Source organism: Xiphophorus maculatus, chromosome 9, assembly GCF_002775205.1.
Source record: "Xiphophorus maculatus strain JP 163 A chromosome 9, X_maculatus-5.0-male, whole genome shotgun sequence".
Lineage (NCBI taxonomy): Eukaryota > Metazoa > Chordata > Actinopteri > Cyprinodontiformes > Poeciliidae > Xiphophorus > Xiphophorus maculatus.
In genome coordinates this window covers 18,190,464-18,318,303 of record NC_036451.1, presented here as the reverse complement: position 1 = coordinate 18,318,303, position 127,840 = coordinate 18,190,464, and the positions used below count along the sequence as shown (strand labels likewise).

Here is a 127,840-nt window from a genome sequence, read left to right as displayed (position 1 = left end):
GATGAAGAGATCCTCGGATCAGGTGGAGAAATCTGTAAAAAGAACAAGTTTTACACTCCACAAATCTGCCGCTTATGAAAAAGTTGCAAGAAGACAGCGAATGTTAGACGTAAGTCAAAGCTGTTTTCAGGTTGGCACAAGTCACTTTGAAGGTATAGAAAATGTGTGGTTAAAAAGGTACTGTAGTCAGATGAGGCCAAAATTGAACTGTTTTTGACCTACATGCAAAAATGATTTGGATGTGAACTCATTAGTGGCCACAAACATCTTGAGACTGGGGTGAAGGTTCACCTTCCAGCAGGACAAAGACCCTCTACATTCAGCCAGAGCCTCAATGTTCTTGTGCTGGAATTTTGTGCCTGGTACTCTGCTAAAAAGAGTAGCAGCTGAAAATTGCCCAGAAATATAAAATATTGACCTGTTGTAGTTAATCAATGTTCTCCTCTGTGCACTACCCAGGTCTGTTTACCAGTTTTGGGACGAAGAGCAAAACTCCTCAATGTTATCCTGTCCTGTCCTCAGTGACATTCACTACATTCACTCTGTATCTGTCCAGTGACGGGTCTCACTCAGCTCACCTGAGGGCTGACACCAAGTGAAACAAAGATTATAGCACGAGTTCTGCTTTTATTCTTCTTACTCTGTACGCTCCCTAAAGGGTAGTGTAATCACTTTAATTTTGTTTATGTGTGACTCTCGACAGTCTTGTGTGATATGGTTGTGTGAGCAGCAGCAGTGTACGTGAAAGCAGATAAAAGAGATAGAGGAAAGACACAGAATCCATACCAGACTCATACGCATGCCAAACTTTTCACATTTTTATTAGGAAAATATTTGTTAGTTGAAATGTACTCGTTTACTAAGACATCACAGTTTTGCACTATTTTGTGTTGACGATTCATATGAATTTCTTCAACAAAAGGACCTATGTTTCTGGCTGTGAAGCAACAAAATGTGACAAAGTTCGAGGGGTAGGATTACTTTTTGCAAGACATTGTAAATATACATCGGTATGAAGTCCTTTTTGAAAAGAAAGAAAACCAAAGCTGTGACCTCACCACTTCAGCTTTAACGCGGTTCATTTTAAATCACCTCCCGTGAGTAATAAGCCTTTTTATATCAGGTGTACTGCGGAGCAGTAATAAAACTTGGCCTGGATCACAGCCATCAGCAGCTGCCATGCTGGTGAGAGAGCTGCCTTCATCAGTGTCGGGGGGGCTCTTCACACTGATATGGAGCTTCATCAGTCAGGGTGACTCCAGCTGTCAGACTGTAGATTTATTCTCTCTCACGGCTCTCGCAGGGCAGATAGTATTGACTGATTACGCTGGGGAGGATATGTGTGCTCCCCCTAACCATAAACATGCCATCTTCCCACAGTCGCATAGCCATGGGAAACCACATCCATACCTGCTGCTCAGGAAGAATCTCTGCCTTTACGTTTTGGACATCAGAGCCAGTGTGAAGTGTGCATCTGATGCCTTTCTATAATTAGCAGCAGCAGGGAATGATACACTTTTCATTACTTGGCTCTGGCAGCTGATTTGCACGCATCAGCAGCAGAACAGAACAGAGGTTCTGGTTTCCTTTTAGCTTCAAAGACCCTTTATGCTCTTTATGCACTTATTGAGTTAATGCAATTTGTGTTACTGTTCTTAGAACTAATTTCTGGTTCATTCAGTTGTTGACAACTCAGAATTTTGCAGCTTTGTAGAGATTTGCAAACCTCAGACAGCCCAGAGTAAATCTTTAATAACTCATGTGCATTCATCAAGACTTCTGTGCCAAACAAACTCTGATTAATATGAAGCTTTCTTTCTGATGCTTTGCCTCATACACAGGAAACTAGAGAATGCATATTTAGGTTTGATAAGCACCTCTTCCCTTTTTAGTGATATGCTAAGGCCTCTGCAAAAGAGAAAGAAAAAAGTAGTCAGTATATCTTTATTTGCACTAGCATCCTATTTGCAAATATATCATTTACATATCAATTCTGCAGCAGTTTAAAGTAAATAACTTGCGTAAAATATGAAGTTGACGCCCTGATAGGTTTAGAGTCGAATCTCTCTGCACCAGCAATATAAGCATCTAGTTGACAAGAAGCCACATCGCCTCTAGTTTAGAGAGTGATGTAAATCAGACTAAAAGGTTTCCAGGTATTTAATCGGCTGAAATTATTTTCCTGTGTGAATTTCAAGTTTTATGACTCAAGTGTCAACACTGGGGACAGTAATGCTATCATAGGCGAAAAATAAAAAGCTCGCCAATCCACTCAGTGTCGGTGTAATCATTCACTCGGCTAGGCATGGGATAATCTCCAATGAAGGTAAACATACCTGTGGAAGTTTTTAAAGAGCTTCAGATTCAATGTTTATTAAACAGATTGCAGCCAAGTCATAAATCTGAAAAAAAAAAAAAAAAATTCTCAGATTCATCTCTCGCAATTTAGCTTGGAGGTGATTTACTCTGTTTGTACAATCTGTTAACATTCATCTCAGGTCATCTGCAAAGGTCATACTAATGCAGAGAAGAGTATGTTCCAGAGCTTGATACACTAACTTAGTGTCTGACGGTTTCCTGCTGGAAAGAGGGAACTGTATCACTATGTTTGTGTCAGAAGCTAAGACAGCGTCCATGAGTGAGTGTTTGCGTCACAGCGTTCCACGACGGTCAAAAGGTGGAGAGTCAGTGACCGCCACGGCAGTCACTGACTGCTGGCAGAGACGCCCCTTGATGGCGGATATCTTGAGGAGAGGAGGGGTGACTGAACAGGTGAGAAGGAGGAGCAGAAGGAGAAAGGGTGTCTGAAAATGAACACATCCTGTAAGTTGACCTGTGGCAGGGCCAGGTGGACAGGAATGTGCTGTTGTATGTGGATGGGATCCTCCCTTGAGCGCCCCAGCATGCCCGCCATCACCCCACACCAGCGGGCTATTTATACCACGCTGTGGGAAAATAACATCCCCACCAGTGCAATCCGGGTCCTGCAAGGTTTACGCTCTCCACCCACATGCACACATGCAAAACACCACCCTCGCTCCCAACTCCCTCAATACAAACAGCTCCCTGCAGAACTGCAGCACATAACCACATTGAGGGATGAAGCACCGGCATGGTTACGAACCCCTACATCGCTCAAACACTCTGCTCAGCCATGGTCACTTCTCAGAGGATGGGTTAGCTCCAGACCAGTGGAGGCACCTCAGATTAGAATATCCTGAGCAGATTATAAAAAGCAAAGATTAACCTGCAGCGCAAATATAAATTATAATGATGATTCAGCACATCTTTTTTTCCTGGTAGGGATTTAGCACATGACCACGTGAAACTATTCCAAACTCTTAAACTCTTTTTTCATATTTGCTCATGGTACAACCACAAACATCAGAAAACATCAGAACACGTTAATTGGATTTTATGTAGGCCAACAGAAAGTAGTGTGCAGTTGTAAAGTGGGAAATTATTACAGAGAGAAATTATTGCATTAAATTTAACCTACTTTTATTTGCAAAAATAACTCCAGTTCAGTCAGACTGGATAGTAAACGCCTATAAGCGTCAGTACTTTCCAACAAATCTCGATTGGATTTAGGCCTAGACTTTTATGAGGACATTCTGACATCTCGTTGTAGCTGCGGCTGTGTGTTTAGTGCTGTTGTCCCGCTGGATTGTGAGCCTTTTCTCCAGTTTCAAGTCGTCTACAAGCCACTAATAAGATTTATTTCTGGACCGTCCTGTATTTAGCCAGTGTTCCTGGGGAATAAAATGATTGTTACAGCAAGATGCAGCCACCACCTTCTTTGGTCAGGTTATGTGCAGACCTCGCTAGTTTTTTCTCCCCAGTATAAGCAACCTCATCTTAAACTAATCCAATACGGTCATCCTGACCTGTCTGCTGTGTTTTCCCACTAATTTTCTGTAGCAAACCTCTGAGGCCAGCTGCATCTACACTGAGATTATTTAACAACGCCAAGGAACCCTGTTTACTTCTTAGTTGACCTTTGAAGGCAATTAATTGTAGTGGGTTTTATTTTGGGGTAGTAAAATAAATAAAAAAGGCTGAATTAATGCCACACCATTTTCAGATTTTTATTTGTAAAAGAAAATTGAAAGTAGATTTTTCATTCAGTTTGCTATGTTCTGCTTTGTGCTGGTTTATCACATCAAACCCCAACAGAAAACACCAAAATCTGTGGTCGCAATGTGATGAAATTTGAAAAAGTTCAACGTGTTTGAATACAAACACAAACTCTTGAATGATTAATGTAATACAGGGTGGTGATATTAACTGCTCCGTGGCTTTGGGTCAGCTTAGTCCAAAATGACCATATCATCTTACATAACCTGGACCACAAACTGTAAAAAATGTTGCAGTAACTTTAAATGATTTCACAAGCAGTGGCAGCGTTACCATAAACCCTCATTTTACCCACTCCTACCCCTTCGTTGTGTGAAAGAACTGCTGGTGTTCACCACAAGTGTGTGGTGATGCTTGAGTTGGTGTCTGATTCATTTCAAGGACTCTAGACTGCAGGTGATTGCTTCCCGTTCAAAGCCATTTTTAAGGAGACTGCGCCGACCTCGACTGAACAAAAACACAGGTTGAGATTAGTTATAAAAGAAAGTACAGTAAAGTTAGATATAGTATTACTGATGGAGGTTCTGTGGAGACTTGAAGCTCAGAATCAAAGATAAATTCTCAGAATACCAGTGGAAATATTAAAATAGCTGGTTAAATGAAGGTGTATTTTCTGTAAATCAAATAAAGATTTTTCCATTGATTATTGACAAAAATATGTCATCTTCACCATCCCTTTTTAATAAATTGTAAAATAAATTAAAAATGTGTATATTTCAAAAGCGAATAGTCATTCTCAGTTGTTTTATTCTGTGTATTAGATGTAAAACGTTTAATCCACATAGATTAGTTTCTTCTCCTGCATCTCTCTTGTCGACCCATTTGATCAGCAGACTCCTAAAGATTGCAGATGACACCGCTGGTACTATATGTAATCTCTTATATATACAGAAAAATCTCTGGAAGGTTGTTGTCTCATTTATATTGGTCTGATCAGGAGGTGGACCGGCAAGTCCACCAAACGACTACAAGAAAACCACAGCCTTCAGCCTTATCTCCCTGTTTTCTAAAAACGCTAAAAACTATTATTTCCACCAAATTTATATTTAAAATGTCTGTACACGGAGGAGGAAATGCATTTTATGTTTATGTAGTACACTTAAATGCATGGAAGCATGTCGGTGAACATCTGTTTATGGACGGAAACACTTTAAATATCACATGAATGGCCAGCTCTAAGAATACATTGGAGTCATGTTACTCTGATATAAAATATGAAAAACTTTGTAAAAATGTTAATGGATATAAATAAAGATTTCTCTACTGAGGCCAGGTCCGGGGAGCGGCCAGTGTAACACACTGGGCCCTCCAAACCATGCTCGCCTGCATTTTTGCACTTTTAACTCACACGCCACAAGTCATGGAGTGTAAAATGAGGGCGCAGCACTCATCTTCCAGGGCTAATTGTATCATAAATTCACAAGCTGCTAAAAGACAGGCATGGCTGGAATTCACACATGAGCCATTACTTTCTCCCAGCCAACAGCTTCACATTGCATGCATCTTATGTATGTGTGAGTGTGTGCCCCTGCTATGAATGGGCATTGTCATTATTTAAACAAATGTCGAAATAAATGGTTTTAGGAAATGATGAATTAGGTGAGTAATAGTGTTTAGTAAATAGTGTTTGCAAGTGTAATGAAGTCAAGATGTGGGATTCGGATGGATTCCTTCTTAATGGTGAGACTGGATGAAGAGATGTTTCAACAAGCACCATGTTGAGGTTGTGCACACTTTTGCACACAGATACTGAACCTTTTTCATTCTTTGTATTTTTCTTTTTTTGTCTAAATTGTCCTGGGCATATTTCACATTAAAGCTATAAAACCATACAGCCGTCTTTTTGCTTGAGTTCTCATTATCTTCCACTGCCTTCTTTTCCTGTGGGGTTCTCAAAGATTCATTTTACATGCTCTTATTTGATTTGATTTTAAAGTGACATTTTATCATTTAGTTTAAGAGTTTATTGTTGATTTTTATATCATTAAAAGCATCCGCACCCACATACCTGTCAAAACTCTCAAACTTTGTACACTCCCAAAAAGGTCACAAAGGTCAGTCAAGCAGACGCTCTTATATGCTCTGAGGAGCAAATTAATGAACAGAGGTGATCTGGCTTTTGCCATTTGCTGCGCCTAAAGTGGAAAAACCTGCCTCTTCACATTAGGATGTATCCTTGTTTTCTTTTCCACATTGTTTCAATTTTCTTCTTAAATTTCTTGAGTGTCCAGCACTTTAGTCAGGTTCTGTTCTTTTGTAAACAGAAATCTTATGGTCTCATGTTTTACATGGCAAAGAAAGTGCAAGCTAGAACAAATGTGTAAACCTTTGAAAGCCATGTTAACCAGGATCCTGACCTATATCGGAAACTGCTGACTTATAATGCAGAGGTGTGTTTTTGACCGGTCTATGACTCATTGTGCTGTATTGACCTTGCTGTGAATGGGACAAATGTGACAGAGATTTACAATCCTCTGGGTTTTTTTTTTTACCTCCTAACATTGGCTCTGATTTCTCTCCTCTAACTTTAATTCTATATTTGTGAACATGTGTAAATATTTCACACGCCTTTCTGACACCCACAGGATCTCAGGTCAGCTATTTTTGAAGAAGACATGCCACATCTTGAGAGGAAAGTCATCTAAGATGATGTTGTAGACTCGAGACAATATGCAATGCAGGTTCAAGCCAAAGAAAACTAAGAAAAGAAAAAACTTTCACACTAATCCCCCCCTCCTGCCACACCTTCACCTCCCGTGAGAAGTTCCTAGTTCCCAGGAACCAGTGTGTGTCTGCGTGTGTTTGTGTTGCAATAACGCACCAGACCCCCTCAACTTCCTCTTTCGGCCTTCTGTGTTTTATGGCACCTCATCTCTGCCATACAGCTGCTGTCTCTGCAGCTTCCCTTTGCTCTGATTGGATGATGCAGGAGTTTGACAGGAGATGGTGATCGGGAAGAGAAAGGGAAGCACCTGGGATGAGGTGGGAAGCTGGATGAGATGATGGACACGTCCACGGATCCTTGTTACGTTTCACTTTCCCACCACACTGCATCTGTGCAAAATGATATTGTAGATCCTCACTTACAGTACATTGCAAATGTATTCATACCCTTTGTTCAGTTGAGCTTTAAAAAAAATTGTTGAAAATTGAGGCATTTAATTTCAGACATCTCTCCTCTTGTAACCCTAACAAGATTATCCTCAGCCCACCAGACTGGTTGAGGATAACACTTCTTCACAGCAGAAGACCACTAAACAAACAAGCACTAAACTGACCAACTACCAACAAATTAAAGCAAGTAAGTTGAAAAAAAATTGGAGGAACACCAAAACACCAGCATCAACCAAAATCATTATTTTTTAAATTTTGCCTTAACTTAAACTGCCCACATTGTCAGCAGCTATTGGTATTGAAAGGAAAGTACTCTGGAGTCTGTTGAACATGCATGCAAGGACTCACTGGTCTCCAGGTGAGCGTGCGTCATGTACAGCAAGTTTTGATTAGTTCTGCACACCTTGAAAGTGAAACAATTCCTTGTTCTTGTTTGCAGAAGAATTTGTGCTCAGTCAGATTCGATGGCGAGCAATCCAGTCAGAAAAATGCTCTGACCTAAATTGTTCCATTGTAATTTCTGGTTGCATGTTTAGAGTTGCTGCTCTGCTGGAAAGTACACATGTGTCCCATTTGCAAGTATTTCGCAAGTTTCAGCAGATTTATTAGATTATTGAAGCCATCCATCCTGACATCTATCTTATTTATCCCCTCGATCATGTGCAGGGTCACAGGGGAGCTGGTGCCTATCTCCAGCAGTCACAGGCTGTGCACCCAGGTCATGTCAGAAGTCAGAACAAATGGACGGACAGCGTGAACGCTGTTTGGACTGTGAGAGAAAACTGGAGTACCTCAAGAAAACCCTTGCATGAAGTGGGAACTTCACACAGAACTGGATTGGGAACTGAGAACTTCTGACTAACAAGGCAGCATTGTTGACCATCGAGGCAGCTTGCTTTATAAGAAGAATGAGAACAGTGAATGTAAAAGAGTTTCAAACTAAATCTTGATTCCTGAGTTATTAAACCACTCATAAGCTCAGATGAGGTTCGCCCCCCCCCCTTACATTGGCCAAAAAACCCGGAGGACGAGCTTCACCCTCAAAGGCCTTGGGAGACTAAAGGATTTCTCAAACAGGCATTACAGAATCAAAGCAACACTCCAGGTATGTTATTGATAAGGGAATAACATTGTAACATGATGTAAAGCTCAAAAAAGTAGATTTTTACATAATGCTGCACCTTTAATGAAATTACAAAAATCTCTAAATCTTTTTTCCACATTGTCATAATAGAGTAAATTTGTGTGTAGAATTTTAAGGGAAGAGGTTAACTTAGTACAATGTGGAATAAGACTGTAACAAATCAAAATGTGGAAAAAGTGAAGCACTGTGAGTATTTTACAGATGCATTGTATATGGTTTTCTGTAGGGGTTGCAAAAATGCAGAACTAACAGCGGTGCAAAACTTACACTACCCATCACATTGAGCACATTAGAAAACTGTGAAGTACAATAAGACCTCTTGTATGTTGTTGAGTGACTTTCCCTTTGAGCTGAAAACAGGGCTGTTATGAAAGAAGATCTGCTAGAGGCTGCGGAGGACCAGAAAGTGAAAACCACCTTTGAGTAGGACAACACGCAACCAAAGCTAGGAGAGATTTCAGGTTCTAGATGTGCAAAGATGGCTGAGTCTTAACCCAAAGGACAACTTTGATTACAGCAAAGTTTTATCTATGTAACTTGTAACATGGGCCGAATACAAAAGTATGTCAGACATTTATGTAATTGCAACAGATTGCAATACTAGCATTAGCATGTAGCTGACAGCACTTCATGGTAGCGTAATACTAAAGCGCTGATCAAATAACATACTTATGGGTATAAATAAATGTTACACAGCATTGTTCCCCTCTATTTTCTTGTGGGTCACAGTAAAGTCATCCCATTAAGTCATTAGGAGCAGACACGACTGCATGTTTCCACATCAACCAGCGAGATAAAATTAGGACCTTGCACTTAAATAATCAAGGGATTTATAATTAAGTTTTATGTTTGCCTCTGTTTAAACCAAAAGCCAGCAGACCAAATTAAAACCTGCAGACGCCATGTCTGAAATGCAGTACAGGCTGGAGGTGAAGGTTGAGGTGAATTAATAATTTAAAGTGCTGTTTCTTTAAGACTACAAAGTCAAGTGTGGGATTGTGGCGCTGTGGTTCCATCAGGTTTTTTTTTTGACAGGAAATCTAATCAAGATATGTCAATACGAGTGGGAAATAGAGTTCTCCAGTTTGCTTTAAAACGCAGAGAAAATGTGCAGAAGTTGTTATTTCAGTCCGTTACTGTCAAAAGCCACACACACATGTGTGTGTGTTTGAATCCGGCTCTGTGTGTCTAGTACATGTGCAGTATTCCTGACCTCTGATCACATAAAGTATTTTAATCCAATCAGCTTCGTTTTCACATGACTGTCACACACTCGCTGCTGCCATGGTAACGTGCAGAGGAAGGAAAGAAAGCACTGGAGAGAAACACCAGGCATGCTGTCGCCTCTTTAGTCACTGTGAAATTAACACTCACAAACACACATTACACAAGGTTTTATTTACTTTTTTTTTTTTTTTTACAACGGAAGGGGCTTCTTCTTCTTTTTGTTTTTTAAACCTTTACTACCACAATTTATGTTTGGTTATGATGACGAATTGATTGAATGCAGACAACAAAATTGAAGGTTCTGTGTGCACTTATGTCCCTTCTTATTTTTTTGCAGAACTGGCAAGATTCATGTGGTTACATTCAGACACGGGGCATATCCAGGCTCAGAAGTACAGAGAAAGGTTGGGCAATGGGCGGCAGACACTGAAAGTAAGAGGAAGACAGACAGGATGGACGAAACTGCAAAACTGCTGTCGCTCACTGTGACGCATTTAGAAGCAAACCGTAGATTAAAAAAAGAGCAACCTTCAGTGCCATTAAAAGAGGCTTTTACAAACACAGCCTCCGAGCTGTTTTAATGGAACATGATGACAAAGAGAGATAAATGTGATCACAACAGTGACAAACTCAACTTCCCTTGAAAGGTGAAAAGGTGAGCCTGTGCCCTGTGGTTTGCTTTTTGGCACGCTACCCTCTGCTGCTTCTCATTTTTTCTCTGACATTTCCTGTTCTATCTCAAGTCGAAGACTCAGAGTACTATAATCTGAGAGCCAGATTACTGCACTGCAGGATTATAAACTGCCACTGCACTTTATAATACTTTAAAAAATATATTATAATTAAATCGTGTTTCACTTACGATTTAAAGTAAAGCTAAAGGCATCAGCTGCGGAGGGAGGACGATTTTGAGCCCTGTGTTGCAGCTCCCTCTGTGCAACAGTGAGCAAAGCACTCTACCTGCTGGACAAAAGTAGCATGAGCAGGCTGTTTAAAACAGAGAGCCTTGAAAACCATTAGTTTGCTGTAGGACAAGATAGTAAGGAGAAGTTGCTCTGTGAAACAATTGAGAGACAGCATGTGTCCTTTTGCCCAACAAAACCTGGTATTGGAAAATATAACGCACACTGAACGTTAAGATGCTGCACCTGGGAGGATACTCTGACTCACAAAGTTTCATTCTCATGATCCAGTCTTGACTCTGTTGTTTTACTTATATTTAATGCAATCCATATCAAAGGTTTTTTTCCTGGAACTATTCTGCATATTTTTAGAAAAATGGTTCATAAACAGTGACAGCACCTAGTGTGGGAACAATATTTAAGTAAATTTCTTTTGTTCTGGAGATCTGACAATAATCAAACCTGGTTAATTCCACAGACATTGATCTAAAATAATGGAGATAATTACAGTTAACCAAAGATTTAACAAGGAGGTTAAACCAAGGAGGTGATTACTTTCTTTCAAAGAGCCAGAAGAGTTTTAAACACTTTTTCCCTTAAAGAACAAAATCCATCATGCAGAAAGACCCCAGGCTGGGAATCAAACCCAGGATCTTCTTGCTGCAGGGCAACAGTGCTACCAACTGCACCACCATGCAGCCCATGAATGAAATCATCATTTGAAATCTAAACTGCAGTTTGAGTTTACTCAGGTTGATTTGTCTTGTAACATGAGTTGGATAATCTAAAACATTCAAATGCTTTGACACATAAACCGTAAGTAATTGGTTCCATGGACTAATTTCATTGTTTTTTTATTCTCACAGCTTTATTTTACCAGTGAATTAAAAATTAAGGTTCTGCACTGTTAGCTTCAGTCGCTAGGATTACAGTTTTCATTTGTTAGATCAGGGATCTGCAGCCTGCAGCTCGGAAGCTGTAAGTGGCTGTTTGGCTCATTTAACTTTGGTGTGATAATATAATAAAAGACAATATATTAATCTGTTATTGTTTGTCCCCATGACAGATTGCTGGCCACTGGTAAATTTGATGTAGAACTGAGACTTAGCGCCACCCAAAGGTTATTAGAGGCCTGAATTCGAAACATTTCTATTCATAAACCAACAGAAGTTGGGGTTGGCTTGTGGCTCAAAAGAAAACCTTTTTTGAGAACCTCTGCTTTAAATAATTCAAAGAGAGAAAGAATCGGTTAACAGATTAAATGGGTTGTTTTTCGGGGAAAAGTGTCTGTTTCAACCAGTGGCAGTTTTTAACGCTGATCATTTCAGTCCGGACTTCAAACTCTTGTTTATTGTGATAATGATCAGCTCAAGTTGAGGCCCTCTGACAGACAGGAAGCCTGTTCATAGAACAGAAAAAGAGAAGATGTCCCTTCCTGCTGTGAGTTGAGATACAATGAGTTATTGTAACTCATTTAATTAAAGAGTTATTGTAGCAGTCTGCATCACAACTAATCTGAAGAAGCCTCTGACTGAAGACGTTCTGTTTTTCTGACAGTCTCATGAAGAGGATGCTGAGGATTATTCATAATTTATCGATTTGATGTAAAATCCGTCTTTGCACTGACAGAGAAACTGGTCAGTGTTATGATTAAAGTTGAGACTAAATGCAGAGTTTCAAAGCCTTCCTTCAGATTAAAGCGTGTAGCGTGTAGCATGTAGCGTATAGTGATGTTTTCCACCTGATCTCAGATCGTTCAGATGAGTTTAGTGGAGAAACACCCCAACAGACTTGTATCTGTAATTAAAGTGAAACTCAGTTCTACAAGAGTGATTACTGTCTGAGTCACGGATTAATGTGGTTGAACAACTTAACATTTTGATTGGCTGGGCTCATTACCTTGGCAGACAGTTTGTTTCATATTTATAAAAAACTTCCAAGAGTTCAATACAGGTCATGTAAGTATCACCAGTCGTACTTGCAAACTGACTCCCAATGTCAATTGATCAAATATAACTTCAGACAATTAACTCCTCAGTTGCTACAAAGGTAGGTAATTTATTATTTTGGCATTTATTCTGCTTACAGTTCAGGGGTGCCATTATATCAAACAGCACTTTCCATTTCTTCTTAGTTCCAACTTATTAATCTCAGCTATAAAAAGAAAATGCATAAACGTTAAGAAATGGGTTACATAGATTGCAGCTTTAAGTAATTTAATAACTTACAACACAGAGGCTGGTGGAAGTGATTTCACTTATGGTAAACCTAAAATGTTGAATACTCCCGCTGCAGTCTTCTCAAAAGGTGACTATAAAAATTTAATGTGATAAGAGATGACAGAATGAAAACTTGAGACAGAACTGATGTAAAAGAATATTAGTCCAGTGAATATGTTGACTAATTTGACATATTAAAGAAAAAACAAACAAAAAAAAGTTGCCGTGTTAGAGATGCACCCGTCAGGCTTTTGCAGTTTTCTCAGGGTCAAACCTACCAATTTTGGCTTTTTCTTTCTCCAAATAATATAAATGTCAAACAGTCATGTATGCTTGATTTATGAGGTGTAAATAAGTACATCCTGTCAGAGTTCACAAGCCAAGAATAGCATGAGCTCTTAGTTTTGATGCACTTCGGGAAACAGATCTTTTAAAAGCCCTGATCTGCTGTTTGCACATCGTGGAAAACCGGCCCAATTCCTTTCTGTGGTGGATGGATCGGTGCATCTCTAGTGATGTCTTCTGCGCACAATAAGAAGCAACTTCATGAGCGAATATCCACATGCAGGTGTTCTTACTTTGTAATAAAATGCTGAAATTAAGGTTGGAATTTGAGCCAAATTAAGCTGTAGCTGCAGATTATCTTAATTACTTTTATTGTCATTAGCATCCCCTAAAAAAGTGAAAAAACACAAAAATCAGAATGGTTTATTTACTTGCCTTAACAATAGGAAGTTCTGCATTTTCCTTTGTTGTGTCTAATATGTATCTCTATTTACATTTTCCTAATTATTTATGAATTCGGAGTATAATCCGTAAAGCTATCCCTACTATAATCGTATAGTAAATGAACAGAACTGCCAAAGTGATGTGATCAGGCTTCTAAGAAAAAGAAGGTGATTAGTTTCTTTCATCTGTATAATTAGACATACAGAAGCTTCAGCCACACACTCATTTATAGTACAGAATAGCTTTAGAAACTATTAACACAGGAAATTTTCTTTTTTTTTCTCATCACTTACCCACAAATCACCTTCAAAAACAGCCAACCCACATACACACAGAGACTCGCACGTTAACTCGTTAACTCTGAAATGCGGGGCAACTTCAAGGGTATTATACGGTATGATAATAATAAAACAAAGCATTCGGACATCATTTAGCTTCAGATCAGACACCCACTCGTGGACAAGGTGAGGACAGAGCAGTGGGACAGTATGTCTGTAAAGTCTCCTTAAGAAGCAGGGATCTTGTTGTTCATCAAAAGCGAAAGCTTCTTTTTCACGTCCGCAGGCTGCGCACGGCTCATTTTCCACTTTTCTACCTCCTTCCTCATCTCCTCCTCCCCTTTCATCACTCAGAGCCACCAGAAGCGAATGTAAACGATGAGCATGATGAAAAAGACGCCCCCTGCTGCCAGCTTGGCGTAAGTGGAGCGGGTGTTCAGGTATTTGGCGTCGCTCCTGTATTTCTTCGACAGGCTGGACAAGTTGCTGGCCTTGGAGTCTAGTGCTGTGTGAGGAAGATGAGGGAGAAGACGATGAATGCAAAGCAAAAGCAGACTTTTTCTTTTTTTTTTTTTATGACACGAGAGCAAATGCTTGACTCACCAGAGAGCGCCTCCCCTCTCTGCAGGACCTCCTCGATGTTCGCCACCATGATCCTCTGCACGTCCTGCAGCTCAGTGTTGATGCTGCCCAGGTTCCTTCTGGCTCGGCTGTCGATGTACAACTTCTTGGTTTTTTGAATGTAGGTGTCTGAGGAAGCGGCATTAATGAGCAGATTCCTGCAGTCCTACCTTGTGGTTAATCATGATGCTCAGACTCATAACTCTGATCATTTTTTGTCCTCATTTGATCCTCAGAGTTAGGGCTGCAACTAGTAATTATAAAAATATTTGAAATATTTTTGTAAAATATATTTCAAATTTTTATTATGTCAATTTTAAGTCTTTCATATTTAATTTCAACCTTTTGTGAATTAGCGAAAAATCACAAGAAACTCAAATTTTCAAGGATGGGGAACAAAATATTGTCAATTCATCAATTACAGCTCAACAATGTAATGGCATTCATGGACATGAGTCAATGTCTGAACAAATATATTAATATTAAAAAAATTATCACTATGTTCTTTGGTTCTTACCTGCCATACTGTCAGAGTCTTTTGATCCAGACATGAGCCATTGTCAGGTTTACAAACCAAATCATCAAAATGCAAGACACAGGAAAAGACAAGAGAGAGTTAGATTCTTTTCACTCGCGAGGAGAAACGGACAGAGATGTGCTTCCAGTTACAATCTCCTACCGCTCTGAAAACACATTCCGCCGCACCTCTCTTTTTATTGAAAATCATCCCTAGTTACAATGCACGTTTCAGCTCTTATCAAAACATATGCAGCTGCAACGTGATGCACAGTTTCATAAGATTTACTACAAACGGTATGACTGTATCAGCACCATTTATCTATACACTATCTTATTACAAACATGAAGAATAGGATGTTCTGCTGAGCAGCCGTCTGATTAGAACTGGTGCCGGCTGTCTCTGCATCCTTCAGCAGGGCCTCCTTCAACATACTCAGAAACATACTGATTAGTATTTTTATAGGTTGCCATCATTCAGGCAGGGGTTGGAGCACCTTCATTGACATCTTGTTCACACCGAGGCCCTGAGTAACCTTTGACACAGTTACAAGTGAAGGAGCCATCAGTGTTCACACACTGACCGCCATGCTCACATGGGTTAGGACCTGTTAATGAAAGAAAAAAAACAATTAAAACCACACAGAAAAACAAAGAGCAGAAAGCTAAACAGGAAAATATTTCCAGACGCTGTCTCACCAATGCTGCATTCATCTCTGTCTCTGTTGCAGGTATTGCCTATATATCCCGGTGGACAGTTACAGTTAAACATCCCAGTGATGGGGTTGGTGTCGCAATGTGAGCCCTCTCTGCAGGGGTTACTGATGCAGGCATCGTCTCTATGGCAGAGCAAACCTGACAAAAACAACATGTTAGAAACATTTAGTGCAAATTGTCTATGTGAAGAAGAAAACAACAAAACTTTTGAAACGACTGTTGAAATAACTGCCTGTGATTTAATGGGGCTTTTGCACAGAAACATCCTGCATTGTTTTTAAGGTTAAACTCCAAAAAAAATGAGCCATCAGTTAAGATCACAAAGATGTAAGTATACACTGCGTTATGTAATTTCTCTATTTGGCATGGGCTGGTCGCCAGTATCAAAGTTATCACACAAGGTTTTGTAGTGATGCATCTGCATCTCCTCTGAATGAAACAAGGCTTATGACTTGATTACAGAAGGACAAATTTGGAAAGAAAGACAGGGGCTGTCATGGTGCACATTCACACTATTTTAGATGCAAGAGGAGAAATTATTTTCTGTTTGAAATGTATGAATGTAGCTCATGTTATACATTATATAGAGATACTTTTGATGTTTTTTATAGGTCCATGCCTAATTTCAAAGCAGTGTCATCAGTTTTCTAAATTAATAACTATAACTGTGTTTATTGGTTCCACTAAATAGACAGGAATACTATTTCAACAATATCTCCAAGAAAAAAAGGAAAAATAAAATCAGTATCAAGTTGAAGTGACAGAATACTCTTTTCAAAGGAAGAGTTAAAATCCATATCAAAGTATTTCTTTCACTGTCTTCTTAATATAACACACCTGTCTTTCCTGGGGGACAGACACAGATAAAAGACGCAACACGGTCGATACAAGTGGAGCCCTGGCTGCATGCGGCTGTCGAGCAGTCATCGATGTTCTCAGAGCAGTCGGGGCCGCTCCAGCCGTTGACGCACACGCAGACGTAGCCACCGATCAAGTTGCTACATGTACCGCCATTTTGGCAAGTATTTGGCTGCAGCCGACACTCGTCCACATCCTCTGTGCAATGCTGACCTGTGGATGGGAAATGAACACAGAAGAAGACGTGTTAAAATAACACTCTGGGTACCAGCTTTCATCATAACTGAGGTAAGTCGATTTCTGGTGAAACAGCATAACCCACTTCCAGAAGGAAGTCACTTTGGACAGAGATTGAAAATATATAATAATTGAACTTTCCCACAGTGTCCAACTTTCTATTAGATATTTATTCCTTTGATTGTGTTTCTGCAGGCTGGTTTTAAACTCATGACAGGCACTTGAAAACAGATTCAGATATAATTTTTTTTTTTTTTTCCCCACCACCAGAGGACACGTTTTATTCAGAAAAATCTTTGTACAGATATTTAAAATTACTACAAATGTATCCTTTTAAATAAATAGATGTGATAGAGACAGCTGTCCTCATGCTCACAGTGTGGACCTGGAGATTGAGGGGGAAAAAAGCGCTAAACGTTGGTGCTTTAGCTGTCATTGGTCTCGTTAGAAAAAGTGACACTCTACAGATGTTGAGGGATTAGACATCAAATCTGCATACAGTTCCTCAGGTTTAAAGGGGCTGTATTATGGATTTTCCAGGCACATAGTGCCATTTTACGGCACAATCACATAATTATGTTACCTTCAGTTGTTTTAAAATGTGTCAAAGCAACACTTTAGTTATGTCCTTCATCAGGGGATAAAATTATAAGATTATGTAAAGCTCAAAAAGTCGATTTTGCATATCACCCCTCCTGCCATTAAACTCATTTTCAAAGAGATAGATGGGAAAGCGCTGACTACCTGAGTAAATAGTCCATTAATTAAGAGGCAATGTCACATTGTTAGACTTGTGCTGCTCTATAATAAGCAGAACAACAAAAAAAAATACAATTTTCTGTACAACAAACATGTTTATTTGAAAATTATAAACATAAGATTCAAATTTATTGGCTCAAATTGGCTCAAATTTGGCTCAAATTTATTCCATATTGCCATATTAAGTTCTCCAATTCTGCTGGAGAACTCTAAGCAATCAATAAATGTTTATTTACTATATTATTGTTAAGTTAATTATTACAGCTGTAAATATATGTCATATTGTTACAGCAGTAGTGGGAGTAATTATTTTTTTATTTGATGTGAAAGTTTACATGTATTGTGGTACGAAAGGCTGTCATAGAGTCATCTGTGGCCCCTGACTAATTTGTACCCATTAGTATGTTCTAGATTTCTCAGTAACTTTGTATTGAGGTAATAGGTTGGTGAAAGTGGTGAAGATGGGCAAATTATGAGAGTGTGTGCTTTGATGGGGCCTAACGCAAAAGAAAGTCAGATTTTTTCAGTCAGATATTAAGCGTAGTGATGACTCAACAGTGTGACATTAAAGGGAATAAAGGCAATGGATTAGGCAATCAGAGCATCATCTCACCTGTCCATCCTCTGGTGCACTCACACTTGTACTTGACAAGGGACAGCAGGGTACAGACCCCCTTGTTGGCGCATGGGTTGTTTGGATAACACGTGGAGTTTTGGGGAGTTTGGCAGCGCTGTCCGGTGTAGCCAAGAGGGCAGGTGCAGGAGGTGCTACCAGGAACAGGAACCCCAGCTGACATGGACACAGAACAGTTCCCCCCATTCAGGCAGTATCCTGGTTGACAAGGGTCCTTGTGCTGACAGTACTCTCCCAAATAACCTGGAGCACACCTGTATACACAGAGATAAAAAACATAGAAATTATCAATCAAACGGACAAAATCACAAAGGAATTAAAGCTAACCAGCACTCGGTGCAGACAATGCAACAAGAAAGCATGAATTGAAGTAGCAGACAATCGTGTGTGTGCTTTAAAGAGACGCAAACAGACAAAACAAGAGTGAGTTTCAGTGAGGTCGATTTTGCTCTTTTTCAGTAAAGTGATTCATCCACATGTAGGGCAGCGTGGAGACATTTATAATATTGCACAATGTGTCCACCAGGGATCTTATCTGAGACAATGTTCCCTTTGTGACTTTCTATTCCTCTGTTTTTTCACAGCTACTCCCACTCCCCACTCTCACTCATCACTTCTCTATGCAAGGCTGGTTTTGGTCATAGATAATACACTGTAAGTAACAAAAAATATCTGCAGTCAGGTAGTTTCCTTCGTGTGCTGCATAGATTCGTCATCTTTGTGTCGGCAGTGGCACATGGCAGACATGCTGTCTGGAGACCGTGGGCGACAGCGCGACCTGCTGCCTCTCTTTGAGGCCTCTAAACTTTCCTCCCTTGAGGAGCTGAGGTAATGAAATAGAGTGCAGGCATACACATCGCAGGAACTAACACACACGTACACAAGGACACATTAACACGTAATTTTAAATCATTTTACAAATAAACAGGTTTATAAAATGTAAAAAATAAATAAATAAATAATGAGACTGCACTCAGCTCTGGTTGCCCTAGACTTCCAGATAAAACAGCAAAGAAGAGTTCAAACACACATTCACAATAAAACTCTTATCACTGTGGTTAAAGTCTGAACCACAACTACACTGCTGTTTGCTGAGCTGTGGGAAGAAGATAAATATTTGGAGTGTAAGATTGGGAAATCACTGCTTTGGCTTATAGTTCCCCACATCGGGTATGGAGAACTTTGCTTGAATCTTGTTCTGAAACCATTCCCAAAACTTGAGAGTGGATGTATAAAACTTGTGTGTGCGGGCTTGTCAGTGGGTGTGCGTGTGTGTGAGAGCCTTTTTAAATCGAAAAGGTTTTCTGTGATTCTAAATTCTCATGACTAAAATGAGATTTGCAGAATTTAGAGAATGTACTGGATTTCTGCAGGTCAGTGAAGTCATGAACTGTGAGCAGCAGCTTCTTCTGCCTCCACTTTAGGCATAGATATGACAGGCATATGAGAGAATCATACTCCACACAACAATCAGGTATATTCATAGCTATTTTTTATGTGAAAGAGCAACACAGACTCAGCAACACAAATTGGTACATAATTGTGAAATAGAAGAAAATATCTGGTTTTCAAGCTATTTTTTTAACAAGCTTGATGTCAATTTGCACTTTTTTACACACATTTTCTGTTTTCCATACAAGGTTTGAGGCAAATTTTAAATGACTTTCTTTTGGCTTTCCATTTCAAGAATGGTTTTCTTTCATAGAGGCCATATTTGGGGATTGCACAACTAAGATTTTCTCCTATCAACAGATTCTCTCAACTAAGCAGTGGATCTATGCAGCTCATGCACAGTTAGTAATGGATGATTCAGCTGGTTCACTGAATAAACCACTCCTTACCTAGCCTGTCAGACAACTCTTCTTGGCAAGTTTGAGGTTTTCCCATTATAAGAGGATGAACTGAACAGCACTTTGTGTGATTTTCAAAGCTTCAGAAATAGTAAAACCTAACTCTGCTTAAAAACTTGCTCTGAACTTGTCTAATGTCTTCATTAGTACTTATTATACTGTTTGTGTAGTAATGTTCCCAAACAAATCCAACGCCCATCAAACACAAATAGGGAGTTTATTTCTTAACTAAATGACATCTGAAGACATTTAGTTAAACTGGATTTTAATTATGGCGAACAAAACAAAGGAGATTCATTTTCTATCCACTTCATATGTTTTGCCCCTCTTTGTAAAATTCCTATAAAATGTGGGAAGTCGAAGGTGTACGATTATATTTGAATAGAGTGTGAATAAGTAAACTGGACAACAGTTTCCCTCTATTGTTCTGTTACTTTCTGTCCAATATAACCTCTCAGTGGTAGAGATTATGATAATAAAATAAGATCAACAAAGCCACACGTGCAACCAACAGAAATCAGCAACCCAAATGGCTTAATATGCCACAACAGGTGAACATGTCTGATCATAACACCAACACCGAGCACATATGAAACATGTGATTCAACAGTGCAGCTTTAACAGCAGACGTTTCTAAAGGGTTGGTGACATAAAAACCATGGAGGGAATAGATCAAAATGGGAAACCATTCAAAGCTAATCTTGAAATTAACCAGAGAAAAATACCGCAGCTCGGTGTTCCTTTCTCTGTGCTTTCTGTTATAATCCCTATATTTTAAAGAAATCCCCATTTGCACCAAATACTTTCCCACACACACAATATGATGTCGCCACTTACCACTTTGTTGTAAAAAAAAGATGTTTACCAAGCCAACATTTTAATCTGGGTTTACCATCTTCTATTAGCAATACAAGGCCAACATACCTGAAACATGATGCTGATATAAAGGCATGAAATAAAAAATGTTGTTTTTTTATTTACTAATGGAAAAGTAGTTAATCAAACAAAGCAGTCTGTCAATCAAACAAAACCTCTTGATCCCCTGAAGAGACTGTGGTTGACCTAGAAGCCATATTTTTGGCTTGGCCTTTCATATCCAACTATTACATAAACGCATGTCTACCTCTGTGCTCATATTTTTATACATCTCAGATCACAGTGTGACCTGGTGAAATGAAACTGCAAAGCTTTTGACTGGTTGTAAATCTCGCCAGTGGATCTTACCTGCAGTATTCTGTGCCATTGTTAAAGGTCAGGCATGTTGCGTTGTTAATACAAGGCGCCTTTTCATCCACACACTGCAGACCTGCAAGAGATGTGAGTCATGTTAGACGATTAGAGTAACAGTCATTACTTTGATGCTAAAGTTTTGGTCTAAATATCTAATTCACCAAAATTAGATATTTTGGTGAAAAAAATATCTACTTTTTTTAGATATTTTTTTCTAAAAAAAAAAATCTTTTTTTTGTGATATGACAGTTGTACCCAACTGTCATACTGTATATGTGACCCAGTTTGAATACCTTGCAGGGTTTTTTTGTTTCAAATAAAGGCATTTAAACCAAGGTTGAGATTTTAGTTTTAAGGTTTTGTGGTGACACCATGGTGTATTAACTTAAGACACTGAGAATCTCATACGGGCCCATGTCTTGCACAGATATGCAAGACATTTCTAACTCGACAACATAGCAAAGCACAGTGGCTGAATGAATAAACAAAGCTGAAAAATCACCAATTTTACAGTATCAGCAAAAGTTGAATGCTGATTTACGCTTATAGAACAACTTTTACACTGGATGAATTCATCCGTTGTTTGCTAAAAAGTAGCTGACGAGAGTGTTTTAATCACAATTAAGGAGCCACTTCACATGTTTTTTGCTGTTTCCACACAAAAATAAAACACTGTTCCATTAGGGGTTAAAATCTAAAGGCTGCAATAGTTTTAAATGGGACGGAACAGCGCAGAGCCTCAAACAATCATTAGCAGGTAAAAACACAGAAAATAGAAAGAAGAGAAAATCCCAGTGCAATGAGTGTAAGTGTGTGTGTGTGCTTAAGAGAAAGAAGGGGAGGGAAACAACAGAGAAGGGAGGAATGTCAAACACCAACAGCATTCCAGTGTTTCTCCTTGCTGCAGATTTGCTGTAATTGCATTAATATCATAAAAGGTTGTTTTTTTTGTTGTTTTCTTTTTAAAGAAGGGAAAAGACTTTTCCTCTACTTACTGCTTGCTTGATATGAGAATACATATTACATGCAAGTCACAATTTGAAGTTGGGGAGTGAAAGGTTTCTAACCTAACCCGATATCAGAATCCAATATGGCTGCTCTGTTTATAAAATCTAGTAATAGTCAATAAGTAATAATGTACAGGCACTTTGTTTTGATTTGTGTCAAAAACAAAATAGTGTACAGCCCCTCCTTTGGAGGCCATTTTAGGAATATTTATTTAATTATTCATTAAATACATCAAAGTTATGCATTCCCTGTTTACGGTCAATAACTCATAAACAAACAGCATTTTTTTTAACTTCTGAAAATCTGATAAATGGTCAGGGCCATGGATACTAATTTATGCTTTGATGGGTGAATGTGGATAATCTTGTAATTCCTAAACTTCAAATGGCTACTTGTATAAAAGGGCCTGCAGGACTTTTTATTGCAATATATGTGTTAAAATATTTCAAATAAAAGGAACCCGAATTGGTAAAAATCAGAAATCGACAACTCAGACCTCATAGAAAACCAGACAAAAGTATTCAAAAGTAAAAATCTGATCCCCACTTCCAACTATGTGAAGAGATCATTACATTCACAAACTACCTATTCTCTATAAAGCTGCGTATAATTGATTGTTTGCATAAATATTTTTAAAATAAAGCAATCTGAATCAGTCCAAATCTGAAGTCAGACGGTCAGATCTGACCAGGACAGGAGTGCATCTCTATGTTTCACCCTTATTGCCCTTTTATCCCACACACTGTGAAGATGTGCACTTGACATTTAACCCAGCAAGTTGAAAACCTTACAATGGCAGCTCACTGTCTTTCATAAGAGAGAAAAGGCAGGGATGTTGCAGCATATGAAACATAAAACTCAAACAGTATCTAATCAAAACCATTTTACAATTCAACAAGTAGAAAACTTACCAAGAGTTAGCCGAGTGAAGTAGAAGACCAAGACTAGGGCCTTGCCAAGGCAGAAACCGGGTATGTGTTCCATATTTTATGTAAAATCCACATAGGGCAGCCAGCCAAAAAGTTGAGCTGTCTCCCTTCAACGATTACTTCTCAAAAAAAAAAAAAAAGTCTCAGTGGAGGATTAACGCGAAATTTAAATGGTTCAAAATCAGCTTCAGCGGCTACTTACGAGTTACTCTAAAACTGAAAGAAAAAAAACCCCGTCAAAAAAATAAACTTCATCTGCGTAGCCACGGCGCTGAAAAAGTCTCGCACCTCTCTATGCTGCCAGAGCGCTGAAGTCACTACCACTGAAAAAATCATATCCTTCCGCTGAAACCCAGGGGATCTATTCGTTAGGTTAAAAAATATGGCTAGTCTTTAAAACGTCGCTCAAACACTCTGCTCAGCCATGGTCACTTCTCAGAGGATGGGTATTATAATCTGAGGCACCTCAGATTAGAATATCCTGAGCAGATTATAAAAAGCAAAGATTAACCTGCAGCACAAATATAAATTATAATGATGATTCAGCACATCTTTTTTTCCTGGTAGGGATTTAGCACATGACCACGTGAAACTATTCCAAACTCTTAAACTCTTTTTTCATATTTGCTCATGTTACAACCACAAACATCAGAAAACATCAGAACACGTTAATTGGATTTTATGTAGGCCAACAGAAAGTAGTGTGCAGTTGTAAAGTGGGAAATTATTACAGAGAGAAATTATTGCATTAAATTTAACCTACTTTTATTTGCAAAAATAACTCCAGTTCAGTTAGACTGGATAGTAAACGCCTATAAGCGTCAGTACTTTCCAACAAATCTCGATTGGATTTAGGCCTAGACTTTTATGAGGACATTCTGACATCTCGTTGTAGCTGCGGCTGTGTGTTTAGTGCTGTTGTCCCGCTGGATTGTGAGCCTTTTCTCCAGTTTCAAGTCGTCTACAAACCACTAATAAGATTTATTTCTGGACCGTCCCGTATTTAGCCAGTGTTCCCGGGGAATAAAATGATTGTTACAGCAAGATGCAGCCGCCACCTTCTTTGGTCAGGTTATGTGCAGACCTCGCCAGTTTTTTCTCCCCAGTATAAGCAACCTCATCTTAAACTAATCCAATACGGTCATCCTGACCTGTCTGCTGTGTTTTCCCACTAATTGTCTGTAGCAAACCTCTGAGGCTGCATCTATACTGAGATTATTTAACAACGCCAAGGAACCCTGTTTACTTCTTAGTTGACTTTTGAAGGCAATTAATTGTAGTGGGTTTTATTTTGGGGTAGTAAAATAAATAAAAAAAGCCTGAATTAATGCCACACCATTTTCAGATTTTTATTTGTAAAAAAAATTGAAAGTAGATTTTTCATTCAGTTTGCTATGTTCTGCTTTGTGCTGGTTTATCACATCAAACCCCAACAGAAAACATCAAAATCTGTGGTCGCAATGTGATGAAATTTGAAAAAGTTCAACGTGTTTGAATACAAACACAAACTCTTGAATGATTAATGTAATGATTATCCACTCGATCATGTGCAGGGTCACAGAGATAGGCCGGTGCCTATATCTCCAGCAGTCACAGGTTGTGCACCCATGGTCATGTCAGAAGTGAGAACAAATGGAACCACAGCTCACAGCGTGAACGCTGTTTGGACTATGAGAGAAAACTGGAGTAAACAGTATAATACTTTTTAAAAATTATTATAATTAAATCGTGTTTCACATACGATTTAAAGTAAAGCTAAAGGCATCAGCTGCGGAGGGAGGGCGATTTTGAGCCCTGTGTTGCAGCTCCCTCTGTGCAACAGTGAGCAAAGCACTCTACCTGCTGGGCAAAAGTAGCATGAGCAGGCTGTTTAAAACAGAGCGCCTTGACACCATTAGTTTGCTGTAGGACAAGATAGTAAGGAGAAGTTGCTCTGTGAAACAATTGAGAGACAGCGTGTGTCCTTTTGCCCAACAAAACCTGGTATTGGAAAATATAACGCACACTGAACGTTAAGATGCTGCACCTGGGAGGATACTCTGACTCACAAAGTTTCATTCTCATGATCCAGTCTTGACTCTATTGTTTTACTTATATTTCCCCAGTTTCATATTAAAGGTTTTTTTCCTGGAAGTATTCTGCATATTTTTAGAACAATGGTTCATAAACAGTGACAGTGGGAACAATATTTAAGTAAATTTCTTTTGTTCTGGATATCTGACAATAATCAAACCTGGTTAATTCCACAGACATTGAACTAAAATAATGGAGATAATTACAGTTAACCAAAGATTTAACAAGGAGGTTAAACCAAGGAGGTGATGACTTTCTTTCAAAGAGCCAGAAGAGTTTTAAACACTTTTTCCCTTAAAGAACAAAATCCATCATGCAGAAAGACTCCAGGCTGGGAATCAAACCCAGGACCTTCTTGCTGCAGGGCAACAGTGCTACCAACTGCACCACCATGCAGCCCATGAATGAAATCATCATTTGAAATCTAAACTGCAGTTTGAGTTTACTCAGGTTGATTTGTCTTGTAACATGAGTTGGATAATCTAAAACATTCAAATGCTTTGGCACATAAACCGTAAGTGTTGAATCTTATTGTTGATGTTCTTGTTGACTTCCTGTTGTGGGCGGAGATTTACACAGGTGGGCGCAATCTGCTAATAAAGGCCACAGGTTGCTCTGGTGAGCACTGCACTCAGGCCAAACGAAGCTGAAGGCTATGTTGTTTTTCCTTCGTCACGGTCCGGCATTTCCAGCCCTTTAAAGATGGCAGCGTCAACAGTAAGTAATTGGTTCCATGGACTAATTTCATTTTTTTTTTTCACAGCTTTACTTTACCAGTGAATTAAAAATTAAGGTTCTGCACTGTTAGCTTCAGTCGTTAGGATTACAGTTTTCATTTGTTAGATCAGGGATCTGCAGCCTGCAGCTCGGAAGCTGTAAGTGGCTGTTTGGCTCATTTAACTTTGGTGTGATAATATAATAAAAGACAATATATTAATCTGTTATTGTTTGTCCCCATGACAGATTGCTGGCCACTGGTAAATTTGATGTAGAACTGAGACTTAGCGCCACCCAAAGGTTATTAGAGGCCCTCACTCTTGATGCCTCATTGAAAAACTGGAATTAATGATAAACTCTTAAAATCAATAATTAAAATAACTGATAATAAAAATATTTAGCACATTTACTGTAAGAAATATTCAAAAAATTTGCTCCAACAAATATTTATTTGCTACAACAAATATTTATCATATTTGGATTACTTGCAAATATGTTGTATTTGCACTACAAATACAGCAGATATGCAAATAATTTTATTCATAGAACAGGAAAAGAGAAGATGTCCCTTCCTGCTGTGAGTTGAGATACAATGAGTTATTGTAACTCATTTAATTAAAGAGTTATTGTAGCAGTCTGCATCACAACTAATCTGAAGAAGCCTCTGACTGAAGACATTCTGTTTTTCTGGCAGTCTCATGAAGAGGATGCCGAGGATTATTCATAATTTTCTCGATTTGATGTAAAATCCGTCGTTGCACTGACAGAGAAACTGGCCAGTGTTATAATTAAAGATGAGACTAAATGCAGAGTTTCAATGCCTTCCTTCAGATTAAAGCGTGTAGAGTGTAGAGTGTAGCATGTAGCGTATAGTGATGTTTTCCACCTGATCTCAGATCGTTCAGACGAGTTTAGTGGAGAAACACCCCAACAGACTTGTATCTGTAATTAAAGTGAAACTCAGTTCTACAAGAGTCATTACTGTCCGAGTCACGGATTAATGTGGTTGACCAACTTAACATTTTGATTGGCTGGGCTCATTACCTTGGCAGACAGTTTGTTTCATATTTATAAAAAACTTCCAAGAGTTCAATACAGGTCATGTAAGTACCACCAGTCGTACTTGCAAACTGACTCCCAATGTCAATTGATCAAATATGATAACTTCAGACATTTAATTAACTCCTCAGTTGCTACAAAGGTAGGTAATTTATTATTTTGGCATTTATTCTGCTTACAGTTCAGGGGTGCCATTACATCAAACAGCACTTTCCATTTCTTCTTAGTTCCAACTTATTAATCTCAGCTATAAAAAGGAAATGCATAAACGTTAAGAAATGGATTACATAGATTGCAGCTTTAAGTAATTTATTAACTTACAACACAGAGGCTGGTGGAAGTGATTTCACTTACGGTAAACCTAAAATTTTGAATACTCCCGCTGCAGTCTTCTCAAAAGGTGACTATAAAAATGTAATGTGATAAGAGATGACAGAATGAAAACTTGAGACAGAACTGATGTAAAATAATATGAGTCCAGTGAATATATTGACTAATTTGACATATTAAAGAAAAAACAAAAAAAAAGGTTGTCGTGTTAGAGATGCACCCATCAGGCTTTTGCAGTTTTCTCAGGGTCAAACCTACCAATATTGGCTTTTTCTTTCTCCAAATAATATAAATGTCAAACAGTCATGTATGCTTGATTTATGAGGTGTAAATAAGTACATCCTGTGAGAGTTCACAAGCCAAGAAAAGCATGAACTCTTAGTTTTGATGCACTTCGGGAAACAGATCTTTTAAAAGCCCTGATCTGCTGTTTGCACATCGTGGAAAACCGGTCCGATTCCTTTCTGTGGTGGATGGATCGGTGCATCTCTAGTGATGTTGTCTTCTGCGCACAATAAGAAGCAACTTCATGAGCGAATATCCACATGCAGGTGTTCTTACTTTGTAATAAAATGCTGAAATTAAGGTTGGAATTTGAGCCAAATTAAGCTGTAGCTGCAGATTATCTTAATTACTGTTATTGTCATTAGCATCCCCTAAAAAAGTGAAAAAACACAAAAATCAGAATGGTTTATTTACTTGCCTTAACAATAGGAAGTTCTGCATTTTCCTTTGTTGTGTCTAATATGTATCTCTATTTACATTTTCCTAATTATTTATGAATTCGGAGTATAATCCGTAAAGCTATCCCTACTATAATCATATAGTAAATGAACAGAACTGCCAAAGTGATGTGATCAGGCTTCTAAGAAAAAGAAGGTGATTAGTTTCTTTCATCTGTATAATTAGACATACAGAAGCTTCAGCCACACACTCATTTATAGTACAGAATAGCTTTAGAAACTTATAACATAGGAAATTTTCTTTTTTTTTCTCGTCACTTACCCACAAATCACCTTCAAAAACAGCCAACCCACATACACACAGAGACTTGCACGTTAACTCGTTAACTCTGAAATGCGGGGCAACTTCAAGGGTATTATACGGTATGATAATAATAAAACAAAGCATTCGGACATCATTTAGCTTCAGATCAGACACCCACTCGTGGACAAGGTGAGGACAGAGCAGTGGGACAGTATGTTTGTAAAGTCTCCTTAAGAAGCAGGGATCTTGTTGTTCATCAAAAGCGAAAGCTTCTTTTTCACGTCCGCAGGCTGCGCACGGCTCATTTTCCACTTTTCTACCTCCTTCCTCATCTCCTCCTCCTTCATCACTCAGAGCCACCAGAAGCGAATGTAAACGATGAGCATGATGAAAAAGACGCCCCCTGCTGCCAGCTTGGCGTAAGTGGAGCGGGTGTTCAGGTATTTGGCGTCGCTCCTGTATTTCTTCGACAGGCTGGACAAGTTGCTGGCCTTGGAGTCTAGTGCTGTGCGAGGAAGATGAGGGAGAAGACGATGAGTGCAAAGCAAAAGCAGACTTTTTCTTTTTTTTTATGACACGAGAGCAAATGCTCAACTCACCAGAGAGCGCCTCCCCTCTCTGCAGGACCTCCTCGATGTTCGCCACCATGATCCTCTGCACGTCCTGCAGCTCAGTGTTGATGCTGCCCAGGTTCCTTCTGGCTCGGCTGTCGATGTACAACTTCTTGGTTTTTTGAATGTAGGTGTCTGAGGAAGCGGCATTAATGAGCAGATTCCTGCAGTCCTACCTTGTGGTTAATCATGATGCTCAGACTCATAACTGATCATTTTTTGTCCTCATTTGATCCTCAGAGTTAGGGCTGCAACTAGTAATTATAAAAATATTTGAAAATGTTTTTTTAAATATATTTCAAAAAAATTTTATTATGTCAATTTTAAGTCTTTCATATTTAATTTCAATCTTTTGTGAATTTGCGAAAAATCACAAGAAACTCAAATTTTCAAGAATGGGGAAAAAAATATTGTCAATTCATCAATTACAGCTCAAAATTGTAATGACATTCATGAGCATGAGTCAGTATCTGAACAAATATATTAATATTAAAAAAATGATCAGTATGTTTAAATATTCCAAAGCAGGTTCTTACATGCTGTCAGTCATACTGTCAGAGTCTTTTGTTTCTTACCAAACTCAATGAAGGAATAAGGACGGGACACTGTGGGGACCTTCTTTCCGTGCTGCTCATGAAACTCTGCCTGCAGGTCTTCAAGGTACGCAAAGGCTAGCTTCTTGGAAAAGCTGGCTTCCGACAGCACAAGGTAGCAAACTCCTTGTTCTATGAAATAGCTGCAGGGAAAACCAAGACGTGGATCATGTTAAAAACTCAAAGCGGCAAAGGAGACGGAGAAAGAATTATCGAGTGTGGAGTAAGTAAAGCTTGTTCTTTGTGTAAATGTTGAGGATGAGGATGGGGCTACTCCTTACTGAGCTACCAATCCAAGTAGGAGTGAGGGAGGCAGCCAAAAATAAACAGTGAAAAAAAGTTGCAAAAAAGATTTTCAGCTTTTATTAAGGCTTGATGTGTTGATTCTGTTTATTTTTATTGTTTGTTTTTTTTTCCTTTTTAGAAAATAAATAAAAGAAGTTAAACAAAAAAAAGTGGTTTGGATTCCTCAAGAGATTTGAATCTAAAGGGAAGTTAAAATAAACATTTAATTTGGTTTCCTCTTTAAAAAAATGGATTTAAAATAGACTCACTTATTTTAATGATACAATATTTTGAACTGCTAGAAATTAGTTTGGTCTCTGTACAGATTTAGCTTCACTGTCCAGATAGAGTTCTGGAAACAATGATTGGGTTTTGCTTCATTTGGCATTTTTGAAAGAGAGAAAACTAATGGGAGCAAACTATAGTTTTCTGGGTTTTTTTTTTTTTTTTTAAACTCAATTAATAAAAAAAACATTTTTTTGGCAGTCAACATGGTTTGCTAAACATCTTCACACTCACTGAAACGCCATCGATCCAGCCTCTAAGGTGCAGCGTGTGGGACTCTGTTCGTTGAGTTTCCTGAAAAGCTGCTTGGCCTGAGTCTGGTACTGCTGAAGGTCTCGACCCACCTGAAGAAAAATAGAAAAAAAAAAAAAGAAGCTCTTATCAAATAACTTGCCGATTATGTTAACCATAAAACACCTGGATGCTGGTTTTATGAGCACCTTCACAGAGTGACTGCACAAGCAAATGTATCTATGAGGGGATAATGGCAGCTTAACTACTTGGAAGAAAAACCAAAACATTTTTTTTACTACATTTGCTCATTTCTTGCCTTGATAATGGATTTAAATGAAAGACGATGCCATTTCTAACAGTTAGTGCAGTGCCTTTTGGGCTGGGTTGGATCACAATAAATGACAGCATTACCACTGCAGCATCACAGAAAGACAGATGATGAAGCACAAAGCAGAGACACAACAAACCTTCTCGCTTCCCTTTTTGAAAGCACACAAGAAAGTGAAGAAAAACATGTTAGAATCCTATGAAGCTATGCACAAAATTAAACAGCTCATTGTGTTACAGAGGCTCTTAGCCAGTTCTCAGATTGGAAGCATATTTTTAAAGTTCTTAATTGTCATCTGATCCTTTAGTCTAAAATGACAGCGCAACTTTTCACAAGAGAAGCAAGATAATGTCAACATACCAATACTGACCTCTGGAGGCTCATATAGGTAAAGCTGTGGCAATGAAGTATGCACAGTCATGGTTGATACTTTTGCCAGGAACACAAATGTAGCCATCTTGTGTCTGTAGTTTTAACAACTTTAGCTTTTAAACGTTTGTATGGTGTGGAGAAACGTTTTACATTTATTAACAATTGCATTAAATTTAAGTGAAGGGTAGAAATTTAGAAAGATAACTATTCTTTATAACTTCTGCAACCTGGGTTGTTGCGTATAACGTTCTGGAGCAAATTACATCTAATGGTGAGAAACCACACTTGGTCTTGTCAGTGCTTCAAGTTGATCAGCTCAGTGTTTGTTTTTTTTCTTCTTCTTCTCAACTTGTTTTCTGAGAAATGAGCACAGCTTCTCAGCGGAGTTAAGATTGCAGGGGTTCCTTCCTTGGCAACAAGTCTACAATGTCATTGAGGTTAACAATTAGTCAGTTGGTTTTACCTGTAACATTATTTCTACTAATGGGAGAATGCACCTACTTCTAAAAGGAAGTTGTACTTGGAGGATGTTTTGATATTTTATTCATGGTAGTTCTGTCAGGCAGTGTGAGTAAGCAGCACAGGACCCATGATACCTTTTCTAAAATTCCCGATAAAAGTTTCAGTCTGTCCTTGATTTAAAGTTTGTTGACAGAATCTGCTTCTATGTCGCTGAGATTTCTACTTGCATGGTACATTTAGAGGCCAAAATGTTTGTCTTTTCATTGTAAAATAGCTCAAATTTATTCAAGCTGGACTGGGACTGAAGGCCCCTCAGTCCTGAATTTAGCTTTAGCCATCTGACAGTAACAAAAGTTACAATTTCAGTGCATGCCACTCTTTTCAGATTACTATTAAAAGCAATCTGTTTTCCTTCCACTTTGACTTGGTCTATTATTTCATAACATCCCAGAAAAATCCATTGAAGGATGCGGCAAAATGAATGATTTTGCAAGGCACTGGATTTATCACACCGACAGATTTATGTATTGATTTCAGTGACTCTGCTGAAATTAAGTTAATCATTTTATGTCAGAGTTGGAAATGAAACACAGAAAATTGGTTTTAATAATAAATGATCAGACACAGGCCACATACCCATGTCTGATCATTCCATGCAATAATCTAAAATAATCTTAATTGTTACCACAAAAATCTAAACTTAAAAACTTGCAAAACACAACATTTGTACTACGACTGTCTACAATAGAATTCATATTTCTTGAACATTTCTTGCAATGTGATTTAAAAGTATGTGCCATAATTTACTATATAAATATAAAGTGCCCAGTTTTTGCAAATTATGCGAAGGTAGATTTCTGTTTTTTAGTTACATTAAATATTTATCTACAGTGCTGTGCTGCCATTCCTAGTCAGCTTATTCATCAGAACTAAGATCTATTAATGGAAGCACTTTCATTTCATTTATCCTCTTTCGGTGAAAAAGTCAACAAAAACTAAAACCTCTGCTCAGAAGCACAGAAGATTCCACACTAAGAGAGACTGATTACTGTTGTGGGTAATATGCAGGCCTACTTCAAATAGTCACTCAGCTGATAAAACAAAGTTTAGCCCATTAGCTACTTATAATGAGACCTGAATGCCCCGGGATCCTCACATCTTGAGTAAACCTGCTCCCTACTACTAAGACGGTCACACCTGATCTTTGTCAGCTAACGTGTCACTGAATTACATCCCCAGAGAAACCAGCTACAGGGGTAGAAATGTTGAGAAATGAACCTGCTCGTCCTCCTGCATTGAAGCGGCCAGCGGCAGACCGTCAGCCAGCCGAGCGATCATCGTCAGCAGCAACATCTCTGCGAAGTGTCCCGCTGTGTGTCCACGGCCCGGAGAAAAGTCCCAGCTGGTTGGCAGCGGCGTTAGCACTGACGGGCGGGCTGTAAAAGTGACAACACCACAGGGGAGACGCGCTGAGCTGGCCGGAAATACTGCAGCGTTTAGCGTCACAGTCAAATACCGCCGACGCGGAAATGAATGCGCACACAGATAAAGTTCCGCATCACGTTAATTCCATTCTGAGGTTGTGAATCTAAAACGTTGGGACAGTGCTGCTGTACTAGTACAAAATAAAATAAGACGCCAGACAAAATAACGAATGAAATAAAAAAACAATACTTGGAATGTCTTTAATGATACTGATCAGACCAATGAGTGAAAGCAGCAAGACATACTCAATATCTGGATGTAAAACACAAGAAAAATAAAAAATAATAGTAAAAAGTTACCGGATTCCAGTCAACAACCAACTACAAAAAAATGAAATATCGTCCTAGAAATAACCAAAAAATATGCTCATCACCCTTGTAGCTTTTACAAAGAAAAGTCTGTTTCATCAATGAGATTCAGGGTATGCTACTTTATTGATTAATTTGTCTCAGACAGAATTAGTTCATATCATTAAAAGAAATAAGATTAAAAAAGGAAGACACAACCTCCTATAGACTGCATCAAGGATTTAAAACAACAATCTGAGCTTTTGAATTCAAAGCAACAAAGAAAAAGGCAAGAGCAAGAATCACAAAAAATATTTATTGGTAATTTTTCAAAAGCTTTAAAACACAGATCACTCAGGTCATTTCCCTTTTATTTATCAATAAACACAAACTCATTAATCAACAATAAAAACCAACATGTTATGATCTCCTTGATGTTTGGTAAGAATGTTATTTTACATAACTGTATGATTCAGTTTCACACATTGTCCTCACTATCACGGTTCAAGTCAGTCGACTCTTTTAATGTAAAGATATTACATTAAAACAGAAAAATAAAAATGTTGACTTGTTTCTAATGGATCAAAATAAGGCTGAAATTAAACCTGTTTTAATAAAAAGAAAAGACAAACTTCCCAGAAAGTCAGTTTGATCACTCATTTAAGTAGCTAAAAGAGTCACTACTTTCTAGAAATGGTCCAATATTACAGTATAGAATAGAAACTAATTTACCTGCAAAATTTGTTACATTTTACATTTTTCCAAAAATAAATGTGCACATCTGATACCAAATAGCTGGTTAGTTGATATGTGTGAAAAATGGTAACTGGCCTCAATGTTGCAGTACTGTGAGCATAATCAACAGGTGTGTTGTTCGTTTAAACTGAACCAGCTGAGACACGCCAGCCATTAGACAAAAATGCTCTGGTATTTCTGTATGATCAGCTGAGCGAGATCAGGAGAGCATGGCATCACAGGGAGTCGAGGCGGTCCAAGATGCAAGCCCGACACCTCGGTCATCAGTTGCTTGTTTACTCCAATATCAAAACCTGTTGACACACACACACCAAAACGGTTTTTCATGCAGTTTGCTGGCGAATTCCTCAGTCTGACTTCATTTTAAAGGTGAATATTGAGGTTATCACTTACCAAGTTTTATGGCGTAACGCACGAGTTCTTGGATTTTGAACTGGATGTGAAAATCAGACCACAATTTAAACAAATATGTCAGAAACATGACAGAAGAGTTTATTATGACAAAGTGAAGAGGGACAGTGCTACCTGAATGGTTCGGGCTTTGACTAGATCTTTAGTCTCAAAGGCTGAAATCATCTGGTTGACGTAGCATCCCATGTAGTTATATGTGCTGCCGGAAGATAAATGTACAACCTCACATCAAAACAATAAAATAATTGAACTAAAGCAAAGAATTATGAAAGTGAAAGTTTACTAACCTGCCAACAGCTCCATTAGCTCCCATTGCCAGACCAGCTAGCAATTGCTGCAGTAAAATAATATAAAAGATATTTAGTTTTAGAGTGATGATCTGTGAGGTTTATGTTGAATTGTACAATAAAGCATTGCGCAGTGCCTTCAAAACATGATCCATCCATGCTACATTTTTATATTTTATTGAACAAAATCATTAATTGAAAGAGAGATATGTCATTTGTTAACCCCAGTAAAGGGGTTCCTTAATTGATTTTAAATCCTTTAAATCAATTAATATTTTATTGCAGTGTCATAACATCACACTGAAAATTTGAGGTAAATCAGCAGAAAAATTTGTTAAACACTTCCAGCGTCCAGATGTTTGAAACAGCTGCAAAAGCGCAGAGAGAGACGTATCATTCTAGTCAATGTGATCAAACGATTTAAACACCTTAATATTAATTCATACTGGCACTAAAAGCAACAGCAACACAAGACCAGATGAGTATGTGGGGAAGGCTGACCTCGTCCACACCGTACAGGACTGACCAGTGCGGCTGGCTGTAACTGACACACTGGCCAAAGTCCAACAGGTCGCTCCCACTGAACTTTACTCCTCTGAAGGAGGGAATGAGCTTCTCGATGTCTTCTATCACATCTCTCACTGGAACTGAAGAAAACGGGGGGGGGGGATGTCAGATTTACAGCAGTAGACACCTTTTAGGTCTTTACATGTGCTTAAAGACCAATTCAGCTCTATATAACTTTACTGCAAAGCATAAATCAAACCACTGACCATTCACCCCCGTAAATGATGGGATTTGGTAATAGTAAAAGGGCAGAGTTGGAGCAGCTGAAGCAACTTCCTGCAGAAATCTCCTCAAAGCATCTGAAACAGGATGAGCAAGAAACAACACAGAAATTGTTGGATCATATTATGAGTCAAACAGCATTGATACATAAATTAAATCAGGAGGCAGATGCTAAAGTCCTAAAGAATGATGTATGTCACACCTGCAGTTCTGGGCTTAAAGAAGGAGGGAGAAATGACTGCTATCCCATCAGCTCCAATCTCTGCTGCATGACGAGCCTTCAGTGGAAAACGGAGTTAAGTTTAGTAACAGGCTGGTAACTAGAGCGAAGTTAAACTGGGATTCTAACACCTTGTTGCTGCACACTGTTGATCAACCAGCATAAAGAAGGCTTAACACACACGCAATTACAACAAAAACATATTCAGCCATTAGAAAGTCGGAAATAAAACCGTCACTCTCATTAGCGTAAGACTGGTGTGTATAAATATCAACACAACTGTGCAGCAGGTTGTGGAGCTACTGATGTAAGCTTAGCTCAACACTTGGTTATTTGGTATGTGGTCATTTGATTTCATCTCGCATTAGTCAGTAAATCAGTCAACGACTCACCAGATCCTGGGAGTCTTTGAGGCTCATGCATCCGACATGTATAATCACGTTATCCATTCTGTTAAGAGGACATTTCAGATTTTAATATTTGCACCTGCTAAATGTAAATTAATGAGGAAAAAAATAGCCAACCAAAGTGTAAGATCACTCACCTTCCCTTTGCTCTCAGACACCACTCCTCTGCCAGGTCCTTCCTCTCTGCAACAGAGAGGGACATGCTCTCTCCGGTCGTGCCATTGACTGGAAGAAACATGAGGCATGTCTTATTCACACAAAATGGTTCATGTCAACATATTTCTTTCTCACTGTGGTACATTAATCTAAACTTTAATTTAAATGTGTTTTTGGTCAGTGAGGATTGCTAACTTATTTATTTTTGCTAATCTCCAAAAAAAAAAAAAAGAGGGAAGTTTCTTTTAAGAACTTTTACCAGCGATTTCCGCAGACTAAGATAACTGCACTTTTAAATTGCTTGTCAAAACAAGGATGATGTTATGGCTTTGTAATCTTCTGATAGGTTAATTAACCATCAATGAATCCAGTGATATCAAGGAAGCCTGGATTATCTTTCTAATCTGAGTTGCAACATTTAATTCGGCTTTGGAAATTAATATGTATATTACAAATCGCTGGTTGTAAAGCCTCAAATACACTGCTTCCTTGTGTGATATCATGGGAAAATAAAACATAAATCACCCCAGATGTCTGGAATACAACTGTTTACCTCCACAAATCTGGTTCATCCTAACAATTTCCAGATGTCTAAAGGTTCTAAGTTCATCCGTTTAAACAATTATGTGCAACACCTCAGAAATGTCCGGTCAACAGCTCAGGAACCCAACATGTTTTGTGACAACCCCAGGATAAAATCAAAAGACCTCAATGCTGGCTGAAGCTGGTGAGAGATTGCCTTTCTCCACAATGAAGCGATTCCAGTACCGACAGACAAATAAAAAAGCCATTGCTCCAATAGCAACAGCAAATGCATGTTGCAAACTAAAATTCAAACGCTTTGCTTTATTTACCATCATAACCTTTGGAGGAAAGGGCAGGAGGGTTACTTCACTCTTAACGCTAGATGTGCATCTGGAAACTGAACTCTTTTGGCAAAGGAATGACAGTGTCAACATATCAATCAGATAAATCAAGTAGCTATGTATCGTTAAAATTGACTCAAGTGGGAACATAAAACAGGACAAACGTCACCAGAAGGAATCCCACTTTTAAACTTACCAAATATGCCCTTTATACCTTGCTTTTCTGTCAAGTAGTCAACATAAGGTCCAATCACTGATAAGTTGACCTCACTGTTTCGAGAAAATAGGAGAAATACAGTCCTACATATATGGTGCAATACATAATCAAACAGAAACACCAAACTCCACATCATGACGGTGGTCACACATCATATCAGATAGATCTTTCCACACACACATACACGCTATTTCTATTTCCTCCTCACAAGGAAGTGGGAGACACACACACACATACTGGTGTGTGTTTGCGTGCTCGCTCTCTCTCTCACACACACACACACACACACACGCACACGCACGCACACACACACACACACACACACACACACACACACACACACACACACACACACACACACACACACACACACACACAAATATCAGTCAGAGCTGCTATGGTCTGCAATGATAGAAGAGCTTCTGAAAGGTCCTTACCCTTGAGCGGTCAAAGGAGTGAATGTGGCAGCAAGCAGACCTGTCACCTTTCTGTCATTTGCAGGAGCCATGGTTAAGATAACAAGCTAACCTAACAAACATAAACATAAAAGTAAAAGGAAGTACAAATAACTGTTAATTTAAAAAGAAAGCCATAGGTCTGAGCTTTCTGTTTATTTTTAGTACTGCTAGTACTAAGAAGAACAATAAGGCATTTACTCAGTTCAAATACAAGAAAATCCCAACGTTTTTCCACTCATTTTTTCTTCGTCCTGTTTACTTCTGGTAGCTTCCAAAACAACTTGAGAGTATATACTGTCATCTACTGTGAAAAAACTGCAATGGCATGCCAAACCATGCTTTTGTGTTCTCCTTACACTAATACCTTCAATATCTATAATATAGTGGGATCGCTGCAAAGCATTGAGCAGCAGCTCAAGTTAAATGTAGAACTATTATGAGTTATCTTTATAGATGTTTAATATATTTGTTATACAACAGTAGGCCCCAAGTATTCAAGTACTTAGGAAGTAATGCTTCTCATTAGTGGACTCTATAACATTACATTAACACAATCAGTTATTGTGGGTTTTTTTTCAGTAGTGTTTATGGAGACCTTAAACTACTGAACTATATTACTCCACTTTCTCCACCATCAGCACATTCAGTGTTTCACTAATGCTCTTTTACACTTTTTGAATGTTCTTTTGTCATTTCTCCACTTCTCTTGATTTACAATGTAATTTTAATCATGTGCACATTTATTCATGCATTTTTCCAATTTAATCTTCAACATATATATATACATATATATTCCTTTAGTCGTCTACAAGAAGTCACTAAGCTTTCCTAATTTTTTTTCGCTATCCTCTCTACTCTGTAATAAATGTTAAATTTCCACACCATTTTCCTTGCCTACATACTTCCTGAGTCATATCCTTTCAAAATGTCCTGACTCTGGGCTTTGCTGCAAAAACACCAGACAATAAAGTATGCCTCCGCTCACCAAAAACGTTAACTAAGCATTTCTGAAGATATTTCGGTTTTACTAGAATACGACATATCTATCTAAGTAAGTGAAATTTAACATGCACAAGATAGTGAAAAACGTCTAATCTATCAATCATGATGTCAGAAGAGAATACTGACATCAACTAATAAAACAAAATAAATAAAAACACAAATGTGTTAGTGGTTTTGAGTATTTTAGTGATTATATATAATTAGTTTAATCTTAGTGCATTACAGAATAACAAGAACGGACAACTTAAGCACAAGCATGTTTGTTATAAATTATATAACCAACATTCTATTTATTCTACATAGAATATATAGATAAAACACGAACAAACAAAAAACACATTAAATGTTCAATGCAGTTTCTGCAGTTTGTTGAAACATTTGACATATTTAACTCTCATCATACCTTTGCTTGTGTTCCTCGATTAGTCCTCTGGATAAATATTATTTTCTGGAGTGGAAGTTACTGCTTATAATTTGTTCAGCCAGATTTTTCATTCGCCAGGGATTTGTTGGTTTGCTAATCATGTGAAAATATCGGAAGTGTCAACTGACATCTCAATGGATCATGGGATATGTAGTTCAAAAGTAACACCCAAGAAAAAACACAGAATACACACGAAATTTATCCAAATATAAATCAGATTATACATATCTTACCTTTTCGATACGTGCACTACAATCTCCAAATATATGTGGCGACGTTTCCCATTCATGAAACACACATGATGCCTTAAACTGTTGTCGGAATATTTCACCATTAATGGTTATACTTATGTAAACAACACAATTGTTTTACAAATCAAAGTATTGCTCAGAGCTATTTAAATTTTTACGTACTGAGCCCAAGAGTAAAAATTGGCACTCCAACATTGTGAGCAAAAATGCCAGCAATAGCTCAGATATGCCTCCATAACTCATTTTACATTTGTGTTAAAGAATAGTATATTTCTCTAGCTTTATAATAAAGTATAAGATTTATACTATGTGTGTGTGTGAGAGAGAAATATAAAATTGTATACTGGTGGAGGCTTAAGGGACTGGAAGGAGCTGGTATGGTGGGAAACATTTGTTTCCGAGCCGATCTGAAAGGGAACACGACGGAAGGTGACGAAAAATCTAAAATGTAAACCCTGAGCACAGACTTTCAGGCGTAGCTTCCGCTTAAGCGGTTTGCCTACATGTAGACCCAAATATATAAAGTAAAAAAACAAAAAAAATGTAGTTTAAAAACGTATGAGTTTATTTTGAAATTATGATGAGGATTGTGAATGTGGCTAAAGTAAAATTACGCCTGAAAAACTAAGCTCCGGGGTAAACATAACAAAACGGATGTTGTTGACGTTTCTTTCGGAGTAGTATCCGGTTAGGAAGACGGCTAGTTTCTGTGCGGAATCCTTGTACTCGGTGCATTTACTCACTTTATATTCCAAACGACACGGACCAGCTTCACAGTTTAACAACGTGGACGCTTATTTTCAATATGTTTAGTATTCCAGATAAAGCTGTTGTCATTACTACGGTTCTTTATTAGCATAGCTAGCTAATTGAGCTCTGACAAGCACTCGGCTGCTGACGAAAGACGAAATACTGTCAAGCGGAGGAAATAATTAACTAGTTTCTTTAAATGCTAACTCGCTGACAATGGGAACCTGTACTAATAGGACTCCCTGGTTTTATTTGGTATGTTTTTTTAATTATTTGATTAATGTTATTTGGTATAAGTGAAGCTTAACGGTTATAAAGATACTAAAAACAAGGCGGTGCGCTTTTATGTTTTTATCGTTGGCCTAAATTACTAAGAGATTAGATTATTTCTTTACACACTAAACCATGGTTGTCAATGTCATATTTGGCTTCATTTAACTGAGTGGGTTTGCTTGAATGAGGTGTATGAAAGTCGGTATCTTACTTGTCGCATGGGTTCAAGTGACAACTTGGAAAGGTAAACAGGACCTGAAACTGCTTGCACTGCTCCCCCTCTCTTCTTCATTTCTTTATAGAAACAACATTTGCACTTAGTTGTTGGTAGCTAAAATTTACGAAGACATGAGGGCACTTAAATGTGCTTGAAAGGTGCCATGGTGTCCATTTGGATGAGAACAGTGGTAATGACTAAATATTTAACATAAACTGCAGCTGAGTGTACATTGCTGCGATCATCTCAACACATCACAACATGCCGCCTGTTTTGTGCCTGTTGATGCTCTTCGGGGCATTATGGTCTTATGGAGAGGCTATGTCGCGGGAAGAGAAACAAAAGTTTAGGTAAGCTACAGGAACACTGATTGTTGTATGACAAAAAAAAAACAAAAACTGTTTAATCCTGCAGAATTTCGCTAATTTTTGTGGTTTTATCAAAGGAACCAAGTGGTAGAGATGTTTGACCATGCATATCAGAATTATATGGTAAGTTTTGGTCCTACTTTATTACCACCTTTCAAAACAGTAAAGTATGAAGTTTGTGTCATGGAGTTCAAGGAATGTTTGTGTTTATTCTAGGACCATGCATACCCAGCAGACGAGCTGATGCCTCTGACTTGCAGAGGGAGAGTACGTGGCCTTGAACCCAGTCGAGGAGATGTGGATGATGCGCTTGGAAAGTAGGTAGCATTCTGCCTCGCTACCCCTTGGCCTTCATTGTTTTAATGGAAACAGTGATGCCGATATGATCCCCCCGGGCCTAGCTTGTTTGCTCGCAAGCTGCAAATTTGGATTGAATCTCTATACACTTGGCATGCTTTTTTTTTATAACACATTCATGGCATAGTTTAACTGATTAAAAAAAGCATTGGAACTTATTTGGAAAAGTACAGTCGGAAAAATTATTTAATATAAAAAGAACGATAATGGGAGAGTGAAATGCAGTACTAATGTTGTGATATTGTGAAGTTTGAGGTTTCCTAAATGCAACAAAGAAGAGTTTAATTTGCATTTGAATGTTTGGTTAAACATTAGATGACAAGGAAGTCTTTGTGAAGCGCAGAAAATGAAGACAGGTTCTGCCACTTCACATGAGATTCAGATCTGAAACTAAGATTATAATGTCTCTTTTATGTGTTTTATTTCAGGCAAAGCTTGTATAAGTGTTATCTTTGTGTTTTGGCTAGATTGCAATGATAAGTTTGACATCGAGATGAGCTATTACTTTGTTGTTTTATTTTATCGTGGAAAAAATAGCGCAAAATGATTTAGTCATGCTTTGATAATAATGATAAAGTCTTCAGTGTTGATGCTTGCAAAACCCTGAAACTAACAGCATGACGGGAATTCTTGTTTTTTTAAGCAATTTTCACTCTGTTCATTCCTTGAGATCATCGTTAAAGGTTGGGTTTACTTTTCAAAATACAATTTAATTTCAACTGTCTTGTGAAGCTTGGCAGCTTATTATTTTGTTCTTGGGTTTGTATGCACATTTTCTCTTGTCCTGCTGGCTACTTGTATGCTTTGTTTAAAAAAAAAAAAAAACATACGTAAAAATAAATAAATCAATTAAAATAGTTGGCAGTTCAGTTGCTCTACTAGATGTGACTATTGTAGAGAAGCGTCATTTTTAATAAAAAAGAGTTAATTTTTAATTTTCAGATTTATGGCAACAAGGCGATGAATTTCAAATAACTTTTTTAATTGTCATTGCAATACATACTATAAAATGCAGTTATAAAATAAAGTCTAAACTCTTTATTTGCCATTTGAACAAAAGCACTCATTAACTTTCTTTTTTCAAATGTGTGTTGCTTTATCTGCCAGGTTTTCTTTGACGCTAATAGACACCTTGGATACTTTGGTGGTGAGTATTGTTTCTTATGTTGTTAATATTTGGTGACCTCACATGATAAAAATTTAGCAAATTAATTGGAAAACTGTTTGAGTATTGCAGGATTTTTTGCATAAGAATACCTACTGTGAAATTTAAACAAAAAAACGTATTGGAACGGAGTAATCGAGCAGTAATTCTATGCAAAAAAAAATTAAAATAAAATAATCCCCCAAATTTTTTATATTTATCCAAATATGACATTTAGATAAATATAAAAAGTGGGCAAAACCCAGTGTGAATACGTTTTATCCTAAAAGTATAGTTAAAAGGAAATAATATTCAAAACAAACCATTTCTTAATAATCGTGGAATTTTATATGTAACAAAATCGATCAAAGCAATCATAAATTACAAATTCAGCAGAATTTACATCCTCCTAGTTTCTCAGAATTTTTTAAACTGAACCTTATACTGTCTTTAGGTCTGTAACTAAGGGTGATTTTGGGTTATTTCTGCAGCTCCTGAATAAGACGACGGAGTTTGAAGCCGCCGTGAGGAGAGTCTTGTCTGATGTGCGGCTGGACAATGACATTGTGGTGTCGGTCTTTGAAACCAACATTCGAGTCCTTGGGTGAGATTCCATTGGTCTGCTTATGTAAATTAAACGAAAAATTCTCTTGCGTTATTTATTTTAAATTATTGCAGAACTGAATATTTAAAGCAGTGGATGTCAAATACAATACCGAAGAGGCAGCAGCTTCTGATTTTTAACTGTGGTCCCACAGGGGTCTTCTTGGTGGTCATTCTATGGCTATGATGCTGAAGGACGGAGGACAGCACATGCAGTGGTACCAAGACGAGCTCCTGCATATGGCCAAAGACTTGGGACTGCGACTACTGCCAGCCTTTAACACCAGCAGCGGCCTGCCTTATCCCAGGGTGAGATTCACTGTCATTCAATTTCATGAGGGGAGAATTTTGCAGTTTTCATTACAGCGTGATAATGGCTTAAAAAAAATATATCTTTTTGTGATTTTTAGATAGCGGCTCCATAAAGCAGAAATGATAATCTGTGTTGGAAGTAGTTGGTAATTCATTCCAAAAGTAACATTTTGAAATGTTACTTTATCTACATTTGCATGGAGATCTGTCTCTGTTCAAAACTTATTTGCATTTTCCACTTTGCTTCACAGACCACAGCTGTTGGAACTCTCATGGTTGACTTGCTTCTGTGTGGAGTCTTGAAAACCTTTTTTTAATTATTGTTATTATTATTTTTTTTTATTACAAGATAAACTTGAAACATGGCGTCAGGGGTCCAGAGACAAGAACCGGTACAGAAACGGACACCTGCACGGCGTGCGCGGGCACCATCATACTGGAGTTTGCTGCCTTAAGCCGCTTCACTGGGGACCCTGTGTTTGAGGTACAAATTAATATTCATGAAAATGTTATGCATGATATCCAACCCATAAAATCCCCACAAACCCACTTATAAGTAGACACTAATTTGAGTAAGAAACTGGTCTAATTAATAGAACACACTAAATTACCTTATGTAATGTTGTTTTTTGATGGTAATGGATACACAAGTTTATGACCTGTGGAATAGATATTTGCACAGGCAGCACTGAAAAGCTGCACCCTTTATATAACGCAGCTTCTATAATATGTTCGCAGGAGATTATGAAATAAGACGGAAATAAGCTATCTGTTGAAACTTAATACAGTTTTACCCAGACTTTACTTATTTTCACCCTAATCACACCGAATAATTAGGAAATATGCCTTCGTAAATCTGAAATCTGAAAATTGGCAGCTGCTGAACAAAATGACCTTTATTATGTAGCAATGCATATTAACGTAAGTTCTAGATTTGGTTGCATAAGATACATTTTCTAAAGTTTTAGGTTTTACTTGCACTCAAACTCTCAAAGAATGAACAAAAATATTGCAGCTTACATAATTCAGAGGAAAGTAAAAAAAAAAAAGAACAGTAACTTGTATGAAACAAATTAATGAAAGCACACAAGCGCCCGGTCAGAAATAATTAAAAAAAAACTCTTGGAACTCCTGACTGCCTTGGGTGCAGTTGTTTGCTTAAATGCAGATGTATTTTTCACAGCAAATATTTGACTTTACGTAGAGCAGTTGGAAAAACAAGTTGGAAAAACAAATACTGCAGGTGTTACTAATAACACTCAAGCAGTACCTTGTCTTCTGTCTGTTTTGAACCGCTACCAAAATGTCTGATAGTTTTGACTTGTTACAAGCAGAGCACACGACTTATAGCTGCTGTTTCAAAGCAATGGATTTAATTTAGGAGTGCAGTTGAATACAAATATTTGAAGAACTAAGAAGTTACACTGTTCTGTCTTTAGTCAGAAAAAATGAAAACCTTCCATCAGTTATTTATTTACTTAACAGTTATGTACTACCTTGTGATGGTTGGTTACATAAAATCTAAACAAAATACTTTTAAAGTTTGTGATTGTAACTAGAGCTGAAACTATTAATCAGATAAATTGTGATGAATCAATTGTTGAAATGTTTGTCAACTAATTTAGCAGTCTATTACACTGGAATACACAGAGTAAAAAAAAGGCATTTACTGAATGAACAACATAGTCAGAGTAATAAAAAAACCAAAACTGTACAACTGCACAATGTAGGAAGTATTCTTTCATCTGCAGATGAATTTCTTTGCTCCAAATTATCAAGCTTACACCGAAGGAATACTACGTTATTGCATTTTTTAAATAACATGTCCCTTTTCTTATTAAAGAAAGGAATTGAATTATTCATTTGCATCTTTTATTGTATTTCTACTATTGTATGATAGTCAAAAAGAAATATCTGCTGAATGTGCCAATTTTTTAATCTGATTAATCGTTGGAATAATTGACAGAATAATAAATTACTAAAATAATCATTAGTTGCACCCTAATTGTAACATAAATAGTGAAAAAGTTCAAGGTATACATACTTTTGCTAGGCAGACTATTTTGTTGTTTTGGCTGTTGACTGATTAATTTCCTTGGTGCGGCAGTAAACTGCTGAACAAGCACAGAGTCAGTCGGTAATTCATTCACAGCAGAGAGCTACTTTAGATTTTGGATTTATAGTAACTTATTCTTCACGTTCTGACAGGACCATGCTCGGAGGGCACTGGACTTTCTGTGGGAGAAGAGGCAGAGAAACAGCAACCTGGTGGGAACGACCATCAACATCCACTCAGGAGAGTGGGTCAGAAGAGGTGAGATGATACAGAGTGTGGGGATGGGACTGAGTTGCAGAGTAGTCATAGAGGAAAGGTTTATCTTTCTGGTAAATTAAAAAGCAGATTAAAGATTTGAGTTGCTTTGAGAAAGTTAAAGGTCGGATGAGCACAAACAGACAATCTTCCTTCATGATTTTTGTATCTTGCATTGAAAATCCCTTTGAAAGCTGCCTTTTTCTTGCCGCTTGCAGACAGCGGAGTTGGAGCTGGAATAGACTCGTACTATGAATACCTGCTAAAGGCCTACATCCTCCTGGGAGATGACCTGTTTCTGCAGCGTTTTAATATCGTGAGGGCACACACATGCACACACACCGTTGAGTAAATCGATTCCTCCTCTAGCCTCAGAACATTTGTCATAAGAGCATCCCACACATACTGACGCAATGCTATGCTTTTAAGCTTCTCTCTCAGGTCCTAACTAATTTTCCTCGCCATGCTTTTAAGATCCCAGACATAATACGTATATCGATCTGTTTAGTATAATGAGTGATGTGAAGGTTCATGAACACATCAATTTATCCAATATTAGAACAGTTTTAGTGGTCTGATGTGAGAGTTTTCCCTCTTCTGTATTATTTTTCAGTAACCTGATTGGAACATTTGATTCAAAGTATACTGTAGACCAGGGGTGGGCAACTCCAGGCCTCGAGGGCCGGTCTCCTGCAACTTTTAGATGCATCTCTACTTCAACACACCTGAGTCAAATAATGAGGTCATTAGCAGGACTCTGGAGAACTTGACTGCATTTAGGAGGTGATTCAACTATTGAATTCAAGTGTGTTGGACCAGGGAGACATCTAAGAGGTGCAGGACACCGGCCCTCGAGGACCAGGATTGCCCACCCCTGCTGTAGACAGACTTTTGTCATGCCCAGTCAAACAATATTGGTTTTCCAGCATTAAGCTCTTAGTGAATAATACATTTCTTATTGATTAGTTCTTACTTAGCATGAAATATTTAATGAAGCTGGGAAGGCTTAACGTCACAATTTTAAGGGCGTTAAAATTAGTCTGTGAATGTTCATCTTCATACTCCATGCATCTAAAAGTGTCCTCTTCTATATTCCATTTCTCCTTCACACCTCCCCTGTAGCACTATGCATCCATTATGAAGTATATCAGCCAGCCTCCTCTGCTGCTGGACGTCCACATCCACAAACCCCTGCTTCCTGCTCGCACCTGGATGGACTCTCTGCTGGCCTTCTTCCCTGGACTTCAGGTCCGATTAGAACCCGTACTGCTGAATAGATCAGGTTGTCTATTAGGTCTTTTGGCGTTTCATTGACATGATATACGTTGCGTGTGTTTCAGGTGTTGAAGGGAGATATCCGTCCTGCGATCGAGACTCATGAGATGTTGTACCAAGTTACCAAAAAACACAACTTCCTCCCAGAGGTAATCTGCTTCACTCCGTCAGGCGCTGTGTGCTGGTTTCGAATTCTTCCACAAATGAAAGAATCAAATTATCACTTGTGGCCTGCGCAGGCTGACCTATTCAGGAAAGCAGCTCTTATTGCACGAGTCCATTTAGAAAGGCAGAAACCCAACTCTAAAATAAACCTCTGCTGATTATCTGCTGGATTTGTGAGCAGGCAAGGAACAGTGTCTTGCAGACACTAACCTTCAGTCACATTTCATCATATAATACCCATAAACCTCTGTGTATTTCTTTTAGGATGTACAAAATTGTGAAGGGGAAAGAAACGATTCATTGTCCTCACAACATTTTTAAAAAGACAAATGTGAAAATAATCAGTTTGTAAAAGAGTCCTCACAGTATGATGCTATGACTGCCATGTTTCTCTGAGCATATTCCTCTATATGCTAAATTGATGTAAATAAACCCCTCTTAATGAAATGTTGGGATATCTATTTTAATGTTTATCATGAAGTTGTATATATGATTCAATAAATGGACACTAAACAGATGGAATTGCAAACAGGAAACTCATTACTACCATCACTGCAGGTCAGAGATAACCATGTGGGGAAGTTTAAATCAATCAATCAATCAAATTTTATTTGTATAGCACATTTCAGCAGCAAGACATTTCAAAGTGCTTTACATCATTACAAACACAGAATCACAATGCAATATAGAATCAATCATTAAGTCAAGTTACATCAATAAATTTGTAATTGATTACATTTCAAATGCAATTTTAAACAGGTGGGTTTTCAGTTGAGATTTAAAAGAAGTCAGTGTTTCAGCTGTTTTACAGTTTTCTGGAAGTTTGTTCCAAATTTGTGGTGCATAGATGCTGAAAGCTGCTTCTCCTCGTTTGGTTCTGGTTCTGGGGATGCAGAGCAGACCAGAACCAGAAGACCTGAGAGGTCTGGAAGGTTGATACAATAAAAGCAGATCTTTAATGTATTGTGGTACTAAGCCGTTCAGTGATTTATAAACTAACAACAGTATTTTAAAGTCTATTCTTTGAGCTACAGGGAGCCAGTGGAGGGACTTTAAACTGGTGTTATGTGTTCTATCTTCCTGGTTTTAGTGAGAACGCGAGCAGCAGCATTCTGGATCAGCTGGTTAGGTTAAAACAAGGTTAGGTTATGAAGCAATATCCCAAGCTTTCAATATCTAACAGAGATCTGTTTAATTCATCAAGCTAAAATGCAAAGAATACGACTGAACTGCAGGTCTATTGAGACGTGACCATCCAACTTTGAGTGTATGTTGCAGTTTCATCTACTGGTCTCATTCTCTTTAATGTGCTGACCGCTGCGCCCTCCTCTGTCCGTCCTCAGGCCTTCACTACTGACTTCAGGGTGCACTGGGCTCAGCATCCCTTGAGGCCTGAATTCGCCGAGAGCACCTACTTCCTTTACAAGGTGGTTTACCAAACGACTGCCTTAATGCTGTGTTTTCGCTTCCCTTGCACTAGAGGGAAATATCTATTACCGTGCATCACTTTTGTGATTTTCTCCACCTCAAGCAGCAAAGAAATAATTTTTCCTAAGACTGCTCAACTGGTGCAGCTTCCACACATGATATACTGACTTTTTCCAACTTGTTTCTTCCCATTTCCACCAGGCCACAGGAGACCCTTACTACCTGGAGGCAGGACGCACCATCCTGGACAACCTCAACCGCTTTGCTCGGGTTCCTTGCGGTTTCGCTGCTATGAAGGATGTGCGCACTGGGAGCCACGAAGACCGGTAAGTCCAAACAGATTAACTTTTTTTTTGCAATGACAATAAACTGAATAGAAGTGGTTACAATATTTAGATATAACTTTTATATGTATGACTATACTTATCAAGGGGTATTTATGATATCCAATTGTGGTTATTGTGCTGCAAGCAAATTGTAGTTCTAGGAACTAAATCCTGCTTTATGCTTCACATCCCGTTCGTTTCTTTTCAGAATGGACTCGTTTTTCCTTGCCGAGATGTTTAAATACCTCTTCCTGCTGTTTGCTGAGGCAGAAGACATTCCCTTTGATGTGGAAGACTATGTCTTCACAACTGAGGCTCACTTACTGCCTCTGTCTCTCTCTACAGCCCCTAACACCTCATCCATTCCCTCAAACAAAACGGTAACCTAAAGGATATGTAAAATCACAGAAACTTTGACGGAAGCATTGTGGCACTACCAGTAATGGCAAAACCTTTGTCGACATTTCAGTCTGATGAGGAGCTGGACGACTCCAACTTTGACTGGACGTGTCCCAACACCCGGCTCTTGTTTCCCGACCCCGCCTTTCCTCGCAGCCTGAGAGAACCGATTCGAAGTGCCGTCGACAAGAGCTGTCCCCGTCCTGCCCCGTACAGGTATGCAAACGTACAGGTTGAACCGGCTCCTGGCCCTGCGCATATTGGGTTACTGCATCAGCTGCATCGCTCTTTTTCTGCTCCGGTTATAATAGCATTAATGTTTCCCATAAAAGCCTGTCACAATAAGCAATAAATAAATTAATCGCAAATTAAAAATGAAAATTGGACAGCAGTCGTTTAAAAGATGTCCCACTTTGATACTGTTGAAAAGCCGGCATTTTCAGATACACTACTAATATTGGGCATCCAGTACGATGTGGTTAGTTTGCGCTATCTGCCACCTTTTCCTGTTTTTTCCCTTCTAAGCTGAATGATGGTTTTTTGAAATACAATTTTGATTACAGAGACTATATAATCCACTTTCATTATTATCGCTTTGGTTGTTTTCTTTGTTTGTTTTTGGATATTTAAAAGATCTTGTAGTTCCAGTGTAAAATGTTCTTTAGAAATGAATGCTTTGTTCTTATCTTTAAGTGGGTATGCTTGCATTAATAAGCCATTATTATATTAGTTGAAAATATAATAATAAACAATACAATCGTTTATTGCAACAATTTCTGGGACAATTTATTGTCCAGCAGTGCTTGTTGTTGTGTCAGGCCTCGTAATATACAAGTAAATATGCATTTTATTAATTATCCTTTACTCCCTTTTAGGGAACCTGGAATGAGCCGTCCTCCCCTGAGAGCTCAGGACTTTATGGCGAACAACCCTGAACATCTGGAGCTGCTTCGACGGATGGGAGTCAGTCTCATCCACCTGAAAGACGGCAGGGTGCAGCTGGTCCAGCATGCTACACAGGTTAACACTGCAGCATGAAGACACAGCAGATAGCTGATTCCCATTAAAACTAGCATACAGTTTATCCGTTTATTCCTGGCATATAGAATTGTATCACACCTCTGTTATTTTTGGCGTCTTCCCGGCTTAATCCTTTAACAACGGCTGTCTCCTCTCCCACTCGGTCGCACCTATACTTAGGCTGTGAGCGCAGTAGCAGCAGAGGACGGGGTGCGTTTCATGCAGGAGATGATGGAGCTGTCGAGCCAGCAGCAGAAGGAGCAGCTGCCTCCCAGAGCCATCCAGATCGTCTCCCATCCGTTCTTTGGTAGAGTGGTGCTGACTGCGGGTCCGGCGCAGTTTGGCACCGACCTCTCCAAAAGTACCACAGGGGTAAGTTTTTCTGTCTGCCAAAGGTGTAAATAAATGTTTCCCTGTTTTTAGTTTTATTTTTGTATTATTTTCTATTAGTTGAAAGAAAAATAAAAACAACATTCTGAGCAGTAATTAAGCCAAAACTGTAGTTGTAGTAGTTTGATGAAAAATAATTCTTACATAGTCTACCCCTTCACACAGAAGTCAATGTACTGTACCATAAGCAACTAAGCATCAACCAATTCATATATTTTAAGCAACAAAATGTTTATTTTTTTATTTAAAAAATGAGATGAACTATTTGTTTAACTGTATCTAATATATTTCTATCACTGAATAAAAAGGCTTAATTCTTTTTGCAGAACATGGCAATTTTTTAAATGCAATATATCAATTATTTGTCAGAATAGTCTATAAAATAATCAATTACTTTTATATGTATTTATATATTTATATATAGAGAGAGAAAGAAAAGGAGGGACAGATAGATAACTAGATAGATATGTTTTTTTTTTACTTTAAGGTAAGGATCAACACAAATTAGTGCATTAACTTTAAAATGAAAGGAAAATGATACAAGTACAAGAAAATACAATGCTACGACAATATAATGCACACCACACTTCAATTATTACTCCATATCATAAAATTCTCATACATGACATGAAGTTTGTGGTTTTGCTTTTGCAAAATATGTAACACTTAGAGATATATTTGTACTTTCTTTGACATTGCATGCTTTATCTTGGCTCTTTTTGTGTTTCGCGCAGGTACGAGGCTTCGTTACTGTGGCCGAACCGTACAGCGGCTGCAGCGAGATCACCAACGCCGAGTACGTCCAGGGCCACATCGCCTTGCTGCAGCGCGGTCAGTGCATGTTTGCAGAGAAGGCCCGGAACATCCAGAGGGCCGGCGCCATCGGAGGCATAGTCATCGGTCAGTGCGGACAGCAAGCTGCCCGAGACAGATGCTAACTACTCTGTGACTAGATTAGTGAGCAATAACTGGATTAGCTTTGAAGACATCCAGTCTGGTAGGCCGCTGCACCCGACATGATGGCTTAGCGTTTAAACAGAGCTTTGTGGGAACAACAGGGCTTTATTAAACTTCCTGGTATATTTATGACATTTTCAATAAGGGTTATATATTTCCTTTTTAATAAAAGAGTGCTATAGTAAGTGCAGTAAAATAAAAAAAGCATATAGTTTGGTAAAGCTGTGCCTCACTAACTTGTGTTTTTGTTTTAGATGACAACGAGGGCAGCAGCAGCGACACAGCTCCTCTGTTCCAGATGGCCGGAGACGGCCGCAGCACGGACGACATCACGCTGCCCCTCCTCTTCCTGTTTCATAAGGAGGGGAACATCCTGCTGGAGGCACTGAAGGAGTACAGAGAGGTGGAGGTGTTGCTGAGCGACAAAGCCAGAGACAGAGGTGTGACATTATTCCTTTTCTTGAGCCCCAAACTTCACATATCGCTCATTACAAGTCTGATCACACCACTGTGCTCCACTCTCCCCATCAGCCGAGCCTCATTATGTGTTTAGCTGTGTAAAACAAAACATGGGGTGTAAATGGTTTAGGAATTTATTCAAAGGCACCCACCACCTGCGGTTATAATGAGACATGGTGGAGCAGATTCATCACCTCATATCCAAGTCTTTTTCTGATTATTTTTTTCCTCTGTCTTGTAACCTTACCTTTTTTTTCCTTCTACTTGTTTTCCGTTCCTTACTTGCTGCCTTCACTCCTATTGATGAGCAGCAGCCATATTCAAAGGTAAACCTCTTCCTGGGAGCCTGATTGAGGGCAGTAAGTAATCTCTTCTTTTCCCACTTTCTTTGTCTGTTCCTCTTCTCTTCAAGTTAAACTGGAAAGTTTGCATCCATATATCCATATAAACTCACGTCTCAGTTTCAGGTGTTTATAATTAATATGAAACTGGCTGAACAAACCCAGATCAGTCATGATCATAACCTGAAAACAGGAGTATTCATCCATATATCTGTCCATCATTCATTTCTTTTACCTATGCATCCATTCTTCCTCCCTTCGTTCCTCCCTTCGTCAACAAAAGGGTTGCCTGGATATTTGAGTGTAATAAAAATGTGAAATGAAATCTGTGTAGGATTTGGAAACCAGCGTTAGTGATTCCTGTGTGTATCCGTCTGCGCCCTGACCATAGTCTAAAGCTGTAGTTGTTGCTGTCGTACTGAGTGTTATTTCTTTAAAAGTGAAAACTGCTTCTTAAACTCAGTTACAATCAGCTGTATTTTCAGAATCAGGACAAACACTCCTGCCAGCTTTAGTTAAAAATTCACAGTGCTTTTTCCACCCACCCCCCCATTTCTCAGCTGGCTCTCAGTTTGGCTACACAGCTATGTGAGGAAGGCTATATCCTGCAGGAAACATGACTCACGATCAGCACCATGCTGTTCGAGTTGACAGCCTCTTTATAAAAACTGTTCTATTTTTGACCTGGAATGGAAGCGTGTGTGCATTACTGGCAGAAAAAGAAAAATTAGATGTTAGTTGTACTCGTTTTTATGGAAAACGCCTCATCTCACATCCATGCTTCCTCCCTAGGTGTGGGTGTGCAAGAAGAGGAGGAGGACTGTCAAACCGAAGCAACGACTCCCACTTCATTTGAACCTGTTAGCCAGTCGCAAATGAACACAGAGGAGTTGGATCAATCGGCTCCTGAGGAAGTTTCTCCTGCTCAGGAGGAGGTAAGTCCTGCAGTGGAAGTCATAAAAGAAGAGGAGGAAAAAGCCGTAGATCCACAGGCGGAAACGGCTCAGCCTAAAGAGGAGAGAGACTCTGAGAAGATGGAAGAGCCTCGAGGCGACACGGACTCCAGCAGCCAGTCAGTGGATGAGCTGCTGGCTGATTGGCGGGAAGACTTGGAGGCTTTCAAGCAGATGGAGAAGGATGAGCTCTGACAGTCGTTAGACACATATTTGCTCTTTAACTGTGGGCTTACCGCAGTGTAGGGAGAGGAGATGGGACATTCACACAGAGGGAGCTGTCAAACCTTAAAAGGTCTTAAAAGGTTTATTTTACCCTCTGCGAAAGGTTTTACCTGCAAAGGCAGCGCCCCTTGCTGTAACTGTGGGAGTCATTTGGTAGATAATGAGTTAAGAGCCCATGGATCTTACCTCACTTTCTGAAACAGTTTCTGTCTGTGCATTCTTTTTGTTTTTTAATGACTCGGACCAGATCGTTTGAAACTATATGTAACTACTGTATTTTCCAATCTGTTTCTTCCTACTCTTGTTTTTCCTGTCTATGCATTTCTGACCATTTTTACTCAGTTGAACTTCGTTCTCAGTCGTAAATCCGTTGACCAACTGATTCTATTTGAAAGCTCAGATTACATGTGATTTAACATTTAATGTTTTGATTTTGGGGCTGATCACAGACTTTCATTAGAATAAAAAAAAAAACTAATTATTATGGGGGAAGATTGGTAAGATAAATATATTTTTATGGTTGTATGTCTGACAAAAGATCACAAAACCTATCATTTCTGGAGCATATATACACTATATATATATATATATATATATATATATCTCGACATGTATATATATACATGTATATTTTGTATATTTATATATACAAGATATATAAATATTTACTTGCCCAGATAGACTGACTGAAAGAATACAGTGCTTTTTGCCCAGTCACTGACCTCCAAACAGAAACAACATTTTCTGGACCACATTGGAGCAAAACACGCTCTCTGCGTTAAAGCGCAACCACTGGCCGCCACTGGAGGGCGCTGGAAGAACTGATTCTTATTCTGGACTCTGGAAGAAGCAGAGATCAGCGAGTTGAAAGGATGAGATTCAATAAAGATTGAAAACTAAGTTGTCTTAATCTTTTGAGCTCATTGTGTTTTTCAGTGAAACCTTTTACTCAGTTTGCTGCTTGAGATTGTTTGGAAAATTCCTTTCAAATGTGAATAATTACACATTAGGGAGAGGGCATGGCTGAAACCAAGTAGGTGGAAAAAGCTGTCATAAATCTGAGAAATAATAGCGAGCACATCTTGACATCAAAATAATGGGAATGTTTGAGTCAAGGCTGAAGGCTTTCAAATCTCTTCTTTCCGACATACGTTTCTATAAACAGTGGGTGGACGCCCACATCAAATCACTTGACTCAACATGACACACATGTAATTGGAAAATTCTCAGTATGCACCATAGCATTATGGTGTTATGAAAGACTGCTGAGAAAGAAAAATTAATGCTAAATAAAAAAAATATGTTGCTGTAATCTTACCTTTCTGTGAATTTCTACAGATTTACATCGAAATACTGTTGAAATAAACAGAAATATTAAGTGAGTTCATATCTTGCAGATTATTAACAAGAGTATGAATTGAACTGTCACGTTGATAGACGCTAACCAGACTTTTCTGTCAAAAACTGTCAAAAGTTGTTTGCAAACACCGGCTGATCAGCTTGACTGTTGTGGTTTCGGTGACGCCGTCAACTCAAATGCAGAAGCAGAATAAACAGAGTTTTGGTTTTTTTTCTTTGCACTTTTTTAAAGACTATTTTGTGAACTCCAGCTGCCTTTTACTATCAATATAGATTCTTTTAAAGACAAATCAATCATTAGTTTCTTTAAAAACAGAAACGTTGATTCAAATAAAATTAATCAGCTGGTATAGGGATTTTGTATGGAGCACAGTTCAATTATAAATACTGAATGATATCATTAATGTATTAATTAGTCAAAACTGGGAATGAAAACAGCGAATTAACTGAATGTCATGAATTAAAAATGTAATCAGTAAAATCTATGACAACAAAAAAACGAAATCTAATCAAAGTTTTAATTATTTCACACAACTCTGTTGCACATAGACGACCAAAAGTGCAATGAATAAATGATAATGTAATTGCTACTTTAATGTGTTATTTTAGATAACTTGAAAAATTATTTAATTAAAATGTTTATTTTATTAGAAAAATGAAATAAAATTATTGTGTCATTAGTCATTTTCATACCTGAGTCAATTTGTTACCTTCATGAATTGTTAATTTGTTCAAATTGGGAATAAAAATAAATAGTTAATAAATGATGTAATAAATTCAAAGAAATATGTATCTTACTACCAAAAAGTCACAATTTACTTCATTATTTTGTGTGTTTTGGAGGGGCATGAAAAGGTTTTTGTGATGTTTTTCAAATTAAATATTTTATTAATTAAATTATCAACCATATTTGTCCACGTACTGCTCACACTCTCCCCCTGCTCTCTGCTAAGCGCTAGCTCCTACCCCACAGCAGAGCCTGCCATGAAGCGCAGGCTAGTAAGCATGGCCACCGATGATGCTGGATAAGCAGTATCCCGTTATATTAGGTTGTTTCTCCTCCAGCACAGTAGCAGCAATATGTTAGTCTTGAGCGTGAATGTCCTGTGGGGAAGGCCTTGACAGTGCCAAGGAAATTCATCCTGGCCCTGATTAGTTGTTTTTGACCAGTGTATTTCTGCAGGTGGCAGTCGGACCACAAGGAGAAGGCAGAGGAGCTTGTTTATTTCTGATTTTTTGTTTTATTATTATTATTATTATTATTATTATTATTATTATTATTCTCATATTATTATACTATCAGGACATAGTGACAATTTCAACAAATGTGTAAAAACATATATTTTTTAAAATAAAAGTTACATATTACTGCTTTAACAGTTTATGAATCACTGAGTTGTGGCACTCTTGGCCTCCATATACTCTATTGAGACAATTATATTACTTTTTTTTCAACAGGTTGCAAGTTTTGTTCTACTTATGTTTACCAATAAACCTTCATGAAAAATGTGCTAGACTTAAACCCCTACCCTCAAAAACTGCACGCATTACAGTTTCCTTTATACTCAGTTAATTCCTGCCACTATTTGAATTATTTAATTTGACCAACGCGACTGGAAAGGACAGGGAGTCATGGATCCCTCGCGTTTGAAAGAGATGTGATCCAATCCTCAGCCCAGTCACTGCCGACTCCAGGAGCTCTGAGCAGCTCTGCTCCAGCAGTGATTGGTGAGTCGGTGGGGTAAGATGGCTGCATTGCTGCGCGCCGCGCATTAGTGGCATCCTGGTGAAATGACGCAGGCCACAGTTTACGTTCAGTCCTCTCAGCTCTCAGCTTCCCAGTCTCCATAGCTCCGCTCTCACCCCGGCACACAGCCCCGGAAGCCCGTACGACCCGGCTGTCTGGCTGTTCCTCCAGTGGACCGAGCCACACCGGTTCCTCTGAGTAAGTACAAACGTGAGTTACTTTCCAATAGTCTCCCAAAGGTGCAGTTTATACCCCAGTCAGAGCCACGTTGTGGGTGATTTCTCGCTGTTTCCTGAGTGAGCCGTGATTATCCGACGCTCTCCTTCGTCCTCGCACACGGAGCTTCGCATTTTGTTGTCTGCGGGGCTCCTTGAGACAACACGACTGCTGCTTTTGTTGTTATTTTTCACGCTTTAATTACGACAGGAGAAGAAGCGAAAGTGAGACGTGCTTTGGACCATCTGTGCGACGGGCGCGGGGGGGCTCTGCCTCGGACAGCTTTGCCTCGGCGCAGTTCAAATTTTCCACTCACCCTGGTTGGCTGTGCCACCCTGTCCCGCTGCTCTCTGAGGCCGACTGTCTCAGGACGGACAGAGGGGAGACCTGTGCCCAGAGAGGCTGCAGGCCGTTCATACACTGAGGAAGTCTAACCGCACACAGACTCGGGTTGAACCCCGCTCCCCCGCCGAACTGCCTTGCCCTGGGAGGAACAAAGCGCCCAGTGTCTCCCTGTGCTGCAGCCCGGACACAGCTGCTCGAGCCTCGGGGCTGCACGGGGCTGCATGCCGCTGCTCCTGCACAGAGACTCTCGTGACTTACGACTCCCCCCTCGGCTCTTCGGCGTGTTTTATCGAGCTGCTGCACGTCTTTGTTGGTCATTTCTGTTGTTTATGCAGAGCTGCTCCAAGGTGGTATGAAACCCTAAGCAGATTTCATGTTGGGTATGGAATTAAAGCTCACCAGCCACTCCAGCACAACTCAACAACAAAATAAAGATATTATCCAGTTATGTACTTTCCCCCCCCCTACCAAATTACACTGAAAAACATTCATGCTTTAGGTGTATTTAGGTCATTGACATGAAGAAGCACAATTTGTAAACATCATGAAGGACAGTTGATTTTTGACATTTATTTTGACTTGGTTCAACTTTTGTGTTTGTGCTGGAGTTCGACCCCATTGACCGAGCTTGAATGTATTTGAATGAACTTTCGGTCTGACTGCTGACCAGTGGGGTTCTCTTCTTCCTTCTGGTGTTGAGTAGAATGACTATTATGGTGTAGGGTGTGCCTAATGCTGACTTTTGGCTGATGTGGGGGATGCTGAGGTTTTGCATGAAGCCTTGTTTGGATTTGAAAGTCATGATGATGCATATTGGCCAGACTGTGTGCTTTCTCACGTTCAAAATGAAAGTAGAAGAGCTTTGATTATGAAATCTGGATATTCCGGTCTGCCTTCAATTGTTGCCTAAATTTCTTGAAATCCAAACAGAGTCTTCCCAAATGTTTTGCAGTAGCTGTACAAAATACAAGCGAACATCTTTTTAAACATATTCACTTATACTTTTACCTTTTCTTGCTATTTCCCTTTGGCATACACAAGTACTAATTATGCCACTTCTCATAAAAGCTAAAAGAACCACAGAAAAATTTGTCATTTTAAATGGAAATTATCCAGGGTTTCAGAATCCCATAATGTCACAGTACCTTTAACATTGCACAATCTTAATTAGAAGGTGAAATATTCATTTGCTACTCAGATCACACTAAATAAACTAGGTATATTGGGTGTTTTTTTTAAAACTTACACATCACTACAAGACAAGAAAACCTATCAGTTCACATTGTTACGTGACGTTTCTTAAGCTTGTATCTTACTTACCGGTACATCTTGTCAGCATCTGACTTAGTTCAGCAGTTCTCTTTGTGATTACAAGACACCACAGAAGAAGTGCTACCGTACACTGACAAGCTGTTATGACATAACATGTTTCTCTGCTCAGACACAAGCAGCAGAAATTATTTTTATTTCAAAGATTTTATCCCCAGGTGAAACAAAATACATTATAGATAATATCATCCAAGAATCTTCAGAGTCATTGTGGACGGTGATGCTCCAGGGCACAAAGGATCTCCAGTAGCAGTTAGTGTTGATACAAATCTGAAGAAGCCTCTGACTGAAGACACTGTTGCTGACCAAGGTTTCCCCCAGAAAACTTACCAAGCTGGGTGCTTGGGGCACAAAGGCAGTCATCCAGCTGCCCGCCATGTTTTTGAGGTGAAACATGTTTGTAGTTGACAGGAAATTTGAAAATATAACTTGATAGTTATGCATTATTGGAAGACTAGAGCATTAAAACTTAAACACCAACTGTAAAGTTTTTTTAAAAAGGCTATTGTTAAAAATAACTAAAATAAATTAACAATCCTAAGCCTGGTGGGGGCACAAGTAAAGCCTGGTGGCCCGCGGTCACACAGACTGTTGTGACGTGCCAACAGCTCAATATCCAGGGACGGTAATAACATGTCCTGGATGACTCCTTCAGTTGACAAGCACTACTAATCCAGCTCATTTGCTTTTGCTGCTCCTCTTTAAATCTATGTCTGGCTGAATGGTTAGAGAGATGCTGGAGTCACGGATATGATCCTTGTCTTTAATGATCAACATTTCAACTCCTCTGAGATTTTTGAGCCACCTTTAACTTATGACTGTTAATTTTAAAGCCATCAATAATTTTCTTTAATATCTGTCAATTTCAGATTGCTTGTAAAGTTTGCTTACACCTAGGGCCGGTTCTGTGTTTATGACTGCTCAAAAGGAGGAGAGTCAGGAACTGCTGGAAATGACTAATAACGTGACAGCAAGAACAGACTTGATAAAACAGGCTCATTTATGGGTCATTAGCATCATGTCTATTTTAAACGGACTCTTCTCCAGAAGTTTTCCAACCATCTGCCTTTAAATCTTGCTTGTGGTCACTTGTCACTGAAGACTTCAGCATAAAATGAGTTACAGTACAGATGTCCTTTTATTATTTGTTATGCAGCTCTTGGTTGGGGACAGTGCAGGACTTGTTACAAGCTTCCTACAGAGTCTGGAAAAATTTGGAATTTGATCCAGGTCACTTCCAGGTCTGGATGATGATTGGAATATAAAGTAGAGTGAGAAAAATCTTTTTAATTGTAGTGTTTTTTTTTTTTTTTTATTTTCTCTGTCTAAATGTTGTGTATCTACTCATCCAGCTGCTTATCCATCCATCCATTCATCCATCTGTTCTTTGGTTTATCCCTCCACCTCTCCCTCTCTCTCTCTCGAGTCCCAGCCGACCTTTGCTACATTTCCCGACAGTCATTGGTTTTTGCTGGTTCCACATTCAAACATTTAACCACTGCTGAAATATCTGCCACAAATCCACAGTAACCATCCTGTAATTGTCTAAAAAAAGGACTATGAAAATGTGAGTGCTGAAACCTCTGAAATTTTGACACTTAAAATGTGTTGAATGTCAGTCAGCAGTAATCCGTAGATCTATTAAGCCTGCTTCGTGGTTTATTTCTCATCTGCCCTCCTTCACGTCTTTGCTGCGCAACGTGTCGTTTATGTGCGTGCTTATTGCACACATATGGCTTTTTGATCTAGTGACTGTACAGAAAACACCAAAAGTCTCACTCCTCCTCACATTATTTTTTTGTTGCTCCCTTTCTCCGAGGCATGAGGAGGAGCTATTCCTAGCCCTCCTCCTCTCTCCTTCCTCACCCTCTCAATCATCACCATCATCTGCCCCATGCCCCCTTAACCCTCAGCTGATGAAAAGCAGCTCAGATGAGCGTTTGACCCCGCCGTGGTCTTCACGTAACACCTTGGTGGAGGGTTTCCTTGACGACCAGGTTGTCTTCTCGTCTCTGCATGGGCGTTGGGAGGGAGTTTCCGCGTCTGTCTCTCGCATGCGGCTTGTGTTTGCTTTGCAGCCACTGTGCTGTCAGGTGAGATGATGTAGTCTACATTGCGGTGCAGAAAGCAAAAGGCCAGCACAACCTGATCCCCTCTGTGTTCGCGTTGGCTGAGGGCAGCGCCGGACTGCTGGGTCGTCTGCCCGACTTGGTAACGGTCAAACCTGCAAATGTCGCTGCATCAAACGCCAAGGGTGCAGTCCCATGCATCCGTGTTCTGTGATGTGGTGTTTTGGGTTTTCCACGTGTCTGCACGCTCTGCAGGAGACATGTGGCTGTTGCGTGGTTGTGGGCTGTGTTTGCACCGGTTCTGTTTTCTGACTCCTCGCCTTTTATGTCAGCGGGGATCGGCGGTGCAGCCTTTCGCGGGGTGCGCTCGTGTCTGTTTGCAGCATCTGTCTGTGTGTCCGTGACTGTGTTTACACTTCAGTTTCTGCTCAGAGCCCAGCTGGAACAAGAGATGGAGATGGAGTGCTGCATTGGTTTAACCTTGTTTTGTTCATTTTTGTTTTGGTTCTTTTGAATCATCCTTCTCATTTTCTCCCTCTAAAGTAAGAGGATCTTTTTTTTCTCTTTGTTGTACATAAAAAGGACCCAGAGGGATGTCTGCGAGGCTACATTATGATAATCTAAGGAGTGTTAAACCTTCACCCAGAGTTTACGGGTTTAATACTATTGGAATAATTGTGTGAATTGAAGAGGTGAATGAATAATGATTAAACTACGAACTTTGGCTGTTGTTCAGGTATTTAAAGAAACAACCAGCATCATAAAAACCAAGGAACACAGCAGACAGGTGGTGGAGAAAGTTGTGGAGAAGTTTGAAGCAGGGTTAGATTATAAAACAATATTCCACGCTCCACCTACACTCACAGACCAGGAAAAGAGAGCATTAATCAGAGCCTTTGAAAGAGCAGCGAAGACCCACAGCTTAGGTGGGAGAATCTGTTGAAAGGACAAGTTGAGCAGCAAGAAGAAAATCATCAGAAAGGGTGTATTAAAAGTACCCCAAGCATTACAGAGGATGAGTCCCAGCAGACGTGTTAGTAAGTACTCTGGTCACCAAAATGTAACTTTCTGGGTTAAATACCTCTCACCATGAACACCTCAACTCCACTAGTTTTCTTCAGCAGAGTTCAGAGTTGATATGAGATAGAATAGAAAAATAATAAAAGTTCTGAATGGAGCAGATGTTTTCCCTCCAACAGGACAACACTCCCAAACATTCATTGAGAGCTACAATAAAATGCTTTAGATCAAAGTGTGTTCTTGTGTTAGAATGGTCCAGTTAAAGGCCAAACCTTAATCCAATTGAGAATCTCTGTCGAGAGTTGAAAAATTTACATTTTACAGATTCTCTCTGTTAAATAAAGTTGAGCTAATTTAAAAGAAGAATGGAGAAAGAAATTTATCTAACATTGCAAAGCTGATAAAGACTTGACTGGACAAAAGACTTGGAGCTGGGGCGTGCCGTGGTGGTGTAGTGGTTAGCGCGACCCATATTTGGAGGCCTTGAGTCCTCGACGCGGCCGTCGCGGGTTCGACTCCCGGACCCGACGATATTTGCTGCATGTCTTCCCTCCTCTCCTTCCCTGTTTCCTGTCAGCCCACTGTCGTATAAGGGACACAAGAGCCCCTGGAGGGGTACAAAAAAAAGTAATAAAAGACTTGGAGCTCTAATTAAAGCAAAAGATGGTTCTACTGAATGCAAATGCATGAAATGCTTCTTGGAGTTTAAATGTGGGAATAAAAATTGAGAACCGCATATGATTTTCCCTCCATTTCACACTACTTTACATTGCTCTATCAAATACAATTTGAATGAAATACATCCAAGTTTCTGGTTGCAACAGGACAGGATGGAATAAGTCCAACGGTTGTGAATCAGATTTACATGGACTGTTTGCTTTGATTCAAGAATCCTTGTGTCACACTGAAAGACAGAGACATCTGATTAATCAATCAACAAAATATATATAGCAGTTTTACGCACATGACTGATGCTTGTGCCTTTTTAACTTTGTAATTGTATGGTCAGTGTAACTTATATTAGCTTTTGTTTGGACTGATAAGGCAATTTCCTTGATGCACAGTACATTTTTATTTCATATTTAATAATTTTCCCTGATATTTTGTAAAAGCATCGACCATACTGGAACAAACATCTTATTTTTCTGTGTCAAAACCCGCTAAAACCCTCTTATTTTGTGAATCTGCTAATTTTATCTGTCTACTGTCTATGCCTGATTATCCTCACGGGGTTGTGGGAGAGATGGTGCCTATTTCCAGCGGTCAGATTGCCAGTCCATCATTTGACAACATAGACACAGGACAACCAACCATGTGCACACTCATATACCTAAGGCCAATTTAGAGAGATGAATTAACCACTAACAGTTTAGTTTTTGGTTGTTGAAGGAAGCTGGAGTACCCAGAAAGAATCCACACATTAAATGGGCAAAAGATGCCAATTCCATGCAGAAAGACACCAGACTGGGATTCGAACTCTAGACCTTCTTGCTACAAGGCAACAATGACACAATATTTTTCTGGCCATGTATGCAAAGAATGTTCAAAATCAAGAATAATTGGTCAAAGCTAGTGCATGTGCCTTAAATCAATATGTATGTACAATTAACCCACAAAAACAAATGTGCTGCATTACTGCTGGATAAAGATGCATCATAGACATTTGGGTCATTGTGTTGGTTTTGGCACACACATGACTGGGAAGACATTTGATGTGTCAAGAAAAAAATTAGAGTTGCACCAATATGACCAGATTGCTCACATTGCCACTATGAACCACACTAAGCCAATTATTCAGTGTTAGCAGACTCTTAAAGGGGGCCTTGTTGATGGAAGAGGAGCAGAGCTGGTTTGCATTTGGACAGAGTAGCATCGTGGACATGACACCAGCCATTTTGAGATGTGAGGCACAGACTCCTCTGCACCTCAGGGCTGAAACAGGAAAACATTTCAGTGCGCTGTTTTTTTTTTATTTTTATTTTTTTATCAGCCAACATAACAGATTTGAAACCATTTATCCTGCAGCGCGCTGCCCACCGGTTATGCTCAGGCTGATATTTATTTTCTTCAGTCTTGGTAATTACTAATGAATATTAATGAGGGGATCCTCTCTCTTTTTTTTTTCTTTTTTTTTTTTGCAGCTCGTGGGCCGGTTTGTTAGCAATTCAGATGGATCTGGGTAAGAAAACGTAAACAAGGTTGACCTTGCGTGGTTGGCTGCTGTGCCGGAGCGGGCCCACTCTGTCGGCCTTGCAGCTGTCGCTTGGAAAAAGCCCCACGATGAACAGACTCACTCATACTAGTAAATAAATATATTAAATCAGTCAGTATAAAGATCAGACATGAATCTGAGCATGTCTCAGATTTATGAGACATGCTCATGAATCTGAGCATGTCATGAAGAGACATTAGGAAAATATCTCTTCATGCTATTATTGCGGCTACATTGTCTAGAATTTCTTCATGTTTTAATTTTATTTTCTCTCAAAAAAAAAAAAAACATTTCTTTTACATTGATTTATATTTTCAGATTCCACATCACAACTTGGCTTTTTGAATGTTTTTTTTTTTTTTTAGTTGTTGTTTTTGGCTTAAGTGGCCTTTATTCATTAGTAGCTGGACAGGAAGTAGGGCAGAGAGACCAGGGAAAGACTCTCAGGCTACCACCGAGCCACATGACGCCCCAACAACTTCGCTTTCGTCCAGCTCTGATCGTTTTGGTTTTGGAGCTGCCAACAGTAGCACTGACCACATAATGACTCCCGAGGTGCTTTAAGTGGATTTCAGAAGAAAGTTTTGAAATTCCTGTTTTTGATTTTAAGAAATTATCATTATTATCGATTGCAAATTGTGATTGGAAGCATCTCTGTTTCGTCCCACTCCAGATATTTCTGGCTATTATAAATTTTAACTTATCTAAGTTTGTCCAGATGTCAAAATAAAACTGAAATGGCCCCCTCACCTCACGGCCGAGTTGGAAGCCAGTTTTGGGATTGTGTGGTTTGATTTATTTTAAAAGCTATTAAAACCCAAATTGGCTAAGCGTTTTTGTTTGAAAATGTCTCCAGTGTCGTAACAAATTGAAGGGAAGATCTCTAAATTGAGAGGCAAAGAAAATCTGCAGCCATTCGTTAAGTTAACAGCATTCCATTTAAGAGCGGCTCGTTCAGCGTGTTTGCGTTGGTGTGGCTTGTCAGACTGATGGAGAGCCCAAACTGCAAGGAGATTAGGGGTGAGGCGTTTACTGCCTGGTTAAAGTAAATATTATGATGCATTGGACTTGAAGTTGGCTGAAGTACTATTCTGTCGGAAGGGTGGGGGGGCGAAGCCGCAGAGACGCAGGCGACATTGTGCAGCGCAACAGACACGGCTCTCCATCAGGGGGTCTTGCCGCTGCAAAATGATGACACAGTGACAGAACTTGATGCTGATGTTGCCACAAAGTTTACACTGTGTTAGTGATCACTTCATCAGGGAGCACTGCAGATGGTTTTGTGCTTCCAAATTAAAGCCAGTGTGGGTTTGGTTATTTTTGCTACACTTAAAAACGGTTATTACTGCCAAAATTTTTTCATGCATAGATTTGAAACCAGATATTTACCACACTGCATAAAAACCCGGTTTTCTCTCTGAATTTCCCCCTAGAAATGAATGCCTTCTATAAACAGCAATGTTGGGTGTAGAGGCAGAACGAGCTCACTGCATGGAGGCTATCAGTCCGTGACACAGCCGCCTAGAGTTTGATTCCCTACCTTTGGGCCGTTTGCAGCATGTCTTTCCCTCCCTTTTCTCTCTGCCCATTGTCTGTATAATTACTAATCCAAGGGCAGATATTCTGTATTTTTTAGTTCTTTCATTGGTTCAGCACACCTGAATAAAAGATGATTCATTACCAGGCCTCTGCAGAACATTGACATGCTGAGGAGAAATTTGGACCATTTGAATCGGCTGTGTTTTAGCAGAGACGTATCTAAAACTGGCAGGACACTGAACCTCGAGTACTGGAGCTGAACAACCACAGGTTTTAATGAATTGGCTGCCTGAATTCTTATCAATGTTTGTATACAAAAAGAGCAACAAAAACAACTTTTTCTCCTGATGTTATCCTTAGCATGTTGCCAGAACCACTAATGGGTGTGTGTTGTTGTTGTTATTTTGAGTTGGCCATTGAAAAGACCTCAAGGCTCTTGCTTAACCAGTTCCAAAACCACCTTCCATTTATGTTTGGGATCATTAATATAGTGTATCGCAGAGTTTGGAATACATTTCAAATGGTCTACCTGAGCCCACAGCATGATGCTACCACCACCATGCTTGACGGGTGATACAACATTATTGGGTTTTAAAGGCTCACTTTGACTCCTTCAAACATTCTCTTGTTATTATGGCCAAAATGAAGATGCAGTTTAAAGGAGCTCCACCAGTTAAGCCCACAGTTCCACTAGAGTGGGCGATCACAGCTCTGTGAAGTCATAAATCATTCCGGTCTGCTCCACTTCTCCCATGTCACTCGTTTTATGCTGCATATCTAAGTTTATCAAGAGTTGTGTAAATTACTCCACAGAAACAGGACTGAATTTGACTTTAGAGGAATATCAGCAGGCCTGGTGATGGCCTGTTTATTTGCTCATAAATCGCTCATGACAGATTTTATTACCGTTAAGCTGTCCACTTGTGACACACGTTAGCGCCAGGTCATAACAGGACCCGAGATATATGCCGCCAAGAGTTGGTCCCTTCATGTGATCCGGGGCATGTTTGCCTCCATATCACGATGATGGAATAGCAACCGCAGACGCTTGTGATTTTATTTAGTTGTTTCATTTTATCTTGGGTGCATTCAAACAAAACAGACTTATCTAAACGGCTTAGGGGCAAAGGTGAGGAGGACGATCACAAAGTGAAGGCAATTCAGGAGGGATAACCTCACTGACCTGCTAAATGAAGAAAAATAAAAACCCCACATAGCTTTAATAAATGATGTTGGAAATGCAGAATGCACATTTTTTTGAAGGACCAAGATTTAGAACTGTGTCTCCCTTTAAGAACTATATTAAAAAACAAGCTGAAAATAAACAATTCAGCAGCTGATTTGTCAGCTGACCTTTCCTATTTTTTTAACTAATACAATAGATTCAATACTATTTAATTTGTAAAAGAAAAAAAAACATCTATTCAGGAGTGTCACTTTTTTATGACATGTCATGTGAATTGGCTAAAACCTCTGTTGGTGTGGAAACTTCTGGTTTTCAGTAGAGCTCACCTCCGCCCAGTTGACTTCAGTTTATTATAGAGAAGTGCAGAGACACAGAGTGGCTTGATAAAGCTGCGAATTAATCAGTGCTGTGTCACTGGAGGTTTCACATGGAGGCCTGCCCTGCAGAGGTGAGTCTCCCTCCGCAGGTAAAGTAATCTCTTCCTCATCACACTGAGGCCTTGATGTTAAGGAAGTTTTCAAAAAAAAGAGGCAAAAACAAGTCCTGGTTCAGCAAAACCTCCATGTGTGACTCCTCTCTCTCTCTCTCTCGTTCACTCTTTCACTTCTGTCCAGCCAGTTTTTCAGGCTCCAAGGCTGATCAACACTAGGTTGAGCCTCTGGCTCAACCTAGTGTTTGAGAAACCTTCACACCTCTCTGCCTGTGAGCACAGTGCATGTTTATGCAAGCATGTATGTCTCCCTCATCAGGTTCCCCCAGCCCCCACCCCACTCATCTACAAGTTCCTCCTTTGACAAACTCCCTTGTAAAGTCTGCATTTTTTTTTTTTTCAGAACTCGAAGCATGTCGCGTCCCAAGTTTCAAAGTTTGCAGGCGTGGGCAAGTTTTTCTGTTTGCCAATTCATCTCCATTTTATGTGTTTGAGTTACCGCTTGGTGTTGAGGATGCCATGCAACTTAGCATGCATTTAGAATGAGTCAGAGCCGTGCGTTTCCAAAGCTCAACATTTCTGACGAGGTCACGGTGAGCTGTATTTTATATGCAAATGGAGCTTTATAATACAAGCAATGCAAGAACTGCAGCCTGACATGCGTGTAGTTCGCAGATGAAGAAAGACACAGCTTTGTTTTGGAAAGCACGAATGCGAGGCATCTGGAGCTACATGCAGTTAGGATCTTTATTATCCCCGTCACATGTAGCCTGTTTATCAGATCATGTCGGCTCAGTGTGTGTTTATGTGTGTGTGGGAAAGGGAGACGGCTGGCACGCTCGCTGGACTAAGCCTGCCCCATTGACACACTTTAGATTTTTAACGGGTGTAGGCGAACTCTGAGTGGCACGGTGCAGCTGTCCTGTGGGTTAAATCAACACCGAGCGGCGCCACGCTCGTGGTGAAGAGTGAACCTGTGCGTGGAGTGCTGAAGGACCGACTCACACCAATTCCAGCTGTACTTTAGATGCTTAAGCGCATGTGAAAAAAAAAATGGCGTAGGAGGATGCAAACAAGTTGGGAACTGGAATATTCTAATACCGGTGAGGCTTGGGCTCTTCCTGTTTGCAAAACTATAACAGGAAACTGTCCGTTCTTTGTTTTTAAAAATGTGCATTTTCTTCGGCCTATATGGTTTCACAGTGGCTGAGGATATTTGGATATTAAAAATTGTATTATAAGACACTTTGCAACCTTTTCCTTTTTTATAAGCCTCTCTATGTATTTATAGGTGTATTCTGCTGTGTAATAGTCCGTCTACTTGCCTTAACTCCAAGTAATAGCAGCTTGCGGCTCCACAAAGCCTAACATTATCCCCGCACAACAACAGTTCTTCGTCTGCCGGATCTATTTTTACCCAGTTCCTATTCACAATTTGGTGCTTCAATACACACAAATGAAAGCTCTTCAAACAGATGCTGCCCACACACCAAGGACCCTTTGAAACTTCAAATCTGGCAAGGCCTCACAGATTTCTCAATACACCTCCTCCAGAGGTTTTCCTGAAGGGAGTTCCTGCTTTTCTGCTCAAATGAGATTTACTTCAGTTCCTCTGTGCTGACACAGTGCCTTGAAAAGGTACTCATTCATTTGTATATGTGATTTGTTGGGTTTTTAATGCGATATAGTAGCAGTAGCAGCAGGAGTAGCATTAGTAGTAACTTTTGCTGCAGATTCAGCTTCAGGTTTATTAGATTGCACAACCAGAGGTCGACATTTTTGTCCATTCTTGTTTGCAGAATAGCTCTACTTAAGTCAGATTGAACAAAGATTCTCAATTGAACTGGACTTTGACTAGGCCGTTTTAACACATGAATACGCTTGATCTAAGCCATTAAATTGTAGCTCTGGCTGTATGTACAGTATGAATAGTCATTCACAAGTTGCTGCCTCTTACATTCCTCTGTTGGTTTGTTCCTCACCACATAATGCTACCACCTCCATGTTCAACAACAGGCATGCTGTGCTCAGAGTGATGTTTTTTTTAATGTTAGTTTTCTGGCACACAGCATTTGGCATGTTGGCTGAAAAGTTAATTGTTAGTCTCAGACCAGAACAGCTTCTTCATCGCGTTTGTCGGGTCCCCTACATGGCTTATGGTAAACTCCATAAGCTCCAGTATTTCCTGAGGGTTCCTTTCAAAAATGGCTTTCTTTTTGCCTCTCTTCCATAAAGTATAGCTTTTTGAATTTCACAAACAATAGTTATCCTGTCAACAGATTGCCTTTTCTGAACAGTGGATCCATGGACGTCCTCCTGATAAACTATGGACCAGTTGGCTATTCTGTATTTTGCTATTCAAGTAGATGGCTATGTTGGTTTGCTGATGACGATGGGCTTAACTTGTAATTCTGAGCTTGAAATATCATAGCAACATTTTCCACAACTTTACGTCTAACCTGTCTAGTGAGTTACTTGGAAAATCTACCATCTACCATGATGTAATTCTGTTTGTTGTGGTAAATTGCAGCCTCAGTTACCAGTCTTTTGCAACATCTAACATAATTTCACCCAGGGTTGCATCTCTCCATATTTACCGGTAGCTAGGTTCATCTTCCTCTCAAGTCTGACCAGCCTACTGGTCCCAGTTGCAGAAAATCCAGATCATGATGCAGCCACCACCCTGCTTCACAGTGAGAATGATGGTCCAGGTGATGAGAAGAGTTTGCTTTGAATTTTCAAATTGGCCAAAAAGTTCAATATAAGCCTCATCTAATGCATCTTACTGTATCGTAGTGCAGCATATCAGTTGCAAAGTACTGCTTGGATGCAATGTCTGTGTATTTTAGGTTACATGATTTACAATTTGACTTTTTATTGGTGTATATTTAGCCACTTGTGTGAATTTTTGCTGTTGTTTATCCCTACAATTGAGATAAACAGTTGTTATGTTATCTTTGCATGTGAATAAGTTAATGACTGAATGCAGCGTGAAGCGCTCTGGACCTGATAAAGCGCTAAACAAGTACCAGCCATTTACTATTTACCATAAGGGATGAAATTGTGGGTTTGTTACGGTCAATATTTGCAATATTTCTCTACATTATCACAATAATTTTCTTCAAATACTCTGCTGCTGTCTTCCAGCACGGTTGGTTTCCCTGGATTTTACTTGTATGTGCACGCCACACTTTTCAGATCTTCTTTTGTTTAAAAAAAACAAAAAAGTTTGAAAACCACAAATCGTTTTTCTTCCACTTCATAAATCAATGCTCCTTTGTGTTGGACTCTTAACCTGTTTTGTTGGAAGTTTTGGTAACATTTATAGTTTTAATCTCACAAAATTTGAAAGCAGGGTTGTGAATACTTTCCTGTTCCACCTCGGTTCGGCGCTCCCTCTGCTCCACCGTGCTGCTTCCACATGTGACAGCTCGCTACTCTGCACACACACCTCGTCTTGATTGGTGCAGGATCCTCGTTTGTGTTGCTCATTCAGCGTGGACAGATTACGCCGGATGAGATTATTTATGACAACGTGCCTCTGACTGTAGAAAGATCATCCTGATGGCTCCAGTAGGTTTGGTGTGAAGCTGAGGTGTCCCACGAACACCACAGGTGACAGTGCAACAACCAGCTGTACAAGCGGTGTCCGCCTGATTGTTTCTCCCTTGCTACGGCTCCGTCTCGCCGGTTGAGGCCTTTGGGGAAATTAACATGAGCTCCCATTTGGGCTCTAGAGATTAACGTTGATTCACCAGGAAGGCAAATCCTCCCACTGTTTGACTGAGTTGTCTAAAGCAAATTAAAGCCCAGTTAGTCTCAGAGCGCTGGTTCAGCGTCTCTCCGCATCGCATACACCTGGTACTTTGTAGCTGGATAAGACGGGTCCGGTTGGCTCCGCCTGAACACAGGAATAAACACTGAGCCTGTCCAACTTCAAACGCTCTGAGGGTGGAAGGAGGGGCAGACGGTGTGTTTGAAGGTCTCCACTCGTTTTTCCCCCCCCTTTCTCACTTATTGTCCATCCTTTTCTTGACCCTTGTCAAGCCGTTCTCCTCTTCGTCTCAGTTACGTTTGAGAAACACAGATTCTGACTGGCAGCAATCAGAAGGGATCTGACAATGATGGCGTTATGTCTTAGTGACTGACATGGAGTCCGTCTGTGATGCATTTGACTGACAACGATCCTACCTGCTTTTTGTCAGCCCCCCTGCTGGGTGGGAAGATGCCATCACCACATTTTCAAGATGATTAAAATGAAATATTAATATTGTTGTTGTTGTTAAAATGATTACAGATATGGTCAGTAATTTGACATTAAAACAAACAAAACTTTTTCTCGTTTGAGTCAGTTACGATAACAAAAGTAATTCTTATTTTCTAAATCAATCAAGCTTATTTGTATGGCACAATTCAGCAACAAGGCAATGCACATCAAATGTACTGGTAAATGTTCCATTTATTATGGTTCATATGCAGCTCTAAACAGGTGTGGTATTGGTCTCGATTTAAAGAAACGCAATGTTTCAGCTCTTTTGCAATTTTCTGGAAGTTTATTCCAGATATGTGAGGCATAAAATCTGAATGCTGCTTCTAGGAAAACCATTGCTTTACTGTGGATAATGACACTTCTTGCCGTCTTATCGGCCGCATCTTCACAAAGCTGTTTAATTTTCTTCTGGGATTGATCTCGTTCCTCAACTGTATGATTGATATTCTTGTCTGTTTACTCTGGTCTACAGTCTAATGTGGCATCTTCAAGCATCTGGAAAATTTAATGAGACGTATGGAGGTCAGCAGTTATTATTTTTAATATTATGACTGATTTGCGTTGATTATTCCAGTGATGTCACATAAGGAGGCGGTGTGTAAAATACATCCACATACTGTACCGTCACTTAACTCAAATTGTGTGAATTATCAGAATCTTCCAAAGTTATGATGTCACCATTTGGTTTTTATTTCCAAGTTTATAATGTAATCTTCTGAATTTGATAAAATTAATACAAATTCTCTCTTATTTTGACATGTAGCAAATAGAAATACTTTCGGTTTAGTTAGGTTTGTTAACAGACAGAGAGGTAATAAAGGTTATGTGTGTACAGTTTTCTCAAATATAGAAAACTTCTGCTTTCTCCCCCCAGTTCTACATTGACATGCATTTTATTGTGTGTTTTGTGATTGTAAATCTCTGCTCTCTGCCCCGTCCAGGTGCGAGTGCGATGAGGAGAAGTTTCAGACAGTGAGGTCATGGGCTGCACCTCGGCCAAGCAGGTGTCGGCCGTGCCCAACGATGAGGAGGGACGCGGGAAGGCCTACAGCAACGGAGACCTCTACTCTGGTCAGTTTTACTCCTGGCTGTCGAGACGATGCCCGCAACTCCGTCTCACTCCACAGCTGAGTTCAGCGCAGACCCGTGGCCTCGCTCTGAACCCGCAGAGCCCTCTGGCAGAGCTGGGTACTCTGGTTTGGAAAATATCAGTATCAACAACTGCAGTCTTATTAGTGTTCTGTGTTTACTGCTCATATAGGAGAGAGGAAGTACCCAGAGGGTGAAAATGTTGTTAAGAGCGACGCTGGAGATTAATATTTCAGCACTAAACTGGATGGAGAGATAACTTTGAGTCCGCTCTAAAGTGGGGCTGGGTAAAAAGTTAGGAAACTATGTATGCTGTAACAATTTTAACATAATGAAACTAAAACATGTTTCATAACAATTAAACATTTTCAACAAATTAAATATTTCTGATCAGGCCAGAAGCTGCAAATTCCACCCTCCAAATTCCAGTTCTTCTTTTAATATAAGTTAGTAAGTGAAGACAGAACCTCGTCGTGTTAAAAGTGTTTTTAATCTTTTCTTGCCAACAGGTTTTTAGGTAACACCAGCTCAGGAGCTTTGTTGTCAATAAAGGGTGTCAAGTTCAGAGTAAAGCCCCATTTTCCTTCAAATATTCTGGAATCAGAGTGTTTTTGTAAAAACGTTTGAAATGTTCCTGTGGAATGTGTTGCTCAATTCTTCTTGCTCCTCTTCAGTTTGGAAGATTCCATGTCCATCACATATTAATCTTAGATTTTAATACTGAAATAAAACTAGACTGACACTCAATGGAAACTGGGTGTATTATAAAATCTAATGCAGAAAATTAAATATGCACCTGAGATCTGAATATTTCTATATTCTCAGATGACCTAACTATGATGTGTGCTGTTATGTAGTGGTTTAAGAAGCTGGCCACGAGACGGTTTGTTTAAATGGAAACCAGAAGGGCTTGAATTTGGGTAGAAACTGGCAAAGGGTGTTTGTTTCTCTAAAAATAGGTCGGTAGAGGTTGACCTTTTTTAGAGTTTCTCAGTCATTTCATATTTTTGTTTTTCCACACAGTTACAAGGGTTGTTGGTGGAGATTTGAGTTTGAACCATGAATGATCCAGGGAAAGACCTCCTACTTTAATTATGTGATGGGTGGAAAGGAAAACCGGCCAGAGGTTCATTAGTGACGGCTACAGCTCTATCTTTAATTGCATGCAGCCAGCTGTGATGTAATAATGGACTGGAATGAAAAAGAGATGATGGCTGTCGTAGGATTAGCAGAGATTAAGAATTAGGAGCGACACAGTTGGATGAATTGTGGCAGATGATCCATAGGAGACCCCCCTACCACCATCTTCATCGTCTCTCATGGTTTTCCTTTGACCCCCTTTCCGCTCTTCCCTTCCACCTCCCGTTGACTTTCTGGTCCTTTCCCATCCTTCTACTCTCTCTCAGACACGTTCTCCTCTTTTCACCCCGGAAATTTCTACGCTCTACTCTCTTTTGATTTTTTATTAGAGCAACAAAACGAGCCAGAGAATGAGAGGGAGGCAGTCCAAGGAGAGTAATTTCCTTGAGAGAGGAAAGGAGACCGACATGTGTTGATGCTCATCGTTTTCTCTCTCCTCGAAACTTTCCAGCCACTTTCAGATCGCCTCCTTTCCTTCCCCCTGCTCCAGGCCTCGTTCGTCTCTTCCTCTTTCTCTCTGCCACTCTGTCTATTTTGGGTCTCCATGACCCCCATCTCTCTCCTCCCTCTTTTCCTGCGTTCATCTCCCCGCTTTTCTTCTGCTCGGCTCTTTTCCTCTCGTCTCTTGTGCAACATTAGGTCAAAACCTTGTGTCCTTTCACATCCCTTCCTCCCATTTCCTCCCAGCCTGTCCCGTCCCCTTTCTGCTGTCTTTTGATTAAAGTGGAATGTGGAGTAGCTGTGGATGGGGCAGACTACTGTTTGGACTTGTCCACATGTATTTGCATACAGTGGATGTGTGACTTGATGAGTAGCATGATTGATTACTAGCTCTTTTAAAATCTGTTTTTTTAAGTTCCCTTATTTCTTCTTATCTACCTCATGTCATCTTTTACCTCTCAATCCCTCCACCCTTCTCCAGCTTCCTCGCTGCGTTCATTTCACTTTTCATAACTGAGGTGGAAAAGACTGATAGCCCCTGGTCAGACAGTCCGTCTCGCTTACGCTCATAAATTTACCCCCTAGTAGCCTGCGTGTCGGTGAGTTTGTGTGCCGTACGTCGGCGTGTTTAGTTACCCTCTTCTTCTTTCTCACACTGAAACGCGCACCAGCAGATTTCGGTGCGAGTGCATCCCAGATATTTGGACTTGTCCATCCAGACTCCAGCTTAGCCTTAAACCACCCGCCTTCCCCAACCCCCAGCCCTATTAGCTGCTCCCACACAATAACCGGAAAAAGGCAGAGCTCCATTACACAAACAGCGAGGAAAAATAGCAACACTCTCCCTCCTCAGCATCAAGCTGTTGATCTGGGGAATAATCACAGGGAGAGGAGATCTGAGAGCAGATAACTCTATAATGTGCTGCATGTGTTTGCTAGATTGCATGATGCAGCACCCAAACATTCAGAGAGACATTCAGCATACACATTTCACTGTTATTTAAACCATGCATCAGAAAACTGTCAACAGACCTCTATGATTTCACCCCTTGCCCTTCATTTTTAGTCTCCAACTCTGGTCTTAAAGGAGTAAAATGTCTCAATGTGGGGAGAAAAGGACAATAACTTCCCAGCCCTTAAAATTTAATTTCTAAATTTTTTTTCAAATATACTTAGAAATGTAAATATTTTTAATTGTGCAATAAGCAATATAATGTCTAGTTTATAGTTCTTTGACAGTTTATGTATTCTGATTAGAGGAGGCTCCCCAATTCTTTCTTTGAGGCTTGAACTGTTGATTTCCATTTTGCCCAACTTTGATTTCTTAACTTTTATTTTTCTAATAAGGTTCCCATTCAGACGGTTCTTAAACGATGTATAAAATCCCAAACAGTTCGCTAAATCTAAACCTGAAGTGGAATATTTTGCACCCATGGAGTAAAGAAAATGCCTTTTTCTAGCATATTAAATAAAATGAAGATATCTTTTCTGTTTTGACTTCTAAACATTACAAATATTAAAGTCATTTCTGAGTCACCATAGAAGCAAGATGCATATGCTTCACTATCTTATTTTTTTAGGAACTCCTATGTGTCAGTTCTGAGTTATAAGACCTAAATAATGTTTAGGTCTACATCTACATTTCTGGCCTATTAAAAACAAGTTCTTTACACAGAAATGGGGAAAAAAAAAACGTGCAGAAGACCGAAAAAGGTCAAAAGTTGCTTCTCTGGTAAGCAAATCCATCACAAGGAGGTGAAAGTGGTACATCGCTCATTTTCAATGGAAATGGGAGGCCACAAGGTCTGACTGGGCAGGAAATAAACTGCTCAGTTTAAAGAAACTACACACATTTAACATGTTTATCTTCTGGACTACAGATATGACTAATAAGAAGCTGAACAAATGTTGACTGTATGCACACTGTTGAATGTTATCATGAATTACTTGTGTTGCACCTTACAGGTATCTTTGTAAGTTAAAGAGGAAGTATGTCGTAACGATAACACATTACATTACGACTTCTTCTCAAATATCTAACGGCAATTAAATGCCCCTGAACTTTTATGTTATTACAATAGCCCACCATTTAGTCATAGTCCGTGTAATCCTTGTAAATATGCCAAACATTTATCTAAAATCAATACAGCCCCATTAATATTAGAATATACTTCATTCTTAAGCAAAAAACAACTTATGATGGATATAAAATGTGTCCAGCAGAAGGTGAAGGTTCAACATATATCATTAGTCTTTAATAAAAGACAGATAACAGTAGCTGTATAACTGCATAACTCCTAAACAGTTTTTTTCTTCCCCACGCTTGCACTGGTTGCATCTATTAAAAAAGTGAGTCAAATAGTGATCAGGGATCTGTTACTAATCCCTACAGCCTCACATGTACGTACATATTACAGCAGAACTAGCTCAAATTTTGTTCTTAGTTCCATCCTCAGCCAAACTCTTTGCCGCCATTATGTATTTCAAAATGATCTGGAAAATGTTCTCACTGGAGAAGCATTTAAAAGAGCAAGTCCCATTACGATTTGTGCCGTGTCCGGTTGCATGATATCAGGAAAACATGTGAGTGTAATGTTGCGTCTCCACAGGCCACTAAAATCTATATTAGGTGTTGCCATCAAGGGCAGTGAGAGTTCATCCCTCCAACTTGCTGGTTATAAAATTCAAGCACACAGCCTGAATGCACAGAATTGAAACGTAATAGGCTACCAAATGTCGCATCCAAGCAGTCTTTAGTGATTTTGATATTCCGCATGTGATAATGATTGCAATTTGATCTCTTGTGCAGTCACATTTGATCGCATGGCTTTTGAAAGCATCGGGTCAAATTACAGCCTTGCCTCAAGTCAATGCCGATGCCCTCTGTTTGTCTACAGCACTTCTCCTGCAGGACTACTCCTTAGAAAGAGCTCCTGTCTGTCTGATTCAGGATATTCAATTCCCCCTTATCATCTATGCAGCCCAATTCATACTACATATTCTACCTTATTGTAAAGTAAGTAAAATCTAAGCTATTTTTTTAGCTGTTGTTTAGCTTAAATTTTCCGGTTCTGTGATTGTACTTGCATAACTCACTGAACTATATTAAAGGCAGCTGTGCAGATTATTTTTACTTAATTATGGGTTTCCTCTAACAGTTGAACACATTTCAGTCCTTTTTAAAATCATAAATACAGTGAAAAATGAGACTGTTGAAGCATTTTAACCATCTGTAACAGAAAACCACCTGCTCACGTGGTTTTCTGTGTTGCAAAGAGCCAGACGGAGAGCAGCTGAAACACACTCATTAAATTTTATAACATTCAAAGTAAGACTTTGTTTACCAATTCTTGTCAGTTTTGTACCAGAATCCAGAATTAAAAGCGTCCATTGGTAGGTGAATGATCAATTTAAATTATATGCATTAATATGTCATATATATTTGTATACACATTGATATGTGTCCATTTATTTAACTAAATTTATTTAGAGTTGTTCTTTTTTACAGCACCTAAGCCTCTCAGCCAGTCCAATATGCCGGCTGTTCTATATGAATACAAATAAATAATACATTTTTTTATGTGGTCTTGGATAAGACCACAACTTTGCAGATGCAACACAATGGGATAAGATTTACGTTTGTAAATATGTCACAGCTGGTTTAATAGTTTAAACTTCCACTTTTGTCATTTCACGCCTGCCACAATAAACCCGCTCTGATTTTGTTTCGTTGCTGATAACCGTTTGATGCGCGTGATTTTTGATTTCAGCTCAGGTGTAAATGTTGATGCCAGGCTGCCGATGGCTTGCAGCCAGTTGGGTTGGGAGGGAGGACGCTCGGCAGGAAGGACAGAGTGACATAGCCACAGGGCAGGCCGGGCTGTGAGAGCAGACATGGCCAAATAAGGCCATTTAAATGACTCACGAGCTGCGCAGACACTCAGATGCAGCGACATTCAGATTCGGAGGCATTCTGACTCTGAAACAGTCCCACAGACACATCCGTCGTGCACTCGCAACGGGTCCTTAAGGTCAGCGCAGATCCCTGCTCTCTAATCAGAGACGAGAAAGATGTCCACATCACAAAACCGCAGCTTCTCGAAATAGTCCTTTCATCTCCCTCTCCCTCTCTTTCTCTCTCTCCTCTCTGACGGCTTTTCGTTTCCCTCCCACCCAAAAGCGAGCCCCGGCAACGACGTGACGAAACACCCGTGTCATTTCTTTTGACAGGGACGGCCACACACACACACACACGCACACACACACACACACACACACACAAATGCAACTCACCCTTTTTTTTTGCTCCTATCTAAACTGAAGTCTGTGATGGTGTAAGCTGGGCCACTTTGATCTTTCTATATTCATCACGTTAGGCTTAGCCAGGATACTTGAACAGGGAGAGAATATTCAGGCAAATCCAGCATCATAAAATGGCATTTCTCATAACCGCTATGTGCAAATGTACATTTAGATCCATCTCTGTGGCCTAGAGCTGCTAATTTCCCTGCCTGCTGTATCCACCCTAATTGACAGCTTACACAGCTTGACATCAGTGTAAACGGTTGTAGTGCCATACTGGAGAGCAGAGGAAACGGCTCTTAATTCTGCTTCCTGCTGCAGCGCTGTGATGTGCCATGTGTTTACCGAGCACATCCAGCCTCGGTGGGCCTGCGTTGCGTTAAGGAGCCGTTTGTGAACGGTGGCATGTTCAGACAGGAGCGGCTTTGCTGAAACTCGTTTACATTCCTGGCATAAACAGCAGAGGAGTAGCGCCGCTTCCCAACACCACGTTCTTGAACAGATGATTTGTTGGTTAACCGCGGGCCGCCGTTAGGCTCTGCAGTGACGTACTTGTTGGAAGGCATGTGATTGTGCTCGAATGCAAGACACACAGGTGATCAAGGTACAGGAGGAGCGTGAGCAGAGGGGAGGGAGAGCTTCAGCTGGGTACAAAGGGACACGCAGATATAAACACAGACAGGAACAGAGTCGCTGCTGATAGTGAGGGCAGAGAAACAAGATGTGGAACAGATAAAATCAGGTGTTGCTGCTCTTTATGGGTTTTATCACTGTCAGCGGTTACCTTAAAAGACAAGCAGGCATTGAGCTGATAATTCTCAGTGCTGGTGGTGGTCAGCTCATTCTAGAGTTTGTTTGCTCTATTATAAATATAATGCATTTTTTTTATTATGAATTACAATTAAATATTTACCAACTTCTACATATTTGCTGTAATGTGTACCATTTCTTATGCCGAATTGGTTAAAAATGTATCCATCCATTCATCCATCCATTTTCTAACACCCTTGTTACTAGTGTCAGGAGGGGTGCTGGTGTCTATCTCCACCAAACGTTTTGGGCGAGAGGTGGGGTCACCCTGGACAGGTCACCAGTCTGTCGCAGAGCAACACAGAGACAGACAGGACAAACGATCACACACACACACACACACACACACACACACACACACACACACACACGCGCACACACACACACACACACACACACGGAGAATTTAGAGAGACCAATTAGCCTAAGTCCTGTTTTTGGACTGCGGGAGGAAGCCGGAGTATCCGGAGAGAACCCACGCATGCACAGGGAGAACATGCAAAACTCCATGCAGAAAGATCCCGGGCCAGGAATCGAACCCAGGACCTTCTTGCTAGTTCTACCAACTGCACCACTGTGCAAAATTAAAAATGTAAAGTCTAGGCAAATTGTTTTTTTGTTTTTTGTTTATTCAAAATACTCGCTTAAGGTGCATATTTTCATCAGGTGAAACCAGATATTTACATAAACCAAATAAATATTCCTGCAAAATGCTGCTAAACTGTCCCAGTTTATGTTCAGTTACGGTTACAAAAACTATTTCTTATTGTTAAATAACAGAGACATTTTTGATATGTATATATATTTTTTTACTTTTTCAGCCAGAAGTTTAAACTGTACGACTTGGATAGGTTTTGGGTATCCTTCTATGAGCTTCCCCAATACTTTGCTGAATATTTGGCCCATTCCTCCTGATTAAACTGATGTAATTCACTTAGGTTTCCATGCCGTTTTAGTTCTTCCTACACATTTTCCAGGGAGGCTGATGTCTGGACTTTGTGATGGCTACCAAAACATTGATTCTGTTGTTTTTAAGCCACTTTGTAACTCTTAAGCTCTTAGCTCTTGTAGCTCTTAAGATGTTGCTTCAATCTTTCCACATAATGGTCTTACCGAATGATGCCATATTTTCTTGATGTGCACCAGTCCCTCCTTCAACAAAACACCTGCAAACATAATACTGCCTCCTCCATGCTTCATAATTGGATGGTGTTCTTGGGCTTTCGTCCATTTCCTTCACATGTAACTATGGCGATTATGGCAAAACCCATCAATGCTAGTTTTATCAGACAACAGGACATGTCTTCAGAAATGAAGGACTTTGTTTCTGTGTGCATTTGCAAACTGTAATCTGGCTTGTGTTGCTATTGAAGTAATGGCTTAAATCTTTGCAGTAAAGGCAATTGTCTTTTCACTTATATCATGTTTTAGCCATTTTTGTTGTTTTTGTCCTTATGTAATACTCCATTTTCACCACTTTACCATGGTATTTAGTCTTAATTATATTTTTACTTTCCTTCTGGGAAAGCACTTGGACTTACAGTGTGTACAAATGACATTAGTTTATGCATTCCTTGACAATTTAACACAAATACAATTTCAAAATGGTCAGTAAGACAATGTAAAATATCTGTCTTATCCTAAATAGTTGCTGTTGGTAGGAGGGATGGACGGCGGTGTGTGAGCCGTGTCATCTTCAATGAAGCCTTAAAGCTCTCGTCTCTACTGAGCTCCTCCTAACTGTCTTAGCCGTCTAAGCTGTCCATGCAGCCAAGAAGCTGTTCATCTGGTCTCTAATCCTCCCCATCTCCCTCCTCCTTATCATCACCCTCTCTCCTTTTCTCTTCTGTCTTCTCTGGTATTTCCTCATGCTGTTTCTATGTTGCTGCTTCTATATTTCTAATGCTCCAATGGTAAAGCAACGTCCCATCTAAATGTACTTCCGCCTCGACTGTCGTGCATATTATGAAATGTCGCATCAGGTTCTGTTCTCACATTGCCATCGACCACATGTGGCTAAAAATCAATAGAATAATGATCAGCCTTGATAATATAATGCAGTGACGATGCAGAAAAGGACGTTTCCTCCCCCCTATCTTTTCTCTCAAAATTTGTCAAAACGCGAATGAAAGGAATGTGCTTGACGTTTCGTCTCTGGGTAACTCCTCATAAATACATGTAATTGTTAATTCCCCCTCCTTTAATCATGCCAACTCTTCTGTTCTCAGACGAATACAAGATGAAGGGAGTGGAAGAGGTGAAGTACATGAGAGGGGATGAAAACCGGGTGAACGTACGCAACCAGGAGAACCTGGTGAGAGACGGACACACACACACACACACACGCATGCACACAAACACAAAATACAGCAGCCAGTCCACTGACAGTCTGTCATCCGCACACACTCAAACCTTCCTCTGACAGCTCATCAGCTCCAGCCAACAGGCCTGCGTTTGTGTCCAAAGGCAGCTCTCTCTGTCTGTGCAGCACACACACACACTCTCTTTTTGCACAAGCACACAAAAAAAATACACAGAGGCAAACAGAAAGGTTCCTCACAAGCAGGTGGAGACAACAGTCTGGCGTGTGTGGAATGTGTAGGCTGAGCGCATGGTTGGTTTCCAGGCCGCCACTGCAAAAATCTTTAGGTTTTAAACACATCAGAGGAGTTTTATGAAGTCACTTTGCTCTAAAACCTCATCAATGATTTTACTGCCACTATGTCTTACCTGACGGTGTAAATAATTTATAAGCTGAGGCACATTATCTCTGAATAAATCCACTTCCTCCTCAGGTCACAGAAGGCCTGAACATTATGATGGTGAGAGAATACAAGGACAGGTTGTTTCTTTTTTCATGTAAGTGGACATAGTGGCGTCCTGGCCATTGTTAAAACAGTGAGAAGCATAATAAATCTTGATTGTAAAACAGCAGCGAGGATCACACTACAGAAACACTATTTCATAAAAACACAAGGTTACAAGCAGAAGACGAGCTTTAACACTATTATTATGCTGCTCCAACACTATGCTCGGTTCATTCATTGATTTACTAAAGTCAAACTTTTCCAAGAATTGGCGGAAACGTGTTCTTGCAAGCTTCGAAAGTCCCTTTCCTTTCTTTTTTGTTTTTAACTGAAGTGTAATTTGTTGCTCCAAAAGCATATTTTATTGAATGGATTCCCTAGCCTATATATTTTAAAACAAAGATTTGTTCTTTTAATCCATGCATGATTTTCATTCCACAGACAGCCCTATGTTGGTCAGTCACCTTAAAGCGGCAAAATTTGAAAGTTACAATAGAGACAATGTCACGATAAAGAAAAGACAAAAGTTGTATCTTCTAAACCAGGGGTCTCAAACTCCAGTCCTCGAGGGCCGCAGTCCTACAATTTTTAGATGTGCCACAGGTACAAAACACTGGAATGAAATGGCTTAATTACCTCCTCCTTGTGTAGATCAGTTCTCCAGAGCCTTGCTAATGACCTAATTATTCTATTCAGGTGTGGTGCAGCAGAGGCACATCTAAAAGTTGCAGGACTGCAGCCCTCGAGGACTGGAGTTTGAGACCCAGAAAGGTTCTGAACCTTTCTGGGTTGTCAACACTAACCTCTGCGCAGACCTGAACATGGCTGCAGAAAGATTGACTAGAGCTGACCTTGATCAGCACTGAGAAACGGGTTTATTAGATGCTCAAGCATTATGTCTGTGACCCATGTCCTGCAGCAACTGGGTGAGGGCGCAGCTCAGTCATTCAGGTTTTTGATTTGTCAGCAGCGTGACCGCTCTGCTGATACCCGTCGTTGTGTTTGGAATCTGTTCTGTCTGCTGATAATGAAAACTAATGGCATCTGTGTGTGTTTGTTCTCAGGAGAAGAGCAATGTGGAGTACAGGGGCAAACAGCAGAAAGAGGCGGCTGCAACAAACATCAAATCTAAGTAAGTGGACGGCAGCAGCCCTTCGAGCTGCTTCAGAGATACTTTGTTAAATAAACTGGATACATTTACATAGTCAATCATAGTGAGTGATGGATTAAAGGAGAAAACAGCATAAATTATCACAGGAAGAAGCTGTCCTACTGTGTGATGCCAATATGATGGCTTAAGCATCCAGGTTTTTATTTGTTATTCTTCTGAGGGACCTGTGGAGTGTAAGCAGCACTCAAACAACTGTTAAAGGGAGAGTTCACTCATGATATTACAAAGTAATTGGGTGTTTTAAGTGAAAGTTTTTACAAAAAAATTGTTGTGGAAAAGATAATACAGGTTGTCTGCATACATTTTTAGACTTCATGTTGTATTCTATTGTTTTGAAGTTGAATCTGTCCACTCACCCTCTAATCTTTGTCCATTATCTATCTGTTCATTCATTCATACATTAATGCGAACTTCTATGTATGCTAACCTACATACATGCATGCAAGCATTGGTACACATATCCTTATCCTTAGTTCTTCCATCTGAACCACTGCTGACTGTAGCAATACATACTACAAAATTAAAAATAAAGACTAACTTTTGAACCTTGGAGTTTGGGAAAATATGGGCTAACATGAATCTTGTCAAATGCAACAATGTCACAATAATCCCATGTTTTAATTAAGTTAGGTAAAATAGTTTTAGTTATTTTAATGTTGTCAATAATTTAGCTTACGGAAATTTCTCTCCCTCTATGAGAACATTTCAGGCTGACATGTTTGTAATAGTTTACATCTTTTGCCAACCTTAAGACGTAAGAGTAGCTGCAGTTGTTGACAAAAGTTGAGCGCATTCATTGGTTCATTACTGGGCCGAGCTGACCCTTTATTAAACTGTCACCTCCTTCACAGCGTGACTCCTGTAAGTAAACAATCTGAAGCGCCTGGCTTTTGCAAAGCAGTTTGGCCGTCCACCTCAGGCTCCGTGTGACTAATGGCAGCTACGTGTTGGACTCTTTGTCCTTTCAAGGACCGTTTTGATTTTTTTTTTCATTGAATTATTATTTAAAATCATTTGTAGAGTCCTAAACAGACAATTTCTCACACTGCAGAGAGTGTTCATCTGTGTTTGTTCTCTGTGGGGGGTTCGGGTTAGGGAGGTGTGTAACGGAAAATTCTCATGATGTATTTGTTGCCTCCTTTCTCCTCCTCCTCCTCCTCATCTCCATCCTCCGACTTCCTCTCCCTCCCTTTCTCCGTCTCCCTCAGCATTCACACGTCAGAGAGCCAGCAGGAATTTTTCAGGATGCTGGATGAGAAAATTGAAAAGGTGAGGCCCGTGGGGGTGTGTGTGCGTGTGTGTCTTCATTAGTGGCCCGTGGGGGTTGGTTTGATGGAAGTAGAAAATACATTTAACATCATTTAAAAAGTCACAGCTGGGTTTCGAAATTAAAAGGGACAAAATTAAAAAATAAACAAAGACATTTATTAGTCCACGTTGTTATTCTTGGTACGAGCTGAAGCAGAAGGAAAGGTAATCACTGCATTTTATGAACACTTGTTCCTTTTTGCCAGCTACTTGAATGACACGGTGAAACAAGTAATGACTCATTTTTATTTTTACTCCCTGCTCTGAATCATTTTTATGCTTGCAGCCAAATATAAAGAGATTCACATTATTTCTTGAGAGACGAGTATCACGTTGTCAAATGGTAAAGGTTGTGCACACATCTCAAAGGTCCCATTCTTCTCTACAGTTGAAACCAGATGTTTACATACACCATTAACCCTCTATGGCATGGCGTTGCCCTCAGGCAACAAACCACATAGCTGTACCTCACATTGCTCCTTTATTTTATTTTTTGGGGGGCATGATTTTTGACATATTTTTGTCCAAAAAATAGTTCTTTTATGAATATAGTTTTTGTTTGATTTGTATTTCATTTCTCATAATCAGTGTAGACAATCTTGGTGTTCTAGACCAATGTTACCCTGAGGCAACAAACCCAAATCTGGTTCCAGGAGGTGTCAGAGTCCGATTTTATGATTGACATGTAATTAGGGACCACCAAGCTCCCAAAGAATGCAGGAAAATATTTCTTCCCCACAAAAATAAAAAGTCATGCCATAGAGGGTTAAACAGAGACACAACCTCTTTTTCCTCACTGTCTGAATAAACATTTTGGGTCAGAATTACTAGCGTTGTTTTAATTTATTTGCTAAATGCCCATTTCGCTCCAAAACTAACTCCTTTCATTAGCTGTATGATGGCTGGACATTCACATGCCGTTCATACTAATTGTTTGAGCAGATGAACATGGACACTTTATCTGGAAAGTGTCCCCACAGATGAACAAAACCCGGAGACGTCCACAGTTCTCTTCCAGATATCTTGAATTTTTTCCATGATTCCACACAAGGAAGCTCTGAATTTGGATGGTAGTAAAACAGTGATTCTATAGTAATAATAGGTATTCCTGGATGACCCAAAATAGGAGACATTAAGTTTGACAGTGAGGAAAAAAGTTATGTTTTAATACAGTGTATATAAAAATCTGGTTTCAACATTTAAACAAAATTATTGTGTGCAAAAGCAGCTCTTCCCCTACAAAGACTAAATGATGGACTCAGCAGTTCTCCTCAGCTTCACAAAGTGCTTGAAGCATACCTTATTATGCAACGAGGCTTTTTTCTTTTTGCTTCACTTTCTTACATTACGAAAAAGTTCTGCAACGTTTAAAGTCCTCACTTAAGTAGTTATTTTCTCAGCGGAGATGGGGTTTTAACTCAATATGAGTCATCACCCAAAGCGAGACTTGTCTGCACAAAATGAGACGCTTCTCTCCAATCTGTGTTTCTGTATAGGTTTATAAAACCTAGGAACTTTGCCAAAATCCAACCGCTGATGTGACCAAACACTGATGCTGTTTTCTACTCCATTTTTTAAAAGCAAATATAGTATTTAAATGCAACGTCTGAATGAATGGTGTTTGAAACTTTTTGGCCTACACACACACACACACACACTGTAATTTAGTTTTTTCACACATAAATATTTGCGATGACAACTGTGATTCAGTTTATTGTGCTGCTTTAATAGAAAATATTGAGCCAGCCACTTTTATCGATACCCCTGGAAAAAAATATGTAAGAAGCATTGGAAGAGTTACAGTAGAATTGTATATTTTATAGAAAAATGTTTTCCTTTTGTAAAAGATAAAAACAGATTTTACAAATTAGTTAAACTATAATGAAATGGCTGTTGATGCTGCTTGTGCTGCTATTACCACCCGTTTAGTCAACTTCGTAATCATCCATGTAAACTTATCCAGTAGGCAATACAATACAAGTCTAACACTCAAATATGTTATTTGAGGGTTAGTTGAGGGGTCAGAAGCTGAAATAAAGTCCAGCTCTTTTAATATGCTCTTTTCTCTTCAGATCTCCAGACCTAAAAAGTTGTTTTTTATAGGATTTCAGTCTTGAATCTTGGGAGTGAGATGGCCATGGAAGAAGATTGATTATGTACCTGGTGAAGCATTGTTCCCGCCATGTGTTTTGGATCATTGTCCTCCTAAAACAATCCAATGATTACCTCCCTTTTAGTTTATTTGCAAAGTCCACCTGATTTTTATTTAATTGTCCTGGTATTTTCAAAGAGTTTATGATGCAGTCCACCCTTATACACTTCCTAGGGCCTTTTAAAGAGTAACAGCCACACAGCATCACCATACTGAACATGAGCTGCTTTTCCACTTATGCATCCTTTGTTTTACATTAGATTATCTTGGATGTTTGTCTGTTGCTGAAAACGTCCATCTTTGTCTCATGTGACCCAAACGCGCAGTTCCAGGACAGCTTGGCAAACTCCACATGCTTAAATAGGTGGTGATCGTACAAGAAAGACTACATTTCCAACGGTTGGTGTTTAGATTATGTAACCCAATTATTCCAAGATGGCACTCTGTTTTCTTATGAGATTTTTTTAACCTGCTTTTCCACCCTCCTTACCTTATTTTATAAAAACTGTTTTTAAGTTTGTTTTTTTAACTTTATTAAAGAAATGCAGTCGAAATAATAATAATAATAAAAATTTCCCCCTTGAGTTTTTTTAACATAGGACTACGTTGCTGGATTGAAAGAATTACAAAATTAAGGGCTTCTTACTCATCTTGGGTGAAAGTAAATGTCACTGTCACTATATTACCTCGGAACTGTATGATAATAAAAGCATTTACTGCACAAGGAAATAAACATCTCTGCACACCAGAGGAGTATGAAAACCCCTTAAGGTTTACCTTTGATCACAAGGATGATATTTTGTCATTTATCGTGGCAAGTACAAGTGAGCATCTTTCGACGGCGTCCAACAATCTGCTTATTGTCATATGACGATTGGCTGAATGTCAGGTGTATCTGGAAGGAATCCAGAAACAACACATCTTATCACCAACAAATCAAGATAAAATAAAACAGGGTAGGAACTCTGGCTAACAGCACAGACAAATGTAGCCTTGGGTAATTTTAATACTTTAAACTCTGCTTTATGTCACCAAGTTGTCCAAGCTGGTATGTTTACCAGAAGACAAAAGTGCCAGCCAGGCAACAATGGACCACATTTTAGCTGGTTCCTGTTATTTGAGATTGTAGCAACATTAGGAGAGAAGCACCAGGGCAAACCTGCAGGCGGCCTGCTCAGCTGCATTTTATCTTTGACTTTCAGCTCATAGATCACATCTGAATTGTCAAGTCGAGCCTGAAATCCCATAAGACTTTGCGCCTTTTCCAAATCAGCTTATGTGCTGTGCGTACATTTTAAACAGAAAGGTGTAAAATAAAGTAATATTGGACAATAATAATTTGTGTTAATTATTTGGAAGATCATATCTAAGTTATTTTGTTGCTCCAATGAGTGGCTGGTGGACCTGAACGCATACAGCTACTGCGACTTCCAAAAGTATTTACACCCTCTGAGCTTTTAACATGTCAAAATATAACCATGAATCACATTTTATATTTTGATTCTTTATCCTTTTTTATCAGCCAAACATAAAGAGTGCATATTAATGATGAAGCAGGAAACACTATGTAGCTTTTAAAACATTTTACAAATAAAAATGTACATTTCTAACCATTATTCTTTACTTCAATGCCTCTAAGTAAAGCAACACGCCACTTATGCGTAATTTAATCTGCAGACAGGACAGCAATTGGTCATACAGTACATTTCACAACTCTGGCCTTTATGGAAGAAGTGTGAAAAAGAAAGCAAAAACACGTTTAAGAGGGTGTTCTGGTTAGATCAAAGCAAAATGTAACTTTTTCACCTGTGTTTGGGGAATGTGGGAATTAAAACTCCACATTCGAGCCTGAACTGTCCCCACTGGAAACACTGTGTTGGCGGCATTGTACTGTGGAGATATTTTTCTCGTTATTGTAAGTGGTCCTCAGAAGATGCTTTGGTATTATTTGCATGGCGCTCGCATCCAAAACCAGTTAACTACACCTGAGGATAACTATTAAACGCTACTAATGCAATTTTGAGTTGTTTTGCATTTATTGCACATTTGACTTTATATTAACCTAAGCAGGTTGTTCTTATGCAAAAGAATGGGATTCAAATGGGCAAACATGCAAATAAGCAGTTTTAACTGCAGCGATCACTGAATTTTATGTAAAGTGGACATCAGGGTCAGATGGTGGAGAAATCCCAGATGTTCCCACGTGTTGGGGAATTGAAATAAAAACATCTGTTCACAGTTAGGTGACCTGAATGCCACATCAGTTTACCAGGAACGACGAGGGACAGTTTTATCTTTTACGTTAGAGTAGCTGTGGACAGAAATTCTGCAATGAAAGTCTTGCAGGCAGAGGCTTTGTTTATGACGCCGCAGCCTCCGAGCTGAAACCCAGCGCCGTTCGGAAGAGAGACGAGGCTGTTAGAGATGCTTTGAAGGGAGCAGCGCAGCCGTCAGCTCCTCACCTTCATGAAAGAAACCAAACAGCAGAACAAGCCACCTGTCAGCACTTCACTATCTCATTCAGCATCTCCTGTTCCAGCAATAGATGTTTATTTGAATGTGACTGAAGTAACAGGTGCAGACCGTTCAGAGTCATTAAACGTGGGGTATTCACCCTCTATTTCATCTGTTTGGCTGTTTTTAGGGGCGAGACTACTGTTCGGAGGAGGAGGAAGACGGGACATAGCACACCAGCCCCCACGGACTCGACCCCCTCCCCAGTTCCCCCCATGGACAGCCTCGTTGAGTGTGTGTGAAACCGGTAGCGTGTGTTTATGTGTGCCTGAAAGTGAAAGAGAAAGTTTAATCAGTGTTTTACAGTGTGACGGGACACTATTGGTGTGTGTAGGGCAGGGGGGGAGTTTTCTGAGCATATGGCAGTGATACTTTAAGTGCAAAACAAAAGAGAATGGGACAAAGACAAGCTTCGTCACGGACTGCAGCACTCAGCACCTCATCCCTTCAGGTAGAGGGAGAGACGATGGAGAGATCGTCGCCGGACCTGTCCGGTCAAGCAGATATTTCCTTCACCTGTCCGTCCTCATCTGTCCGTGTCCTCCTCTGTGGCCTGACTCTAAATATATAAACCCACGCAGTCGGGACTTCCGGGTGTTGATATCCATCGAAGATTAGAGTTGTCGTTGGTGTGTTGAGGACTGAAAAACACACGGAGTAGAGAAAATAAAGCCCAAGGGAGAAGAGGATGGTGCTGAACTTTATCGCCTGACTACCTTCAGTCGGGCTCGCCTTGTCCAAGATGGACTGAAAGGGTGAGGGTGGGAGATAAAAGAGGGAGAAATATGGGATATTTTAATATGAGAGAGTATGGAGGGAGCTAGTAGTTTAGAATCTCCTAAACTACTCCTTCCTTTTTAAGTCAAGGACCTGTTGTTTTTTTTTTTGTTTTGTTTTGTTTTTATTTTTGTTTTCATTCTATGCCACAGTCACTTATTCAGTTAAATTTATCCTTCTTTAAATGTTTGTTTCCAGCCGTTTTTGTTCTTGACGTCCATCATAGTATGTCATAATCGTCGGCAAAATGAAGCTCCAAAATTTAGTCTGTGTCTCAGCACAATCACTCCTCCTTTAAACGAATCCTCTCTTATACACACAAAAACACACAAGAGTTGTTTTATTGAACAAAGAGAAACTCATTTTCCTTATTTCAGTGTGGAAGACGGCTGTCTCACACACACTCCACCACACACACACACATTACAATATCGTATTTGTTTCACCAGATTATCATGTGCATAAATCAGAGGTACCCATAGAGCTTATTTCTGATCCAGTCAGTATTCACACACTTTCATGAACATTGCAGCGACAACAATTTTGAGGAACTTAAAGGGAGAATTTGTGGTTGTTGTTGAAACACAGATCTGTTTTTTTTTTTTATTATTATTGTTATTATTTTTAACCATCTTTGCTGGATACGTCCTGTTGTATTATTTTTGAATACGTTTTTTTTTTTAATTAAAGATAAAAATATAGGCGCTCTGAATGGTGTTTTTATTTATGTTTTTTATACCTAGAGCGAACTAAAAAGTGTGAAGTCACTTTTCCAGACGTGTGACGTGAAAAGGAGTGCTTTAAAGCTGCAAGGCTGTGTAATACCCCCTGCTGGTGAAATATCGACACTGCATTTCAGTAAGTACAGATGGGTATAATAGTCAGAGGTGGACATGGTCAGCAGCAACACTGTGGTAAATTGTAGTGTTTAAATGTTGCTCGGTTCATGCCAAGAGGCCCAAAAATAAATATCCTCCAGTCCAGAGCATTACATTACCAGCAAAAACCTGAACTGCAGCTGAAATCAAGGCTGGATAAGGTAGTCCTTTTTTTCTCCTTATGTCTATAAAATTTCCCACTAGGAAGACAAAATGTTGCACCTTGATTAGAATCCAAATGTTTTGATTTTAGCTACTTTTTCTTTCTTTTTCCATCGATTACGTGACCATTCTCTGAAGAATGTTGTTTTGTTTCCTTAGGCCACTTCACTCTGGAAAATCAAGGATATAATGATGCTCATCATTCCAATAATGCCACCTTTTCTAACAACTGGATGGTTTCTGTTAAATGACCTATTTGAAGGTGTTATTTTCCAGTTAAAAACAATGTTGTTAAGATACAATCACAACAGGGATTCCCTGCCTGAGCCTTCAAGTATTTTAGGTATTTGCCTGAGCATTGCCACTTTTGGCTTCATAATGTAGTGCAGCAAAAACATGAATCTAGTATTCTATTATTTTTGAGTTTGGTCATAGTGTGAACATATGAGACCCAATTTCTGTACTACATTTTCTCCAACAAATGTTTGAATAGTTTAGGGATATTTTTTCATACCAATACAAATTACTTCCCAGATATCTGGTAGGATTTCTATTTTAATGTTCAGCCTCCCATTGTGCTATTCAGTTTTAATGAGAAAAAATTGATTGTAAATTTCTCACTCTGACTCATGTAAGGACGCCCAGCATTAACTATTCAATTGAATTTGACTCTGCAACTTTTAACCAAGCGCCGTGCCGTGCTTGGTTAAAATATTTAAACTGTCTTTGGTTTTTGAAGTAATAATTCCCCCTTTTTACTGTATCAAAATGCAGCCTCATTGATTGAATGCTTTCATAATGAAAAAGTGATTTCTGTTTATAGTTCTGTGGTCAACTGAGCTTTTTTATATATATATATAAATAGCCACATGATTTAGTACTGTAAAACATATTGAAGTTCTGAATCGATATCTGCTCTGATGTTTAGCCCAACGCGCTCCCAGTGGGACCAGATCCCACAATGCTTTCAGCGAGTTAAAAAAGCTTGAAGTGTGTTTCTGTAATAGCTGCTCCCTGCTGCCTCTGTGCGACACACGATGCACACAAACTCTTTCTTTACCTCGCATGACTCACTGGCAGGGGCATTTAGGGTTATGATCAGCAACCAGTGAGCGAATCAGAAAAGAGAAAGGGGTCTCTGTGGGCCGGCGCTGGCAGTCATGATCTCCCACACGGAGAAATATAAAAGTGCTCAAAGGAGGCTGGAGCGAGAAATTAAGAGGAGGTGTTCGGAGGAGTGGGAATGAGGCAGGGAAGGAGAGAGGAAGAGACGGATGTTGACCGTTAACCTCAGACAGGAATATGGGCAAGAAAATGTTCTTTCCACACTGACGCAAGTACCAATAAAAAAAAGCTCTCTCCTCCCTGCTTTGTGAGTGTAATGTATGTGTGTGAGAAGAGAGCATTGGAAGAGGAACAACATGTTCTTGGCTGCTATGTGTTTTAGGGCTAAGGTTTCAGGAATATTTGTGTGAAAATGACTAAAAATCAATGTAACTGGCGTGTTTTGAACAGCAGCAGTAGGAACACGTTTGACAAGCTAAGTTTTTATCAGCCTGTTATTTGATTTCATACAGTTTCATATTGAGTTTCTTGTGGGATGACAGTGCACACTCCTTTCCAAGCCATCTAATCATGATAATTCAACCCTTGTCAAACTTTACAGCTGAATCCTGGCCAGATTGTTGGAGCTGCGTGTTCATATTTATGAAATGATGGGATTCAAAGTGGAGCTGTAGTCAGTGGACAGCGTCCACACCAGTTCTTTGTTCCGGCTGGAAGAGCACAACAGGCAATCGACAATTGTAATTCTCGTCCACTGAATTTTCCAAAGGCATTCCTATAATTTGTGTACATTTCTGTACCTGTGAGCGGAGTACACGAGAACATCGAATTCACTGATAATTTCAGGTCATTATGTTTAAACACACATTTGCACAGTGTTCTGAAAACCCTTTGATAGGCCAGATGAAACGTTACAAAAACACTTTAAGCCAGCACTCTAAACAGGGATCTCAGTGAATACCATATATTTTATATTAAAACAAAGTGATCGCCAGACAAAACAAGGCAGTGGGAAGACACTGTGTGATGTCATTGGGCTACCAGAACAGCAGCTATGCCCTCCAGCAGATCGGTGTATGAATTCTCATTAAGAGGAAACAGGTTAGAAGTAGTGAGCTTTCTTTGGCAAAGAAAACCAATCACTGAATGATAGCAGCCATGGCTGTGTTTTTGTTGTTGTTTTTTTACAGAATTTTGTTTTTGCTCTCATTTGATTTTTTTTCTACTTACAAAAGTGACAGAAAACATTTAGAATAAGTAGTTTTGTCCGGATGTATCTTCACCATAAAACGCACAGCTCTTTCAAGCAGTTTGGACTAAATCTTTACATGTAAACCTGTCAAAATCTTCTTTTATTGTGCTTGAAAAGAAATAGAAACCATAGATATTGCACGGCAAATTTGCGTCCATATGTGCGTGTGTGTGTGTGCAGGCAGACTTTGCCCACGTAGCCATTATGAGTCAACTGTGAGAGGCACTGGCTGGCTTCCTGCCTGGATGCCCCACAGGCCTTTTGCTCACTGTCTCAGCTCTCCGCAGCAGTTCCCTAATACCCGCTTTGGAATACCTACACTGGCTGTAAACCCACCTAGCTGCACAACCAGCTCCATTTTGCCCCTTGCTTGTCCTGTGAAATATTATCTCCCATCTTTTTACATTATTCCCTTACATCAGCAGACTCTGCTCTTTCTTCCCCCTCCTATTTATGCAGCAGATCCATATTCTGGATTATATTTGCAGAGCAGCTCTTAAGAAGAGAAGGGGGTGGGGGAAATAAGGTGGGATTACATACATTTAGATTCATGTTGCTCACCCACAACAAGTGACCTACATAAACTGCAGGAAGCTAATTGTTGAACGTATCCATGCAACCATCTCAACATTAGGCACAGTGACCTAATGTCACCATGCCGGCATGAGGGCTGAACTGCGCTGGGATCCCCTGCGTCGCTCCACTGAGGGACCAACAGGACTGAAAACACTGGCCTGACCGCCTGAGTGACGGATGTTCGTACACTTTTGTGCCAAGTTTACGTGAGCTGAGTAAGCAGTCGCAGTTTGGAGTTGTAGTTCTTAGGGGACTCAGGAGAGGAGCAGGAGCTTTCTTACTCAACACATGGGAAATCTGCTTCTTCTGAAGAATTGATGTCTGTGTGTTGTTGTCTGTGTGTGTGTGTGTGGGTGGGGGGGGGGGGTGGGGGGTGCACATCAGGGGAGGCAACAAGTACAACACAAGAGCACCACCTGCTGGTCCAACGACGCCCTCAGAGATCTGACTGTGTTGTCTATTACTAGCCTATGTGGGTATCAACCTGAGATGGATACTTGTGATGTGAAAAGGAAATGATTTATGGTTTGCATTTTTCATTCATAAATAAATGAATGCAAGGTGTGGCATTAGCCTGTCAAAAACCAGCCCCTTGTTCAACACTTTGCTCCGTACAGAGAGTCTGTTCCCTCGGTTATTGAGAAACGATTGCATGCTGGAGGCGTGGAGTCTGTTAAAGGGGAACAACGTTATTTCACTATGGGGACAGGATATGTAGTGTGGCTTGCGGTTGCAAAATTTTTTGTTTTGCTTCTTTTTTGTTGCATATATGTCCAAAAGTTACATTTTAGCTTCATCTGACCGAAGAATGTTCTTTCACATCTTTACTGTCTTCCCTACATGGCTTGTGGCAAACTCCAGAGCTCCTGAAGGCTTTCTTCCCAGCAGTGGCTTCCTTCTTGACACACTTCCATATTAGCTAAATTTGTGAACTGCACAACTAACATTTTGTTTTTCAGGTACTTCCACATGAGCAGAGGATCTCTGCAGACCTTCCAGAGTTACCAATGGACCTTTTGGCAGCTTTCCTGGTTAGCGCTCTCTTGCAGTGTTGTCATCTTTGTGTGTTTGGGCTTTTATTGTGTCTGTGTTTTCCCTTAACTAGTTCATTTCTCTGTGTTCATTATTGTTAGCAAGATGTTGCCCTATTAGTCCATTCCTTTGTGTATAGTTTCTCAGTGGTGTGGTGTTTGTAGTGCATTTAGATTTCGTACTCTGTTAGTCTTTTCCCAGTGGTTTCTAGTCTACCGAGTCTTAGTTCAGCTCTCTCTGTGCAAATGATTCTTCAATTTTTCTAATTTTCTTCTTCCTTGTACTACATATTTTCTGATTACTTCATCTGGTTCCTTTGTCTTTTCTTATCCCTTCCTCTGTATTTGCATGCCAATTTTTGTTTTTTTTTTACTGTATATTGTTGGATTTTTCTGCAAACTGATGTTGTCTGAATCTAAGTAGTTGCACTGAATTTTTATTTTAGTGTATCAGAGTAACAGGAGCTAGGAGCTTTTAAAACTAAAAACTTTTTGTAATTGTCTTTCCTCAGAATAATGTTTTACTCTTCAATAGTGTATCATCTAAAATCCTAATCAAATACTCTGAAAATGTGGCTGTTTGTTTCTGCCTCATGAATGTAACAAAAAGCTTAAGTTAATCTTTCAAGGAATTACTTTTATCTAAAATATCCACAATTTTAAGCTTCTTATCCACAAACTGGAATACATATTTCTCCATTTGTTTGTTTCCAGTGACACATTTTTGTATTTACTGACCTTATTCATAAAGGATTTACCCTACTATTAGAAGCCACAATGGAGAAAGAACTTGGTGATTTAAGCCCAGCCTTCTCTGAAACCACAGTTTACCGAACAAAAAAGCTTGGCATCTCTTGAAACATACATTTATCCCAAACATGACTGAAACAGACGAGAAAGCTCTGCTGTGTCTCTCAGCCGCAGATCAGCTCTTAGGAAGACAAATGGCTACGTGTCAAGAACACGACCAAAATTACTAAGCAGATGTTCCGCTACGACAGAACAGGGAGTTTGAACCATCTGAAAAATGAAAACCCAGCCTCACTGCAGAGGTCTGACGCTGGGCCAGGAGGGTGAGGCTGTTTTTACGCAGAGCGCAAAATAAAATGACTAACATGAATTGGGGGGGGGGGAAAAAAGGGGGGGGGGTTGTTTTGGGGTTTTATTCAGATGAGCTTACTTGTTAATGAAAAACTAAACACTCTCAGTTCTGTTTGACCAGAGCTTCAGCCAAAGAGGTTCGCTCTGTTAACATCCACTGGAGCAAGTCACAGCATGGACAGCTTCCACCAGTCACAACTGCTCAGCCAGATGCCCTGTGGTTACGACAGGAACAAAAAACCTGTGTGTGTCAAACACTTAAAGCTCGGAGTTGTTAGAACGCTCTTGGTGCAGGTGCTGCAGGATCAGGACGGCATGTTTTGGTCATTTCCTTGATGTTTCTGTGCATCAGAATGCTAATATCTTTGGGGGGGCACTAGAGGGAGCTGACAACTTACCCACACTAAGGGCATCCAAAGACATGGGAGAATGCTGTCATTACCCCAGGGAAGGAAAAACATTACAGAGTGGCAGAGAGCCCAACTTAAATAAACACAATGAAGTCAAGACAGTAAAGCAAGCTAGCTTTGCCCGTCTGTCTGAGCCCGTTGTTAGGCTCCTATAATTAAAAGAGGTTGCTGGAAGGCAGCAGTAATTCTATAAGAGGGAACACTATAATATTATAGTAATATGTTGAGCGTAGATGCCAAGTTCTAGAGCAGGAGATCCAAGTATGGGGACAGAAGACTCCACCCACAGGTGGAAAAGTGAATTTCAGATTTTTATATTTTTTGGGGGAGGTTGGAGGGGGATGTCTGGGATGTTTCTGTTTTGTTGTGATGTTAGTTAGACTTTATTTTTTATTTATTTAATAATTTTTATTTATTATTGAACAAATTCATAACGCCTATGACATTATGACATAGCTTTGAATGCTTACATGGAAATTTAGATCCCTGGAAGCAAATATGAAGAAGTAAGCTGTGGTTGGAAATTTTTCTGCCCATCTTGTGTTGCTGTGAGGAATTAAAACTAGGGGCAGTCGAATAGTACAACAGCCTGTCAATGTGATGATTTCATACTCTCCACTTATGCAACATTCAAAATGCTCAACAAAGTCAGGGTGTGGAGATGGAAAGAAGTACTCCGGATGAGTAAAAGGACAATTAATGAAAACAAGACAAAGGATGTGTTTTACAGGAAAAGAAACCAATAAAAGCACTAAATGACAAAACAACATGTTGTAACATTGTCGAAGAAAAACATCCTGTACAGGCCTCATACCAATTGAAAGTGGAGTTTCCAAGTCCTAGTTGTTTTTGTTTGTTTTTTTTCACCAGTTTTGTGGCTTTAGTTTTTATAGTGGCAATTTTATATCTAGCATGCTACAAAGAACAGTCAGATGAATTGATTCTTGACTGATTAAAAAAACTTTTTAGATGTAATTTTGCATTGACGTGAACACTTTTTGGCCTTAACTGTAGACTTAACATTGAGTAATGTCTAAATGTTTCACCCTCAACACTAAAATCTGATCTATTGCACACACAGTGGGCTTTACTGTACATGGGGGCTTTCCCCGGGTGGGATTCAAACAAGAACCGCCACTGACCGTAGGAGGGGTAACAGAGGTAGAGACCTCCACGCCCACCCTGCCTCTCTGTCCCACCTTTCCACGGGTCTCTCACTCCTCTCCTCTTCCTCTGCCTCTTTCTCTCAGTCTGAAGGACTCCGGCTTGACTCACGGCTGAATCCTGGGGTAAAGATGCGGGTGGTCGGAGCCGCGGGTGTCGCTGAGCTGTGGGCCGTGCTGGCCGCCCTGGTGGCCGGCGCCGCGTCCGAACTGGTGACGCTGGTGCAGGAGCAGGTGAAGCCCGAGTCGTCGGTGCTGCCGCCGAAGGTTATGATCGCGATCCTGGCTCGGAACGCGGCGCACAGCCTGCAGCACTACCTGGGCTGCATCGAGCGGCTGGAGTACCCGAGGGAGCGCATAGCGATCTGGTGAGAGAGCGGGGGCCGCCCGGGGGTGCTGATGTGGAGTTTACCTGCATTAGTAATAAAAAAAAATAAAAAAAATCATAGTGCCAGATTCTATTCAGTTGTGACCTGCACGGTGGTCCAAAAACGAGCGGTTCGTAAACTTTACCGACAGACCTGTCGCTGCGTTTTCCCCAAATTGCACACTGTGGAAGAAGATGAAAGAGCTTTGTGGCGTGTTAGGGTTAGACTTAACCCTTAATCACGGCCCCATCCGCCTGATTAAGCATAAACCTGCGGAAACAAGCGGCTCTTTAAAACAGCAGGACTCGCAGGTATGAAAGAGGGGCTTCACCACAGGTAGGGTCCCGTAAACTGGCTAAGGAGAAGATGAAGCAGACAAAGAGGGCGCCTGCAGGTGTAGGGATGAAAGAAGACATTGAGCTGGTTTGACAGCAGCAGGAGGGGTGTGTGTGTGTGTGTGTGTGTGTGTGCGTGTGTGTGTGTGTGTGTGTGTGTGTGCGTGTGTGTGTGTGTGTGTGTGTGTGTGTGTGTGTGTGTGTGTGTGTGTGTGTGTGTGTGTGTGTGTGTGTGTGTGAGAGAGAGAGAGAGAGAGAGAGAGAGAGTTCTTGGAAGTCATGTGTGAAATATATGTGAGCCTCTGGACAAACTGGATGGTGGCTATGCAGGATTATGAATCAGATAATAGAATTTGAGCCTCAGCTATGTAGACTTCAAAAGATGTGATAATAATCTGATGAAGGACAACTTTTAGGAGGTCTGCTTCTGAATCTGTGCAATGATTTTTTACCACGATGCATTGCAAAAGTGCTATTGTTCCTTTTCTGTGTTGTATTTTGTACGTTAATACGATTTTTACATGAATGAATAACACAACTCACTGCATATACAGTAGTTGTGTAATGGAAAAGACGAGTTTCATCAATTGTTGCATCCCAACAGTCCTCTAATGGTATGAAGAAAGGTGCTGTCGGTGTGCACTAAGAGACTAAAATCAAACATTTTGTCCTGCAAAAATCACAGATAGGAGAGGAATCCATCTTCATTGTGAGACATTGACTTGGCTGCATCATCCTGTGGGATATATTAGCTCCCCAAATGGAGTTGATTAATCAGTCCAATTGTGGTTTCTGCAAAGTACTGACTCACTGGGGCTGAATTTATATGCACATCACGTTTTTTTGCTGTTTGTTTTTCAGACAGAAAAATCATGCATTTCTTTTTCACTTCACATAATTTATCCCATCAAATCTCATTAAAAATACTTTGAAGCTTGTGGCTCCACCTATCAAACTGTGATCTGATCTAAGTGATATGAATATCTTTGCTGCGTTTCAGCTGGTGGAGTGTTGTTGTTTTGTGTCCCTCCCTTCTGTGGACGACACTGTTTGCACGAGGTCCGCTTCCAATCCAACGAGCCTCATCAAATTCACCCAGTTTTCACGTGAGAACTCAGATGCTGGGAAAAACTTCCCACGGAGAGAGAACCGGCACTTTGCAGCAAAGTGTGAAAGGCGCTGAAGCTTACACGGATTTGTGATCACATTAACCAACAGAGAAAGGGGCCCCATCAGTCATGAGGGGCGTCTCTGTGCTCTGCTGTCAGTGCAAACAGGACAAATGCTCTCTGTTGGATTTAATGCAGTGTCGAGGTTTGCACCTACAGAATAGGCTGAAGATCAGTTTTTAGCTTCTGATGTAGTCTAACTAAAAAAACGTCGACATTTCTAGCTCTGATGAACACACCATGACAACATAAGTTTCAGTTCAGTGATCGCCATTCCTCTCTTATAACCTTGATGTCTTTTAGCTGTGAAACACATGATTCAGCTGCTGTTTACTGGAAAAAGTTCAAATAATAACGTTATTATTTCTATTGATTGTTTGGGGCTCGGTGTTTCTTATACCTATTCACAATAAATGCCAAACTACAATAATTTATTCCCACGCCTAATTAGATATAAACAGATGACGGCTTTGGCTTTTCACTCAATTGCAACTCAACAAAATACTGACTGCATGCGAGTCATTGCTTAAGTAGCCAGTAACTATGGCAGCTATTAGCGACAGTATTAAAGCAACATTTTCAGCAACACTAATATTAAAAACTAAAATTAAAAAAATTGCGGAATTAGTTATTTGCATAATTAGTAGGCAGATTAAAAACAGTGTCATCTTTTCAAGTAAACGCTGGGGTGATTGTTTAAAGTGCTGCTTTTCAAACTTTCTGCTGTGCTGCAGTGATATTATTTGCATGTATGCAGGCAAGTGGACATTCAAATCCAACTCTACTTACTTATATTTCTAGACAGATCATAGTGAATTTGCGATATCCTCTGCCACCACAAGGAGCACTGTAGCTGTTTTACTACCCCACTTATTGTGTTAACGATGTAATGAAGACGTTTGTTTGCCTCTGTGGTTAGGAGGTTTGTTTAAAGAAAATACAAAGCTAGCCAGAAGCCCAATAAATGTCAACTAATAACTAAATACTGAAGTTCAAACATTGTAATAGAACTGGGTTCTGTTGATGTGAAACAGAATGACTGGCGTTTAGAAACGTCAAGTATATTTTAATGCAGAGGTATTTATAATCTTTTGTCTTTGAACAAAGTTTACTGGCTTTTTGTGGTTAGGAAAATGACATGTCTTAGTCATTTTCTGTGTTGCTGTGTGTTCATCATCATTGCAGCTTATGGCCAGGGCCAACCACCCAATAAATGCCCAAAAACATAATATAGGAAATAAAACATCCACACAAGTAGGAAAACAAGCTCTTTGAGCAACCAGATCCCAGGGGTTATGGTTAGGGTCACGTGACTGAGGTGAAACTTCACGACTTATCATATAAGCCCTTTATTTAAGGGCTTATATGATAATATACACTTAAGGTTATGTGCAGATGTCAGGTGGAGTTAGGGAAGCACACTTCACTTCTGTCTTGTCTTTATGTGCTGACAGGTGAATAAATATCAACACTGGGTTCCTAAAATGAAAAGGAAACATTGTTAAAGCAGGAATGAGGGAACCTTTCCACGTTTTTCAACCCGGGAGTTTGAAATATTGTTTTATCATGTTTTGTGTGTGGCAAGATCCAGTGAGTGAGAGAAAAAACTTTAAACGTGAAGAAAAATTGTGGCAACTTGTGTTTTTATTTAAAGATTTTCTGTAAATTTCTGAGATTAAAATGTTGTCGCTTCATGCTGCTGGAGATGTTGGGGCCTTCAGAGTTTAGACTCCTCAGTCAACACATATCTGGGGCATTAATGTGTTTGGGCTCCTCATTTCACTTTTGTTTATTCCTTTCCATGCTATATGTAAAACAAACTTAGTTGGAACAAACACTGTACAAGAAATATTTAAATAAATCAATCGTAATATAATAAAAGACAATCGTGTTGCAAGGTATTTTTTGTAGCAATGTCTAAAATTAATTCTGGAATAGGAAGAAGATAGTTGTCATTGGTGAAGTTTATAAATTAATCCCTATTAAAAGTGAGATGTCTTTAGATCATTAAGCAAATATAATAGCTTGAATATGTAGTTAGATCTGTAAATCATCAGTGAAAAAAAGTAAATGGAGATAACTGTATTTTGTGAACTCTGATCAAAGTTGAAACCTTAAAAACCAGCATGGGGCCAATAATAGAGCCCTGAGGCGCTCCACAACCGAGAGGGAACATTGCCAGAAAAGATTTAACTTGTAAACCTTTACTTTAAATGGACAAAAACCTTTACATTTGGACGTGTTTATTTAATAAAGTAATACGTTTTCACTCAGTTATGATATGGATTTCGCTGTGAGTGACAAAGTGTCCAAACAAGCTTTTAAAAAGTAAACTTTGGACTTCCTACTAAAAATAATATTTAGGAGAGGAAATATAAATAGATACTTCCTTCAATATTACTGTAGCTGCTTATATGATGAAGCTCCTCTGAACATTTTATGCGTACAATGAAACTAACATATATGTTCACAAAAAGCACAGAAAGCCTGTAGGTGAAGGTAGTGGGACAAAATTCAGTTTAGATCTAATCCATAATGCTACTGCTGCTCTTTTCTGTGCAGATTGTTTGTTTGTCATTGAATACCAGCCCTCCTTTATTTAGGAATTTCCCCCCTCGAAGTGGGCGCTGATCTTATCGAATAGTCGTAGAGGAAGGAGAAAACCTCTCATGCCCTTGTTAGTAAATGAAAGAATGCTAGGTATTAGCAGAGGGAGGGGGGGCTGCTGGTCAGCAGTGTTCAAAATTACCCAGAAGGCATAGCAATTGGGATAATCTGCATTGTCAAACTAACTCAACTAAATCTGCCCTCCACTTGAACCATGAAAGGTTTCTTGCTCCTCACTGAAATAGCAGAGCTGCACTGAAATATAACCCAGCAAGATAACTTCATCAACGCTTCACCAACAGATTTTCTCCCTATTGATTATTTCTTTTGTTAGAAGCAGATAACCAGAATGGTGTTCCTTATAACCAGCTGTGAGGGAAATCATAAGAGACTCTGTGAATTGTAAACTTTGTGTTTTGGCTTTCTGTATCAGGCTCGCTGCTAAAGGCGCATCCCGATGTTTCAAACCCCTCGGCGATAACATTCGTTTCTGGCTGCCTGCTGTCGAATGCCTGCCGGCTCTGTTCATGTCAGGGTGGAGCGCTTTTCCAGGTGCTGAGCTCGGGGTTAAGATCATTTGTGGACTTGTCAGAGTTGGACCTAAAGTGGAAATAAGACTTACATAATTGTCTTTCCCCTCAGGACCCGCATTCTCACTTTTATGGCATAATGTTATCTGTTCTTAGAAAACCACCAACCATCACAGAGCTCAGAAACAATGAGGTTTGTGTTATATGATTTGATTTATAACAGTCTTTAAGTCAGTGAACGTTCTTGTAATTTATTGGTTAAAATGATACATAGCTATAAAATATCTGACTAACTCTGATCTACAGTGAGTGGATGTTTAGTTTTCAACTAAGAAATACGATTTATTTAAAGGTCTGGAATATGACATAACAGCACAGGGTAAGAATTTTCCACCTTTGCCTAAATACTTTAGCTCTGACAGATCTGCCTTATGTACTGCAGCTCAGATAAAGGCCATTTCTCACATAACGTAGACTGAGGACATTTAACTCTTCATATGACGTCATCCAGCTATTTTGACAAGTGCGCTGAGAAATGTGGGTAAAATGAACCGCAACAAATCGAACTTGAATGTTGAGTTAAAGTGTGTCTGGCTGGATGAGTTATGCTGTGTGTACTGTGGAGCTTTACTGATGTTTGGGTTGACAGGAAGAAAGTTTTCATGTTGAAGGCAATTAGTCACATCAGCAGTTTGCATAGCATCCCCATAATACACATCAGTCTGGTGGACTGAAAGGCTTTTCCACTCCTTTGGTGAAAGTGCTGACATGCGGTTTGTCTTTTTACACTCTCAAAGACCAAACTGAAAGGAATAATTTATGTTAAATTGATGGACACCTGCCGGTTGTGTTTAAAGGCAACACCTCAAACACATCATGGAAAATCTAACAAAATCAGCCAAGATATTAGGAAGAAAATTGTTTACCTCCACAGGTCTGGTTCATCCTTGGGTACAATCTCTAGATTCCTGAGGGTTGAACATGCATCAGTTTAAATATGTAAGCATAAACACCATGGGCATGTCCAACCATCATGCCGTATCCCAGAGATGGATGTGTTTTTTGCGTCTGAACAAAACACTCAAAACCTTGTGGAAATGCTGGCAAAGCTGGTAAGAGACTTTTATTATCCACGTCGAAACAGGACCATAAATATCAACAAGAAAAGGAAGACCCCTCAGAGGAAAAGCTATCACTCCAAAGCAACTTAGATATCAAGATTTGAACAGTTTTTCACTCTGAGACAAAGAGTTGAATTTTTGGATTCCTAAAATTGATCTTGATTTTAGGAAGCAGTTGATCTTAAAGATCTTTGTGGTAACTTGCCGTTCTCTGAACATCATCTCAACTATAACTTTTGGGGGTGAATGCCATTACAAAATAGACGGCCTATTGAAACAGCCTATGTTGGGCAGGAATTAAAAGATAGAATATCTTGGATGGACGATGGCTGCATACCACCAAATTATTTACAAAGTAGCTTAAGAACAGTGAAGTCAATTTCAATCCATAGAAAATCTATTTTCAAGCAACTGTTGTGAGAAGCTTGTGGAAAGATCCCCTCAACATTTAACTAAAGTCACAAATTCTACCGAGGAAATGTATATAAACTTTTAACTGAAAATGAACCAGTAGAAAGTAGCAAAGTGGAACGAAATCAATAAAGATTCACAGTTTTCAAAACTTTTGTGAAAATTTTTTTTTCTAAAATTTGTCGCATGCATTTGTATTCAGCCACTTTTACCCAGATACTGCTATAAAATTCAACAGATTGCTTTTAAACATCTCAAAAGTAAATAGTTTATCTGTATTTGTTTCAGTTCAGCAGTAGCATACTCTATCATTTGGCAGATGGCATATTGAAATGTTCAAAGGGAGGCATTTTAGGTGACAACAAGGTGAGTGTGTTTGCTTTTAGCTTGTAGATGTTTGATTTGTTGTGACTCCCTGAAATGTCTTCGTTTTAAATATAAGACATGGCTGCTGGTTACTCCTCCCTCTGTACCAAAAAAGGCCCCAGAGAATCCCCAGAACATGTAGACGCTACAAAGTGCAGGGAAGGAGTTAAATCGGGTCCAACCTTGAAGTTTATCGGACTTGGGAGATCCAGTTGTATGCAACGGATTATCTGAATAGCTGTACAGGATCTTGCATTTGTGAATAATTAGCTTTTGTTTTGCACCAGCATGCATTCAATCAGAGCCCTGGCACTGCGTAAATAATTTATTTAATTACGTACAAGGTTCTGTCCCGGTGCCTATGACTGTGCAATCGCATGTGTTTCACATGCATGTCTGTGCTAGACAGCTAGATGTGGATTCAATTACATGTGTTTTGCTGTTATTTGGATTCACTCCATACTTTCCATTTAGTCCCCCATAAGGCAAAACTGTGGTAAGTAACTGGATCCAATTAGCCTTGACCTTTAAATCAGTATCTTCTGTGGAGTTGCACTTTATTGTCATATTCAGTTTTTAGAGAACTTTTAAAGTTCTGACATCTGCTCCAATTTTAACTAGATGCTCAAAAAAAAAATGTCAGTGTGACATTACAAAGACTCGAAGCTCGTGATGGGGCAAATCCAGAGTAAGATGCTCCTGTCTTTAGCCTCTTTGTTTCTCTTTGTGGAGGGATCCACAGCACCACTCACTGACTCAAATGAAGAATGTTTTTTTGTGTGCAAATGGCTGTAAAACTGACAATTTTAGGATGGGGGTTTTCTGAGTGGCTCTTCAGCTCGTTTTGCTAGATGTGGATATTGGCGTCTTCAGAGAATCTTGCACTTTTCTTCTGGGAGTGATGGCTGAATGTGAAACCTACAGAAAGTGTGGAGATTGGGTCAAAGGAGGTGTAATGCCTGTGGAGATTCAGAATCCTCAATCAGATATTTTTGGCTCATTTATTTTGATTTCCCCATGAAGTCACACAAGCAAGCTGTGTGTTTGAGGTGTTGCAATAAAATAAATCTGCAGGAAGGGCTTCGGTTTAACTGACCGAACTGTGAATCAACTTATCAGACTCTCACAAAATTTTAACATCATCATCAAAGATCTATGGGTCCATACAAAAAAAATAATTATGCTGGCATGTAACAAATACAGATAACATTGGTAATCCTAACAAACCTAAACAGGGAAATGTTAATCCTCAGTATGTACGGTGTATGAAAATACCAGTGTGCAGTGTGACTGTACGGCTTAGTTAGGTGTGTGAAGGAGTGCAATATATGTAGCTCACTGCACTGTGGATGAATCGCTTTAAAATGAATGTTAAATATAACTTGTGATTCATTGATTTAGATTTCTCACGATGTTGCTCATGTGTCTGAATCGCATCTGCTTTCTTCCACACATTGTGATGAACAATAACCTGAGAGGATTACTGTGAACGGTCCAAACGCTCCAAATTGATTGACTTCAGAGTCTTCTCTCCAGCCATGCACTCAGCAAGCTAAGGATGCAGCTGATGATGGACCTGGCAGCTTTCCAGCCCTTTCCTCATCGCCGTGCAGCAAGAAAGCTTTCTCAGGAACGCCGTATCTTTTCAATCAAGTGAACAAAAATAAACAAAGAGATCTGATTTTCCAAACCCCGGGTCATTCTGAAGTTCTCTGTCTCGTCTCTGAGGAGTAAACAGGTTTTTATGTAAGTTTTGCTGAGTTGTGGTACGCACTCCAGCATTTTTGTCAGATCTTGGCAGTGTCACCAAAAACTAGAGCTGTGATGGTGCATGGAGAGGAGGGAGGCCTTAGTATGGAACCAGATAAAGAAAACAGAAAGAATAAAGAACTAGAAACAGAAGTGCTGAGAGGAATATACTTAAGTATCTAGTAAGTAAATATCTTTTTCAAATTCTTATGATGAAATTTTAGTTTTGTATATTTGTTCTACCTATTGCCACAGCCTCTCTACAACCTGCGCTCTTATTTTCTAGTTTTAGATAAAATACTTAAAAACATGCACTACATTCTTAGCATTCTCGTCCCTGCATAAAATTGGATAAAATAAGTTTAATATGATTTATTTTAAATTTCTGGTTCAAGAGCTGCTTGATTATGGTGCAAATCATAATCAGGATTGATTTCGGTTATTACTCAAATTACTGTTATGTGTTACATTCACTTACTGAGTGGAAAATGCAGAAAACATCTCAAAAACACAAAATCGTACCAAGTATTTTTGATCTTAGTTTCTCGTGCAAATATCTTAGTGCACCTGAAATCAGACAAAATTAATTTACAAGTGAGCTTTCAGCATAATATTGGTTTAAGTGATGTTTTAAGTGAATATATGCCAATTGCATAAAAAGCTATTCTGTTTGTCATCATTTGGATGAATTATAACTGCGCTCGAAGTTGACGGGGGTCCAGGAGGGGCAGCACGACAAAAATGCTCGTTAATCAAAACCGATTCAGTTATTGCAATATTTAAAATTAATATCTACTCTTACAGTTTTGCTACAGTCATGGAGCTCGTGTAAATTTCATTAAATGGTTTTGATCAGAATCCTCCTAGCTGAGGCCACCACTTCTGTCTGCATAGTTCGCAAAGGTACATAATTATTGCACCACACTGAGAATTTGAGAATCTGTAAATGTCAGCGCCTGCAAAATTGCTTGGAGTCTGCAGATGAGAAATTCCTCACTACATTTCCCACAATGCACCGAGGAACACCAGTCTCCACAGACTATCACGTTGTTTTCATTTTAATCACATACAACCAATCAAAAGTATTTGCTGAACAATAACAAAGCAAAGAGAGAGTGTGACATAAAATAATCTCTACTTGAAGTTAAGTGTCAGGTCTCCTGGTATGAAATGTGTTTGCTCTGCTGAATATCTGAGAGGCATCATATATTTTCTTCTGCTTTTGAACGTCAATGCTGAGCATCGCACTTCAGTGCCACTCTGCAGAACGTTGAAGCTTCTGTTGATCCTCAGAGCTGTGAGGAATTTCAGCTGAGCGCTTCTGTCTAGCCAAACGCCTCAGCTCTCCTTCTTTTCTCCTCATTCCAGTCCCTCTCAGTCGACACCCCCAATCTGTCCTCTTTGCCCTCTCAGGCCATCAGAAACCTGACAGCCACGTCAGCTCAGAGGCTGAACCACAAAGGCAGAGGTACTTAGACTCCTGAAGGGTGATTATGTGGTAAAACCATCAGCAGTCCCATCTGAAAGGAGCATTCTTACTCCTTAATTGCTTGCAAAGGGGCAGGGGGGGAGGGGGTGGTTCATTATTGGCAATGATATTAGATAGTTCATTGAGTAAACAGCGAGCTGAAAGCAGCCAACCAGTTCCTTTGAGACCTATGTTTACTTGAAAGGGCCAGTTTCAGGGGCCAGCCTCTGTGTTTTAAGCCCAGCTTATCTGATAGGCGTTTCTATAGTAGGTAACTGAAGCAAAGTACTGAAGGAGGGTTAGCAATCAGCTAAGTGTTGCATCAGAATAAATGAGACCACTACATTAACATCATCCATGACTGTACAAAATAACAAGAAGTCAGATTCTAGCAAATCATTTGAATAAAGATACAAATGCATTGGTGACCAAACACTTCAGATTCCAGTCAGACTGAGGATCTGAGAAGCTGCAGGAACAAGCACCATACTGCAGCCTACATAAAGATCCTGAACCTCTCACTGCTTTGTCAGAACTATTGTGGCTACACAAATAAATTAGAACATGAAGGCTAATTCATGCATACAGTGCTTTTAAAATGAATGATTTGGCTACTAACAAAATGCATCTTTTCTAATCTCTGAAGGTGATGACTACCTGCTAAGTCTGTTGCAATAATCAACTAATCACATGATAAATTTAAACGAGCTTGAGGTTATCCATTCTGATGATTAATAATTTATGAAGAGCAATTTTGTTCAGAGACTTCATAATCAATTGTATTTAAGACTTTCCTTCAGTGTTTTATAATTCCTTTTCATTTATTGTTTTAGGTTGTTATTGTGTTTTATGTGGGATATTTAAAATGTCTTCCAGTGTTGAGTGTTCTGTACCAAATTAGAGTTTATAAATCTTTGGCAGGGCGAACTCGCGTCATTATGCCATTATCAATATATTACTTGAAAATGGTCTCAAAGCGACAATTATCGTCAATTTTGGAACAATTTACTATCCAGTAAAACATGTTATTATAGTTGTACACGTGTTATTTTCTCATTGTTATCTTTATATTAGTCGATAATGGTTTCAAAACGGCAACATTATTGTTTATCGCAATAATTTCTGGGTCACTTTATCGTCCAGGAAAATTTGTTATTGCCTACATCTCTACATCAGGGACATATAAACGGACATCTCTGAGGAGACGTGAGCGGGATCGGTGGGGTGTGTAGGTGAGGGCCCTGCACTCATGTGTTGTCCAGATGGCGCTCATAAATTCAGAGGAGAGAGGAAGCCTAACCCCGAAAGCTGCAGGCGACAGAATAATGAGGCTGTTGCTTACTGTAAACTTCAAAAACGGCAACGTGTGGACACAGCATGAGGCAGACATAGGTATGACTGAAGGAAATAAGGGATTTTAAGTAAGTAAGCCAGATTGTTGCAGATCTCGCATGTGCACAACTACATAACAGTGAATCTTTCTCTGCTTTGCATGGAGGGTTGCATACACATTTTGGGTTTCCTGTCCATGGACAGATGGACAAAATCCCAGAGTGGATTTGAAATCAGCTGCAGAGACTTTGGTAGATTTTGGTTGCCTGAGGGAAGAAGAAGTGGAAGAGGGGAGGCACTTGTCGGCTACTGCTTTAAGAAGAAGGACCTGGAGAAGAAACAGGAGTCCTTGGGAAAACATTCACATTTTGTCAAATTGCAAATACAAACTCCAGCAAATGTTGCTGAGATTTTACGTGACAGACTAACATAAAGTAGTACATCAGGTTGTGAGTAGAACATGAGAAATAAAATGTATGAAAAACTGTTTAGCAGGCTTTTGATAATCAAAAGTTGAGAACATTTGCCAAAAGCAAAAATTGAAATTGTAAACAAAAGGACTCTGTACTGAGTACCTCCAATGTTTTTGTTGTTTACTTGAATATTTGTTTAGAAATGCTTGATGCAATTTTTCCATTAGGCTGGCTGGAGCTTAACATAGTGAGGATGAGGGGCATCTCTCCTGCCAATGTTTCTCAAAATGTTTTCAATGGGATTTAGATTAAGTCAACATGCTGGACGGTCCAAAAGAAGAGTGTTATTCTCCTAATTACAAAAGCATTCAAGACTTTTATTTTGCAAAAGTTGAAAACTTTTCCTTCCACTTAACAGTTATGCACTACTTTGTTTTGGTGTGTTAGATAAAATCCAATAAAATACTTTGATATTTATGGCTCTCAAGTGACAAAATTTGGAAATTTCAAGGGGCATGAATTGCAAGCATCATTTAGACTCACACATCCATAAATAATAGAGCAGACAGAGGTGTAAAGGCAGTAATGGAAAATCACACAGTGTACTAACGCCGTGTTACCCAGAGCAGCTCATAGGAGGAATATATGGAAGAAGTATGAAATGTCACAGCAGAGAAGTGGAGAAATTACTAAATTAGATTTGAGTCACGGGTATGAATTAAAAACAACAAACATTGCATCAACAAAATTGTCTTGTTAATTGAAATAAACCATTTCAGCAGACATGGTTGCCTTGGTCTTAATGTCATCTGGATGTAGGGAGAACAAGTCCTGCCAAAGAGAGCCTGTGAAAGCGATGATGTAATGATGATTCCAAAGTCTGAGTCACAACTGAGACGCAGAGGGTGTTTTAATAAACCCTGCTGCACATATACGCATTGTACTACAGTATGCATTGTGCTTTGTTTGCCTTTAGAAAAGTTACAGTGTTTGATAATCCACACCAGGGGTTTCCAGAAGCACAGTTATTTCAGATGCCTATTTTAGAAACGTGCAAAAAAAAAAGTGCCTGCACATTTTCTCATTATTAGAAAGTCAGGTGTTTCAGAACGGACCTGCTCTGTGATTGAAAAAAAAGCCAGTAATCAAAGGTAGTTTCTTCCAGCTACTGTGATGTTATCCCCCCAGTTTGACTCTGGATTTACATGCTTATTGAGAACTTTGAACCAGCAGTGCTGCAGCACATAAATAACAGGTCACACTGCTGAAAAAGAGCATTCCCAGGATGCAAAAATTATCATCTTCATTCTTTGCCACATATTTGCAAACACATACCCAGACACATAGAATTAGACCGCTTGACCCTGTGGTTTATGGCCTGCAGATGTTTATTTTGGCCTGTGACGTTTTTACATGTTTCACTGAATATGATTGAAATACCACATGCAACAAAAAATCAGTTTTGGGGCAACGAGCTGGAAAAATGATGTTCTGTGTGATGATATTCTTGTGTGTAAAAGGGTATTTGATCTGTTATGAACAATAAATCTCCCCTAGATTTGCATGCAAAGGGTTAGGCCAGCACAAAAAGAGTCAGCGAGGTAATATTTATTGAATACAAAGACATATCTTTGGGATCACACCTCTCAGAACAACTGACAGCAAACCACCCAAAATGATCGGAGGATTTACCCCAAACAACAGCTATTATTAAGAAACTACCCCGCCCAAATCACCACACAATAACCTTTCTCCTAGAATCTGGTCAGCTCTTGCCTCTCTAGCTGCAGGTGCAAGGTCTGTTTTCCTGAGCTGATGCAGAAAATAACCCACTAGTTGGAGGAACTAACTTCCCACTTGGATTCACCGACATCCCTGTTCTCACACTGTTCTTTAGCAAATAGCTGTTTATGATAAAAACACTTGACTAATATTTGCTTAAAGGGTTAGATGTCAAAGTTAAAACCTGAATCTGCCTACAAATATTCATTCACAACAGATCCTATAATTCTCACACATAAACCAAGTGGCAAATCTGAGCAGAGGGGTGTTGGCGTTTTGTTGTGTCATTGTGTTTGTTTATCTGTCTGTCGAACCTAAAAATGGCTGCACAGCTAGGAATATTACAGCTGGAAGTGGAAAAGTCCAAAAACACCCAAATGTGTGGTTGTGTTCGCACAGCTGAGCTCTGGATTTTTCCTAGTATCCTGTTGACAGTTTTCTTTAAATTACTTTTTAATTTTAACTTGCAGTAGAGCTCTTTTTAATGATTCCTAAAAACCTTAGACTGATAAAATACAATAGATGGGCTTGTTTATGAATTTAATTTCTGTCTTACATAAATGTATCACCTTTAGACTCACCCGCATCCTTGTGTACAGTGGGCCTAGTGTCTTCTTTGAATCAACAGTGTTAACCAAAGTGGAAATCTTTGAAAAGAAACGGAGTCACAAACCACAGTGCTGTCAAACCAGCAGAAGCTCCAATGTTTACTTCATTTCTCCTCCAACACAAGTGCATCTGTGTAAGTTGGTGCTTTGGCTTGAGCAGCTTTTGTGCAAAGTGGTAATGCATTAGTTCTGCCGCGGCAAATTTAGTGTTTTATTAAGACTGTGTTGGAGTTCTGCAATGACTGTCTTTATCAATGGTTGCAAAATAAGCAGTCACTCTGGAAGGGGGCATTAGAGCCTGCAGTGTCATTATTTCTAACCAGAGCACCAGAGAAAAGCCTTGTTTGCCCCGTGGCTCCTCAGACCTAGTCCATTCTCCTGCAGTTACTTAGGGCAGTAAATGTGGTTTGCAGCACTGAGGCTGCCTGTTGAAACCTGATCCTGTTATAAGACTCTGTTATAACGTGTACTGTGTTTTAATGAGTGCATGTTTTCTGTTTACAGGGCAGCGACAGACCATAATGTAGACAATACCACTGCCATGTTGAGAGAATGGCTGAAGAGAGCGCAGCGCGTTTATCACTATGTGGAGTGGAGACCGATGGAGGAGCCCAGGTATGTTCACAAACTGAGATGCACAAAAAAAACCTTTAATATCAGATTTGTTTTAAAAAAAGGGTCCACCCTTCTGATTCCAATTTTAAGCTGAAAATATTGATGGCAAAAAGATGTATATTTCTCCTAATTTCTTATGTTGAAGTATGAGCCTAGAAAGCCTTTTCTCAGTAAATAAAAGCCTGCAGATTGTCCTGCTTTATGTACAATAATCTGTGTCAACATACAGTACCTACTGTATTACATAAAGTAATACAGTATTTATTTATTTTTGTCTTTTTATATCATAAATGGAAAAACTCAGTCATGAGAAAATTTCTATTTTCCCACAATGTTTAATTTAGAAGTAAATTCACTAATGTGACTTAATGTTTGAGACAGAAAGAAAATCTGTACTACTGAAGATTTTTCAGACAATTCTTGATTCTGTTCTATCCTTCACCATGGCATATTTCCACTTGATATTAAATTACACTATTAAAGTTGTATTCACATATTGCCACTGATTAAGATGAGAATCCTGTCAAGTCCAAAAACAGCTCCTCACCTTTACCTGCATTTATCTACAGTCAGAGCAAAACTGAAAAAGTAAATACAAAATAAAACAAAAACTGTCCCAAAACCGAATGAGGATCCAAATGTACCTGGCCACCACGCACAGGCTGCAGCTGCTCTTTGAAAAGCCTCTGACACATGACTTTGTGTATGTTTATTGAGAATTAGTCAGTTAGCTATGGTAAGACCCTTGATCTGGGAAACATTTGAATCTCAATGTCAGATTGTTCAAAGTTAAAAACTGGATGGCATCCAGTCACCAGGTAAACAATTGCTGCGCTCATAGTCTCACTAAAATTTGTGTGAACAGTTAGTCTCCTTAAATGTTTTTCATTTCATTGCAATAATTTCCTTCCTAATGTAACACAAAAATCCAGTTGCTCTAATTGACACTTTGCATTTTTGCATCAGCTCCTACACAGATGAGTGGGGTCCGAAGCACTGGCCCCCTTCCAGATTCAACCATCTAATGAAGCTGCGGCAGGCGGCCCTGAAGGCTGCGCGGGAGCGATGGGCCGACTACATACTGGTAACGCCTTCAACAGAAATATGCATCAGGCATTTGACCATTACTACATAATCCCAGGCTATCAGTATTTCTTTATTGATTGTATTATCGAGAAAATGTATTTTTAACTTTTGGTTATTAGAATTAATAGTGGTCATAATCCCCATAATCCTAAAGCATCAGTGCAATATTGAATCTCACAGTGTTCCAAAAGCTTTCAGAATAATTTATCTAGATTCTATGTGATAGACCAACACAAAGTAGTACAAAAATTAATTCGGAAGTGTGCCGTTCTTCTGTTGTGAGCCCTGTTTACTCTGACTGATTTATTTGGCGGTAGTAATTTCCTTCAAAACAAAAAAAAACGATCATAACTCTCAACATGGTGGTGACATTATGTTTGGGTAATACGCTTTTCATGAGCTGATGGGAAGAAGTATGGAGCTAAATACAGGGAAATCCTGTGAGAAAACTGTTTAGAGACAGAGAAAGGGTTAGATCAAAGCAAATCTATGTGAAGTTGGAATGGTCTAGTCAAAGTCTACATCTAAATCCAGTAACAAACTGAGAATCAGAGATGATCTCCATCCAATTTGATGTACTTTGAGTTTATTTGGATAGAAACATGCTTAAATGTTCAGTCTCTGCATGGTCAAAGCCAGAAAAGGCTTCGCTAAAGCAGCAACAAGTAGCAACATTTCTAACAAAATGTTTAAAACCGTGGATCCCTTTCCTTCCATTTCACATATTGTTCTACTTTGTGCTGAGCCATCACATTAAATTGCTATAAAACCCTCTAAGGTTTGTGGTTGTAACTTGTCAAAATGTGAAAAGGTTTATGGGGCATGAACACTTTAACTTTGCTCAGTAGACCAAAACAGAAAGTGTAATTCTGTTTGAGCATGAAATCACTCATTCAGTCAAAACCCCCCGCCCTTCAGTTTGCCGACAGCGACAACCTGTTGACCAACCCTCGAGTGCTGGACCTGCTGATGGCCGAGAACCTGACGCTGGTCGCTCCCATGATGGAGTCTCGCTCTCTCTACTCCAACTTCTGGTGCGGCGTCACCCCACAGGTGCAGCTCAGACAGAAGCCAGCACATTTAGCCGTTCTCTCTGAGTTACCAGTTGAACACGGTTTCATGAATCCCCTCTCAGGGTTACTACAAGCGCACCCAGGACTACCAGCCAATCAGGGAGTGGAAGAGGCTCGGCTGTTTCCGTGTTCCCATGGTGCACAGCACCTTCCTTTTGGACCTTCGGCGCGAATCCAGCCGAGACCTGGCGTTCTACCCACCTCATCCAGACTACAGCTGGGCCTTTGATGATATCATGGTGTTTGCCTTCTCGGCACGTCGATCAGGTCGGTTTGAAACTCTCACCAAACCACGAGACTTGATGCAAGGAAGCAAATTCCTCTTGAAATGCAGCCCATCAGTGACTCTTAGCTTCTTAGTAGTTAATTGAAACCCAAATGGTTGTTTGTTTTTTTTTGCTATTCCAGGGTGCACTAAAAAAAATCCGAAGGAGCTTTATTAATTTTCTGCACGTATGAATGATGTTTGATTGCTGAGATGAGTCGGCAATGTCCTGCTTTACTGAGCATGTGCGGCTTTGCTGGCTGCACAATTTGTGAGTTTGGACTTCGAGTGAACAATCACCAATGGGGAACAAACAGGACCATTAAGTTTTCCCGTATGTGCAGAAAAACCAAATAAACACATGAAAGCATTCATGTAAACATTAGCAGATGGAAACATGAACTTCTTCCAGCTCATAAATGAAAATCAGCACCCACAGGATAAAAGGAGGTCCAATTAGTCTGCGTTTCAGTCACTCGTTTTTACGCCTTTGAAACTCATTATTGTCCTGCTACAAAGATTTACCATCCAGGTGGACCACCTGTTGTCTTGACCCTTCTGACTTTACTTACCCTGTGGCCACCTCGCACTTTTTCTGGCGGTTTTCCTCTCAGAACTGAAGTGAAAGTAAACTCTTTATGCTTTTGTTTTTATGGTTAAGAGACGATCTATTAACTTTGTTTAAATGGATTTTGTATTATTTCTTGAGATGCAGCAGGAGGGGGTGCAAAAACATAAAAGAGCAAATCGTCTTGTATTTTGCACACATTTCTAATTAAATAAATTATGAGCTGATTCTGTTGATTCTAGTCATTATTCAGTGATGAAAATAACCACAATTCACTCAGCTTAAAAAAACTAAAGTGTTTGGTAATTTTTTAAAAATCATATGAAGGTGTTATGTACTACTTAGTGAATATTGCACCTTTTTAATGCAGTTTTGTAATGTCTCTTAAAGCAGTTTGCACACTGCAGGACTCCATTCATAAGTCATTATGGCACCATTCTGTGTCGCTGTGACTTTTTAAACATTTATCTCTTCAGTAAAAAATAGTTGCTTAAATTATCCTTGTTTGTGTCGCTGTTTAGCACCATCTGCCTTGAAATAAACAACTTCATAACAGACAAACTTGATTTGTTTTCACTGGACAGTCAAAAACCTGGCTTAGAAGATTACATACAAACATCTCAAAATCTTACAACAATATTTCCGTTGTACAATTTTGCAAATACGTTTCAAAACTTGAAAAAAATTATCCTAACTCACAATGTGAATGACAGTATAAACCAGTAGACTCCAATGTTATTGCCATTGGGGCAAAATTGTTAAATTGAAAGTTCTCTTGGGCTGCAAAAGGTCTTCTTTTTAACTTTTTTTTTTTGATTACCTGCACAGAAATGTACTTAGCAAGTAATATATTAATGAAACAAAACAAGTTTCTTGGTTTTTGTAGAAAAGTAATGATTATAGATCAGACTAAAATAACCATCTTGCATGTTTGCCTATTTCTTTACATTTTACTGTTGTGAACTAGTTTTCCACTCATCCTTATCCTAACTGTTATGTTCCTGTGCCTTACTATTTTAATCGGTAACACCGTGTCAATAACCCAGTACCAACAAACCAAGCTTTAGTTGTGGATATTTTTTCCAACAGTGTTTCTAATTAAAAGAAAAATGCACTTCATAAAGAAAGGATATTTTATTTTGTGAGTGAAAATTTGCTCTTAAAAAAAAAACATTGCTCAATTCTCATCTATCACCAACGCCGGGCAGGGCAACTTGTGGTCAGGAGCCGCACAAAATCATTACAAACCCTGCAAATGGTGAAAGACCGGAATTTTAAACGGCATTGGTAGAGCACTTAAGAGCAAATGACTTCTGGTATGGATTCATTTTTTAAGGGGTTCTGTTTTTTGGGTGTTTCACACACAGAAATGGAAGCATCCTATATAAATTGCAGTTTTCTGGACGATCACGTTTGCCAATCTTTGAAAAGCCTGACCTCCAGATTCTGATTTTTTCCATTGCCGATTTTTTTTTGTATCTGAAATATGTTGCTAAATACAGCAAGAAAATCACTGAGTTGGCATCAGTGGGGTGACTATAATATAGCTTGGTGGGTGGATGTGTCAGACCTCTCTCACGGTAGAACAAAAGAGAACATCGGTAGATTTTTAGACCTACGCTGAGGTAGATAAGAACAGTTGATAAAATCAGCTTCACCTGTAAGCAATGGCCACTCAGCGATCTCCCCAAATGATAGAAATCAGGGCCGATTTATCGGTCGAGGCGGGACCAGGATGAAGTGCTTGCCTAATTTCCGTGACTGTTGGAAATGTTTGTCTTACAGCAACCCGTTTATTTGTGTGTGTGTGTGTGTGTGTGTGTGTGTGTGTGTGTGTGCGTGTGTTTGTGTGTGTTTCAGGGGTGCAGATGTACGTGTGCAATAGGGAACACTACGGCTTCCTGCCCGTCCCGCTCAAAGCTCAACAAAATGTGGAGGACGAAGCTGAGAGTTTCATACACACCATCTCAGAAGCTCTGAGTGAGTTTCCACACTTCAAAACTCTTCACGTTTACATTTTATTACTGATTGACCTCTTCACCTCTCAGGGTTGTTTCTCCTTCCTCTTGACCTCAACGACCTTTGGTGCTTGCACCGTGTTGGTTCATGTTGACCCTTCTCCACCCTTTTGTTGCCTGCTTATCCCCACCCAGTTCAGAAATTCGGTGATTTTCTGACATAGACTTTCTTGGTTTTTCCTCTCAGTTGAACACGACATGGAGCCGTCTCAGTACATCTACACCCCGCCGTTACCGCCAGACCCAATGGGCTTCGATGATGTAAGCATGTCTGTATTTAAATTAGATATTTAATTGCCAGTCCTTACTTTTTATTTGTCAAATCTTCATTTTTCACTGTGGAATGAGTTTGTTTTTTGGGTGGATGCAAAACCGTTTTCCTGTTTCGTTCTTTCTTTATTTTTATTTTTTGCAATGTTTAGATTTTCCTGATTAACTTGAAACGCCGTCTGGACAGAAGAACCAGGATGTTGAAAACAATGGGCGCCATGGGCCTTCGCCCCACTCTGATTGATGCAGTGGACGGGAAGTAGGTCACAAACGCATTCATGAATCTGAATCAGAAAATTAAAGGACCTTCTAATACTGACTGAAATACCTGTAAAAACTGAAATCACACCTGTTGCTTTCGTCTTTCATCTTGAGCTCGCTATATTTGCTGTCATTAAATCCATCCTTCCTCTCCAACTTTGCATTCATTGCTTCCTGCTTAAGTTTTTCCCCTCTTCTCTGCAGACTTTAATCCATTCTTAGAAATCTCCTAATCCTCCTTCCTCCCTTTTTTTCCTCTAACAATCTGGGTTGCAAACAGTTTAAAAAACTGTTTGCAGTGTTTTAATGATGATCAATTAAGTCATTTTTAATAATGTTGGATTTTTTTAAAATTCTTCTTATTATCCATGTTATTTTTCTTGCCTTTTTCTCAGAGCTCTAAATACATCCCAGCTGCAGGCACTGGGAATTGAGATGTTGCCAGGCTACAAGGATCCATATTCTGGTCGTGTCCTCACCAGAGGGGAGATTGGCTGCTTCCTGAGTCACCACTCTATATGGAAACAGGTGAGGGCAGGAGGACAAGGCTTTCATCTAAAGGAAAGGTTCAGAGTGAACCAGGTCTGGACTTCTTTAAACACTTTGCTTGAACCAACATTTGAGCCCTTTAGATGATACATATGATGTGCAACTGTGCTGAAATTCTTATAAATTATTATTTAATTATTAGCAGTGTTTTATAAACTCTTCACATAAGCTGTAAAGAATGGTGGTGACATGGTGATGGTTTGTGCTAAAGAAAGATAATTTATTTCAATCTGTAAGGCAAAAAGATGTCTGCAGATGCAGGTTAGCGTCAGACTGAAAGACAAAGTTTCTTTGCACCATTTGATAAGCATACTACTGAAGTTATGATTACTTCTGCTTAAAATGCAATACACATCAACTTATAAGGGAAGAAGACGTGGAAAAATTAAATTATTACATAACATTTTGTGCTGATCAATGTTAAAATCATTCCTAAAAGTGTCCAGCATGATGGTGGACTGGTGACAATTGAGCAAAAACAAATCAATTTCTTCTAACATATTCGATCTATTTACAATTTTACCCTAAGAAAGACTTGTGCAAAATGAAGTGCTAGCAGAATTTTAAGAAGGTTTTTTTTTTACAAACATGTTCTGTTTAACACATAGTACAAAATGCCAGACAGTGCTGCGGGATGGTAATTTGGGAAAACTGACATTGCCCCTTTATAAACACCAAGTAAAAAAAGAAAACTGAGTAAAAATATTTTTGTTCTCTGATCATTTAGGTGGTTGATCGTGGCCTGCAGAAGGTTCTGGTTCTGGAGGACGATGTGAGGTTTGAACCCAGGTTTAAGCGAAGGCTTCGGGCCATCATGGAGGACATAGACAGAGCCCAGCTGGACTGGGACCTCATGTAAGAACTTCTCTGGCTGCACAAATTAGCACCTCTGTGTGGATTAGTCTTTCTAAAAGCTAAACATACTCTGGCTTTCTCATTCTACCTTCAGCTACGTGGGAAGAAAGCGAATGCAGGTGCAGCAGCCGGAGCATTCAGTGGAAGGTGTGAACAACCTGGTGGAAGCCGACTATTCCTACTGGACCCTGGCCTACGCTCTTTCACAGCAAGGGGTCCGAAAGTTGCTGGGGGTACAACCTTTCACCAAGATGCTCCCTGTCGACGAATTTCTTCCCATCATGTTCAACAAACACCCCAAGTCAGTGTTTACGTTGGTTTTCTCTGGTCTAAGATTAAAGCATAAACAGCACCTTGCAAAAGCGTATTGTATTTTCCGGACTATAGAGCGCACCATACATAAAAGCTGCACCTACAATTAAAAAAAAAAACAAAAAGCTGGAAACGTACATTAATGAGCCACATCGGGCTATAAGCCGCTGGTATCACCGCCCTTCTCGGTTCTCCATAAGGACGCAGCGTCCTTAATCCATCTCCAACTCCGAACCATAGTTTCGTTCATGTCGAGTTTACATGCAGCGGCTCTATTTCCCTCCTGTACTGCCAGATCGATGCCCCTCAACTTAAAAGCTGCATCATGTGAGTTTGAAGAATTTTCTCCGTCGTGCCTGCTGCTAGCATGCGCTTGTTCTAAATGAAAACTAGCACTTTCTTCTTTGATTTCCAATTTTGACTTCCGAAGATTCACTTCCTGCTGAGAGCGAAACGTAGAAATGCTCACAGGGTAAGAAGGTTTTGCACGCATGTGACGGTAACTGAATGTAAAGAACGATAAAAACAAATGAACATTTTCATCTAGAGTTGTAACATAAAACAAACACAATGCTGAAGTTGGCAGTTCCTGAATGCTCTGTACATTTCAGACACCGAACAGACCGGTAATCTGTTAGCACCTGAAATGCATCAGGTGGTTATTGTGTAAAATAATAATAAAAAAACTTTAAACTCCAGGAACATGCATCAATCACGCTGCCTCTAAAAGAAGCAAATACAAAAACAGACCCCTTATTGCTACAAAAAGCAATAAAGTATTGCAGAACTACTAATTGAACATCATTACAGTAATTATCTAAACATAGAAAAAAAAACACACACAATCGAGTCCCTGGCCTCTGTGCGACTGTGTTACATTGTGGACAATATGTAGCGTTTTAGTTCGTGGTAAACCACAGCCTTCTTCATGTTCGGCTCTTTATACATCTGTGCTTCTCCAGTTTTCCCTTTCTGTCCAGCACAGCTTTCCTGCTCTCCTCTCCTCACACACACAGGGCACAGATTGTTCTGAGGGCTCGCCGTGCCTTACGGTGCCTCAAGCAGGACAAACAATGCCAAAGATTTCTTCTCTCTTCGAATTAGGGTTTTCCATTGGTGCCCTGCGTTCCTCTTCTGTTACCACCTTTCTCCTCAGTCATCTCCATCTCTCTCTTCTGTCTTTCTCCACATTTCCTCCACGTTGCTCTAGGTCTTTAAAGTTGGGCTCTACTCCGTTCTGGTCGAAAGCACACCTTCGCCATCGCCGTGTCACCCACTTTTCCTCCCCCTCTCTTTGAGGAATGTCGAGCAGCGTGGCTCTTCCTGCCGGCTGGTGCAGAGGGACAAGATTCCCATTGATAGAGCTCTGAGCGTGGGGGCTGGTTTGAGATGAACACTGTGCATGTGTGCATGTTTCAGTGTGTGTCTCTGTGTGGCTCTTTCTCAGCACACCAATATGTGTGCTTATAAATTACTAAATAAAGAGTATTTATTTATTTTCCAAAGGTATAGAAAATATGAAACTATAAGATCGAAAGAGTATGAGGAGAATGTGTCACAAATACGTTTCGGTTTATTCATTTGTTAATTGTTATTATTTTCATGTACATCAATTTTTGTTCATAAATGCAAAGACTCAGAGGTGACAGGAATCAAAAGCCTTTTGGTGTAAAAGGCTTGATTGTGTGGAGGATGTGTGTGACTGTGAGTGTGTTATTAGAGCTGAGCTACTCGGAGATCTTACAAAAGGTTAGGGTTGCTGTAGTGACGTGTCACTTCTCAGTGCTCTCCTTTCGCTTCAGACAAACCTTTGTCAATGTTGTTCAATTAGAATCAATCTGTGGTCTATTTTAAATGTTTTCTACTGGGACAAGATTTGTTTTTATGTACTGTATTGGCTTGCTAAAAACACATTTAAAAACTTAAAATATGTCTTTGTTGTTTGTGCATAATCTGCAAAACAATAAATGCAGTGACTCCTGGCCCCATTCCTCTGAAAAGAAAGGAACATGAAGAAGGAACCCCGTCCTGTTAGTTTGTGATGGCGGAAGTGAAATTCTGGGTGAACTGAATGTTTAGGCCCTGATGAGTCGAGAGTTTTTCAAAACTGAGGAAGTGACATTTTTGGGCTTGTGGCTTATTGTCCTGAAGCAGTGATAATAACAATACTACAGATTTGTTGAAATCTGTAATATTCTAAGAATACACTGAGGTTTGTGTTTGTATTGTAAGAAATTGACACTAAGTTTAAGAGGGAATGAATACTATTGCAAATGGAGAACCCCAACAAAAATATGAAAAAAAACTGCAGTAAGGAAAATCCCTGCTCACTCTTAAAAGAGTTTTTGGGAAAATAAATATTAAACACTGAGACATTAACATCATCCTCCATTGTTTCTGTTTCTCGTGTCCTCCTCAGTGTTCAGTACATGTCCCATTTCGAGCCACGGGACCTGAAGGCCTTCTCCGTGGAGCCGCTGCTGCTCTATCCCACCCACTACACCGGCGAGCCGGGCTACATCAGCGACACCGAGACTTCCACCATCTGGGACGACGAGGCCGTCGCCACAGACTGGGACCGGCAGCACGCCCGCAAGACAGCCCAGCAGGGCCGCATCCGACCCGTAGCGCAGAACAGCGTCACTGGAGACTCGCCGCCTCCTGCTGCCCGAGCCTCGCGCGACGAGCTCTGATGAATTCGGACGAGAGACTCGGTGAGCGTCCCACATATGCACACTTGAAAAGGAAACTGGTGCTGACATACTGTACAGGCGTTCACGCCAATTAAAAACAGGTGGATTGCAGCAGAAATCAGACGAGCCTCGTCTCTGCCGCCTGGGGACAAGGCTCACAGATTCTGGGACGAAGGCCAGCACGACTTTTACAAAGAGCTTTATTTATTCTCCATGCGTCTCCTCTGTGCGTGTGGATCCAGTTCTGGCCTGAAAGACTTTACACATGGAAGTCGGCTAACAACATTTACATGATGTGAAAAGAAAGAAATGAAATCTTCTGTGAATTCATTTTTATGTTTCAAAAGGATTCTTCTTTTTATTTAAGCAGAACAGAAGTGCGTCTAAGAGACTGTGGCGGAATAAAAGAAACATACAGCTGACCGAAAATGTTTTGTTTTTTTTCACAAAGCTGTGCATCAACATCTCTACTGTATTTATACTTAGTTTTGCTCGCTGGTTCATATTTGTAATTCTTACAGAACTGAGCCTGTGTGGGAGGTTGGAGGCTGACATTTTGTACCCCAGAGTAATTTTTCAGATGATGTCATGCAAACAGAAAAAAAAATAAAATAAAAATATGCAGCGGTTTCTTGCCAAGCAGCAGGGCAGCAACAGATGCTTTTCATGGTCTAAAGTTTTTGTTGCAGGAGGAAGAGGACCTTTCATAGCAGGCTGGTCCTGCTTGTTAATATTTCAGGGCATTATTTTGTTGCCATAGAAACAAACAAAGTTTTAATCAATTCTGCTGATCTTAAAACATCCGAATTTGTTTTTCTCTAAAAAAGATTTTGGATTCTTCCCCTGAACACAGACTCTTCTTTGTTGGGTTGCGCTGCAGAGTTGGAGCAATAAAACAGCCTCTTCACTTCTTCTTTATCTGCCTCCCCAGGCTAAAGGGGCCGATGTTATCTGTCTTTTTACACTCTTGCGGGTTATTGTGGTTGTACAGACATGGCGGAGTGATTGGAGACAGTAAAAAAGAAAAAAATTCACTGTCAGCCAGATTAAAACTCTTGAGACAAATCACTTTTTCTTCTCTGCTGGGCTAAAATGGTCATTAACTTTGTGTATATTATTGTTTAAAGAGTTTAGAACAAGCATAACTTTCGTCTAAATGTTCCCATGACCTCCTGGGAATCTCCTATAATGAATATAATGGGATTACACAGATGGTGGTAAAACACAATAAAAGCTTAGGCCTCCCTGTTAATTTAAGGTTTTGAGCATGGATCGTGTAAGGAACAATCCGTCTTTGTGGTGTGCTGCCTCCTGGTGTTAGACCAGTTCTGTGAAATATGCCTCACAGCTTTGTGCTTCCTGCCCGCTGTGGGATTCGACTGTAGACGGTGCAAGATGGAAGGAGAGCGCAGACCCACAACTGAGGGGATTATGGGCTACATTTGCAGTTTCCTGCGAAAGTTCTCACATACATTCTGCGCTTTGCTCATTCTGTGCCGCTACACCAAAGACTTACTGGGATTTTATACCAAGAAACAAGATTCACGACTTTCATTTTTAATTGTTCACAAATAAAAATCGGAGAAGCATTCGTGCTACTCCGATACCCGAAAAGGGATGCGGTTTAACCGCTTGCTTTCAGAAGTTACTTAATTAGTAAATATGCAGAACTGGAAAGATCTCAATGTGCATACAACTGTTCTGCAGAAGCGTTTGAGGTTTTGTAGAGAACATTGTTGAACAAAACAGAGAGTTTTGGGAAAAAAAGTTCTGCAGAAGTTTCAATGAGCTGGTTTGCCACCAGCTATGTGTGACAGCCTGATCTAATTACACTTGAGACACAATCTGTGTCAAAAACTAACACTGCTCACCACCCTGAACATATTGGCCCCACTGTGGAGCATAGTTGTGGCAGCGTCATGCTGTGGGGATCTTTCTTTTAAAAGTCCAGAAAGAAATTCTGAATTTGGCAAAAGTTCACCTTCCAGCCGGATAGTGAACCTATTTACATAATAAACATGCTCAAATTGCTTTTGTCAAAGGGATTCAGGGAGGCTGAAGTTAAGCTTTTCAGATTAATATTTAGGTTAGAATGTAAATTTTAGGTTTCTTTCAGTTTGTAAGCTTTGAACAAAAAATACTTTGACGTTTGCAGCTGAATTATTATAAAATGCAGAAAAGGTTCAGGGGTGTGAATACTTTTGTAATGGTCTGTATGCTTGGTGCAGAACAAGGGAGACAAGTGAATGCCTAATTTGATTTATTGATTGCTTTCAGCTGGGTTGAGACAAGAGGTAAAACCAACATTTGGTTATGTTTAGATAAATGTTCTGTGCTAAAAATACTGAGTCGAAATATATTAACTATCCTTCTATTTGTGCTGCTGTGTTGTCATAAAGTAAAAATTTGTTGCTGTTAAGAACTATTTGTAGGTTTCTTCCTTACAACGCTGGATTTAAGTAAACTTTTTTGTCCTTTGCTGCCATCTGCTGGCCAAAGATGACTATTTCTCTGCAACTTCAGTTTAACATTTAATGAAACCGTACAAGGGAAACTTAACTTATAGAATTTTACAGTGGGTTTTATTTTGTGTGTTATACATGTTACTAGATGTTATTTAGTATTGACTAACAAGACTTACAAGGTAAATATCAGTTCTACTTTATATGCAGTTATGTTTAAATTACTTTCATCCATAACTACTGTATATGCAATGCGAATTTGATGCTTCTGTGACTTGATTTCAGATAAGCATCAATAACTTTAAGGCTGTATGGTTATAAGTAGGAAAAATGATTTTACAGAATTTATAAGAGTAATACGTCTGTAAATATTCAGCATACCTAAGTTTTATATCTGTATCTAATGTCTTCTTGATGATCAACTTATGTTTTGTACTTCACCTGTCGAAACTCTCCCTCCTCGGCTCAAATGTTTAGTTTCACAAAAAAGTCATTTGAACAACAGATTGGGATTTAATGTCTGATAATACAAATACTAACCCTTACTTTTAACCCTAATCATACATCTCCACCAGTTCTTGTTCCAAAGCTGGTTAATGACATCTGGTGTTTTCCAGGGGAAGAAGGAACTGGCATAAAATTTTTAATTAGTTAAAGTTTTTATGTTCCAGCAGGCAGCAGTAAAGTTTATATTACTTTGAGAGATCATAATCATAAAATAATTCTGCTGGAGGTTTGCAAAGGTTCAGTGTAGTTAAAGATTAAATAAAGTATTACTATTGTGCATCGTAAGCCATCAGTGATGTGTCAGCTTTGGCAGCAGACGAGTGTCACAAACCTGAACTCCTGTGATGCTTTCAGAAGCCAGCTTTGGACTACATTTCTCCATTATCAGTAATAAACACATTGGGAGCAAAATTATGTTAGCAGACATTTTATTTTCTGTGTTCAGAATTAAATTGTGGAATAATGCAACTATGGACTTAAGAGTGTGCCTTTAATTATGGTTTTTAAATACTGAACGGATGTTTGAAGATCAATATGTTTTACTAGAATAAGAAGTTGTACTGGAGCAATACTGACTAGTTTACTGCTTTAAATTTATTGACTGGTTCCACTAACATCTAAACAAAACTATGTTTGTGTCACTGCTTTATAGGATTTCATTTTTTTATTTTTATTTTGTGAATTTGTTTGGATTTTTAGTTGGGTTTTTTTTTGGTTGGTTTTCTTTTTGTTTTGTTTTGCTAGTGTAAATATCTTACCATAAGTATGCATGAAAACCGTACGTTAGAGTGTATGTTAACTTGATATTTATCAAAGGCTAATCCCAGTTTTATCACAGGTAGATGTCTTGACCTCTGGACAGGCAGGAAGCTTAAAGATTGACATTTAGTCAGTAATAATGTGATTTAAAAAATTTTTAAACCAACTTCACCATTGCTCTTGAAACTGCTGAACTTAATAATGACTTCAAATTGCACATTTAATTTCAGAGTTCAAGGAAACTGAGGTTTTCCCACTTTAGGTGTTAAGTAAATGTGTCAAAGAAGGTGAAGTTGCTATTTTTGTTCCTGGACAGACGCTTCATAAATGTTACATTCTTTGGCTGGTAGGATTTTGGTTTTCATTTGTGTTTGTGCTTTGACTATTTGCTTGTCCATTTATTTACATTGCCAATGTCCCTCATTGTGTCTGATTAGCTCATCTGGTTCCTTCCTCCTGTAATTTTCCATCCTTTGATGTGCCTTTCTCCAGCAGTGATCGGAGAGATTCAGAGTACACCCTGGACAAGTCACGAGTCCATCCCAGGGCATGCCAACAATTATTAAAACCAGGAAATGTTTTTACCCACTGAATAAATTAAGACTCTGGTTTTTCGGCGTTTCTCAATGTTACTGCAAAAAAGAGATTAAAATTTCTTTCAAGGGTTTTTAGACATCTTTTCGAGAATGCCCTCAAACATGACCTGGAATGACCTGACCATGCAGATATGCATAAGTTTGAAAACATTTAGGGAACAAAAGGAGAAGGAAATTATGGAAGAAACATGTTTCCCCAGCTTTCACCTTTCCCCTTGTTTTCACTTCTCTCTCAATCAGCTGTCAAGAGAAAGTGTTTGTTCTCTCTATCTGTGTCCTCTTCCTTCTGCTGATAATGAGTAACTCGTCAGTGTCAACAGGATCTTCTCAGACATTTACTGAGCGAATGAGTGTGTGCACGTTAGCACAACAAGGCAGGGAAAGATTACAGTGCTGCAACAATAGTTAGATCTCAACAGTTTTAAGTGAATCTCGAAAATGTTGTAAATGCTGGTCGCTCAGAGAAATAAACATGTTATTCTGGTGTTGGCCACCAGAGAGCAGTAATGAGTTGACGATACTGCTTGGGAAGCACATTTCATTACGCAAAATGCTTTCTGTTTATAACCTTACACATTACACAGTTATGTATTGCCACCTTGTCTCACCTACTGTCATGTGCTTTTAGTGGTGTACAGTGATTAAATACATACTTCTCCCATTTTACAGAACTTTAACATACTGAGCTTGCAATTTGATTTCCAAAATGCTGCTTCCTAGAACCTCCTGATGAAATGTGAAGAAAAATCTTAGATTTGAATTTTCTAGACTCCTTTAATAGTTTCATCAGGTTTTTTTGTATTTTCAATCAGCTTCTGTTATATTGCCATAAAAGAAATGACAACACAACAAGTAGTTGACAATAGATAAGTGGATGAAAGGTTTCAAACATTTTTTACAAACAAAAAATTTTAAAAAAGTGTGCTGTGTGCATGTATTTATCTTTCCTTCAGTCTTCAGATCCGTTCAACTGGATTTAAGCCTGGATTTGCCCAAAGAGATCAATATTGATCTATTCTAACCTAAATACCTTCTTCCATGTTTGACACCTGTCATGTAGTGAACTGCAAATCCAACACAGAAATTA

General features: G+C 39.5%; 6 protein-coding genes and 1 long non-coding RNA gene across 13 annotated transcripts; 3 read left to right on the top strand and 4 right to left on the bottom strand.

Moving 5' to 3' along the window:
• Positions 1-13,435: 13,435 nt before the first annotated feature.
• LOC111609757 lies at positions 13,436-14,526 on the bottom strand. The gene is made up of 2 exons (XR_002753306.1): positions 14,354-14,526; positions 13,436-14,255 (listed from the first exon to the last, which is right to left on the bottom strand). It is a non-coding gene; the product is annotated as an uncharacterized LOC111609757 (long non-coding RNA).
• Positions 14,527-14,992: 466 nt separating this feature from the next.
• Positions 14,993-23,429, bottom strand: LOC106699775 (neurogenic locus notch homolog protein 1-like). The gene is made up of 6 exons (XM_023339193.1): positions 23,092-23,429; positions 21,167-21,248; positions 18,072-18,346; positions 16,442-16,675; positions 15,587-15,742; positions 14,993-15,495 (listed from the first exon to the last, which is right to left on the bottom strand). The coding sequence occupies exons 1-6, from the start codon at positions 23,162-23,164 to the stop codon at positions 15,365-15,367; spliced, it is 951 nt and encodes a 316-aa protein (XP_023194961.1). The 5' UTR covers positions 23,165-23,429; the 3' UTR covers positions 14,993-15,364.
• A 3,676-nt stretch (positions 23,430-27,105) lies between these two features.
• Positions 27,106-32,943, bottom strand: LOC102229565 (vesicle-trafficking protein SEC22b-B). 2 transcript variants are annotated; one of them, XM_023340244.1, is made up of 6 exons: positions 32,724-32,943; positions 30,751-30,762; positions 30,284-30,393; positions 29,462-29,622; positions 28,875-29,021; positions 27,106-28,780 (listed from the first exon to the last, which is right to left on the bottom strand). In XM_023340244.1, exons 1-6 carry the CDS (start codon positions 32,796-32,798, stop codon positions 28,626-28,628), a joined length of 660 nt encoding a protein of 219 aa, XP_023196012.1. In that variant the 5' UTR covers positions 32,799-32,943; the 3' UTR covers positions 27,106-28,625. The 2 variants fall into 2 exon arrangements, with proteins under 2 accessions (XP_023196012.1, XP_023196013.1); XM_023340245.1 differs by lacking the exon at positions 30,751-30,762.
• A 571-nt stretch (positions 32,944-33,514) lies between these two features.
• Positions 33,515-39,529, bottom strand: npl (N-acetylneuraminate pyruvate lyase). 4 transcript variants are annotated; one of them, XM_023339147.1, is made up of 13 exons: positions 39,444-39,492; positions 39,190-39,303; positions 37,764-37,854; positions 37,306-37,379; positions 36,225-36,312; positions 36,073-36,130; positions 35,663-35,738; positions 35,445-35,537; positions 35,173-35,318; positions 34,672-34,718; positions 34,499-34,583; positions 34,367-34,406; positions 33,515-34,266 (listed from the first exon to the last, which is right to left on the bottom strand). In XM_023339147.1, the coding sequence occupies exons 3-13, from the start codon at positions 37,832-37,834 to the stop codon at positions 34,127-34,129; spliced, it is 918 nt and encodes a 305-aa protein (XP_023194915.1). In that variant the 5' UTR covers positions 37,835-37,854; positions 39,190-39,303; positions 39,444-39,492; the 3' UTR covers positions 33,515-34,126. The 4 variants fall into 4 exon arrangements, with proteins under 4 accessions (XP_023194915.1, XP_023194916.1, XP_023194918.1 ...); XM_023339148.1 differs by lacking the exon at positions 39,190-39,303 and having other exon boundaries at positions 39,444-39,529; XM_023339150.1 differs by lacking the exons at positions 37,306-37,379; positions 39,190-39,303; positions 39,444-39,492 and having other exon boundaries at positions 37,764-37,851.
• A 588-nt stretch (positions 39,530-40,117) lies between these two features.
• On the top strand, positions 40,118-54,644 carry edem3 (ER degradation enhancing alpha-mannosidase like protein 3). 2 transcript variants are annotated; one of them, XM_014471068.2, is made up of 21 exons: positions 40,118-41,051; positions 41,147-41,192; positions 41,286-41,386; positions 42,534-42,573; positions 43,062-43,174; positions 43,329-43,482; positions 43,835-43,969; positions 45,694-45,799; positions 46,015-46,112; positions 46,919-47,044; positions 47,137-47,220; positions 48,580-48,663; positions 48,866-48,990; positions 49,199-49,370; positions 49,460-49,605; positions 50,265-50,409; positions 50,590-50,781; positions 51,534-51,699; positions 52,011-52,196; positions 52,527-52,574; positions 53,349-54,644. In XM_014471068.2, the coding sequence occupies exons 1-21, from the start codon at positions 40,963-40,965 to the stop codon at positions 53,702-53,704; spliced, it is 2,712 nt and encodes a 903-aa protein (XP_014326554.1). In that variant the 5' UTR covers positions 40,118-40,962; the 3' UTR covers positions 53,705-54,644. The 2 variants fall into 2 exon arrangements, with proteins under 2 accessions (XP_014326554.1, XP_023195760.1); XM_023339992.1 differs by lacking the exon at positions 52,527-52,574.
• A 1,870-nt stretch (positions 54,645-56,514) lies between these two features.
• On the top strand, positions 56,515-90,679 carry LOC102228178 (uncharacterized protein C1orf21 homolog). 2 transcript variants are annotated; one of them, XM_023339944.1, is made up of 6 exons: positions 56,515-57,050; positions 72,398-72,527; positions 81,467-81,552; positions 83,110-83,177; positions 84,425-84,485; positions 89,321-90,679. In XM_023339944.1, the coding sequence occupies exons 2-6, from the start codon at positions 72,437-72,439 to the stop codon at positions 89,360-89,362; spliced, it is 348 nt and encodes a 115-aa protein (XP_023195712.1). In that variant the 5' UTR covers positions 56,515-57,050; positions 72,398-72,436; the 3' UTR covers positions 89,363-90,679. The 2 variants fall into 2 exon arrangements, with proteins under 2 accessions (XP_023195712.1, XP_023195711.1); XM_023339943.1 differs by having other exon boundaries at positions 56,525-57,038.
• A 3,843-nt stretch (positions 90,680-94,522) lies between these two features.
• LOC102236983 (procollagen galactosyltransferase 2-like) lies at positions 94,523-123,494 on the top strand. Its single transcript, XM_014471456.2, has 13 exons — positions 94,523-94,931; positions 97,693-97,973; positions 112,369-112,479; positions 113,446-113,563; positions 114,484-114,618; positions 114,701-114,905; positions 117,332-117,451; positions 117,677-117,750; positions 117,912-118,018; positions 118,416-118,548; positions 119,297-119,424; positions 119,519-119,725; positions 122,156-123,494. The coding sequence occupies exons 1-13, from the start codon at positions 94,908-94,910 to the stop codon at positions 122,427-122,429; spliced, it is 1,917 nt and encodes a 638-aa protein (XP_014326942.2). The 5' UTR covers positions 94,523-94,907; the 3' UTR covers positions 122,430-123,494.
• The last annotated feature ends 4,346 nt before the right edge of the window (positions 123,495-127,840 follow it).

Bases quoted from the DNA above. Each gene is read 5' to 3' on its own strand.
- LOC106699775 (XM_023339193.1), bottom strand. From the start codon at position 23,164: ATGGAACACATACCCGGTTTCTGCCTTGGCAAGGCCCTAGTCTTGGTC. The intron at 15,743-16,441 runs GTGTGTTATATT...TGTTTTTGTCAG, and splicing joins CTGTCCCCCAGGAAAGACAG to GTTTGCTCTGCCATAGAGAC. The intron at 15,496-15,586 runs GTGAGACAGCGT...TTTCATTAACAG, and splicing joins CAGAGATGAATGCAGCATTG to GTCCTAACCCATGTGAGCAT.
- LOC102229565 (XM_023340244.1), bottom strand. From the start codon at position 32,798: ATGTTGCTGCTGACGATGATCGCTCGGCTGGCTGACGGTCTGCCGCTG. The intron at 29,623-30,283 runs GTGAGTGTGAAG...TTTTCCCTGCAG, and splicing joins GCTGGATCGATGGCGTTTCA to CTATTTCATAGAACAAGGAG. The intron at 29,022-29,461 runs GTAAGAAACAAA...CCGCTTCCTCAG, and splicing joins TTATTCCTTCATTGAGTTTG to ACACCTACATTCAAAAAACC.
- npl (XM_023339146.1), bottom strand. From the start codon at position 37,462: ATGATGTGGAGTTTGGTGTTTCTGTTTGATTATGTATTGCACCATATA. The intron at 35,319-35,444 runs GTCAGTGGTTTG...CGTTTTCTTCAG, and splicing joins ATCATTTACGGGGGTGAATG to TTCCAGTGAGAGATGTGATA. The intron at 34,584-34,671 runs GTTAGTAAACTT...ATCTTCCGGCAG, and splicing joins GCTAATGGAGCTGTTGGCAG to CACATATAACTACATGGGAT.
- edem3 (XM_014471068.2), top strand. From the start codon at position 40,963: ATGCCGCCTGTTTTGTGCCTGTTGATGCTCTTCGGGGCATTATGGTCT. The intron at 48,991-49,198 runs GTAAGTCCAAAC...GTTTCTTTTCAG, and splicing joins ACTGGGAGCCACGAAGACCG to AATGGACTCGTTTTTCCTTG. The intron at 49,371-49,459 runs GTAACCTAAAGG...TCGACATTTCAG, and splicing joins CCATTCCCTCAAACAAAACG to TCTGATGAGGAGCTGGACGA.
- LOC102228178 (XM_023339944.1), top strand. From the start codon at position 72,437: ATGGGCTGCACCTCGGCCAAGCAGGTGTCGGCCGTGCCCAACGATGAG. The intron at 72,528-81,466 runs GTCAGTTTTACT...TTCTGTTCTCAG, and splicing joins CAACGGAGACCTCTACTCTG to ACGAATACAAGATGAAGGGA. The intron at 84,486-89,320 runs GTGAGGCCCGTG...GGCTGTTTTTAG, and splicing joins TGGATGAGAAAATTGAAAAG to GGGCGAGACTACTGTTCGGA.
- LOC102236983 (XM_014471456.2), top strand. From the start codon at position 94,908: ATGGACCTTTTGGCAGCTTTCCTG. The intron at 94,932-97,692 runs GTTAGCGCTCTC...TCTTTCTCTCAG, and splicing joins ACCTTTTGGCAGCTTTCCTG to TCTGAAGGACTCCGGCTTGA. The intron at 119,726-122,155 runs GTCAGTGTTTAC...TGTCCTCCTCAG, and splicing joins ATGTTCAACAAACACCCCAA to TGTTCAGTACATGTCCCATT.